This window comes from Orbicella faveolata, unplaced genomic scaffold, assembly GCF_042242905.1.
Source record: "Orbicella faveolata isolate gen_17 unplaced genomic scaffold, um_ofav_v1 contig_1, whole genome shotgun sequence".
In the NCBI taxonomy this organism is placed as follows: Eukaryota; Metazoa; Cnidaria; class Anthozoa; order Scleractinia; family Merulinidae; genus Orbicella; species Orbicella faveolata.
The window spans coordinates 34,227,512-34,349,407 of record NW_028301536.1 but is presented as its reverse complement, the minus strand read 5'-3'; the positions used below and the strand labels follow the sequence as shown (position 1 = coordinate 34,349,407).

At 39.0% G+C, this 121,896-nt stretch overlaps 9 protein-coding genes and 3 pseudogenes across 15 annotated transcripts in view; 1 reads left to right on the top strand and 11 right to left on the bottom strand.

Moving 5' to 3' along the window:
* Positions 1-333: 333 nt before the first annotated feature.
* On the bottom strand, positions 334-6,427 carry LOC110052507 (uncharacterized). Of its 2 annotated transcripts, none has more exons than XM_089273763.1 (7): positions 6,327-6,427; positions 4,982-5,262; positions 3,780-4,032; positions 3,082-3,370; positions 1,957-2,069; positions 1,679-1,862; positions 334-1,149 (listed from the first exon to the last, which is right to left on the bottom strand). In XM_089273763.1, the coding sequence occupies exons 2-7, from the start codon at positions 5,260-5,262 to the stop codon at positions 1,100-1,102; spliced, it is 1,170 nt and encodes a 389-aa protein (XP_089129889.1). In that variant the 5' UTR covers positions 6,327-6,427; the 3' UTR covers positions 334-1,099. The 2 variants fall into 2 exon arrangements, with proteins under 2 accessions (XP_089129889.1, XP_089129893.1); XM_089273767.1 differs by having other exon boundaries at positions 3,780-4,036; positions 4,986-5,262.
* Positions 6,428-7,626: 1,199 nt separating this feature from the next.
* Positions 7,627-12,647, bottom strand: LOC110046982 (uncharacterized; annotated as a pseudogene). The gene is made up of 7 exons (XR_016202065.1): positions 12,572-12,647; positions 11,823-12,103; positions 11,306-11,555; positions 10,050-10,356; positions 9,488-9,597; positions 8,972-9,154; positions 7,627-8,511 (listed from the first exon to the last, which is right to left on the bottom strand). The product of XR_016202065.1 is annotated as an uncharacterized LOC110046982 (transcript).
* Positions 12,648-26,070: 13,423 nt separating this feature from the next.
* Positions 26,071-27,645, top strand: LOC149118846 (uncharacterized). Its single transcript, XM_089282766.1, has one exon. The coding sequence runs from the start codon at positions 26,077-26,079 to the stop codon at positions 27,241-27,243; it is 1,167 nt and encodes a 388-aa protein (XP_089138892.1). The 5' UTR covers positions 26,071-26,076; the 3' UTR covers positions 27,244-27,645.
* A 3,210-nt stretch (positions 27,646-30,855) lies between these two features.
* Positions 30,856-38,155, bottom strand: LOC149118845 (uncharacterized). Of its 2 annotated transcripts, none has more exons than XM_089273706.1 (7): positions 37,912-38,155; positions 35,953-36,233; positions 34,712-34,964; positions 34,089-34,407; positions 33,399-33,511; positions 32,407-32,448; positions 30,856-31,505 (listed from the first exon to the last, which is right to left on the bottom strand). In XM_089273706.1, exons 2-7 carry the CDS (start codon positions 36,231-36,233, stop codon positions 31,428-31,430), a joined length of 1,086 nt encoding a protein of 361 aa, XP_089129832.1. In that variant the 5' UTR covers positions 37,912-38,155; the 3' UTR covers positions 30,856-31,427. The 2 variants fall into 2 exon arrangements, with proteins under 2 accessions (XP_089129832.1, XP_089129830.1); XM_089273704.1 differs by having other exon boundaries at positions 32,407-32,590; positions 37,912-38,148.
* Positions 38,156-39,171: 1,016 nt separating this feature from the next.
* On the bottom strand, positions 39,172-47,280 carry LOC149118844 (uncharacterized). 4 transcript variants are annotated; one of them, XM_089273686.1, is made up of 9 exons: positions 47,134-47,271; positions 45,822-46,063; positions 44,505-44,757; positions 44,024-44,267; positions 42,756-42,868; positions 42,028-42,211; positions 40,365-40,477; positions 39,943-40,126; positions 39,172-39,501 (listed from the first exon to the last, which is right to left on the bottom strand). In XM_089273686.1, exons 1-9 carry the CDS (start codon positions 47,137-47,139, stop codon positions 39,452-39,454), a joined length of 1,389 nt encoding a protein of 462 aa, XP_089129812.1. In that variant the 5' UTR covers positions 47,140-47,271; the 3' UTR covers positions 39,172-39,451. The 4 variants fall into 4 exon arrangements, with proteins under 4 accessions (XP_089129812.1, XP_089129822.1, XP_089129817.1 ...); XM_089273696.1 differs by having other exon boundaries at positions 44,505-44,541; XM_089273691.1 differs by having other exon boundaries at positions 47,042-47,144.
* Positions 47,281-52,711: 5,431 nt separating this feature from the next.
* Positions 52,712-58,812, bottom strand: LOC110047062 (uncharacterized). Its single transcript, XM_089273683.1, has 6 exons — positions 58,714-58,812; positions 57,372-57,652; positions 56,167-56,419; positions 55,465-55,753; positions 53,991-54,400; positions 52,712-53,479 (listed from the first exon to the last, which is right to left on the bottom strand). Exons 2-5 carry the CDS (start codon positions 57,650-57,652, stop codon positions 54,264-54,266), a joined length of 960 nt encoding a protein of 319 aa, XP_089129809.1. The 5' UTR covers positions 58,714-58,812; the 3' UTR covers positions 52,712-53,479; positions 53,991-54,263.
* A 1,193-nt stretch (positions 58,813-60,005) lies between these two features.
* LOC149118843 (uncharacterized) lies at positions 60,006-65,326 on the bottom strand. The gene is made up of 8 exons (XM_089273677.1): positions 65,231-65,326; positions 65,047-65,127; positions 64,303-64,583; positions 63,786-64,035; positions 62,537-62,840; positions 61,962-62,071; positions 61,449-61,632; positions 60,006-60,891 (listed from the first exon to the last, which is right to left on the bottom strand). The coding sequence occupies exons 3-8, from the start codon at positions 64,581-64,583 to the stop codon at positions 60,830-60,832; spliced, it is 1,191 nt and encodes a 396-aa protein (XP_089129803.1). The 5' UTR covers positions 65,047-65,127; positions 65,231-65,326; the 3' UTR covers positions 60,006-60,829.
* A 5,479-nt stretch (positions 65,327-70,805) lies between these two features.
* LOC110047063 (uncharacterized) lies at positions 70,806-74,578 on the bottom strand. Its single transcript, XM_089291974.1, has 7 exons — positions 74,289-74,578; positions 73,771-74,020; positions 73,427-73,472; positions 72,515-72,874; positions 71,939-72,048; positions 71,418-71,601; positions 70,806-70,867 (listed from the first exon to the last, which is right to left on the bottom strand). Exons 1-7 carry the CDS (start codon positions 74,567-74,569, stop codon positions 70,806-70,808), a joined length of 1,293 nt encoding a protein of 430 aa, XP_089148100.1. The 5' UTR covers positions 74,570-74,578.
* Positions 74,579-80,879: 6,301 nt separating this feature from the next.
* On the bottom strand, positions 80,880-105,858 carry LOC110046981 (MYCBP-associated protein-like). The gene is made up of 26 exons (XM_089273658.1): positions 105,648-105,858; positions 103,402-103,574; positions 102,917-103,023; positions 101,934-101,992; positions 101,449-101,555; positions 100,978-101,004; positions 100,278-100,358; positions 99,646-99,721; positions 95,777-95,849; positions 94,786-94,832; positions 93,665-93,728; positions 93,087-93,169; positions 92,574-92,698; positions 91,837-91,961; positions 90,880-91,102; positions 90,538-90,751; positions 89,423-89,586; positions 88,629-88,661; positions 87,973-88,071; positions 87,305-87,426; positions 86,813-86,925; positions 84,941-85,038; positions 82,500-82,554; positions 81,915-81,979; positions 81,446-81,532; positions 80,880-81,057 (listed from the first exon to the last, which is right to left on the bottom strand). The coding sequence occupies exons 1-26, from the start codon at positions 105,700-105,702 to the stop codon at positions 80,971-80,973; spliced, it is 2,562 nt and encodes an 853-aa protein (XP_089129784.1). The 5' UTR covers positions 105,703-105,858; the 3' UTR covers positions 80,880-80,970.
* Positions 105,859-108,401: 2,543 nt separating this feature from the next.
* Positions 108,402-110,146, bottom strand: LOC149118842 (uncharacterized; annotated as a pseudogene).
* A 602-nt stretch (positions 110,147-110,748) lies between these two features.
* On the bottom strand, positions 110,749-112,095 carry LOC149118841 (uncharacterized; annotated as a pseudogene).
* A 2,074-nt stretch (positions 112,096-114,169) lies between these two features.
* LOC110047032 (SMAD family member 4-like) overlaps positions 114,170-121,896 on the bottom strand; it is a 19,797-nt gene continuing 12,070 nt past the window's right edge. Inside the window, exons 3-8 of the mRNA XM_089273665.1 lie at positions 120,197-120,274; positions 119,580-119,675; positions 119,088-119,159; positions 118,634-118,690; positions 117,384-117,578; positions 114,170-116,666 (exon numbers count right to left, since the gene is read on the bottom strand). Coding sequence (XP_089129791.1) covers positions 116,179-116,666; positions 117,384-117,578; positions 118,634-118,690; positions 119,088-119,159; positions 119,580-119,675; positions 120,197-120,274 — 986 coding nt within the window. The 3' untranslated portion in view covers positions 114,170-116,178. The remainder of the gene's footprint in view (positions 116,667-117,383; positions 117,579-118,633; positions 118,691-119,087; positions 119,160-119,579; positions 119,676-120,196; positions 120,275-121,896) is intronic.

The window sequence follows — 121,896 nt, the reverse complement described above, 5'->3', positions numbered from 1 at the left end:
TATCGGTTTAAAATTCAAATTTTGCTATTGACAAACATTTTTCCAGAACTGCTTAGCCCCATTAGATCTTGACAAGAATTTTATTTCTTTCTTTCTTTACCCTCAACATTCTTGCCTTCAACATTTTTTCCCCTAGCATTGAGCTTCAGAATGGCCGTAGAGCGGTTGGCCTCTTCCAGACGTTCAGTTGGTTGGGGCGCAGCGCGAAAATCAGCGCGCGAAAAAAAAAGGCTTTTTTCATTTTTTCGCGCGCTGTTTTCCGCGCTGCGCCCCAACTAACTGAACGCCTGGAAGAGGCTATAGAGCGGTCGACACGTCGTTCATTTTTATCTGTTATCTTTTTTTTTTTTTTTTTTACCGTGAAACGGTTTCAAAATACGCATTTTAATCACAACTTTCAAATTATTTATCATTCGACCGAGATTTCTCTAGTCTTAAACATACAATTGGGGCAGCGATCTTATTTTAAAAAAGTACAATCAGTGACAATAAATAAATAAGTAAAATGATAACTTTATTTAACTGCTAGTGCACATTTACTACTTCACAACTTTTTTTGGAAACTTTAAGGAGCTATAATAGTTTCTGCAACAAAATTCTCGATCGTGATTGGTTCTCCCCGCGCTTATTTGTCACGCAATCGGCATGCGATCATGTGGGTGTCCAATTAAAGGTATCCAATTTGAACTTTTTGTCATTGGATATGTTTAATTGGATACCCACGTGATTCGCTCGTCAATAGACATTTGTAATTCCAAAATTTCTTATAGATACGATTAATTAGTAACTGGACCTCGTGTCCTACAATTCAGGGAGTAATCGTGCTCGTAATTTCAAATCGTCCGATTTTGAAATTACTCGTGCGATTACTCTCTGAATTGTACTCTACTCGGTCCAATTGCTATTACTAATTGCTGCTTGATATATTGACGCATGTGAAATTATTCCTACCGCCCTGATACTGTAATGAAAACTTTGACGACAATTAAAATAATTCATTGAGCGACCAAAAAGAAAAGGAGGAGGGAACATTAATTAAGAAAACTTTATACTTCAAAGATGACATTTTGAATTGGCTATGTCTGTAACCAACGTGTTTTCACTTCTCCAAAGTCGTCTCTAGTTCCTTCCATTGTTCATCTGGTAACTCTGTTGGGACAAATTCAAAAAAAATTACTCTTAAACAGTGCCAAGTCAAAATCTGGCTTTGAAGCCTAGTGATCTTTAGCATGCTACCCTTCCATTCTGTCCCAGCTTAAAAACCCCGGAAAGGAACACAAAGGATGAACGCATGAACTCATGAACTCATGAACCTGTCATGAGGCAATCATGAATGAGGAGGGGAGGGACAGAGGGAACCACTACACATGATGGTCGAATAATATTAGTACTAAAGACCCATGAAACTTCCCCTTTTAAACAGCACCTCCCCCTCCCCCTCCCCCTCCCCCTCCCCCTCCCCCTCCCCCTCCCCCTCCCCCTCCCCACCGCCGTGTCATTGGAGCAAGGAAGGACTTATCTTCACTCTGGATTCAATGAATGAAACTCTTCACTGGCTCAACAGAGGAAGCGTCAAATTAATACTAATGTAGTTTATCGGAGTTTCATGGCGACATCAAACCTAAAAAGAAACATATAGGGTGAATAAGAATAGGCTAGATAGAGTTCAAGTTCATACCACTTAGCACTTTAAAGACAATTCCATATCCATGAATGTCTTCCTTTGTGAATGATGACATATCAAGCTTGGGAGAATTCTTGGAGAAAGGAATGGCGATGCTTTTTAGAAACTTGCAGTCTTCTGCAGTCAATAGCTCATCAAGAAACAGCTCCTTTTGGTCTGTGGTCAATACCCGTTCAAACTGTTGAAACATGTGTGGCTTGATGAATGATTTTAAAATTTGCATTACAAAACAAGCATTCCACAATTTTTTAAGATCTTCCAGCTTCACTTACCCATTGTAGATACTTGTTCACTCGCGCTTTACGTCGTTCTAAAGTCCTTTCCGCAAGCAGCACCTCTTTCTTAATGATGTCCAGTTTAACAATATCTTCGGCTGTCAAAGAATCTAGTCAACAAGATAATAACACTTAGACCACTAACAGTGCCTAGATGTCTTCATTAAAAGCACTGAACATTTGGAAGAGAGGAAACTTATGTCCAGGACTGAACGCAAGTATTGTTTAATTAGTACCTCGCATTTGGAAGGTTTATTTGACATTTTCATATTACTTCATATTTGACAAAACTGTGTGTGTTTTGGTGACTTTTTATCATTGAGGACACTTTGTGATGCCTATCATAAGGAATTTGAATCTCATTAGCGTTCAGTCCTGGACTGGACATATCTGGGAGAGGATGAAGAATGAGGAAGATAATCCCCCCTATGGGCCCCATTCCCAAGGCAATCCGCCTCGAGTTATTTTCACTCGTGGCACCCTTTTCTTTCACGAAAAATGTTATCAACTGCGATGTGTAAATGTTTTTGTGGAGGAAGAAAATACCGGTAAGACGCTCGGGTTGTCCACGTGGGTAATTGTTTTTTTTACAGGATTGACTATTTCTAGACCATCCTGGAATTTCTTAACTTGGATGGGATCTAATTACCCTTCATGCTCTCTTCCCGTTAGCAACGAGTTCGACAAAGAAACGCGAGAGAAAGAACAAAGAAATGAGACTTACAACCTAACAACATTGTTATACAAAATTATATCTAGTTGTTTTTGGTGGTATCATGTTCGAGTTCAGCAACGTAAGAAGCCACTAAGAAGGTTATGAATCCTGGTTGTGACGAGTTTCAGCCGACTGCGTTTTGTTCACGTTTTATATGTAAAGAGCAAGCCCTTAGATAAAAAACAAACTGATTGTCTCACAGCAGCAGCGACGCTCTGGCTTAGCCTATACGTCCGAACATATCCTCAAAAACTTGACTTTGAGGTTTAGGAAAATTGCTCTATAAATGATCCTTGATTTCATATCGTTTTAAAATAAAAGGAACACGAAAGAGCTGTACATCCTCAGAAGAAGACATAGCTCTTTCAACCACGTTTCTATGGCAATTATACATCTGTTACTCTGACCTGACAAATCGCCATCTTCATCCGTATATATCTCTACTGGCAGTGAGTCGCCATTCTCAGCATCTTGCATTTTGGTTGCGTGGTCCAACTCCGCTGTAACAGTCTTACCCACGTACTCTCCTTTGCGGATTTCCAGTCGATTGACTTCTTTATTGTAGCCAACGCGGCAGCACTTGAAGAGAAATGGCGCCCGTACAGTTCTTGATGCCACTTCTGGGGGAATGTACGTCCCCTTGAAATGCGCTTTCAGATGTGGCATAAGAATTTGGACAAACGGCGGCATCTCCACCTAAAATGCAAGCGAGTGAAAAGGGCTTGTGACATTGATGATCACATTTTTGCGGGCCCACATGGGTATCGAAATATATCGGTCATGGCAGGGCTACCGCCAAGCAAAAGTGGATGTTGGGTTAGAAAGTCAATCCCCCATAAAGGCACTGTTCACTATGCAGTCTCCTGCGGATAATGCGTTGCGATGCTTCCTGGAAGATGCAAATACGGCCAAAGAGCATTCAAAGATATTATTTGGACAAAAACTCGGATTCAGTTGGCAAATCACACTCTAATTTCTAAAATGACGAGGCGAACACAATTGAAAGAAGGTATGAGATCTTATATTAGAAACAAGTGGAGCAAAATTTGCTGTCGGCTACAATATTACACTTCGTCACACAATATATGTTATACAAAATTGATACCTGACGCATTCTTTTCCCTATGAGTACAAATTTGTCGCTGTAAATCACAGATGTTGCAAGAAGTAGCTCTTGATCTTCAAAATCCTTCATTTTGTTGGCATCCAGGTCAGCATTAGCCAGTACAGCACGGAGATCTGGGTCTGAAATGTAGTTCTGACTTAAATTGCCAAGCTGCAGGACTCCCTGCTCATCATTTGATTTGAACGTTCCCTCGGTCACATGTCCTCCTATCTCTACGCGGAGCTCATGAGAACTGGGTTTAAGAAAAACAAGAGCTGGGCGTTGGTTGATAAATTACGTAATAAATCAAACACAAAAGACTGTGTTTGACTGCATTTCCAAACACCGAGAAGAGAGCTGAAAATATGATGCGCAAGCATTTTTGACGAACTTGCAAGATGTTTGGAAATGTAGTCGAACATTTTCTTGAGTGTTTGATGAGTTCTCAATCGAAACTAAAACTAAACTAGGAGAAAACGGACAAATAAAATCGTAAACTCTATGTTAATTAAGATCAGAAATGCAAACACCATCACGGTCTTAACTTCCTTTGTTTAACAACAATGAATTATTAATGAGTTTGAGAAGTTCTGTAAACAACCCTTCTACTTCCTCAGCTACAGGATGCAATCTTTACATTCCAGTTAGCTCCATTTCGAAGTCACCCTCCATAATATGTAGTTGTGGTGTGTTTGGAGCATTTTTTTAGCAGTTAAAGCAGGGAAATTATGTCTCGACGCAGTTGGCAAGGCCGTTATTTTGTTATTTTTACCCGTAAATTATTATGCAGCACGTACGGAGAAAAATACTACGAGAAGGACAGAATGGAAATCGGGAAATTTCTAAAATATTGAGCGCAGATTGAAAGTCGCTCTCGTTGAGTGAATGTAGTCTCTCTGTAAAGTTATTTTTTCAACTATGGCATATTACACTAAAATAGCTAGAGCTTACTCCAGTTTAAATAGCTAATTATGTACATGTGATACACATGTATTTTCCTTTACTTTTCTCGCTGACGTTGAGATAAAAGACAAACATTTTTTATTGCTCAAATAGTAGTGTCGTAAGCCCAGAACCAGTCCTCCAAGGGATGTATAACTTTGATTCGGATAAGTAATGAAACGTGGATCTTGTTTAACGGCTTACACAAGATTTGCCCAAGAAGATGGTTATGATTTCAAAATTACAAGCTTAATACATACCTAGAGCCCATGCCAACTTTTTGTGTCTTTAAGAACTCTTCTTTTGTGATTTTAGATTTAACAGATTCAAGAAATGCTTCCTGCGTGCCGCTGTCTACGTATCTCTCAAGTCCTGCAAGAATTACCATTTCCAACTTTGCAAAAGGACGCTTCCATATCGACCGACGTTGTTTGACTACCAGTGCCAAAGGCTTGACATTCTCTGTTTCGCCGTGGAGGACTGGTAAGTATTTGTCGCTAAAATTCTCTTGGGCAAACCTTCGAAGTGAGTCTGCAATCATCTGAAACCAAAACGGAGATAAAATCTTGAATCGAAATTCTCTATTTACAAGTGTTTTTTAACAACCGTCGAATAGAGCAAAGCCACCCCATCAAGTGAGAGTTACATTTGTGTAAATCAGTTCCTTTATAGAATATATAGCTTTGGAAGTAAAAACCAAAATACAAAAGTATTCTGCCTAGCTTGTGACAGAGACTTCGGAGTGTCTTCTTTGCTATACTTCTTAAAGCTACATACAACTGTTTGCCAATGAAATGAATATACCACAAAAGCGCAGTCCCCCTTCAAATTCGAAACAAACATTAATACTGAATGAAATGATGAGTTCGTGGATATTGAAGGCGGGAAAAGCTAACACAGATTAAGACGAAACCCCATAGGAAATCAAGCAATTTCAGTTTTTTGTGGAGAAAAACCTTGTACCAGAATAATTGTGAGTATAGTACTGTCCTTTTTGAATTTTCTAAAAGCTAAATAAAGATAAAAATAGTTCCCTGAAATGACACCAAAAACAATTACCCATGGTAACTCGAGAAACTAAATTTCAAAGTTTAGAGAATTGCGCAAACAGGTACAATTTCATCATCAGCTTCATTTCACCAGTATTTTCAATTGTTTCACATAAACTTCAAAATTTGTTTTCGACATTTGGTGTTGTTAGAAATGATTTCTTTTGAGAAGATATTTAAAACAGTCGCTTTTCGCAAAGAAGTTTGCAACACGATATAAATAATCTTGGTGCAAAGTGTCCCGAGTGACTTCTTATTCGAACTTCTGGTGGATCACCTTCTGAATTTACAAAATCCAGCATTTCACGGAACGAGTGGTGTATCGAGATTAGGATTAATTTAGTTGAGCACTGAGCCTAGTTATTGTCAAAATTTGGCAGATATTCATAGACAAGATAAGTAACCCTCACAAAACATTTTTCTCTACATCTAGATGACAAATGAACATTGATAATTCTCTTCGATTTAAAAAAGGCTGCCAACTTTCAAACCTTGGCTGGCGAACTAGTGGATCATGTATCGGAACGAAAAAAGCTAGGTAGTTTGGAAAACATACCGTAAACTCGAGGCTAGATAGCTTCTTTGGTTAATTCTCTTGACCAACTGAATATAAACTACCATAAATTTACTCGCAATAGAAGCTGACTGAAAACTGAAAAACATGAAAACTGAAATCGTGCTGACGGCCATAGATATCAACGAAAAAGAGATATGACATCTTCCGGTATATCATTCCAATAAAAGAACTACTAGTTCAAACTAAAATAGAATTCTTAACTATTATACAAAAAGACACAAAACTGAGAGCATTCAAAGAACGAAAGTCTGGTGAAGTAATAAACAATTTTCTTCATCTCTGGGTTTTGACAAAAATAGAATGTTTTCTTTGGAAAAGTGTTATATGTAATTCTAGCTTACAATCTTTCGGTTTCGTGAAATTTAAATAGATTTATCTAGTTTGTCAAGGGATTCTGGAAGACGTTAATTTTAAAACGATGCTCAGAAATCTTTTCATCTTTGTCGGTTTTGTAGCAAAAGTTCCACTCTTACTTTTGACTCAAACCTTTTGGACTTCCCTTCGATGAAAGCCATCTAGTTATACCAGCTACGATTTTCCGCTGCCAACATAGCCCTTGTGCACGGTCCCCGTTTCAAATAAAAAGAGATGATTTTTTTCTTTTCGTTCTTTGACCTCGCACGGGAGAAGGGAAAATAGTTTTAACGATTGATTTGATTGATTTTGATTTATAAACCTTCGTTCTTACGACGGCCCAGTCAGATCTGGGAATACTATCTCTGGCTGCGATTGTTTAATGACTTTGTTCACATTCCAGTTTAGCAGTACGAACAATACCACCATAACGATGCTGGAGTGGATATTTTTACATCGTTTCATCGATATAGAAAACGCTTTTGACCACGTGTTTTGGTTTTGACAGAAACTGAAACACAGGAAGGAGTGCTCGTAATAATTGTGACGGAGAATCACTAATCGCTCTCTCCCATGACGTGAATATTTATTTCGCTATGTTGTGGGATCTGACATTCAAATTAAACTCCACCTTATTCAAGAAAAACGGTTACCGTTAACTTTTTGAGTTGTGTAGTTTTAACTAAGTTAATACTTGGCTTCTTATTGTGAATCAAGTGAGGGGAAAGCTACAGTGATAGATTGATTAGTTTTTTAGAAGTACCTCTTACAGAAATGAAGTGAAAACAAAACTTTTCTAAAATTCCTCATTTCTCTCTAAAATATCCCAAGCTAATCCACCATAAATCTTGGAGTCAACCCAATCTAGTCGTTAATTTAGAGTGCTGATGCGACAGCGAGGTCACCATAAATAAGACAGAGAATTAATTAATAAACAAAGTTTATTTCCATTATGGTACAATGTTTACTTTAACACTGTTGCTATAAGATATCTGTATGATAATAACAAAAAAGGTAATTCAAAAAGTTTATATTTGCAAGTATCCTTTAGGTTTAAATGTCTTCTACGTCTCCCACCGATACTTTTTAAAGGTCACTAGTTGTTTAGGAGTTAGGCGGTAACTGGGTATATGGATATAGGTATATAGGTGACAAACATACGCTTTTCAAACTCATTAAGAACCACTGCTTGTAGATATGGTGAATCCGGCGAAAGAACCGAAAATTCCAATTTTCTTTTATTTCGTCAAAAAGAACATATTGGCGGATTATTTTTGCTCAGTTGTCTAAAACTGACACAATTTTTTGCAATGCGCTTCATAGTTTTTCTTTTAGCGGGTTTAATTTTCACGGGCCATTCCTTCTTTCTCTACTACTGCGCTGTTAAAACGCTCAATGTTGCATTAAATTCTCCTCCCTTCTTGGTTGATCGATAAGTTTTTTTTCGAACTTTTCCTAGATTTCACAAAATTGAAACGTTAATACATGTTTTTTAAAATAATTCTCCAAAAAGGTCTTTTTGACGAAATAGTGGAGAATTCGAATTTTCAGCCCTGTCGCCGGATTCTCCATATTTACAGCCAGTGGCTTTTAATATTTCATCAATTTTAAATATTTACCATGACGATATTTTAAATAACTGATCTAAAATTAAATTTAGTTTGCCAAAACAATACTCTAAGAGAAATAGCTAGGTAAGGTCATCATAACTCCAAGAGGGAACTCGTAAAACCACGTCCACGGGGCCATCATTCAGGGCATGCGCAATCCATAGTCCTCTCCAGTTCAATCCACTTTTCGTCAGACAAAGCTGTTGAGTAAAAAAATTTGCAACCATGAATATCTGGGAGATTCCTCTTTCCTTTAATTCTAAAAGAAACAAAACACATAGTTATAGCTTCGTTTTCCTTTAATCTCCACGAGGCGTGCGACTAGGGCTTGCACTGACATTATTTTGTGATTTTTGTCAGTCGTATAAACAGGTTCGAGTCCGTTCCAATTTAGAGGGTAGAAGAGAAGGTAGTTAGGGACGATATACGTGAGAGTCAAGCGTCTTTAGCTACCCGAAAACACAAAACAATGATTCAGTTAAGGATCGACTAAAAAAAGTACAGTGGTATCACGATTTTGGAAGCTCGAAGGGAAGCGGAAGTTGCTTTAAAAAAATTGGGTAGATCGACAAATCAGGGGCAAAATTACAGTGTTCGACAAAGTCGAGGGAAACGACAGTGTAGATGCATTAGTTTAATAAATGAATCTTGTATTCTTACTATCAAGTGCATTGAACACGATTCCATAACTCTGAACGTCTTCCTTTGAGAGAGAAGTCAGATCCAACATGGTGGAATCCTCGGCGCAAGGAAGGTAGACTTGTCTTAAAAAATCACAATCTTCTTTTATTAACGGTTCGTCAAGCGCAACTTGTGTTGGTCTGTGCTTAGTGAGCGTTCAAACTGTTGAAAAGAGTTATCTGTATAAGCAGTGAGGGATTGCTAGTTGAATAACAAGATAGTTATTTGAAACCATAAAAATTCGGTCAACAGACTGAAGCTTTCTTATCATACTCAAGCTGAGTCTAGGAAGATAACTCAACATCTCTTTTTGGAATTTTCTCTTTCAGCTAAACTTAGAGTTTGAAGCCTCAGCAAGGTTTCTCTGGAACTTCCTCAACAATATGAAGAGCAAGCAACAAGACTTAGGGAATGGCTTGTTTGCCCGCAAAAGGAATTGTACAGATAGACAGAACAAACCAAAAGCTTCTAAAGCTTACTTGCTTTTTCACTCACCCAGTGTAGATACTTGCTGATTCGAGCTTTGCGTTGTGCCCTGTCCATTCCAGGTAGCAGTAGTTCTTTCTCTATAGCTCGCAGTTTTATCACATCTTCCACCGCATACTCTGATTATAGAGATAAGGAAATACTACCTTGGCTGGAAACATTATGAAGAAAACTCTGACACAAATACTCTTAGATTGACTGTTATCAGTCAGCATGTGGTAGTCATTGTTTTGCTACTGAGTAACATCATTAAATGGCAGCTTGATGTAATTCATGTCATTTTGTTTCTGTTGTAAGCTGTGTATTGACTGGAGAAATAATTAAATCAATTCAACTGCCAAATGCTTCAAACAGGGAATTTATAAGTCAAGGCATTGTTTAGTGATGCACTGCACGCTTCTTCTCTTAAAACTAGAAGAAGGCATTTACAGGAAACAAATAAAAGGCATATTAATTTTGAAAATGGCGTTTCTTCTCTGGTAGTGCTAAATTTAATGACTAAATGATGATGACTGGCAGATGACGCGTAATTGAAGTCAAGTCCGTTTAATTATACATATGCTAATCTCACCTTGGGAATCAATCTCGTCCAAATTGGAGTTAACAATGATGTCATAATACTCGCCACCTTCCACTTTGGGTGTGGATTCTGAGTTTCGACTACTGTGATACACAGTTTTACCGATATATTCTCCTTTGGGAATCTCCAGTCGATTGTTTTTTTTGTTGTAGTCAACACGGCACCATTTGAAGAGCAGTGGTCCTTTAATATTCCTCGCCGCCACCCCTGGGGGAGTTTGTGTCGTCTTAAAACCTGTGCTCCCGTACACAATGCTGGCAGACCACGGCAAAGGCCCTACGATTGCCTTACCTTCCCGCTGCAAATCAAGTGGACAATATGCTGAGGTTAGGGAACGACCATCATTTATCGATAGTGATAGACACCGTAGTATTCAGCAGGTTCCCCACCTCTTAATTCAGTGGTGAAAGCTTTTAATGATGGACCCTTCCCCAATCCTTGACGCAAACACATATGTCAATGTTGATATACAGACATTATGCCTCTTTTAGACTCTCCTAACAGTTACAAGTGCTCACGAACGATTCAGCTTCTCCAGAAGGCAGCGTTGAAAGACAAATATACTTGTTATAGCTCTTAACTCAAATACGTTTTTCAATTAGAGGAGAACGTGCCATCAGTCAAAACACACTGACTCCCTATGGAAACAACAACTTTAATCTTCGACTCGGTCGCACGTGATCAGGTTGAGCACCTTGAAACCGCGGTAAATTTGTGTGCCAGTGTGCGGCAGGCGAATAATTTTTTTCACAGTTTTGAGTTGGGAGGTATAACAATACACTTACTGACTGGCCCTGCGGGAAACAGTGAGGTTTGTTTCCCCTCGACCATCAATGTTCCTGAGGTGGAAATTGACGGCCTCGACTCTGCCTTGGGGCTGAGTCATTTTATAAAGGTATATAACTTGAAGTTTCATTGAAGTCTTGCTTATTTGACAGTAAACAAACGGTCTAAGAAAAGACAGAAAAAAACAACTTGCTGCTAATATGAAGTGGGAAACGAAAGGTCCTTAGTCCAGAGGACCATACCCAAAAACCCTTCGAAATATGACCCTTTTGCATTATGGGGCTTAAAGTTTTGAAATTTAGATCTTAAACATTTCAAGTCAGTGCCTTTAAGTACATTATACTCGACTATTGACCTTGTTAGATAGTCCCAAATTAAGAAAAGAAGACAGAACATCCATATCTTTGTCAAAAAAAGTGATCAATAATCAGTCTCATTCTATGCCTTTGTAGAGTAAATACCTCTTGTTTTCTCCCTCCCGTCAGCTCAAACTTTTCGCTGTAAATCATAGATGTAATGAGTAGGAAATGATCTTTATCATAAGGCTCCATTTTCTTGACATCCAGGGCTGTGTTAGCTAACAATCCGCGCATATCTGGATCTGTTATGTATTTCTGGCTTAATTTGCCGAGCCCAAGGTCACCCAGGTCTTCATACAGCTTGACTGTTACTTCCATTGCTCCCGAGATATCTACACCAAACTGGTGAGAACTAGGTTTAAGAAAACAAGACTTGGGCTTAATCTGATAGATCACTATGCAACGATATACCTAAGCTTCCCTAAGTTCCCCTAGAAACCTGCCATCTTTTCTGACGTCTATTTTTACTTTAATTGCTCGTTAGTTAACAGTTACCGTGGTAGTAGCGCATATTTCTCTGCAGTGCATCAATGCATCAAAAAGTGCAAGGATACTTAAGAGCAGCCCTGAAGAGTTCAAAGATGATTCATAAAATTTAAGTTATATCTTAGATTCATACCTTTTTCCAAGGGAAAGTTTCGGTTCCATGACCAGCCCTTCTTCAGTAATCATTTTATTGAGCGGCTTACAAAATTTTTCCTCTCCTTCGCCCTCCACGTATTTCTCTAACCCCTCAAGGATTATCAATTCATTTTTGCCAAAAGGTCGCTTAAACATGGATCGGTGCCGTTTGACAATAAGTCCTAAAGGTCTTATTCTCTTAGTTTCACCATGGAGGCATGCGCAATATTTTTGGCTAAAATTCTCTTCTGCAAACGTTAGAAGTGACTTTTCGAGCATCTGAAGAAGAAACAGGGAAAACAGAGATATTAAAAATTAATTCAATATAAACTCGCTTTATCTTAACAAAAGCAGAAATAATTATCGAACAACTACAGCCAGTTGATCCCATTTAGGCTGAAAAACAGCGCTATTTAAAATAACAACTGAGATCTGCGATCTGATGGGCCGTAACGATATCTGAGAAATTGCTAACCTTTAACTGAGATTTCAGCACACCCACTGAGACGCTCTGAATATGTATATTTCTGTACATTAGTATTTTTGCCGCCTCCAGTTTAATTTGTCGGCTCTAGTATAATTAATGCTGCAATTTTACGCTGTGGAAACTATTTTTGGGTAGCTCTTAGCTATCTCTGAATTGCTTGTTTAATGGTTCCCTGTCTTAAAAATAACTAACCTAGCTAGCAAATCAGCAAAGTAAAATAAGAGAATAGCAAAAAAAGCCATGTAGCTAGGTAATCATACCGTAAAATCGACGAGCAACTGAGCTGTATGCAATCCATCAAATGAGAAAACTGTGATCACACTGAGTGTCCGATGTACTTCCTAAGAGACAACACGAAGAATCGTTATTTGAGTCAAACCTCAGTGCCAGAGGAATTGAATGGAATCTTCATTTATCGAAACAAGAAAATTCGACATTACTAACCGACGCAACAAAAATCTGTCCAGCTTAAGGAACACCGATTTGTAGACGAATAAATGCAAACAGTTGATCTTGCATCGAAACTAAAATGCTTTCATAAACTGTTTTAGCCAAACGAGGCACATGAGTGATTACGTCACGTGACGTCTTTCATTTTCTTGCAATACATTGAGTCATGAAGACTAATTACCATGTGGGAGGACTCAGATCAGCGGTTTTTGCGATTACTACATGCAATCGACAAGTAAAACAACATGCAGGCCGGATGTAAGACATGGTAATCAGATTCAATCTATTACAATTACATCTTGCCATAGTGTGGCTGATTGCTCCATTAATGGATCAGTAAAAACTACACTCGGTGCATATCCCTTGAGTTTTGCTTCTGAACGCAAGAGATGTTGTAAATAAATTGCACCGGGATTCTTCATGCGATGTTTGTATGTGTAATTTTGTGGATTGTTCAAACTCGTCCCCCAGAATCCTCTCTCTCCTACTCTGAAGATGGAGATGTGGCCTGATGATGTTTTTGCTGGCTAGAATTTTCACAGGGAAATTGGCTGCGAAGTAGAAGATTTTTTTTTATTATTATTTATTTATTTATTTGCAATAACACAAGGGAAACCAATGCTTACTTACAACACTAACTCTATTTACATTATATTGCTGTAATTATTTACACTATTTAAATTACAATAACTAAACGACTTACATTACTAACAAATACAGTTACACGACTTACACAATTAAGAAATACAGTGACGACAGGGGGCAAAGAAGAAAAAAAAAAACTGAGAAGAAAAATAGCTAGTTATCATTACAGGTTGAGGTTGTAGTACAGAAACATAAAAAAACAGACCAAAGGCATGTGGTACATTAAAAGTAAAATGAGTTATGCATCTGATAGGAGATTAGAAATAGATTAATGGGTAGGAGATAGATAACCCTACAGAAAATATAATCTAAAATATTAATTAAATCCTCATATATCCTGTAAGAGGTTTCCATTTCTTCGTGTCTCCACTTTTGTTTCTATCTCATATTGTAATTTTAGTGTGCATATGAAAAGCGTAAGATTTGGATGATCATTTCTTGTTTTAGCGAGCCATATGTGATATCGTGCTAAGAGAAAGCAGTAATTTATAAGAAGCGCAAATTGAGAGATATCTGTCCTCAGACCCAAAGCAGTAATATTTGTCAAAGCATAATCTCTAGGAAGTAAATTTAAGTTTTTCAGCCATTCAGTAAGTTTATTCCAAAAGTGAGATGTTTGGCGGCATGACCAAAAAAGATGAATTATTGACTCAGAGGAGGTGTGACAAAAACTGCACTTTTCATCGCCCTGTAGACCTATTCTAAATAAAAAGTTATTGGTTGGTACATGTCTATGTAAGAATTACATAGAAGTAGAAGATGATTCATTTCTGCTTTTCTGCTACTCTCTAGTTATGTCAAAGATCAGTCTAGCGAAAAAAAAAAAACTTACAGAGCTTATATGAGGCAGACGTTTATGTTGTTTTACCAGGAGGCTCCTGGTTTTACACGATACAGAGTGGGATGCTTCAGTTGTTTCCCCTTAGACGTAATTAAAAAGTGAGCTTGATTTGGAGTTAAATTATTAAATTCAACCTCCTTTGTAGCTCGTACTGTTGCAAAGTGCAAGATATGCGGTGCAACGAGCTTCAGTATTTTTTAGGGGTTCCACCAGGAACATTTTTGAAACCATATCATTCCCTAGCAGCTACTGAATGCTTGATTTTAGTATTATTTATCAATAATAATCTTACAAAACATATTCTTCATCATCTACGGGTATATTACGAACTCACAATGCGACCAGCTTCCAGATGGTTTGATAGCTCAGTTGTTAAAGCACTGCACCAGTATCGCAGAGGTTATGGGTTCGAATCCCGTTCAGGTCAGGAATTTTTTTTTTCAGGCTTTAATTTCACAAGCGCTTAAGTTGTGTGCATAACTGCGATGATCAATCATGTCTTCATATGTTTCTCCACAGTTCAAATATATGATCTTTCATATATTATTTGTATTCTTTACAAAACATATTAACCGTTATTTTTTCTCATAGGGGACACGACTGCTAATGATTCGTTATTCACTTACGAAGAAGGCGAAGATCACTCGTCTTATTTTGATGTTGGATATGTGCCCATGTTCTTGGATCGAGATAACTTGGTGTTTGATAACGTAACCCTGGGCGAGCTGGCTCGGGACGTGTGTGGCGAAAACAAGCAATGCCTGTTTGATGTCCATACCACTGGAAAGGTCAGCATTGGAGTGGCTTCTAAGCAGGCCGTGGAATCTCTCATTGCCGTTGTTAATGAAACACAGACTCCGGGTGAGTAGGCGGAGGAGGCTGCGAGCCTCTTCATGATATATTAAGCTTAAAAACACTTGAGAAGGTCTACGCAGGGGCATTCATTTATTGTCAATGATTGTCTTTAGTTTTGAAGCCGCTTCATGCTACAGAAACTGGAGATAGGCGTCTACAGTAATCTTAATGAGGGGCACATTGGGGAGTTATGATCACGGCAATACCGCAAAAAAAAAAAAAGAAAAAAAATCGGCAAATACCGTCATATCGCAAAAAGAAAAAAAAATCGCTAAATACCGCAAAACTTTAATACCTAGTCGAAACTCGATGTCACATTGCACCCACTACCTTACGAAAGTTTTATAGGAAAGCAAATAAGAAAGCAAATGAAAAGGGAACATTAACAGTTAATATCAATGAACGTTAAGTCAGGTAATTTTCGATTTGCACAAAATAAGCAAAATAAGCAACATCCATAGACGTGTTAGCTAATAATATTATTAATAAAAAATAACTTTTGACACAAGGAACTGCAATTTTCGGTTACCGTGAGAACAAAGTTTCATTGGCGATGTCTAGTCGGAATCTGGAAAAGACTCGGAAATCGTTGGAGGACCTGGAGGATAATTTTCAATACCATCCAAAAAGCTAAACAACCGCATCCCGTTGTTTCGGAGCATACCGCAACACCGCATTTCGAGATTAAAATTACCGAAATACCGCAAGAAAAATTGTCCAAAACCGCAATACTACAACCACCAACCCCCAATGTCCCCCCCCCCTTTGATTCACCTATTTCAACTCATAGTTGATAATTCGCCAATTGTTTCACTAGCCAGTCGACTTGCAAAACAGTTTCTTTGAAAGAAAAGCTTTTAAGCGTGTTTCTTTGAAAATCAAATTCTTGTAGGCTGTGTACCAATTAAAAATAAACTTCAGAATGGCTCAATGCAGAGAAACGATTCTGAAGATGGAGGAATGCTGTACAAATTCCACTGTGATGAAGGGTTCCTTCGCAATGGCTCTACCGGCATTCATTGTTACCAAGGACGGTGGAATGGTTCTAAACCAAGTTGTGAGCCAGATGGTTAGTATTTTCTCCCGAATATATTGATAAGTAGTAAGTCAATTTTTTCAAACTCGCTTTGGGAGCAAGTTTACCTTTACTAGCAGTAAAACTTTGTTGATCCAGGGTCATCCACAAAAGTAACCTTTAGTAACGTTTATCGACATTTATCAGCTCATAGTTGATAATTCGTCAAGTCAGTGTCTCCCTTGTCCGCAAACGCGGCAGTAGTTTATTTAAAAACTACATTTATGGGTTATCGACCAAGCTTGTTCGGTCAAGATGGCTGGATATTGGCCAAGTTCTTTTTTTGCGAGTTAATGGACCTCGACTCCGTCTCGGTCCATAAACTCGTAATAAAAAGAACGAGGCCAATATCCAGCCATCTTGACCGAACAAACTTGGTCAATAAAGGATTTATTATATGGTTTTCGGGGAAATTTTGCTTGCGGGACACGGCGGGTAGTCCCGAGCGGGCAAGATAGCTTCATCTTGTCCGCCAATCACAGCGCAAGATTTGATTCATCTTGCCCGCTCACGGAGCTGGCCATATAATAAACATACTTTATTGAACCTGCTCAACGATAGAGGCTTTTCAGGAACAATCATTTAACAATATGACATCAGCACCACTTCCAAAGAACTTAAAGTGTTCGCGTACAAATCAAATTCTTGCAGGCTGTATACCGATTGAGAATACCCTGCAGAATGGCTCAATGCAGAGAAACGATTCTGAAGATGGAGGAATGCTCTACAAATTCCAGTGTAATAAAGGGTTCCGTCTCAATGGCTCTGCTGTCATTCAATGTCACGAAGGACACTGGAATGGCTCTAAACCAAGCTGTGAGCGAAAAGGTGAGTATTTATCTCCTGAATATAGTGGTGTGGAACGTAGTTTTCAAATTTTATTAATCTCGCTGAGTCGCTGTGGAAGTTACTTTACCATATTTGATAATTCACCAAGTGTTTCCCTTGTCCACAAACGCAGCAAAACAGTTTATTGTATTGTCGTGAAATGTAATAATGTCGTGAATTGTAATAGCTGTCGTGAATTGTAATTACACTTGTCGTGTTTTGTAATACCTGTCGTGAAATGTAATAACAAGTGTCGTGAATTGTAATAACGCATCTGTCGTAAATTGTAATAACATGCTGTCGTGAAGTGTAATAATCCGAGCTGTCGTAAATTGTAACAACACCCTGTCGTATTTTGTAATAGGTCGTGAACCTGAGAACGAGCATTTTTTCAAAAAGCGTGTTTAGTCTTTTCAACAAATAACGGTTAAAATTGATGACGGTGGTGATGGTGATGATGACAGTGAGGATGAGGATGATGATGATGATGATGGTTTTATGTGAATTGCAATGCTGCTTATCGATACTGTTATGCATTCAATAAAGAAATGTAAACTGCGATTGGGAAATAGCCTTATGTCACCAGCAAGTTTAAAGAAAATACTTGGCTCACGCAGATTAGTTACTCTGAAGATGATCAATCGGTCGAAAACGTGTGGCAATAATTTTTAACAGCTTTCGGCCTAGTACAGTTTTTTTCATTTGATATTTTGACGGTGAAATGTCAGCTGAATATTATATATTCATGGTTGGGAGGTAAAAAGAAAAACGGGAGTGTTGCACAGCAATTTACTTTTATTCAAAGCATAAATGCTATCTCTTACATACCATTAATTTTATGATAACAGGTGATGGGAACACGTAACGATTATAGCACTTAGCACTCAAGACAAACAAGAATACATCGCAATTACAATTTTAGTCCAGTTTAAGCAAATGTTTTAAAGTTCTATCTCGCCAAATAAACCCAATGCTATTACACTATTGATGTTTTAACAAAAACTATGATTTTAAAAATCGAACTTGTGCGTCAACTCAAGAATGTTCAGTGTTCTACAAAAGACATCCAGGCTCTGACCACTACAACCTTAGGAATTCATCGATATTTTTTGATGACATTAGTAATTTTACTGTAATGACCTCATTAAACTGTCCTTTTAACCGCAAATAAACCGTTTTCTTTTCCGTTAGACACGTTCCTGACAGCGTCAGTGCTGCAAACGGTCGGTCATCGGACATTGGCTGACTAAAAATAGCTAGTGTCCGACGAAATCTTAACTATGCCAATATTTTTTTTTAGCGTAAATTTTTTTGCGAAGATGTCCATTACAAGGCCATTTCAATATTATGAATTTTGAATATAGAAAATGACAATGAAATGAAATCCTTCTACTTCACAGGTTATTACAAAAGACGACAGAGTGTTGTTACAATTTACGACAGCTCGGATTATTACATTTTACGACAGCATGTTATTACAATTTACGACGAGTATGTTATTACAATTCACGACACTTGTTATTACATTTCACGACAGGTATTACAATACATGACAAGTGTAATTACAATTTACGACAGGTATTACAATTCACGACATTATTACATTTCATGACAGTACCCTCCCCAATAGGGGCGTTCAGGAACACTAATTTAACAACTTGACATGAGCAGCACTTCCAAAGAAACATTCAAACTGTGCTGAGCAAATCAAATTCTTGCAGGCTGTGTACCGATTGAGAACACACTGCAGAATGGTTCAATGCAAAGAAACTATTTCGAAGATGGAGGAATGGGCTACGAATTCCACTGTGATATTAATTTATCAAAGTATAAATAATGAAAAGAGCTAAACATTCTTGTCAGCCATCTTACCATATTCTTGTGCAAATCAAATTCTGGCAGGTTGTTTGCCAATTGAAAGCACACTGCAGAATGGCTCAATGCAAAGACACTATTCTGAAGATGGAGCAATCGTCTACAAATTCCAATGTAATAAAGGGTTCCGTCTCAACGGGCCTGCTATCATTCAGTGTCAGTGCTCAAAACCAAGCTATGAGCCAAAGGTTAGTGTTGTCTCCCACGTATAATGTTGGGCAGTTGGTCAGATATTTTTCAATCTCGCGTGATTCATGGTTAATAATTCTCCAAGCTGAGTGTCTTACCTACCCACAGACGTAGAAAAACAGTTGCTCTAAAAACTAATAATTGGCATGAGCAATGTACTACGAAAGGAACACCTCTGATGTTCTTGCAGGCTGTATACCTATTGGGAATATTCTTCAGAATGGCTCAATACAGAGAAACGATTTTGAAGATGGGGGAATGGTTTACCAATTCCACTGTGATGAAGGGTTCCATGTCAACGGTCCTGCTGCCATTCATTGTTACAAAGGACAGTGGAATGGTTCTAAACCAAGCTGTGAGCCAATTAAAGGTGAGCGTTATGCCCCAAGTATACTAGCAAGCTTAACAGTAGACGACAACAACAACAACAACACCCACAACACCAACTCGGAAAAGTTATTTTCGAATACGTCTGACTCTGAGTTATGCCCTCCATTAATGAACAACATTCTCAAATCCGTAACAATCTGTAACAAGAACCAAACTCAGTGTGCCTACTGCGAATTGCAGGCAACCGTGTGGAGGTTTAAGTTATTTGGGCAGGCTCTTATTAACTAGAGCTAGTGCCACTTCTGTCCCACTCTAATCACCTTCGTACGTGGCGGCGGGCACATTTAATTTAGATGAAATGTGCATGTGAAATAGTCTGAAATACTTTACTTTCCTTAGCTTTAATTTGAATTTAATTTTCTGTAACAGTGTAACATATCCTTGTCGTTTAAAATCGTTTAGCAAAATCGTTTTCAAGATTTTTGGAAATAAATATGATCACGTACTATACTAGCCCGTCAAGGTAATGGGTGGTAGACGTGGTGGCATTCGCTATCCGCGATCGCTAGCAGTCGTTAGCACTTTTGAAGCCCTGGATTATCTAAAATAATCCCTACTTTAATTGGGGATTGATTTCTTTCATAAATGCGTAAGGAATTGTATGCGTCTCAGATACTCACTTCGAATCTAGTCATAATCAAGTAGCAAATTGCTTGGGCCCCATTTCTACGGTCTCGAGTACCCAAGACAACACTCTCTTTCAACACGAGGAGTTTAGATGTTATTCCTGTTGGTCGCAACTGCAGTTTTCGAAAAACTGATTAGCAACTTCCTCATTTCTCTCGGCCAAGCTTAACATTTGCCACAACTTCTTTCCATACGTTATATCTCATGGACAATTGTAATCCTAGCATGCGGTCTGGAAGGCACGGTTAAGCCTAGTTGTCATATGCCGCTGACATACCTGGGCACGGCCTGGGACACCGTTACGGCATATGTGAACATTTATCATTGATTCATAATTTGTCCCAAGCATTGACCGCCGGAACTCGGCTCAACTTCGCAGGCAAACGGGCGGTTGTCGGCGATTGTCGGCGATGAAAATATTTTATGTAAACATCATCTGCGGACGCAACTCCAGGAAGACGATTCGATCCATTTGTACAGGTGGAATGGTTGAAAATTGCACCAATTCGATTTGCATTTTGCACCAATTACAGTAGGTCGGCGATCCATGGCAGATGCGCCGGGGACCCACTGGAACAGATCGCGAACGTTGTCAGTTGGAACCGACGACTTCATCGCGGGTAGGTCGGCGGGATATGAGAACCAAGCTTTATGAAAGGGAGAGGACCTTCTTAAATTGGTTTCATGGACGTCAAATACTTGTTAAAAACAAATTACCTCATTCACATTTAGAATCTACTAATCTCAGTACTAAGCCAGAAAACCAACATTTGTTTGATCTGACTTCAATATCTTGCTGCTGTAGTGAAAGAAGAGTGTGATGATAGTTCAGGTACCGCAATCTCTAGTCTCCATACGAGCCATGCGCCTCATCCTTCGGCACTAATATCTCCAGTTTCTATTTAGCACGAAGCAACTAATTATAGAAGAGAATTAATACTCCTCCTTGGACGGGATGCTAGTTCATCGCAGGGTTACCCCCAGCATTAATTTTTCTGGTACCAGTTTATACACCAGCGGGGTAGAGAGGGGCACTGTACGAGTCAATTGTCTTGCCTACGAACACAACACAATTGCAGTGTCCCCGGAAAGGAGACGGGCTAAGGGCCCGTTTCTCGAAAGCCCCGGAAACTTTTCGGGCCTGTAAAGCCATTCTTAGTTCATCTGTATCTACAAACAGAGAGGTGTATACGCCTGAAACTTCTTGTTTGAAGGGAACCTCTGTTCCTGTTAAGAATATGTGAATAAAACAGCGCTGTAATCGTGAGGTTGGAGATTTTACTATGGCTTTCCGGGGTGCGAAATCTTTTCGGGACCTTCGAGAAACAGGCCCCAGGACCGTTCGATCTGGAGTCGGGCGACCTAATCATTTGGCCACCGAACCTCTCACTGCATATCTTAGCACGGTAAAAACTGCCGACCGGAGTTAAAATCATCATCACAATATCTAACTAAGCTGTTTCTTCATTTACAGGTATTCTATCCAATAACACACGTGTACCATGGTATATTTTCGCTGCTGTTTCAGCTGCAGCCATGTTCGCAGTCGTCGCAGCAATCGCTCTGCTCATCTGTTTTCTTCAAGGCCGACGTAAAGATCGTCAACAGAGTCATAAAGAACAGGCCGCTTCACAAGCCGGAGAGGAGACTAAACAAGACTTGGTCTTCCTTGCTTCATTTACCAACCCGGCGTACACATTATCAACAAGTGATCTTAGATCAGAAGGTTTACGTCACGAGATCTGGCCAATCGAAGAAATGCAATCAGGAGAATAGTCATGGATTCAAAGTTAACCGATTTATTAGTGGTTGTCGGAAAAAAGTGCATTTAAAATAATACACAGATCTACAACTTAGTTATTTTGTTATCTGGGATGTCTTAAACTTACAGAAAAAACTATGTTACACGGTTCTTATTTTCTGTATTTCAGGTAACATTAATTAGTTGTTCTGATAATTCTAATACTGGATTACTCATTCAGTCACTTCAACAATTACAGCACGTGTCCACCCCCCCCCCCCCCCCCCCACCCCTTCCTGGACCTCACTTTCGGCAGCTATATTAGTATAGTACTAATCAACCATTTTTTTGTGGGGAAGAAACCAGAACGAAAGGTTTATGATTTTTAACAATTCGTTTTAGCTTATCAAGCGTTTAATCAAATCATTTCATCAAACGTTTTATGATATTCGCATTTACCCACATTTTAAAAAACTAGCAGCATTTTTCAGCTTAAACGTAGCTTTGAATTCAAGTTGTTTTTCAAGGTGCTATTGTTGACTCATTACCAGCCGCTGTTCGGGAAAGGAGCCCGCGCAGCGGAAATCGAGCCTATTGTTGACTGCACGATAGAACTATGAATACATTGAGGGTTTTTTGACATATAGTTTCAGTAGCAAAAGCTTAGGTAGTTTTAAAGTCGCTGAGGGTGAGATCTTGCACAATAAACTGACCTCTAACAGTTGACTGTTAAGGTATTCCAATTCGTATTTTTCTCGATACTTTAAGTTGAGTAGTGTCATTGAGAAGGTATTTTTTTTTCCTCAGCCCGTTTGTTATGATTGCAGTTTTGATCAACAGACGGCTTAATTAAACGTAACCACTTGTCTAGTATTACACAACCTTGGAGACCACTGCTCTGATCTGTTCTTGACGGGACTAGCTATGCCTTGATGCGAGACTGACCGTTGGCATTGCACGAATTTTCTCTCCCCAAGTCCACTTTGATACAATAACACCTCAGTAGTCCTTTAATATTGGCTCACAGATAAATTCAACCAGAAGAACATTTCTGAAGCATGCACCCAGAGCATGTCCGCGTGTATTTCCTTGTAAATGACCCGTGTTGTTTTGTAACCTGATAAAATTCACTTTCCAGGTAAGTCTTACTTAATTCAGTCTCGTGATCTTCAGAGTAGGCCTTCAACTTACTCTAAGTTTCATTAGCAAGCAAGCATGAGCGCTGCAGGTACAACAATTGCAGTAATATGAGACAGTGCATAAACCCCGAAAAAGTGACCAGATGATTTGGATTTAAACACTTGAATTGTTGGTTTTGCGTTGTACATGTGCTTGAATCGTTGTGAATGCTCAGGTTTTTGCCATATTTCTTGGGCTTCCATTATGCTTCCTTAGCTGATGAAAACCGCTATTTAATCTCTTTCTTTTGTTAATATTTATTATATTTTTTTCTTTCACTAAAATATTGAGAGTGGATGCCCCGTGATATGGTATGGGACGTTAAACAATACCCATGCCAAATAAACAAAGTTATAAACCGATAGCCTCCACATCAACCGAAGGGACCTTTGCATCAAACATACATATAAACAATTTTAAAGAAAGTACTTAAAATTCTGAGGAACAGGTTCAGACCTGAGGAACATAAAACTTATTATGACCGAGTGCTATAAGACCACGAAAAAAGAATGCAAATTCAAGGAATTGTTTGTCTCAATGGGTGGAACGATATTTTGTGTTAATAGACGACTGATATATTGACTTAAGAAAAAACTAAATTCTGAATAAAGAATTTATTTCATTTGAAGGTAACGCGTGTTAACGTCAAATGACACAAAAAAAATGGTTCACCTTTTTTGGCTTTGGGTTTTTTTTTTTTTTTTTCTTTTAGAGAAAATCTTAGCCAAAATCTTTATGAGATCTTTCCAACTCTTTTAATTGTTACAGGAAATAAGTGAATATAAGACCATTACCGCAGAGTTCCATGTTGACTACTTCACGTGCTTTCAGCTCGATCAAAAAACTCAATCATTATCCCTGAAATAGTTGATTGTTCAGGTTTCACTCTTTTCACTAAATACGATGATCATGAACAGTACTATATTAACTCCAGGGTCCTCCAGCCGGCAAAGTTTGTTCAGAACAAAAGTCGCAAAACAGTTGTATCTACCTAGATTGGCTGAGCCATGCATCTTTGACCAATACAGTCAGTATCTCGTCTACAAGATGTCAATACTTTGTTTTTACTATTAGTGCAACGTGATTCAAGTTGCTCGGAATTATTTCAATATACCCTCGCTTGCACATGGCAATGTCAGCCGGAATCAAAATCGTAATCCATTTCACATGTACTATATTGACATCAAAACGGCTGGCCCTGTGTCAATAAGAAAGACTAAAAATCCGATGGAACGGCTTATAAAAGAAGTTTTAAAAAGTCGCAGAATGATCAGTTCCATAATCAATTTTCATCCTGGATCGAAAGACAAGAGAATGCAACGCGATAAAATAACGCCTTCGGATAAAACACGCTTTAAATAAATATTGAGAATATTGCACTTATACTTTTATCCAAGGAGATATCTGTTTCTTTTTTTCTTTTTTTTTGCGGCCTTGTAATTGGACAGGCAAAAGTGACGATTATTAATTTAAACTAAACAAAGTGTGCTCAACATAGAATTAGTCTTGAAACAAAACATCAGCTAGGTGCGAATCTGATCTTCTTGCCCTGATTTTCCGCTAATTAATAATTTTCGTGACAAGCTGAACTTTTTTCAAGTATTCAGACTGACTGTCGTTGAGTTTAATATAAAGTACTTCATGTTTTATGAGGGCGCGATCTAGAAACTCCATATCCCACTCCAAGGAACGGCCAATGGGGGTCGTAAAAGCTCATATAAGAGTTCGAGGTTGAACATAGAGGAATTATAAAACTTTCTGCCCGAGGAAAGTCAACTGAAGTTTTCGCATTTCTCAGTTACTGCTACATAGTTCTCTACCTTGCTACTTTTTACCTACGTAGTGCTAACACATCCGTGGCTGTAAAAACAACTGTTAAAAAAGGTAGTGAAGCAAGCAGCGTAAAATAAGGTACTTCTATTTTTCAATTGTGCTTTCAAATGCTCAGTTTGCTAGACAAAACAAAATATTTAAATGTTGGGCTTTCGTCCGAGAAGTTGTTTTGGAAAACCAATTATTTGCCTAGTCCACCGGCTATTGATAAAAAAAAGTCATTAGGCCAGGTATAATCATCTTTGATTACTTCATATACCTATTGATATTCATCTGGCGAGAACAACTTATCCAATAATTTTCTCAGGACGGATGAAGAAACAAACCAAAAACTTAATATCAAATGACCTCATTGAATATAATCGCGATATCGATATACTTTTTTTTGATAAGACTGTTTCAATTTAAGCCTACGCGAGTATAACTACTAAGCCTCGGGATTTTGATTTTGCATTAGTATTTTTAATTTGTTGTTTTAAATTTAGGCAAGTCGCTAAAATACGTATTCTCGGGTCAGTCAACATTGCTATTATATATATAACACGTGTAGAGGTTACCAACTGATTTAGTGGGAGGAAGATTCATCTGAATGACAGCCGGTATGCCGGGCGTCCCGACCCTACTGTCGGTTACCACTCCCTCTTGTAATTTTGCAAATGTCTTTCGTGCGGGCTAGGCGCGTGAAAACTTAGGGCGCAAAATTTAAAATATAATAATTAACTAGGGAAAAGGGAAAAAACCACAAGATTTTTTCTGTTTTTATAAGAACAGTGAGAATTGAAAACTGTGACTTGTAAGGATGTAACAGAGTAGTGAGACTGGAGTATTCACGCTTGACGTCCGTTTCCCCTTCTACTGTCTTTTTTTTCCTAAATAGGTAATTGAATTGCTTTAAGAATTTGTATGGCTCATCATTAAAATATTTATCTTTTTATAGTATAAATGGTTAATATGGAGTTGCTATTTATACTATTTTAATTGATGAGAATATCCACTGCATAAGTAGTTAGTTGTAACCACCATTTCTCCTTAGGTAGCATTAGTAGCAGTTGAACGTGACTACCCTTTTATTTTAGTGAAAAAGTGCTAAAAAGGCCTCCTTTGAAGACAGACACGAAGAACTGGTCTTGCTATTTCATTTATAACGAATCTTTATCAATCAACCTTTCTTTTCGTTCCTCAATTTACATTTTGTATAAATTTTTATTTTAATTTAGATTTAAAATTGAGGTCAAGGATGAGTTGGAACACTCCCCGTAGGTTTTCTGCGATGCTCCTTGTTGTTGTTGTCTCGTGCAACTTCCAACCAACAGTTTCTTTACAGACGCAAAGGTGTGCTGGGCGTGGTTGTAAATTAACCTGCCCAAAGAGTCCTTTATATAATTCATGCAAGCAGATTTGTACCGGAGGAAACTGCAACCTGATATGTCATGCCGCCGAAAAGTGCCACTTCTCTTGCACAGGGGGAAGTTGCAAACCTATTCTGTGCGCCGCAAGGATGTGCGATTTGTCGTGCACTAGTGGAGGCTGGGAAATGGACGGCAAAGGAGAGCATTGCAAAGCCAGTTGTACTGGTGGTAGATGTATTCTTAAGTGCCCCGCAAACGCAAAGACACGCAACCTGAGATGCATCGTTGGACCGTGCAATACCGTTCGACCAACACCATCTACAGAAACTACAGCCCTCACTGTCTGGCCCACTTTACGACCTCGTTTTCACTCTCAGACATGCTATCCAGTTGCTGGTTGTACATGTCCAAGAAGCTCCAGCTACTATCGATGCAATCAGGTTTGCCTTAGTGGTAGATGTCCTTTAACCTGTCATGCATCTGGCATATGTGACATGAGTTGCACCGGAGGAAACTGCAAACCTATTATGTGTGACTCAACAACCTGCGATTTGTCCTGCACTGGTGGAGGCTGCGCGATATACTGCAGAGGAGAACTTTGTAAAGCCACTTGTACTGGTGGTAACTGTCCCGTGACTTGCCATTTGACCGATAGGTGTAAGATCATGTGCACCAGAGGGAATTGCAAGCCCATTCTGTGTACTGCGAAAACCTGTGATTTGTCGTGTACTGGTGGAGGGTGCGAGATGGACGGCAGAGGAGAACACTGTCAGTTCAGTTGTACGGGTGGAAGATGCACTCTGAAATGTTCCCCAAACGCGAAAACCTGTGTTCTAAGATGCACAGGTGGGCCCTGCAAAACTATCAAACCAACAATCAAACCAACAACACTTACAATTCAGCCCACCCTACCGCCTGGTCCGCACATTCAAAGATGTATGCAGGGCGGCTGCAAATTAACTTGTCCAAGAAGCTCCAACTACAATCAGTGCGAACAGATTTGCACCGGTGGTAGTTGCCCCTTCACTGCCATTCGTCTGACAGATGTGATATGACATGTACTGGAGGAAGCTGCAAGCCCATTCTGTGTACCGCGAAAATATGCAATTTGTCGTGCTCTGGTGAAAGGTGCGAAATGGACTGCAAAGGAGAGCACTGTAAAGCAAGTTGTAGGGGTGGAAGATGCATTTCAAAGTGTCCCTCAAACTCGAAAACCTGCAACTTGAGATGCACAGTTGGACCGTGCAAAACTATCAGACCACCCAGCACTGCACTTACCACAGTACCACCAACAAATCCTCAGCCAACTACTCCGCGTAATCCATCCAATCCCTTTCAGAAGTGTGTTAGACCACAAGGTGGTTGCAGGCTCACATGTCCGAGACGTCCCAATTACACTTCCTGTGTGCAGAACTGCAATAAAGGTAAAGGAGGCTTCTTTTTAAAATAATTTTTCATCATTTCAGCTTTTACTTTCAAATGTTTCTGGGAAAAGGGGAACTTTTATTTAAAGATACTTGTCACACGTTTTTCGGTACCTTGCATAGTACGTTATAGTACAAGGTAAAAGGAAAATAAAAGTCCTTCGTGCTTTTAAACGAAGAATACGATGGCAGAAACATTGTTACACTTAATCGGTTTAAGGGCAGAAAGTACACCAGGTCTTGTTAAATGATTTTTTAAATCGTGCAAAAGTAAAAACAAAAACTCGCGTTCAGGAGTCAGGTGAAGAAATCATTTTACCGATCAAAGAAAGCTTGCACCTATCTTTTGAAACATCCACTATTCTTTATTGTCTTATTCATGTCTTTGATTTTCCATCACGGTGTTCAGAAGAGATGATCTAGGGAACCAGGATCGTCGGTACAAGACCTGGAAAGGTTGTCATGTTTTCAAAGACCTTATCTGCTGGCCGACGGCATTCCAACTCCTACTTAGCTCAAATCCTCGCCTTGACGTCCAGAAATGGACTCGCTCTATCCGCAAGCAACAAGTGAATGTGTCGACGGCCCCTTTAATGATACGAAAGTTTGTCGAGACGGGATAGCGAATGTGAATGTACACGAGTTGAAGCGTACGTAGACATACATCAGTTCTTGAATGTCAGTCATCCGTCTACATGAAAAAGTTACGTTTGTACCTTTAAATCTTATGACAACCTGACTTTCAATACTTTAACTTTCAAGGAAAATGTTAGTTAAGATGTTATGCAGAGGAAAAGTGCACGATGACTTGTATTCGAGGGAACTGCAAGCTTGTGATCTGCACTGCAAAATCGTGCCTACTGCATGTCTTGTCAAGGAGGGAACTGTGCCATGAACTGCTGGGGAACCTTCTGCAGGACCTCCTGTTCGAAGGGTGGCTGTTCCTGAGTTGGTCCCCTAGTGCCAAAACCTGTGAACTGAGGGGCACTTATTGCAGGCCGCGGTGTGCAAGAAAAAGATGTAGAAGTACCAGAAGTCGCGGATAGCGAGGGAGCTCTCTGAAGTATCTGCCATCTGACTGCTTATTTGAAAACCTTTTTTGTATTAAAATATTTTTCTACCATAACCACAAAATAGTTTTTAAATTGGAGTAATTACAAATAAAAACCTTTTGAAACCAGCACTTAGTAGTGAATACCCATTTGTACCGAGCAACTTTTTCATTCCGTAAAAGAATGTCAGTTTAAAAAAAAATAGGAAATGTGTTTCGTTTAGACTCATAGTGAGGCAAAATACCGTAACTTGTCTACTGTCCCCCTAATCAAAGTAGCTAATCATGTTAACTTTTCTCTGACTTACTGCCAGGTTGGCAATCTTGGTAGACCTCAATTAACCGACAGCTTTTAAATTAAAAAAAAACATATATATAAATAAATGCTTGATCGGATGCATATGACTGAATGAAGCTTTTCGACTTCAAATTGAAAAGGTAAAAGGTAGAAGACATCTTTAGGCACTAAAAACTACCAGCAAGAAGCAGGCGAGGATTAAAAGGCGGTGGATTGGGTGCTTGTCACTTCTCTATAGAACTGTCTAGAAAAAGGACAGGACAGGACGAGACAAGAAGGAACAGATGTATTCATATTAGCGCCTTTGTTTCTAGTCAAAACAGTGATAAACCATGAACGTGTAACGAGAACTCCTAGATGCAGGAAAGGATTCTTTCGAGTAGATTTAATTCAGCCATTCGAGATCGCAATGGTTTGCATTTAGCAATATAGAGAAGAATAACTAATTCAAAGTCTTCAACATACATGAAAGTAGATAAATTCGGAATAAATTCCATTAACAACGTTTCTGAAAAACCATTATTCAATTTGCAAAACTATTGCAAGTTCTCGTTAAATCTAATCGCCAGGTATTTGAAGTTCGCACTACTTGCAAAAAGTTCTCGTACAGTGTTTTTTCTTTCACCATGACTGATTCCGGCGCCACGAACTCCTGCATTTCTCTGTCAAAGTATTTGGAATAAATTTAAAAACTATTTAATAATAATAATAATAATAATAATAATAGTAATAATAATAATAACAATAATAATAATGATGATGATGATAATTTATTTTAAAAAATGAGACAAAATTTACAAGTTCATCACTGGTATAAAAATTAAAAGTTCTTAATCAAAGTATTGAAGTACTATTTAAAATAACTACAAAAGATTGGCATACGCCTGTCGAAAAAGATACGTTTTCGATTGTTTTTTAAAACAATCTTAAGTCTCACATAATAGTATATCCTTTGGAAAAGAGTTCCAAAGAGATGGCGTGGATACCGAAAACGTACGAACGTGAATTATAATCTGGTATTTCCAATTTCGTATCGGTTGAGGATCTTTCACTGATAGGCCTTTTCCCTTCCTTTCTTAAAACATTTATAGCGCTAAAAGTTTTGATCGCTTTTTCTGTGCATTTTTCTGTAGGGAGCTGATTCGTTGCTTCTATTCTTTTACCCGCTATTGGTTTGCCCACGCCATCTCATGATTCTCCTGAAAATAAGTAACTTGATCACAAGAGTACAATTACTTTTCCTCGGGCTCTTTAACTTACGTTTTCCATAGTAATATCAGTCATAAAAGCGGAAGGCCGCTCATATTTCTGTGTGTTTATCGACGCAATAAACCCACTTGGGATGTTGGGAGAACACGAGAAAAGTTTGTAATTAAATCACTCGCCTAGCGGCTCGTAAATTGCAAGCTTTTCTCACGTTCTCACAGTTTTCTCACGTTCTCTCAACATCCCCTCGTGGCTTATTTCGCCGATCTGAGTCTATAGATATGTATAGCGGTATATTGCTTGACTAATCTTGAATGTAAGTGAATTTACGTTTCTCATATCTTTATGATTGGTTAGGCAGGTGGGATGCTAAAGTGGCTGCCTGTTTGGCTCACTGGATGGCCTTGCTTGCTTGGTTGATCGATGGGTGGACCGATTCAGTGATGGATTTATTGTTCGATTATATTGATCAAGCAAGCACGAAAAATAGGAAAAACAGTAGTGGGAGAGTATTAGAGTTTGAGGTATTGTGAGGTTGCATATTTTTATGGGCTTCTCGTTCACCTAAATTGTAACAAACATTCAATGCATTAGTTGCATAACTCGACCTTACCTATAAACATGTCCACTAACAAATACCACAAAAAAAAACAACAACAACAACAAAAAAACCAATATAGTTCCAGACTTGGTAAAAGATTTGTTTTATTTCACTTTCATAACATACGTTCTTTACAATTACATTAATTATTTGGAAACAAAGTGAACTAACGCCTTGAGAAAAACAAAGTATACTGTAACAAGTTGAAATCTAACAAATTAAATTAGTACAGTTATAGTTGAACCTGGTTGACAATATCTGTGTCATTAGCATGCGCATGCACATAGTTTGTAATGAATCGAAACAAAAATCAGTTCTAAATATTGAACGGTCATACTACTATTACCTCTGACAAGGAATTTGAGCCCGATGTACTGAATACTTTTGTACGTCGTGTTTTTTTGTTTTTTTGTTTTTTTTGTATGAACTCATTGGCGCTTTTGCCACCCAAAAAATTTTGCAATTCTTGAAAGACAATTTTGAATGTTACACCCAAAGAGCTAGAAATTTCATCAGGTACTAAGTTTCAGTGGCTCGTTAACCATTTGTAGTCAATTCATATCTAACATGGCTCCTTCTGTACGCAAAACCGTATGCTAATGAGCTGAATTGAAAACAATGCAGACAGTAAGGAGATGAATACGAGATAGGCTTAGTTCTTAACCAAGCCTTTCCTTAGTGTTCAGGGTCAGCAGCAAAAGGCATCTCCAATTCTCTCCACTGTTCATCAGATAAATCTGTTGGATACAGTTAACAAATACAAGAACTCTGTAAAAGAATTCACAGTAACCCGGCAGCAGTTATTTGGCAGTCCGTAAACAAACAATAGAGCAAAGAACCTTTAGTAGGACGTAGTGCTAAAGGATAGTTAATAAAGATGGTGAATTTTAAGCTCGGTAATGAAATATGACGGTGAATTAATCAACATGACACGCTCGGGTCATGTTGATTAATTCCCCTTCACATTTCATTACCGAGCTTAAAATTCACCATCTTTATTAACTTATCACTGCTCACGATGACTTCGATAGCGTTGATCCTAGCAGTATGCAGGACACCTGTCATATATGAACTCAGTTTAATGACCTTGCTCTCCATGAGTTCTCGTGGCCCAGTGGGTGGGGCGCCCGCCCGGTGTTCGGGAGGTCATGGGTTTGATTCCTGTCGGGGACTCAGAATTTTTCTTTGTCCCACGCTCGTGTCATGTTGATTAATTCACCTTAACACATATTGCTAAAGTTTTTCAGTACATAACATTTCATATGATTCCAGCAAAAGAAAATAATGTGATTATCATATTCTTTTGAATACGGTTATGAAACATTTGCAGAAAGGTCAATCTTTGTTATGGTTGCAACAATTCATAACACTGATATCCCAAGAGTTCGAGATTACTAAAAACCATTTTATAAACGTATGGAAATGGACGGTGCTCTGCCCCGTTGGGAACCACCGTAAATGGAAAAGCAGTTTGTATATAAGTTATTATTTTTAGAAGAAACGGATACAATCCAATGATAATTTACTCATTTTATTACAAGCATAGTTAATAATTGCAGTGAATCCCTGTAGGATCATGAAGGAGGGAAATAATGTTCGGAGTTACGAAGCGAAACTATGTTGTATATATGTTCTTACCATCCAGCACTTTGAAGGCAATGGCAAAATCCTGAATTTCTGCTGTTGAGAGAGATGTCAGATCCAGCACGTTTGAATCCAATTCGCAAGGAAGGTAGACACTTATCAGGAAAGCACAGTCTTCAAATGTCATCGTTTTGTCAAGCGTCAACTTTTTTTCGTCAGTCATCAATGCTTTTTCAAACTATACAAAAAACAGTCGATGTTTAACTGATCGTCTTCACAGAAAGGAATGATCTCTGAATACTTTTATAATTATCGATTTCTAAGAAACAATTGCTGTGAGAGCCAAAACGAAAAGTTGTTGATCAAGCACATTTGACAGATAAACATGTGGGTTCGTTTTGTCAGTGAGAATCAGATTATGCATTATAACACTGTGTCCAGATCGATTGACAAACAGAGCGACTGACCGACCAAAATAAATCCTTTAGTTATCTTGTCTGTGTATAGCACAAAGCTAGGCAAGTGTGGAAGAGCAATTAAACATTAGAAACAAATACAGTTCAACCCCTATTAAACGGCCACCCTCGGGGAAATGAATAGCGGCCGCCGGGTTGGCCGTTTAATAGAGATAAAAACAATAGAAAAGCCCTCATCGGGGCTTTGATTACTGGCCGCCTAATAGGGGTGGCCATTTAATAGGTGGCCGCTTGATAGGGATTCTACTGTAATTTACATTAAACAAAACTTAGTTCAAAACCCAACTGGAGCTGGAGGAAGCAGACCATTTGACTATTTACAGGTAGGAGTTGAACTCGTGTCTACCGCGACTCTCAGATTTTTCAGGTCTAGCGCCCAAACAGGCTCGGCAACGCGGCGACCGACAACCAGACAGACAGATAAACATAGACAGAGGGAGCTGACTGCTAAAACTGGCCACCATTCAGGGCACTGACAGGAAAGGGAGCTGATTAGTTGCATGAAAGGCTTTAAATTTGCTTCTTTTTCAGTTTCTTGGTTTTTGAATTCAACTAATTTGATTCACTTACCCAGTGCAGGTACTTGCTGACGCGGGCTTTACGCCGTGCTGTAGTCTTCTCAGGTAACAGCACCACTCTAGTTATATTGTCCAGTATGTCTATATCTTTGGCTGTGAAATAGTCTGGTTGATAAAAGAATATAAAATTCACAGTACCTTATCCTCGGACGGACAGTGATTGCCACCCCTCCCCTCCCCAGAGGATTTTCAGAATTCTGAAAAGAGGATTTCGTCTATAATGCAGGAACGTTCAGCAGCTGTTTATTTATCCCTTGGCAAGATTTTGAATTTTGTTGACTGTCCTTCCACGTCACTTGACATTGGAATGGCAACCAAAATTTGGCATACACCTCAGGCCAAGTTTCGGCCTTTTTGACAGAATTGCTCGTTTCTTCCGTTTAATTTCTTGCAGAATTAGCGCCTTTTTACATTGTTATTGTTTCTGGTTAATTTCCCATCAATTCACGTTAATTTTTCTAACTTTCTGAGAAGACTGTGAAATCCAAGAAAACTAATATAATGACCTCATGACCATTGAAACATAGACCATCTTGTACAGCGGACCAAGGACAATCTTATGAACGTAAAACAATGTAGATAAGTCCAAATGGAACTTAAACATCTTCTCCCTTGCACCATTGGAAGAGAACATTTCTGTAAATATATTAGTATTCTATGATTACATGTCTGTTAAATTTACCTTGTAAATCTGTCTGGTCTGTAGTTTCTAGCAGAATGTCGTCATACTCAGGATCTTCCTCACTGCATGTGGCATCCAAGTCCCTGCGCTGAGTTACAACTTTCCCGACATACTGTCCTTTGCTGATTTCCAGTCGATTAGTTTCTGTATTGTAATCAACGCGGCAGCACTTGAAGAGGAAGGGTGCTTGTGAGTTCCTCGCCGCCGCATCTGGAGGAAAATAGGTATCCGTAGCATGTATCCTCAGAGCTGAGTTCCTGTTTACGTTGAGGAACTGCAGTGACGGCGGAAGATTTCTCACTTCGGCTGCCATTTCTCTCTGTAAATCAAATAAATGACAAGTCTTTTCTACAAAAATTATCCAATTTCTCTCCCACTTAAAACTGCGCGATTTAAAGTAAGACTATTTTGAATGTATATTTACTGTTAATTACAACGTCAAACTAGACTCAAAAGAAAAAATACCGATGAGGTAACAGTCAGGCATATTTTGATAAAGGCTTATTGAAATCAGGTCCTGTACGTTTTATAATGACTTCCCGTTTTAATTTTTTTTTTATTTTTAATTTGTAATGACGTTAGCAAATATTCCTTTTTTTATAAAGATAAAATTCGGTTTTTACCTGATGCATTCTTTCCCCTTTCAGTTCAAATTTTTCGCTGTAAATAACAGACGTTATGAGGAGCAATTTATCACATTCTGCAAAAGACTTCATTTTGTTGGCATCCAGCTCTGCATTTGCCAGTATCCCACGTAGATCTGGATCGTCAATGTATTTTTGGCTCAATTTTCCGAGTGTTAGGACGCCTTGGTTGTCACATAACTTAATAGTTCCTCCTGCAAATCCTGCGACATCCACGTCAAACTCATCGTTCCTGGGTTTCAGAAAAAAAAACGAATGGGTAATTGAGCTATAATGCTGCAATTTTATGACCATCTCCCTCGAATCCCTCATCCTTTGCGAGATTTTAAGAATGTTTTAACTATAAACCCGAGGCTGAGATTTTTAAAAGAATACAATTCTGTATGTTAAAAATTTACAAATACAATGCAATTATGTGCTTTTAACTAAAGCGAATAAAATTCTTCCTTTCCGGCTCTAAACGGCAAAACTAGCCAAAAGAAAAAAACAGAAGAAACAAAACAAACAAACAAACAAACAAACAAAACAGCACTAGCCGTATGTTCGATGTTAGTAACATTTTTGCAAGAAGTTATGAGCGTGATGTTAGGTTTAATGCCTGCAAGCTGGCTCCAAAATTACTTAAACACCATCCATACCCTAAACGCACTCGAAAACAGATATGTCATACGCTATAATATAAGAATATTCACAAGAATACTTTCAGCCTAAAATCGGCAGAAAAATAAGAATATTCAGCCTCTGCCGGAAAAACAATATTCTTATAAGAAAAAAAAAAAAAAAAAAAAGAATGTGAGGGGGTTGAGATATACCCCTCCATTTTTCGTCCCCCTTTAAATGTATTAATTGCCAGGTTATATTTTAGACAGCTTTTAATTATTGTAACATGTTACATGATATCTCTCAAGGGAACTCCCAGGGAAAAGAATTTCTTAGACCGGATTACTTATCGTATTCTACATTGCCACCACGCACAAGATTTGCAAGTCTCCTTTCTCCATACCTCCATACCTGTCATCTTTTATTTACGTGCTTACTTAAGTGGCTTCAGTTTTATTGTGTTTGGCTTTAAGGAAAGATCTGGTCTGGATTTTTTGTACACAATTTGCAACGTTCATTAAATCATTAATCCGTCCAATGAGGACAGAAAATACCATTTTGCAAGTTGTTACTCGGCTATTGCGATAGCTTATTTTGATTAAGAGTGTTCCTAATGGTACCTGGCACCCATGTCAATCTTCTGTTTCATTGACAGCTCTTCATCTCTTATATTTGATGTGATGGATTCACAAACTGTCTCCTGTACAGCATCCTCGACATATCTCTCGAATCCTGCGAGGATTACAATTTCCGATTTTGCAAAAGGTCTTTTCCATAGTGGCCTATACTGCCTGACCACCAGTGCCAAGGGTTGTATTTTATCAGTTTCGCCGTGGAGGACTGGGAAATATTTATGACTAAAATTCTCTTGGGCAAACTTTCGAATCGCGTCTTCAATCATCTGAAAACAAAAGCAAATCGAAAAATAGTGTTGAATATCCCATTCGCCAAAGATCATGTAAACATAAACAAAATGTCATGCTGTCCTTTGATCCACTGTTGACAGAGTTAGCGATGAAACTCTTTTTTATGTATTTCGTAACAAAGTTCTGGAGATTTTTTGGTGCACTAGGCCTTCCCAGCATGAGATCAATAAAATGAAGCCGAATTATATCGCTTCTAAAATCATCATCTTGGGAGAATGCATAACCTTGCTCTTACTAACAGCAGAAGTGAAATGAAATCTTCCCCTTCCAATATTTCTAACTTTACTCTAGGAAGGTTTGTACAGTTTCATAGACTTGATGAATGCCACTCTTTTCTATTTCGTAAATAGGCATGGTGTTCGCAGATCTAATATACAACTTATTTGTTTCGATCAGATGCGATGTTTTAACCAGCGTGATGCTTGTGGGGAACTCTAATGAAATAGGAACTTGTCTTTCCCATTTAACGGTTGATCATTGTATTTAATTTAGCACACGATGAACAGATTTACAGAAAATTTCTCATTAGCAACAGCATGCTCCGGTAAACACACACAGGTAATGCACTCGTAGAAAGCAAAAATGTTCATCACCGTGAGTCTGGTCACATCACGGTATGTGTGACAAGTGAAAGGCGGATGTGACAGGCAGCTCTTCTTACTTTATTTTTTCATATCAATCACAACACCAAAGGGCCTATCTGAAAAGATTACTTATTGCGTGGGGGTCCCAGTGGCATGTTAAAACAAGTAAGTCCAGTTCAATATTTGTAGTGTTGTCGTCCTCCACAAGGCTTCCAATCCCCGCTTAAATTAAAAGATGGATGGAAAACTAGAGGGTTTCAATTCCAAGTACGACGGAAAATTTTCGAAGGTTTTGTTATAGTTTGCCAGGGTATATACTTTTTCCCGACAAACCACGCTGCGTTTAGTTCAGAATTTTCCAACGTATGGTGACTTGTGTATTAGTAACGAACTAGTTGAATACCGGAAATAGGCCGAACAAATTGCTAAGAATATATCACATCACACCACAGAACGGAATTTGACTCAAATATTTTATTACCGAAGCCCTAAAATTCCTTCGACATTTCAAAATGAAAAATAATTAATATTTAAAAAAAGTAAAACGCCGTGAATAGAATATGCCAAAAATGCGCGTTCAGTTTTGAGGATTTACAAAGATGTTATTTAGGTCGGCGTTTTGGTTTATGTGAAGGAACGTTTCTTTTTTCCTTCAAAAAATTACTAAATTGTATACTACATTGAAAATGATCGGGGTTTTCTTGCACACGAAGGTTAAATCTCCATCTTATGAGCACCATCAGAGGAAGACAAATCTTAAAGGAGCTCAGTGTCACGGTTTTGCGCTTCTCAAAAAGTTTAGCTGAAATTTTTTAAGTTGCGTTTGGTTGTTTTAACTTCGTATGAATCGTATTCATCCTCGTGTTCTTTTATGGTTTATTTTTATCTCTTTAGGTCTTTTTCTATCTTTATAGAAACTACTGTTTTCAGGTTGAAATAACTGTACGTAAAACTACTGTGATTGAGCTCTAAGCTCTCTGCACTGACAACTCAATAAAAAGCCTGCTACATTATAATTAAATACATGTATAACAGGAAGATAGCTAGGAAAACCATGGAATTGTCATACCGTAAAATCGGGCACGACGTGTTGCTTGGGTTGACCTTGCTTTAACCAATTAACTCAAGATAAGTTCAGTCAGCTAAAGGCACTTCTTACTTAGCGAGGAAACGAAGCGAGTCGTCGTGTCTTCTCCAAGAATATTCTTGGTACATCCGCTATCGTTGCTTCTTTCGGTTTCTTGAAATGACGTTTGCTAGATAAGGACGTCATCATTAAAATCCAGTTCGTTGGGACTAGACTGTAATAGGCGTTCGCCGCCGTATTTAAATAGAAGTCCCTAGCAATCGAAAACTACCACGAATGCTTGTGTCAATCCGTCAAGGTTTGATAGTTAAGGGAAAAAGTAGTGTTGTCTTTTTCCGCTGCCGTGACATGTGTCCTTTACGAAACCAAAAGTATAAATACTTGGTATGCATTTTGGCTTGTTGTTATTATTAATTTTTTCAGTATTTCTTAAACCAAGAGAAGATAATAGCGGAGGGTCGTCGAATTAATACAGTCGACCAGGGCAAGGCTGAAGGTAACGTCCAGTTCGCGCAGCTTCGGGTATTTTTTTCAAATATGTACATAATTTTAGCAAGGTCACGACAACGCACCAGGAGAAATTGTATCATCACTTCTTGCGCCTGCGATGAAGACTAGAATACGTGCAATTGCTATTTCTGAACTCTCCAAGAGTTACGAATCACATGCTTGTATCTCCGTCAGCTATTTTGGTTTCGGAAGAAAGCGAAATAAAGAGAAAGAATTACGTGCCGAAAAAAAAGCATTAACAGCAGAAATTAAAACTAGATAATAATTCAAACTGCAATTGTAGAATATGTAACGCGTGTCCGTAGCGCATAACGCGAGCGTGACTGCTTCAGTATCGTGAAGATCGAGACCGTGTGCTCTGGGAGGTAATGTAATTACACAATAGGACGCTATGTACACAAAGTAAACGTTGTTTTCCTCCTGTACACTTGGAGATTCCACACAATCAGCTGTGAAAGGGCAGGGGAGAGTGTGGGTCCCAGTCCCTCTTCATTTTCGTTGGAGTATCCAGCCCCCTCCCCACGGGGGCCCTCCCATATGCAAAAGTCACCCTTCGTTTATCAGGGCATTGTAACTCGATTAAAAAGCTATTAAAAATGTCATTGAGCTGTTTTGCACTAGGGGTCGGCTCGATATAAGAGCATAAATATGTATCATAACTCTTGATTCTAATCGACCGGATTTCTCTGGTCCGCTTAATAAAGTATGTTTAAATCAATAACAATATATAAATCAGTAAGAGAATACCTTTATTTAATTGCGAATGCACCCCTTCTTTACAACTTTTTCGGAGTTTTACAGACCTATAATTGCAGCTTGATATATATTGCTGCTTGTGAAATTATTCCTAATACCTTGATAATCTAACGACATTTTTAACGACCCATGGGTCACAATTAATGCAATCGAATTTCATTAAGTAACAAAGAAGTAAGGAAGGCATTAATTAAGAAAACGTTATCCTTCAAACACCACATTTGGAATGGTTCTGTCTGTAGCCAGCTTGTTCAGTTTACTCATCCAAAGTCGTCTCCAGTTCACTCCATTGCTCATCTGGTAACTCTGTTGGGACAAAACAGTGATCTGCAAGTCATTTTCTCCTAACAATGCCACGGCCAAATCTAGTTTTGAAGCCACCACTAGTGGTTTGAACAAGCCAACCTTTCATTTTCTCCTTGAGAACCCCTGGATGGCAATAAAGGAATAAGTGTGGAGAAACTGTAACATGTCGTAAGCCAGTTGCGAATGGGACAGCGCGGCACAAATGTCAATTTTTGCCGAAAAACGTTGGTACTAAAGGCCCAAAATTTCCCCACGCCCCGCTCCGTTGTTGAAACAAGAAAGGGCTTATCTTCACAATGGGCTGGATGCATAGAACTCTTAACTGATTATCGCTTGTTTACTGAGGTAAATAACCCTTTTAAATGCATGGGGGCATCGAACCAAAAAAACAGAAACATATGTGGTGGATAAGACTAGGCTAGACAGAGATCAAGTTCATACCACTTAGCACTTTAAAGACAATTCCATATCCCTGAATGTCTTCCTTCGTGAAAGATGACAGATCAAGCTTGGTAGAATTCTTGGAGAAAGGAAGGGCGATGCTTTTTAGAAACTTGCAGTCTTCTGAAGTCAATGGCTCATCAAGCAACAGCTCCTTTTGGTCTGTGGTCAATACCCGTTCAAACTGTTGAAAAAGATGTCTTCTTTTTAGCATATAAAGGCTTGAAGAATAATTTGCTTGCCTTACAACACAGAAAAATAACCAAATGCCTCCTAATGTAGTTCTGGAAAACTATTCATAAGAAAATAATCTAGTGTTGGGCCGTTTAATTGGTGAACAATTACTTTGTAGAATGTAGTTAGCGATGTGTTTTCTTTGTTATAATGCATGAAACCTTCTAACATCTTCCAACTTCACTTACCCATTGTAGATATTTCTTAACTCGCGCTTTACGTCGTTCTAAAGTCCTTTCCGCAAGCAGCACTTCTTTTTTGATAATGTGCACTTTAACAATATCTTCGGCTGTCAAAGAATCTAGTCAATAAGGTAAAAAACACTTGTGAAAAACAACATTAAACATAAATCACTGTAAACAGTCCCTACTTTTTTTTTCCTAAAAAGCAATGAACATTTGGAAGAGAGGATGAACGATAAGAGAAATAATCCTCCATATAGGTCCTAGCCTCAATAAAAATCCCAAGGCAATCTGTTTCAAGTTATTTCTACACACGGCACCCTTTCCTCACACGAAAATGTTACCAGTTGCGACGTGTAAATATTTTTGTGGAGGATGAAAATACCAGTAAAGATGCTCGGGTTGTCCACGCGGGCAATTGCTTTTTACAGGATTGACTATTTCTAGACCATCCTGGAGTTTCTTATCTAAGATGTGATCTGATTATTCTTCATGCTCTCTTCCCATTAGCAACGAGTTCGGCAAAGTAAGGCGAGAGCAAGAACAGAGGTAATGTGTAGCTATTTTTGAGGAGGATGAAAATACCTGTAAAGCCTACAAAGCAGTTGCCTTCGCTCTTAGCTTACTCTATCAAAACTTTCAAAAAGGAATTACCCTCAGAAGTTTACTGAGCCCATTTATTGAGAAAATGAGAAAAAACTGTCATTAAAGTCAGAAGGCAGCTTTTTAATCTAAGTTTCTATGGCAATTATACATATGTTACTATGACCTGACAAATCGCCATCTTCATCCGTTTAATTAAAGTGAAACCATCTTTATTTCTTTACATCTACATGATCGGCACTTTCAGGATTCTTTTAACAATCAGCAATTTTGTCCTTACACTGTACTTTTGAAATATCATTACATTTCGGAAATTCAAGTTCAGATATGCATGCTTATATTGAAAATCAGTCTAGTCTTCCTCCTTGTTACTTTAAGGGTATCAACAACGACAATACAATTGTACGTCGTTCATTGACAAAGAATCTAAAAGAAAAAAAAACTGAATTAGTTCTACGAGTTAGGCCACATTTCCTTTAATCGGGGAAGGCTGCCAAAGTCTCCATTTCGCTCCACTGTTAATCAGGTAACTCTGTTGGATACACTTGAAAAACATGAGTAACTCTTTAGAGTTCCCTGGAACCGGGACAGGAGCTAATTTTTTCCTAAAATATCACAAGCTAGTCTGACGATGAAGAAGTAGAAACAGGGAGTTCAATTAAGCAACCGTGAGGACGACGCCGATGATCAAGCTATTGGAAAATGAATTTATATTTAAACTACGAATCTCGTGAGAACTTAGAGTTATCCAATTTGTCTGTTACTATCGGATCTCAAAACTGCATGTACTAGACAGCGTTAAACTGGAAAAATAAACTGTTTGAAAAGTTAGCAGTCTTAACTCAAGTTCTCCAGGCTCACACAGCCAGTCTACTGCTCAGTAAACCCTTTGTATAAATAATTAGTGAATTTTCCGTTGTCGTGGCGAGTCGAGATAGTTTGTTAATGTTATGACAAGCATATACCCAATATAGTGAATATAGTGGATGCGCGCATGGTCACAAGGGAGGCATAGAATGTAAGGAATTGCGTAACAGCGGAAGAGATATTATATATTTGTTCTTACCATCAAGCACTTCAAAGACAATTGCAAAATCCTGAATTTCTGCTGTTGAGAGAGATGTCAGATCCACCTCAGTTGAACCCTCTTCGCAAGGAAGGTAGACACTTTCCAGGAAAGCACAATCTTTCAATGTCATTGGCTCGTCAAGGGCCAAGAATTTATCGTCAGTCATCAGTGCTTCTTCAAACTGTGGAAAAAAAATTAGTCGTCTATAAATCTTTATGGAAAGAAATTGAGTGCCATTATAATTGACGAGTATTGAGAAACAATTCCTATGAAAGTCAGATCGATAAGCACATTAGAGATAGCCAAGTGAGCTCGTTTTGTTAGGGAGAATCATTACGTTACGGCCATGCATGAAAATAAAGGGTGATTGTGATTGCACTGTGTCGAGCACAGATCAGAAGATAGACGAAAGACGGACAAACAAACACATGGCGGATCGACAGTTAGACAGACAGATCAAAATACCGATTGACAAACAGACCGATTGACCCACTGAAGGACCGAACTGGAGTCTAACGCAATCTCCGCATTTCAGGGACAACACCCTAACTAGACTAACTACTCGTCCACGCAGCGACTGACAACCAGACACACAAACAAACATGCAGTCAGAAAAATAAAGACACACCAACCAAAAGACAGAACGAACTATTCTAGAAAACCCAAATTGACTGCTGTTCGGGCCACTAACAGGAGAAGGCGCTGATTAGTTGCATGAAACTTACCCAATGTAGATACTTGCTGACGCGAGCTTTACGCTGTGCTGTGGTCTTCTCCATTAACAGCACTACTTTAGTTATATTGTTCAGTTTCTCTATATCTTTGGCTGTGAGACAGTCTGGTTGATTAAAGAATAGAAAACTTACAGTATCTCGACCCTCGTACGAGCAATGGGACAGCCCCCTCCCTCCTAGAGGTTATGTTTTTCTGAACCCTGAAAAGAAGATTTACCCTGTCATGCTGAGACTTTCAGTAGCTGTTCGTTCAATGTTTGACAAGTTTTAGGCGTGTCAACTATTGTTCTGGGTCAATTGGCATTGCCATAGCAACCGAGTTTTGAAATGCACATCAAGCCAAATCTCGTCATTTTTGATAGAAGTCTTCGTTTTTTGTGTTGTTCTTTTTTTGTTTCTTTGTTTGCTTGTTTATTTCGCTTGCTTAAGTTGCGTTGCCATAAAAATGAAATAAATTGCATAATATAAATTCTTCATTAAATTTTCTGACGTTCTGAGAACACAGTGAAATACAATAATGAGGATTCAAGATAGCTTAATGACGTCATGTGTATACCAACAAAACTATATTATACTCACGCGAATGCAAAACAATTTAGATATGTCTTGTTTCAACGAAAATTAGGGGAGGGGTTCTATCGACAGCCTTCCCTTTTACCACTGCGGGGCTGTGAGTTTACGCATGCTTCAGTAACCACATTAAACTTTGAGGCCAAATGCAAAGCGCAAGGAAAGTATCATTAATATCCTTGTCAAGCATCAGCGAAAGCATCCACAAAGAAAAATGCAAAACGAAGTTTGGAAGACCATTTCTTTTATCACGTTATTCATTTGTCCACGATTCAATAGGAAAACCATTTGCTGCAAAAAGGCTCGTTTTCGAGCTGATGGACGAGATATAAGATCTATAAAATTAACTGATAACTGAAAAATTTGCTGAGATTTGAACTGGTACCCGAGATATTGCCGAAAACTTATAAGTAATAACTGCGACTGATCCGTCACAGCCATCCAGATGGATAAAAGAACTAGTGGGGTTTTTTCTGTTGTTGTTGTTGTTTTTTTTGTTTTTTTGTTTTTCATAGAAACGACATTGATAATTAGAGATTATGACTTAAAGAAGTTTTTTTGTGTGTGTGTGTGTGTGCTACGCAATATTAACGATAGAGCCAACCTTTCTATAAACATATCTTGATTGGAGGAGGACGTTTCAGTAAATATCACTATAATGTTTTTACGTACGTATCTGTTACATTTACCTGGTAAATCTGTCTGATCTGTAGTTTCTACCAGAGTGTCGTCACACTCGGCGTCCTCCTCACTGAATGGAGCATCCACTGCTCTGTGATGAGTTACAACTTTCCCGACATATTCTCCTTTGAAGATTTCCAGTCGATTAGTTTCTTTATTGTAATCAACACGGCAGCACTTGAAGAGAAAGGGCGCTTCTGTGTTCCTTGCCGCTGCATCTGGACGAATGTGCGTGTCCATGGCTCCCTCAGTCTGTAAATAAAATAAATGAAAACACCTTTTCTTTTAAAATCTCTACCGTTTTTGGATGGACGGAAGTCTTTTTTCCTTGGAATTTGGAAATAAAGTTGGCTTTGATGGGACGACATTGTTTAACGGCATCAACTTCAGATGATCGGATTGAAATTTCTCAAGAGAAAATAATTCCATCATATCCTTTTCCCAGTCGAGATAGTACCTGATAAACCAGAGATAAAATTGGGTGTTTACCTGATGCATTCTTTTCCCTTTCAGTTCAAACTTTTCGCTGTAAATAATAGAAGTAATGAGAAGCAATATATCACTTTCTGCAAAAGACTTCATTTTGCTGGCATCCAGCTCTGCATTTGCAAGTATCCCACGAAGATCCGGATCGTCGATATATTTATAGCTCAAGTTTCCGAGTGCCAGGACTCCCTTCTCATCATCCAACTGGATATTTCCTCCTACATATTTGGCCAATGCAATGCCAAACTCGTCGCCCCTGGGCTCGAAAAAACGAGAATGTGCACTTGAGCTTTAATGATACGATTCGAATCTCGCATTCCTTTCTTTTTTCCGAGAGAAAGGAGAAGGGGGGTTAAAATGTACCACTCCAGTTCTCCTCAGCTCTACGATTCGCCTGGTGCGCTGCACCGGTATCGCAGAGGTCATGGGTTCGAATCCCGTTCAGGATTGACGATATCACTAATGTCCAGTGAGGACAGAAATTACCATTTTTGATTATATAAACACCAGTGAAATACCAGGATTTTTCCTTTTACTAAAAAATCATATCTTCATCGCGCGCAGTGAAGATACTATTTTTATCCTTCACACTGTGAAGATATCATTCCTTTTTGATAACATTTTTCTTTTGTCCCTTTAACTACACTTAAATTTGTTGATGTATGATCGAAACATCTTTGGATATTCTTCGGTCGTCTTCGACAATCTTCGGGAAATGTTCGCAAATGTTCGGAACATGTTCGCAAGTGTACGTCTGGCCTTCGGAACAATTTTGGAAAATCTCCGGAAATCTTCGAAAAGTGGTCAGAAATCTTCGGAAAATCGTCAAAAACGTTGTCATTAGTATGTTTATATAATAAACAGAATATTACATGCCCGCTTGTGGATACGAATTTTATCTTCTCGTGTTCAACTTAATATCTCACTCGTGAGATATCGAGTTGAGCACTCGAAGATAAAATTCGTATCCACAAGCGGGCATGTAATATCATCTATGTAAATTGTTAATACCCCCCTATATATGTGGGAGGAGCGGTGGCCTCATGGTTGGTGAGCTCGACTTCAGATCGAGTGGTCTTTGCCGGGAACATTGTGTTGTGTTCTTGGGCAAGACGCTTTACTCACAGTGCCTCTCTCCACCCAGGTGTATATATGCGTACCACCGTCGAACTTAATGCTGGGGGTAACCCTGCGATGGACTAGCATGCCATCCAGGGGGGAGTAGAAATTACTCCTAGTCGTTTCATGTTACAAAAACCGGAATGAGCTCCTGCCTGGTGGGCCACTTGGCTCGCATGCAGACTTTACCTACCTACCTACCTATTCTTCATCTTCGATGATATGGATTCACAAACTGCCTTCTGTGCACCGTTCTCGACATATCTGTCGAATCCGTCAAGGATTACAATTTCTGATTTTGCAAAGGGTCTTTTGAATATTGAACGGTGTTTCTTGACCACCAGTGCCAAGGGTTGTATTTTATCACTCTCGCCTAGGAGGACTGGAAAGTATTTATGACTGAAATTCTCCCGGGCAAACTTTCTAATCGCCTCTTCAATCATCTGAAACGAAATGCAAATCGCTAAATAATCTTGAAACTAACATTCACCGCAGACCATTTTAACTGAAAAAGACTGTGTTATTTAATTTATTGCTTGCAAAGTTGGTTATATTAAAGTCATTAATATTTATTTCAATTCGTAACAAAGTTGTGGTGATTTTTTTTTTGTACTGAGACCCTAGGATTTAATGACTGCCTCCACGTCCCGCTCATAGAAACGGCGAAAACAATGGTAATTAAATGGGTAATGCTATAAAAACGCTCGCTTGTGTTCCCACGGCGATTCTCGTTCTCCCAAACTTCTGCTCGTGTTTGGATAAAACCAAGGAAATCTTTTCTGCTTTGTGAATGTTTCTCGATGTTTGTAGATCTCATACACATCTTGTTCATTTGTTTCAAAAAGATGTAATGTTATACCCCAGCAGTACAGAGTACAAAATACAGTGGAGAACAGAGATGTTTTTGAAAATTTAGTCATACTCCGCCAGTTTATGCTCTTTTCCCGACCAACTACGCAGCATGCGTTGCAGTATATGGTTCCTTGTACATTCGTATCGCTATAGTTGAGCTAATTGCTAAAATACTTCTAAAATACTTCTAAAATAAGTCACATCACGCCAGAACAACAAACTACATTTGGCATTTTATGACGGAAGCCTTAAAATTCCTTTGTCCATCCAAAATGCAAAAAAAATATAACGTTTCAATAGTGGCAAAAAGCCTACAAGCGAATTCCAAAGTTCCGGCGCATGTTTGGTTTTGAGAATTAGATGAAATATAATGAAATATTTAGCCCTATATTGCACTGGAAATTGAAATAAAAAACATCTTTCGGGGCTTTCTTGGTTATCAAGTCGAGATCGCCCCTCGATGGCAGCTCTAGGTGTATTGTCAAAAAAACCCGCTTTCATAACATTATCTACATGTCTGATGCAGTAGGATGGTTAAGAACACCAAGAGATTGTGTAAGAAATCATACCGTGAAATTGGGGCAAAGAACTGCTTGAGTTGAACTTCTTTTGACCGGTTTACTCAAGATAAGGTTAGACAACTAATTTACTCCTTGCTTACCAACATAATGAAGCGAACCGTTTTCTAGCTCTAGAAATATATTCCTGTTCCCACATCCAGTATACCAGATCTTTCATTTTTGAAATGACGCATGCTAGTGTAAGGAAGGAAAGGAAAAACCAGCTCGCTTGGACGAGACTGAAATAGACTTCGGCCACGACATTTAAATACAAAGCCTTAGAAATCAGCTTTTGTCAGCAAAATCAACCATGACATCATTCAAGAGAAAAGGGAGTTTCGTTTTTCGCGGTCTGACATAGTGCCCTTTACGAAACCAAAAATACACATTCTTGGACCGTGAGTAAATTAAAACAATCGGAGTTAATGCTCAACTTGCAAACTTTAACTTGCGCAGCTATTATCTATTTTTTGAGACTATGGTTGCTATTTTAGTAATGTTACGATCGCTGATCAAAAAATTATATTACTATGTGACCATCTGCTCCTGAAATGAAAAATAGAATATGTACAATTGTCATTTTTGGATTTGCAGCAAAATACAAGAACGTCACACGTCAAAGATATGCAAATCTTAACGAATTACATGATATTTTTTAAAAGACGTTTAAAAAAAAAGAATAACGTGCCAGAAAATATCAGAATTTTAACATCGACATAACGTAAAGTACTATTCTTGGGGGAAGGGTAGGGAAGGGGAATTGTGAAGTGAAGTGAAGTGAAGTGAAAGACTTTATTTAATGAGGGTGACCCGTGACAGTAACTTAAGTTACTGATAAACTTGGGGCCCTCAGCTTAAAATAATTAGAATGCTAAAAATATATTATTTACAATAAAATGCTAACATACGATATTATTTACAATAAAATACTTAATTAAGTTACTATTAAAAATGGTTACAAATAATAAACTGGACTTACAATTTCAAACATACTACGAATAATAAGAGTTAAAAAATTCCATTAGTTTTCTGAGAGTTAAGAATAGTATTACATAATTTAGCCTTAAACGATTTAACGGACTTCTCTGTTTTTAAAGACCGGGGTAAACTGTTCCAATCTTTAATAGTTCTGACGGCGAAAGTGCGTCCTCCCTCAGAGGCGTTTCTGTGAGAGGGGCATAATAAATTTAAATTACAATTTCCAGTACTTCTCGAATGGACGTCAGAGTTTTTCCTTAAAGATGTGTTCATGCATTCAGGTAAAGTTCTGTTTATCCTTTTGTAGGCCAGTGCACATCGATTTATATAAGCTTCTTTGTAAAAGGGGATCCAGTTTAGCTTATTAAATAAAGTGACAGTTCGACTAGTACGTTGTGCTGCAAGAATAATACGCGCAGCCCGTTTTTGCATACGGAGAACTCTCTCGAGTACCTCTTTGTTACACGATGTCCATACTGTGCTTGCATACATGAAGAGTGGTTTGATTACTGCGTTATAGTAGATCAATTTTTGATTCTTTTTCAAGTAGCAGCTTATATGGCGTAGAAGACCAATTCGTTTTGAAAGTTTGTTACATAGTTCGTCAACATGTGCTTCGTAAGTTAGGTTCTCGTCGATTATCACTCCAAGAAGTTTATGGCTACCAACTTGTTCAATTTCTACATTTTGCATCCTAGCTTCAAATTTTCCTGCGTCATGGGTTACACGTCTGCGCAGACGCTTTCCCGGAGCCAACAACGCTTTGGTTTTCTTGGTATTTATAAACATTTTGTTTTCACTAGCCCATTTCTCAACTTCTGTCAAGTCCTTTGTTAATGATTTGTTTAGTGCAGGAATAGCTTTCCAGTCTGAGCTTAAAGACAAGGTGGTATCGTCTGCATAGATATCCATAGTTGACTTGTGAACGTTTAGAGGCATGTCATTGACAAACAGGAGGAAGAGCACCGGTCCCAATATTGATCCTTGGGGAACGCCCTGTCTGATAGTCAGCTGTTCAGATGTGGTTTTCCCTAATGTAATAAATTGCTTTCTCTGAGACAGGTACGATTGAAACCAGGCAACAGACGGAAGGCTTGCACCGTAAATAGACAGCTTTTTTAGAAGAAGTTCGTGATTTATAACATCAAAAGCTTTACGAAAATCTTTAAATACCAGACCGGTCACTTCGTCATTGTCCATGTTTTTCAGGATGTGATCCGTAAGTCTGATTAGAGCTGTTTCTGTATAGTGACCTGACCTGAAGGCTGATTGATACTCATATAACATGTTGTTGTCATGTAAAAACTTAAGAAGACAGCTGGCTACGTGTTTTTCGATAATCTTCGAAAAGACAGGTAAAACTGATATCGGGCGGTAATTGTTGATATCGTTTCGTGCGCCACCCTTGTGCAATGGTGTAACTTTTGCTACTTTCCAACGGTCTGGAAAACTGTTTGTCGATATCGAAAGGTTCAGCAATTTGCATAATGGACTTGCAAACGCTGGTGCAATAATTTTGAGTACACGAATACTTATGCCATCGTGCCCAGAGGCCTTGTTACAAGCGATTTTCCCTATGGTGTCAATGATCTGCTTAGGCGTTATTGGAGGGATGTTGAAAGCCACATTATCATTCAATCGCGAAGAGACAAAATTTTTCAGCTTGGTGTCATCAAACTCTACGCCAGCGTCGTTTTCCTTGCCAATTTGATCTAGGATGTTTACGAAGTACTGATTAAGCTCATTTGCAATGGAAGCTTCGTCACTAATGATGTTGTTTCCTGTGTTTAATTCATCGATGCGAACTCGAGGTTTACTAGTCCCACTTAATGTTTTGAGTGCTTGCCAAACTCCTTTTGGATTTCCTTTGTTTTCGTCGATTTTCTTGCGGAAGAAACTTCTCTTTGTTTTTTTGATGAGACTTGTAGTTTTACCCTTTGCATGCGTATAGCGTTCCCAGTCTGCAGGCAGATTTGAAATTCGCGCCGTTTTCAACAGCTTGTCTCTTGTTTTCATAGACGACAAGATCTCTTTAGTCATCCAAGCAGGCTGGCTCGGTTTCTTGACGCGTTTAGATTTTAGTGGAATGTGCCTGTCCAAAACGTCATTTAGCATTGTTTCCATTGTAATCAAAACATCGTGTAAATCATCAAAAACAAAGGCAATGTCCCATGGGGCACATTGTAGATCATGTAATAGTTCATTTGTATTCAGATTTTTGAAGTCACGATATTCTATGGTACTGTGGGTTTGATCTCTTTGCTTTTTGGAGTATTTACGTCTAATAAAAACTGGCAAGTGGTCTGAAAGACCAATATCTGGTACAGAGATTTCAGTAACAAAACCAGGATGCGTTGTGTAGACATGGTCGAGACAAGTTGAGCTCACGGGACGTGTAACTTTGTGCACGAGTTGGCTTAAATTTAGGCTTTTTAATGCCTTCGCTAATCGATGATGTTTGTAGACATATGTATCCAAGAAGTTTATATTAAAGTCTCCAAACACATACATTTCTTGGTTTCTTAAATAAGCTGTTTCAATGTTAAGCTCCAGTTTGGCATCCGTGTCCGCCGTTGAAGAAGGCGGGCGATAAACAGCTCCTGTGAGTATCGGGCGATTTGATTTATAGGGATAGACTTGTAACCAGACGGTTTCTAGATCCATTTCTTCCAGGCTTGTAATTCTTTCGACTTTTAGATTGTCAGCAACGTAGGCGAGAATTCCGCCGCCCTTCTTGGCTCCTTGCCGGTCTTTCCTGAAGAGCGTGTAGCCAGGTATTTCTAGAACGCAGTCAGGTTTGTTTGGTTTAAGAAATGTTTCGAGGAGAAAAAGCACATCGATTTCTTGACGTCTAGTGGTTAGTAATAACCTTATCTGCTCAAACTTAGTGTCCGTTAGATTGTTTACGTTCCACTGTCCTAGTCTGAGACCTTTTCCTGGTAAACATACCTTGGACAAATTGACTGTCTTGTCATTCTGGTTATCACTTGGAGTATTCGGACCAGGATTCGGGTTTACATCACAGGCCTTAAAAATTTCGAGCTCCAAAATACGAGGATTGAAAGTTGAAACACCATTTGTAGTATATTTCATCACAGAGTGAAAGAATTTTCGCTTGAAGTTCTTCGGTTGGAATGCTGAAACTGCCTTTAGTCCCAAAATGGCCGCGCTCGTCGGGCCTTGCTTTGTTGCCGTAACACATTGCTGCTGATATCTACCCAAATTTCCGATATAATCGCTATCAGAGAAGTTATGATCGTAATAACTTGCTGAGAGAAGCACAAGTACTTCGAAAACCAACTGTAGTACTCGAAAATTTAGCCTTTTCACCGAGTAAGACGCCATGGCACTCACGCACGCATTTTCTGTGATCAGTACTTCAATAGGCTCTTTGCCTATCTTTGCCTCTGTGCGGAGCAGCCCATCTTTAAGCATGTCTTAGATCAAGATTTGCGACGTTCCGTGTTCTATATACCTGCGCGCCTCCCGCCACCTTTAAACCAAGTCTCGCGATGATCGAACTCAAAGGTAAGGCTATCTTAAAGATAACGCTACCGAAAAGAGTTTCCAAAATGTTTTTGAGAACTTGTCAATGTTTGGGTGCGTTCTTGCGGAAAATTTTTAAAGCAAAATAAACTCGTTTATTCTTGATAGAAATGAAGATGTATTTACACTTCTGACACTCAGCAACCACATGCTTATGTATATCCTCGTTCACTATCGTCATGAATGAAATCAACAGTTCCCTCAAATAAAAACATCTCAGTGCCTGGGATTTTGACCGCGGTTAAACCTTCTCGCTCAATTGCCACGCTTTCGATCGCCAACTGCAAGGTAAAAGGAAAAGTTAAGTCTGCATACGAGCCAAGTGGCTCATCAGGCCGGCGCTTATCTCCGGTTTCTGTAGCATGAAGCGACTAGGAGTATTTCTACTCCGCCTTATACGGGATGCTAGTCCATTGCAGGGTTACCCTCAGCATTAAGTTCGCCGGTACCCATTTATATACCTGGGTGGAGAGAGGCACTGTGAGAGTCAAGTGTCTTGCCCGAGAAAACAATACAATATCCCCAGGGCTCGAACCGGGACCGCTCGATCCGGAGACGAGCGAACTAACCAGGACGCCACCACGCCTCCAGATAGACAACTACACAGGATTGTCTATTTTGCTGGGAAGTCATGTGATGAAGTTGGACGATCTTAATTGTTCTGAAAAAAAGAATTTGTTTCGCACCGTCACTGGGTAAGAGTATGCGTCGATCCGAGTCAGGGAAATGTTGCGACACGGTAATCGAGGTATTCAAAATGTCACTGAGCTGTTTTGCACTATCGGTTTAAAATTCAAATTTTGCTATTGACAAACATTTCTCGAGAAGAACTGCTTAGCCCCAAAAGATCTTGACAGGAATTTTACTTCTTTATTTCTTTACCTTCAACATTCTTGCCTTCAACATTTTTGCCCCTAGCATTGAGCTTCAGAATGGCCGTAGAGCGGTTGGCCTCTTCCAGACGTTCAGTTGGTTGGGGCGCAGCGCGAAAATCAGCGCGCGAAAAAAAAAAGCGCTTTTTTCATTTTTTCGCGCGCTGTTTTCCGCGCTGCGCTCCAACTAACTGAACGCCTGGAAGAGGCTATAGAGCGGTCGACACGTCGTTCATTTTTATCCGTTATTTTTTTTTACCGTGAAACGGTTTCAAAATACGCATTTTAATCACAACTTTCATATTATTTATCAATCGACCGAGATTTCTCTAGTCTTAAACATACAATTGGGGCAGCGATCTTATTTTAAAAAAGTACAATCAGTGACAATAAATAAATAAGTAAAATGATAACTTTATTTAACTGCTAAAGGACATTTACTACTTCAAACCTTTTTTGTGGAAACTTTAAAGAGCTATAATAGTTTCTGTAACAAAATTCTCGATCGTGATTTGTTCTCCCCGCGCTTATTTGTCACACCATCGGCGTGCGATTATGTGGGTGTCCAATTACAGGTATCCAATTTGAACTTTTTGTCATTGGATATGTTTAATTGGATACCCACGTGATTCGCTCGTCAATAGACATTTGTAATTCCAAAATTTCTTATAGATACGATTAATTAGTAACTGGACCTCGCGTCCTACAATTCAGGGAGTAATCGTGCTCGTAATTTCAAATCGTCCGATTTTGAAATAACTCGCGCGATTACTCTCTGAATTGTACTCTACTCGGTCCAATTGCTATTACTAATTGCTGCTTGATATATTGACGCATGTGAAATTATTCCTACCGCCCTGATACTGTAACGAAAACTTTGACGACGATTAAAATAATTCATTAAGCGACCAAAAAGAAAAGGAGGAGGGAACATTAATTAAGAAAACTTTATCCTTCAAATATGACATTTTGAATTGGCTATGTCCGTAACCAACGTATTTTCACTTCTCCAAAGTCGTCTCTAGTTCCTTCCATTGTTCATCTGGTAACTCTGCTGGGACAAATTCACAAAAAATGACTCTTAAACAGCTAGTGTCAAGTCAAAATCTGGCTTTGAAGCCTAGTGATCTTTAGCATGCTACCCTTCCATTCTCTCCCGGCTTAAAAACCCCGGAAAGGAACAAAAAGGATGAACTCATGAACTCATGAACTCATGAACTCATGAACCTGTCATGAGGCAATCACGAATGAGGAGGGGAGGGACAGAGGGAACCAGTACACATGATGGTCGAATAATATTAGTACTAAAGACCCATGAAACTTCCCCTTTTAAACAGCACCTCCCCCTCCCCCTCCCCCTCCCCCTCCCCACCGCCGTGTCATTGGAGCAAGGAAGGACTTATCTTCACTCTGGATTCAATAAATGAAACTCTTCACTGACTCAACAGAGGAAGCGTCAAATTAATACTAATGTAGTTTATCGGAGTTTCATGGCGACATCAATCCTAAAAAGAAACATATAGGGTGAATAAGACTAGGGTAGATAGAGTTCAAGTTCATACCACCTAGCACTTTAAAGACAATTCCATATCCATGAATGTCTTCCTTTGTGAAAGATGACATATCAAGCTTGGGAGAATTCTTGGAGAAAGGAAGGGCGATGCTTTTTAGAAACTTGCAGTCTTCAGCAGTCAATAACTCATCAAGAAACAGCTCCTTTTGGTCTGTGGTCAATACCCGTTCAAACTGTTGAAAGAGATGACTTTGCTTTAAACATGTGTGGCTTGATGAATGATTTTAAAATTTGCATTACAAAACAAGCATTCCACAATCTTTTAAGATCTTCTAACTTCACTTTCCCATTGTAGATACTTGTTCACTCGCGCTTTACGTCGTTCTAAAGTCCTTTCCGCAAGCAGCACCTCTTTCTTAATGATGTCCAGTTTAACAATATCTTCGGCTGTCAAAGAATCTAGTCAACAAGATAGTAACACTTAGACCACTAACAGTGCCTAGATGTCTTCATTAAAAGCACTGAACATTTGCAAGAGAGGACACTTGTGTCCAGGACTGAACGCAAGCATTGCTTAATTAGTACCTCGCATGCATTTGGCAGGTTTATTTGACATTTTCATATTACTTCATATTTGACAAAACTGTGTGTGTTTTGGTGACTTTTTATCATTGAGGACACTTTGTGATGCCTATCATAAGGAATTTGAATCTCATTAGCGTTCAGTAATGGACTGGACATATCTGGGAGAGGATGAAGAATTAGGAAGATAATCCCCCATATGGACCCCATTCCCAAGGCAATCCGCCTCGAGTTATTTTCACTCATGGCACCCTTTTCTTTCACGAAAAATGTTATCAACTACGATGTCCCCAATTAGCTTCTGTAAGCTAAATACCTACCCTGACACTTAAATAAAGTTATTATTATTATTATTATAGTGTAAATGTTTTTGTGGAGGATGAAAATACCGGTAAGACGCTCGGGTTGTCCACGTGGGTAGTTGTTTTTTACAGGATTGCCTATTTCTAGACCATCCTGGAATTTCTTAACTTGGATGGGATCTAATTACCCTTCACGCTCTCTTCCCATTAGCAACGAGTTCGACAAAGAAACGTGAGAGAAAGAACAAAGAAATAGGACTTACAACCTAACAACATTGTTATATAAAATTATATCTAGTTGTTTTTGGTGGTATCATGTTCGAGTTCAGCAACGTAAGAAGCCACTAAGAAGGTTATGAATCCTGGTTGTGACGAGTTTCAGCCGACTGCGTCTTGTTCAGGTTTTATATGTAAAAAGCAAACCCTTAGATGAAAAACAAACTGATTGTCTCACAGCAGCAGGGACGCTCTGGCTTAGCCTACGTCCGAACATATCCACAAAAACTTGACCTGATGAAATGATCCTCGATTTCATATCGTTTTAAATAGAAAGAAACACGAAAGAGCTGTACATCCTCAGAAGAAGACATAGCTCTTTCAACCACGTTTCTATGGCAATTATACATCTGTTACTCTGACCTGACAAATCGCCATCTTCATCCGTAGATATCTCTACTGGTAGTGAGTCGCCATACTCAGCATCTTGCATTTTGGTTGCGTGGTCCAACTCCGCTGTAACAGTCTTACCCACGTACTCTCTTTTGCAGATTTTCAGTCGATTGACTTCTTTATTGTAGCCAACGCGGCAGCACTTGAAGAGAAATGGCGCCCGTACAGTTCTTGATGCCACTTCTGGGGGAATGTACGTCCCCTTGAAATGCGCTTTCAGATGTGGTATAAGAATTTGGACAAACGGCGACATCTCCACCTAAAATGCAAGCGAGTGAAAAGGGCTTGTGACATTGATGATCACATTTTTGCGGGGCCACATGGTATCGAAATATATCGGTCATGGCAAGGCTACCGGCAAGCAAAAGTGGATGTTGGGTTAGAAAGTCAATCCCCCATAAAGGCCCCGTTCACCGTGTAGTCTCCTGCGGATAATGCGTTGCGATAATGCTTCGTGGAAGATGCAAATACGGCCAAAGAGCATTCAAAGATATTATTTGGACAAAAACTCGAATTCAGTTGGCAAATCACACTCTCATTTCTAAAATGAAGAGGCAAACACAATTTAAAGAAGGTATGAGATCTTATATTCGAAACAAGTGGAGCAAAATTTGCTGTCGGCTGCAATATTACACTTCGTCACACAATATATATGTTATACAAAATTGATACCTGACGCATTTTTTTCCCTATGAGTACAAATTTGTCGCTGTAAATCACAGATGTTGCAAGAAGTAGCTTTTGATCTTCAAAATCCTTCATTTTGTTGGCATCCAGGTCAGCATTAGCCAGTACAGCGCGGAGATCTGGGTCTGAAATGTAGTTCTGACTTAAATTGCCAAGCTGCAGGACTCCCTGCTCATCACTTGATTTGAACGTTCCCTCGGTCACATGTCCTCCTATCTCTACTCGGAGCTCATGAGAACTGGGTTTAAGAAAAACAAGAACTGGGCGTTAGCTGACAAATTACGTAATATATCAAACACGAAAGACTGTGTTTTACTGCATTTCCAAACACCGAGAAGAGGGCTGAAAATATGATGCGCAAGCGTTTTTGACGAACTTGCAACGTGTTTGGAAATGTAGTCGAACATTTTCTTGAGTGTTCGATGAGTTCTCAAGCGAAACTAAAACTAAGGAGGAAACGGAGAAATAAAATCGTAAAAATCTATGCTAATTAAGATCAGAAATGCAAACACCATCACGGTCTTGATTTCCTTTGTTTAAACACAAGGAACTATTGATGAGTTTGAGAAGTTCTGTAAACAACCCTTCTACTTCCTCAGCTACAGGATGCAATCTTTACATTCCAGTTAGTTCTATTTGGAAGTCACCCCCCATAATATGTAGTTGTGGTCTGTTTGGAGCATTTTTTTAGCACTTAAAGCAGGGAAATTATGTCTCGACGCAGTTGGCAAGGCCATTATTTTGTTAGTTTTACCCGTAAATTATTATGCAGCACGTACGGAGAAAAATACTACCAGAAGGACGCAATGGAAATCGGCAAATTTCTAAAATATTGAGCGCAGATTGAAAGTCGCTCTCGTTGAGTGAATGCAGTCTCTCTGTAAAGTTATTTTTTCAACTATGGCATATTACACTAAAATAGCTAGAGCTTACTCCAGTTCAAATGGCTAATTATGTACATGTGATACACATGTATTTTCCTTTACTTTTCTCACTGACGTTGAGATAAAAGACAAACATTTTTTATTGCTCAAATAGTAGCGTCGAAAGCTCAGAACCAGTCCTCCAAGGGATGTATAACTTTGATTCGGATAAGTAATGAAACATGGATCTTGTTTAACGGCTTACACAAGATTTGCCCAAGAAGATGGTTCTAATTTCAAAATTACAAGGCTTAGCTTAATACATACCTGGAGCCCATGCCAACTTTTTGTGTCTTTAAGAACTCTTCTTTTGTGATTTTAGATTTAACAGATTCAAGGAATGCTTCCTGCGCTCCGCTCTCTACGTATCTCTCAAGTCCTGCAAGAATTACCATTTCCAACTTTGCAAAAGGACGCTTCCATATCGACCGACGTTGTTTGACTACCAGTGCCAAAGGCTTGACATTCTCTGTTTCGCCGTGGAGGACTGGTAAGTACTTGTCGCTAAAATTCTCTTGGGCAAACCTTCGAAGTGAGTCTGCAATCATCTGAAACCAAAATGGGGAGAAAATCTTGAATCGAAATTCTCTATTTACAAGCGTCTTTTTACAACCGTCGAATAGTGCAAAGCCACCCCATCAAGTGAGAGTTACATTTGTGTAAATCAGTTCCTTTATAGAATATAGAGCTTTGGAAGTAAAACCAAAATACAAAAGTATTCTGCCTAGCTTGTGACAGAGACTTCGGAGTGCCTTCTTCGCTGTTTCTTAAAGCTACATACAGCTGTTTGCCAATGAAATGAATATACCACAAAAGCGCAGTCCCCCTTCAAATTCGAAACAAACATTAATACTGAATGAAATGATGAATTCGTGGATATTGAAGGCGGGAAAAGCTAACACAGATTAAGACGAAACCCCAAAGGAAATCAAGCAATTTCAGTTTTTTGTGGAGAAAAACCTTGTACCAGAATAATTGTTAGTATAGTTCTGTCCTTTTTGAATTTTCTAAAAGCTAAATAAAGATAAAAATAGTTGCCTGAAATGACACCAAAAACAATTACCCATGGTAACTCGAGAAACTAAATTTCAAAGTTTAGAGAAATTTTGCAAGCAGGTACAATTTCATCATCAGCTTCATTTCACCAGTATTTTCAATTGTTTCACATAAACTTCAAAATTTGTTTTCGACATTTGGTGTTGTTAGAAATGATTTCTTTTGAGAAGATATTTAAAACAGTCGCTTTTCGCAAGGAAGTTTGCAACACGATTTAAATAATCTTGGTGCAAAGTGTCCCGAGTGACTTCTTATTCGATCTTTTGGTGGATTCCTTCTGAATTTACAAAATCCAGTATTTCACAGAAGGAGTGGTGTGTCGAGATTAAGATTAATCTAGTCGAGCACTGAGCCTAGTTATTGTCAAAATTTGGCAGATATTCATAGACAAGATAAGTAACCCTCACAAAACATTTTTCTCTACATCTAGATGACAAATGAACATTGATAATTTTCTTCGATTTAAAAAAGGCTGCCAACTTTCAAACCTTGGCTGGCGAACTAGTGGATCATATATCGAAACGAAAAAAGCTAGGTAGTTTGGAAAACTTACCGTAAACTCGAGGTCAGTTAGCTTCTTTGGTTAATTCTCGTGACCAAACGAATATAAAGTGCCATAAGCTTACTCGCAATAGAAGCTGACTGAAAACGGAAAAACATGAAAACTGAAATCGTGCTGACGCCCATAGATATCAACGAAAAAGAGATATGACGTCTTCCGGTATATCATTCCAATACCAGAACTACTAGTTCAAACTAAAATAGAATTCTTAACTATTATACAAAAAGACACAAAACTGAGAGCATTCAAAGAACGAAAGTCTGGTGAAGTAATAAACAATTTTCTTCATCTTTAGGTTTTGACAAAAATAGAATGTTTTCTTTGGAAAAGTGTTATATGTAATTCTAGCTTACGATCTTTCGGTTTAAATAGATTTATTTAGTTTGTCAAGGGATTCTGGAAGACGTTAATTTTAAAACGATGCTCAGAAATCTTTTCATCTTTGTCAGTTTTGTAGCAAAAATTCCACTCTTACTTTTGACTCAAACCTTTTGGACTTTCCTTCAATGAAAGCCATCTAGTTATACCAGCTTCGATTTTCCGCCGCCAACATAGCCCTCGTGCACGGTCCCCGTTTCAAATAAAAAAAGATGATTTTTTTCTATTTGTTCTTTGACCTCGCACGGGAGAAGGGAAAATAGTTTTAACGATTGATTTGATTGATTTTGATTTATAAACCTTTGTTCTTACGACGGCCCAGTCAGATCTGGGAATACTATCTCTGGCTGCGATTGTTTAATGACTTTGTTCACATTCCAGTTTAGCAGTACGAACAATACCACCATAACGATGCTGGAGTGGATATTTTTACATCGTTTCATCGATATAGAAAACGCTTTTGATCAGGTGTTTTGGTTTTGACAGAAACTGAAATACAGGAAGGAGTGCTCGTAATAATTGTGACGGAGAATCACAAATCGCTCTCTCTCATGACGTGAATATTTATTTCGCGATGTTGTGGGATCTGACATTCAAATTAAACTCCACCTTATTCAAGAAAATCGGTTACCGTTAACTTTTTAAGTTGTGTAGTTTTAACTAAGTTAATACTTGGCTTCTTATTGTGAATCAAGTGAGGGGAAAGGTGCAGTGATAGATTGCTTAGTGTTTTAGAAGTACCTCTTACAGAAATGAAGTGAAAACAAAACTTTTCTAAAATTCTTCATTTCTCTATAAAATATCCCAAGCTAATCCACCATAAATCTTGGAGTCAACCCCATCTAGTCGTTAATTTAGAGTGCATGCTGATGGGACAGCGAGGTCACCATAAATAAGACAGAGAATCAATTAATAAACAAAGTTTATTTCCATTATGGTACAGTGTTTATTTTAACACTGTTGCTAATATATCTGTATGATACCAACAAAAAAGGTAATTCAAAAATTCTATATTTGCGAGTATCCTTTAGGTTTAAATGTCTTCTACGTCTCCCACTGATACTTTTTAAAGGTCAATAGTTGTTTAAGAGTTAGGCGGTAACTGGGTATATGGATATAGGTATATAGGTGACAAACACGCTTTTCAAACTCATTAAGAACCACTACCTGTAGATATGGTGAATCCGACGAAAAAACCGAAAATTCCAATTTTCTTTTATTTCCTCAAGAACAACATATTAGTGGATTATTTTTGCTCGGTCGTGTAAAAATGGCACAATTTTTTGCAATGCGCTTCATAGTTTTTCTTTTAGCGGGTTTAATTTTCACGGGCCATTCCTTCTTTCTCTACTACTGCCCTGTTAAAATGCTCGATGTTGCATTAAATCCCCCTCCCTTCTTGGTCGATCGATAGGCGTTTTTTTTCGAACTTTTCCGAGATTTCACAAAATTGAAACGTTAAAACATGTTTCTTAAAATAATTCTCCAAAAAGGTCTTTTTCGACGAAATAGTGGAGAATTCGAATTTTCAGCCCTGTCGCCGGATTCTCCATATTTACAGCCAGTGGCTTTTAATATTTCATCAATTTTAAATATTTACCATGACGATATTTTAGATAACTGATCTAAAATTATGTTTAGTTTGCCAAAAAAATACTCTAAGAGAAATAGCTAGGTAAGGTCATCATAATTCCAAGAGGAAACTCATAAAACCACGTCCACAGGGCCATCATTCAGGGCATGCGCAATCCATAGTCCTCTCCAGTTCAATCCACTTTTCGTCAGACAAAGCTGTTGAGTAAAAAAATTTGCAACCATGAATATATGGGAGATTCCTCTTTTCTTTAATTCTAAAAGAAACAAAACACATAGTTATAGCTTCGTTTTCCTTTAATCTCCACGAGGCGTGCGATTAGGGCTTGCACTGACATTATTTTGTGATTTTTGTCAGTGGTATAAAAAGGTTCGAGTCCGTTCCAATTTAGAGGGTAGAAGAGAAGTCAGATGAATCATCAGTGCTTGAAGTATCGATACTCCCTAACGATTAGGAGCTAATCCATCGTAGATACATTTGCCAGTACCCATTTATGTTCCTAGGTAGTTAGGGGCGATGTACGTGAGAGTCAAGCGTCTTTAGCTACCCGAAAACACAAAACAATGATTCAGTTAAGGATCGACTAAAAAAAGTACAGTGGTATCACGATGTTTGGGAGCTCGAAGGGAAGCGGAAGTTGCTTTAAAAAAATTGGGTAGATCGACAAATCAGGACCAAATTACAGTGTTCGACAAAGTGGAGGGAAACGACACTGTATATGTATTCGTTTAATAACTGAATCTTGTATTCTTACTATCAAGTGCATTGAACACGATTCCATAACTCTGAACGTCTTCCTTTGAGAGAGAAGTCAGATCCAACATGGTGGAATCCTGGGCGCAAGGAAGGTAGACTTGTCTTAGAAAATCACAATCTTCTTCTATTAACGGTTCGTCAAGCGTCAACTTGTGTTGGTCTGTGCTCAGTGACCGTTCAAACTGTTGAAAAGAGTTATCTGTATAAGCAGTGAGGAATTACTAGTTCAATAAGAAGATAGTTATTTGAAACCATAAAAATTCGGTCAACAGAAGCTTTCTTATCATACTCAAGCTGAGTCTAGGAAGATAACTCAACATCTCTTTTTGGAATTATCTCTTTCAGCTAAACTTAGAGTTTGAAGCCTCAGCAAGCTTTCTCTAGAACGTCCTCAACAATATGAAGAGCAAGCAACAAGACATAGGGAATGGCTTGTTTGCCCGCAGAAGGAAATAGACAGACAGACAGAACAAATCAAAAGCTTCTAAAGCTTACTTGCTTTTTTACTCACCCAATGTAGATACTTGCTGATTCGAGCTTTGCGTTGTGCCCTGTCCGTTCCAGGTAGCAGTAGTTCTTTCTCTATAGCTCGCAGTTTTATCACATCTTCCACTGCATACTCTGATTATAGAGAAAAGGAAAAACTACCTTGGCTGGAAACATTATGTACAAAACTCTGACACAAATGCTCTTAGATTGACTGTTATCAGTCAGCATGTGGTAGTCATTGTTTTGGTACTGAGTAACATCATTAAATGCCAGCTTGATGTAATTCACATCAATTTGTTGCTGTTGTACTAAAACATTGAAGCTGTGTATTGACTGGAAAAATAATGAAATCAATTCAACTGCCAAATGCTTCAAACAGGGAATTCATAAGTCAAGGCATTGTTTAATGATGCACTGCACGCTTCTTCTCTTAAAACTAGAAGAAGGCATTTACAGGAAACAAATAAAAAGGCATATTAATTTTGGAAATGGCATTTCTTCTCTGGTAGCGCTAAATTTAATGACTAAATGATGATGACTGGCAGATGACGCGTCATTGAAGTCAAGTCCGTTTAATTATACATATGCTAATCTCACCTTGGGAATCAATCTCGTCCAAATTGCAGTTTACAATGGTGTCATAATACTCGCCACCTTCCACGTTGGGTGTGGATTCTGCGTTTCTACTGTGATACACAGTTTTACCGATATATTCTCCTTTGGGAATCTCCAGTCGATTGGTTTTTTTGTTGTAGTCAACACGGCACCATTTGAAGAGCAGTGGTCCTTTAATATTCCTCGCCGCCACCCCTGGGGGAGTTTGTGTCGTCTTAAAACCTGCGCTCCCGTACACAATGTTGGCAGACCACGGCAAAGGCCCTACGATTGCCTTACCTTCCCGCTGCAAATCAAGTGGACAATATGCTGAGGTTAGGGAACGATCATCATTCATCGATAGTGATAGACACCGTAGTATTCAGCAGGTTCCCCACCTCTTAATTCAGTGGTGAAAGCTTTTAATGATGGACCCTTCCCCAATCCATGACGCAAACACATATGCCAGTGTTGATATACAGACATTATGCCTCTTTTAGACTCTCCTAGCAGTCACAAGTGCTCACGAACGATTCAGCTTCTGCAGAAGGCAGCGTTGAAAGACAAATATACTTCTTATAGCTCTTAACTCAAATACGTTTTTCAATTAGAGGAGAACGTGCCATGACTCAAAACACACTGACTCCCTAGGGAAACAACAACTTTAATCTTCGACTCGATCGCACGTGATCAGGTTGAGCACCTTGAAACCGCGGTAAATTTCTGTGCCAGTGTGCGAATAATTTTTTTCACAGTTTTGAGTTGGGAGGTATAACAATACACTTATTGACTGGCCCTGCGGGAAACAGTGAGTTTTGTTTCCCCTCGACCTTCAATGTTCCCTGAGGTGGACATTGACGGCCTCGACTCAGCCTTGGGGCTGAGTCATTTTATAAAGGTATATAACTTGAAGTTTCATTGAAGTCTTGCTTATTTGGCAGTAACCAAACGGTCTAAGAAAAGACAGAAAAAAAACAACCTGCTGCTAATATGAAGTGGGAAACGAAAGGTCCTTAGTCCAGAGGACCATACCCAAAAAACCCTACGAAATATGACCCTTTTGCATTATGGGGCTTAAAGTTTTGAAATGTAGATCTTAAACATTTCAAGTCAGTGCCTTTAAGTACATTATACTCGACTATTGACCTTGTTAGATAATCCCAAATTAAGAAACGAAGACAGAACATCCATATCTTTGTCAAAAAAAGTGATCAATAATCAGTCTCATTCTATGCCTTTGTAGAGTAAATACCTCTTGTTTTCTCCCTCCTGTCAACTCAAACTTTTCGCTGTAAATCACAGATGTAATGAGTAGCAGTTGATCTTCATTATAAGGCTCCATTTTCTTGACATCCAGGGCTGTGTTAGCTAACAATCCGCGGATATCTGGATCTGTTATGTATTTCTGGATTAATTTGCCGAGCCCAAGGTCACCCAGGTCTTCATGCAGCTTGAGGGTTACTTCCATTGCTCCCGAGATATCTACACCAAACTGGTGAGAACTAGGTTTAAGAAAACAAGACTTGGGCTTAATCTGATAGATCACTATTCAACGATATACCTAAGCTTCCCTAAGTTCCCCTAGAAACCTGCCATCTTTTCCGACGTCTATTTTTACTTTTATTGCTCGTTAGTTAACAGTTACCGTGGTAGTAGCGCATATTTCTTTGCAGTGCATCAATGCATCAAAAAGTGCAAGGATGCTTAAGAGCAGCCCTGAAGAGTTCAAAGATGATTCATAAAATTTAAGTTATAACTTAGATGCATACCTTTCTCCAAGGGAAAGTTTCGGTTCCATGGTCAGCCCTTCTTCAGCAATCATTTTATTGAGCGCCTTACAAAATTTTTCCTCTCCTTCGCCCTCCACGTATTTCTCTAACCCCTCAAGGATTATCAATTCATTTTTGCCAAAAGGTCGCTTAAACATGGATCGGTGCCGTTTGACAATAAGTGCTAAAGGTCTTATTCTCTTAGTTTCACCATGGAGGCATGCGCAATATTTTTGGCTAAAATTCTCTTCTGCAAACTTTAGAAGTGACTTTTCGAGCATCTGAAGAAGAAACAGGGAAAACATAGAAATTAAAAATTAATTCAATATAAACTCTCTTTATCTTAACAAAAGCAGAAATAATTATCGAACAACTACCGCCAGTTGATCCCATTTAGGCTGAAAAACAGCGCTATTTAAAATAACAACTGAGATCTGACATCCGATGGGCCGTAACGATATCTGAGAAATTGCTAACTGTTAACTGAGATTTCAGCACACCCACTTGAGACGCTTTGAATATGTACATTTCTGTACATTAGTATTTTTGCCGCCTCCATTTTGTCGGCTCTAGTATAATTAATGCTGCAATTTTACGCTGTGGAAACTATTTTTGGGTAGCTCTTAGCTATCTCTGAATTGCTTGTTTAATGGTTCCCTGTCATAAAAATAACTAACCTAGCTAGCAAATCAGAAAGTAAAATAAGAGAATAGCGAAGAAAGCCATGTAGCTAGGTAATCATACCGTAAAATCGACGAGCAACTGAGCTGTATGCAATCCAGCAAATGAAAAAACTGTGATCACACTGAGTGTCCGATGTACTTCCTACGAGACAACACGAAGAATCGTTATTTGAGTCAAACCTCAGTGCCAGAGGAATTGAATGGAATCTTCATTTATCGAAACAAGAAAATTCGACGGTACTAACCGACGCAGCAAAAAATCTGTCCAGCTTAAGGAACTCCGATCTGTAGACGAATAAATGCAAACAGTTGATCTTGCATCGAAACTAAAATGCTTTCATAAACTGCCTTAGCCAAACGAGGCACATGAGTGATTACGTCACGTGACGTCTTTCATTTTCTTTGCAATACATTGAGTCATGAAGACTAATTACCATGTGGGACGACTCAGATCAGCGGTTTTTGCTATTACTACATGCAATCGACAAGTAAAACAACATGCAGGGATGTAAGACATGGTAATCAGATTCAATCTATTGCAAATACATCTTGCCCTAGTGTGGCTGATTGCTCCATTAATGGATCAGTAAAAACTACACTCGGTGCATATACCTTGAGTTTTGCTTCTGAACGCAAGAGATGTTGTAAATAAATTGCACCGTGATTCTTCATGCGATGTTTGTATGTATAATTTCGTCAGTGGAGTGAATTTTGGCTGGAATTTTTTTGCAGGATTTTATTGTTGCGGATAGCGAAACAAACGTAAAAATCCCAAAATGCGGAACCCGCAAAAAATTTCTTGTCACGTGATATCAGCACCAGAACATTTGCCAGCCGACAGAAATAATTTTAGCGACAATTTTGTGGCTAAAAAATAAGCTATCTCAATTTTTTTACAAAACTAACGAAACGAAACTAATCGAATTTTTGAAACCAAAAGATAGATATTTTTCCTTTGTCATATTCTATCTTAGGCTACAAAATCAGAAATGAAAACAGTGCGGATGAAAGTTTGCAAAGTTGACTCAGTTCTATCGTCTTTATTTTTGTAAAGAAATATCAGAAAAGACAAGTCGAGTAACGAAAGGACATCGTTATCTCCCCCTGCATTTCCTTGGAAAATCGCTGCTGTATTGCAAAGAATTATCTATAAAGAGTCTATATTATAATTAGTGATATTGAAATATATGTGAATGACATATGATATAAACATTGCAGTGTAAGTGAATATTTGACTATGGTTTCTTGGGTAAACAATGCTTTGCTTTGATTTATGCCATGTCCATTTATCGTTTTTAAACATTTTTATGAAAGTATGGGTGTCACCAACCGAACGATCAGTCAGAATTCAGTCAACTGCTGGTTTTCACTGCAGAGTACAAGTATTGCAGCTTTGTAATTTCTGATAAGTATGTCGAGTAGAAAGTGTCGCGCTGGCAAAATACAGATCACGTAATTTGAAATTAAGAAATTGAGAGACATATTTTTTGACAGAACTGATCGATAAAGGAATTGTCCCTTGGCTTTTCTTTTCTCGCCACAAAATCGAAAATTAGAAAAACAATCCAAAACACAAAGGGCTTAGACACTCATAATGTACCTTTATTTACTACGCATTGTTTTGTGATAATATTGGCCTCGACTTCAACTTTGGGACACCGATTAGGGTACATCGCCTGAGAGCTCTCCTTTGTTATAGCATATCGTCAAGGGCGCAATTTACCCTCCCCTCTCTCTTAACACCGTTTACCTACACAATTTCACACAAGAGTGAATATACGGTAACTGTATTTTGATCATACATTGAATTAAGGCCCAGTTCCGGTTCCTAGCAGCTCAGGGGGTTTTTTTTGCAGAAAATGTTCAAGTATAAATGATGAACCAAAAATTATTCTCCCTATTAGGCCCTTTGCAGCTAGGCCACCACGTAACCTACTTTTCATAGCTGAGCTCCGGCGGTGCGAAGGGCCTCCAAGTGAGCTTTAGACTTTAGAAAGAGAACCAAATGCATGCATAGAGACCCATGCGACTCATTTTCTATGGTCAATATGGCTAGCGGTATGGATCGCGGGCGCGTGCGCCCAACGACGTCTAAAATGACGTCGCGCAACATGGCGGCCTTACTCCAGCTAATACCAAGTCTTGGTTTACAGCGTACATCTTTGATATTGGACATCCATGTTATGGTCAATTGAATTGACACCTGTCGAAACAAGGTCTCCGCTGACCAGTATCACGTTACCATATCGTGGGTTTAGGTTTAGAGCTCATCGAGGTTACGTGCTTTTTTGAAGGTGATCCGTGACCAAGTTCTGGGTTTCGATTGGATTGCTCAATCGAGGTTAACTTGTTGTAATTAGGACCAGGCTGTTCTGAAGCCAGTTAACGCTAACCCAGGATTAAAAGTTAACTGAAGAATAAATTATCCCTGTGTAAAAATATTTTTCACTGCTTCTGTTTTGCGCAGTTTGAGGTTATTCAAACTCAAAAGAGAGGGGCAAACAATATAAACAGAAAACCTTACCGCAAAGTAACACAACTCAAATCAAACTTCTCGCTTATCCTGGTTTAGCTTAATCGGGTTTTGAACAGGAGCTCCGCTTTTACGCTTGGCTAAGTCTACATAATAAAATTACGGGCTATAACATAAAAAAAACCAGAAATGAAAAAAAGCATGTCGAAAATATCAAAATGGCCAAGTTTGAAGCCCCCTGCTTTAAAGAATGAGATTTTACGTATTTTTTTTTTATAAAATTAAGAAGATTTGTACAGAAAAAGTTGTTGGAGGCCAAGACGTTGCTCTCCAGCGACATTTTCGAATTCCATAGATATATATCTTCTAAATTTTCCGAAAATTCCAACTGTCGTATAAACTTACTCTTTAATGCCAGGGGCCTCAAACTTGCCCATTTTACTATTTTCGATATGCTTTTTCCACTTCTGGCATTTTTAATGTTCTAGCCCATAATATAACAAAGTTTTAGATGCGAAGAGCTTATTCGACTTTCTGTGGCTTAAAACTTCCAAACGTTTGATACCAGAAAGGTAAAGGTTTATGAAACCTTAGAGGAATAAGACTTCATGAGCTCACGTGATCAAGATGGATGTTAGCGGATGTTTTCTCCTGAGGAGTGAAAGAATTTGGCTGCGAGATTGCATCATCAGCCATTATAAAATGGCTCGCTCAATATCTGTCAAAGAGTTTCCATTTTCATCCTCATTAGAAACTGAAGATCAGTTTATCCTTTAAGCCAGAGGAAAGTTGATCATACCTAAATCTCAACCAGTTCGACGTTTTATTTAACTTTCAATGCTGGTTCACAAACAGAAGCATTGAAAAAGACTGCCCAGAAGAGGAATTGCGGCTAGCTATGTATCTAACGGTTTTCATGGTTATACTCGAGAGATTATGTTCCTCTTGTTACACTACATTACTATTCTATTAATCATTAATTTCGTCCAAATTTTCTTCAGCTCACACGAGCGTCCAAACAGTTTTGCCGATGTACTGGCTTTTGGGGATTTCCAGTCGATTAGTTTCTTTATTGAAATCAACACGGCAGCACCTGAAGAGAATTGGTGCGGGTACGCTCCTCGAGTTCAGAGGAATAAGCGTTTCTTTTCCGGTCGCTAAGTCAAGAAAATATAAATATTACACAACGGCACGACTTGAAGTAATTAGTTTCTTCCATGTCATACCCTCTTTCTGACTGTGTTATACCAGGTTTCCTTGCGACGAACTTTCGCATTTGGCAGCAGAAGTCTTAAAATAAAAATGCTCTTTTTTACTTAGATTTCACGATATAAAACTCAAATAGAGGTTAATTTTTTTTATGCATTTGTCCTCTTGATGTTAAACTTGCTATGGATCCAGTTCTACCACAAAAGCAAAACTTTTAATATCATACTTCACAAAACCATAATGAAAAAAATAACGTTCACCTACTTAAAATCAAACAAACAGTGGCAGAAAGAAAAGAATAGAATATGACAACATCATGCCTTTATAAAGTAAATACCTCTTGCTTTCTCCCTACTGTCAGCTCAAACTTTTCGCTGTAAATGACGGGCGTAATGAGTAGCAGTTTGTCTAAATCATATTGCTCCATTTTCTTGACATCCAGGACCGTGTCAGCTAGCAATATCTGTTATGTATTTGTGGCTTGATTTGCCGAGCTGAAGGTCTCCCAAGTCCTCATGCAGCTTGACTGTTACTTCCATTACTTCTGAGATATCAAAACCAAACTGGCAAGAACTAAGTTTAGGAAAACAAGAGTAGGGCATGATCTCAGGCATCACAATTTATTGATCTCCCCTCTCTCTCCAAGCTAACCTTGTTGTCAGTTTTCTTTTCATAGTTGTTTTTCGCTACTTAGGTAACATGTGGTAGTAGCGAATTTCTCTTCTGTGGACAGAGGCTTATCCACGGTTTCGAAAAGGCAAGTTGGCCCGGCACGAGATGCTAGATCATCCGAAGTTCCCCCTTCCCCTCCACTCACCGGTCCGCCTCCCCCCCCCCCCCCCTCCCCCATTAACCACTGTGACCGTCATATCTCTCTTTCCCTCTATTTCTCTCTTCTGAGCATTTTCGTAAGGTCGTCCTTACAATCTCACCGCTAGTCATTTAGAAATCTTGAGTGTGAAAAGGCACTGTTTAATATTGAGTCCATACCTTGCTACTTGGGAAAATTTTTTGGTTTTGGTTCCATGACCAGCCCTTCTTCAGTAATCTTTTTGTTGAGCGCCTTACAAAATTCTTCCTCTCCTTCGCCCTCCACGTATTTCTCTAACCCCTCAAGGATTATCAGATCGCTTTTGCCAAAAGGTCGCTTCCATATCGGTCGAACAACGTGTAGCAAGACAGATGGCAGAAATGAAATTAAGAAATTGAGAGGCACAGTTTTTTAAAATAACTGATCAATAGAGGAGTGGGTTGTCTTAGTTCCTTGGGTTTTCCCATCTAGTCGTTAATTTAGAGTGCTGATGGGACAGCGAGGTCACCATAAATAAGACAGAGAATTAATTAATAAACAAAGTTTACTTCCATTATGGTACAATGTTTACTTTAACACTGTTTCTAAGATATCTGTATGATAATAACAAAAAAGGTAATTCAAAAATTTTATATTGGCGAGTATCCTTTAGGTTTAAATGTCTTCTACGTCTCCCACTGATACTTTTTAAAGGTCACTAGTTGTTTAGGAGTTAGGCGGTAACTGGGTATATGAATATAGGTATATAGGTGACAAACATACGCTTTTCAAACTCATTAAGAACCACTGCCTGTAGATATGGTGAATCCGGCGAAAGAACCAAAAATTCCAATTTTCATTTATTTCGTCAAAAAGAACATTTTGGTGGATTATTTTTGCTCAGTCGTCTAAAAATGACATAATTTTTCATAATGCCCATCATAGTTTTTCTTCTAGTGGGTTTAATTTTCACCGGCCGCTCCTTCTTTCTCTACTACTGTCCTGTTAAAATGCTCAATGTTGCATTAATTCCACCTCCCTTCTTGGTTGATTGACAGGCTTTTTTTCCGAACTTTCCGAGATTTCACAAAATTGAAACATTAAGCCATATTTCTCCAGAAAGAACAAAAACATAATTCTCCAAAAAGGTCTTTTTGACGAAATAAAGGAGAATTCGAATTTTCAGTCCTGTCGCCGGATTCCAGTTTTAAATATTTACCATGACGATGTTTTAGATAACTGATCTAAAATTATATTAAGTTTGCCACAACAATGCTTTAAGAGCAATAGCTAGGTAAGGTCATTATAACTCCAGGAGCAAACTCATAAAACCACGTCCACAGGGCCATCATTCAGGGCATGCGCAATCCATAGTCCTCTCCAGTTCAGTCCACTTCTCGTCAGACAAAGCTGTTGAGTAACAAAATTTGCAACCATGAATATCTTGGAGATTCCTCTTTCCTCTTATTCAAAAAGAAACGAAACACATAGTTTTCACATAGTTAATCTCCACGAGGCGTACGACTAGGGCTTGCAATGACATTGCTTTGTGATGTTTGTCCGTCGTATAAAAAGGTTCGAGTCCGTTCCAATTTAGGGGGTAGGAGAGAAGTCAGATGAATCATCAGTGCTTGAAGTATCGATACTCTCCAAAGATTAAGAGCTAATCCATCGTAGCACATTTAACAGTACCCATTTATGTTCCTAGGGGGTTAAGGGCGCTGTATGTGAGAGTCAAGCGTCTTTAGCTACCCGAAAACACAAAACAATGATTCAGTTAAGGATCGACTAAAAAAAGTACAGTGGTATCACGATTTTTGGAAGCTCGAAGTGAAGCGGAAGTTGCTTTAAAAAAATTGGGTAGATCGACAAATCAGGAGCAAAATTACAGAGTTCGACAAAGTGGAGGGAAACGACACTGTAGACGGATTAGTTTAATAAATGAATCTTGTATTCTTACTATCAAGTGCATTGAACACGATTCCATAACTCTGAACGTCTTCCTTTGAGAGAGAAGTCAGATCCAACATGGTGGAATCCTCGGCGCAAGGAAGGTAGACTTGTCTTAGAAAATCACAATCTTCTTCTATTAACGGTTCGTCAAGCGTCAACTTGTGTTGGTCTGTGCTCAGTGACCGTTCAAACTGTTGAAAAGAGTTATCTGTATAAGCAGTGAGGGATTACTAGTTGAATAACAAGATAGTTATTTGAAACCATAAAAATTCGGTCAACAGAAGCTTTCTTATCATACTCAAGCTGAGTCTAGGAAGATAACTCAACATCTCTTTTTGGAACTTTCTCTTTCAGCTAAACATAGAGTTTGAAGCTTCAGCAAGGTTTCTCTGGAACTTCTTCAACAATATGAAGAGCAAGCAACAAGACTTAGGGAATGGCTTGTTTGCCAGCAGAAGAAAATAAACAGATAGACAGAAATTAACCAACCAAAGCTTTTAAAGTTAATTACTTGTTTTTTTCACTCACCCAGTGTAGATACTTGCTGATTCGAGCTTTGCGTTGTGCCCTGTCCGTTCCAGGTAGCAGTAGTTCTTTCTCTATAGCTCGCAGTTTTATCGCATCTTCCACTGCATACTCTAATTATAGAGATAAAGAAAAACTACCTTGGCTGGAAACATTATGTACAAACTCTTACATAAAAACTCTTAGATTGACCATTATCAGCGTCAGCATGTGTTAGTTATTGTTTTGTTACTGAGTAACATCATTAAATGCCTGCTCGATATAATTCACGTCAATTTTTTGCTGTTGTACTAAAACATTGAAGCTGTGTATTGACTGGAGAAATAATGAAATCGATTCAATTGCCAAATGCTTGAAACAGGGAATGCATAAGTCAAGGCATTGTTTAGTGATGCACTGCACGCGACTTTTTCTTAAAACTAGAAGAAGGCATTTGCAGGAGACAAATAAAAGGCACATTAATTTTGGAAATGGTGTTTCTTCTCTGGTAGCGCTAAATTTAATGACTAAATAATGATGACTGGCAGATGACACGTCATTGAAGTCAAGTCCGTTTAATTATACATATGCTAATCTCACCTTGGGAATCAATCTCGTCCAAATTGCAGTGTACAATGACGTCATAATACTCGCCACCTTCCACGTTGGGTGTGGATTCTGCGTTTCTACGGTGACACACAGTTTTACCGATATATTCTCCTTTGGGAATCTCCAGTCGATTGGTTTTTTTGTTGTAGTCAACACGGCACCATTTGAAGAGCAGTGGTCCTTTAATATTCCTCTCCGCCCCCTCTGGGGGAGTTTTTGTCGTCTTAAAACCTGCGCTCCCATACACAATGCTGGCGGACCACGGCAAAGGCCCTACGACTGCGTTACCTTCCCGCTGCAAATCAAGTGGACAATATGCTGAGGTTAGGGAACGATCATCATTTATCGATACTGATAGACATCGTAGTATTCAGCAGGTTTCCCATCTCTTAATTCAGTGGTGAAAGCTTTTAATGATGGACCCTTCCCCAATCCTTGACGCAAACACATATGTCAGTGTTGATATACAATACATTATGCCTCTTTTAGACTCTCCTAGCAGTCACAAGTGCTCACGAACGATTCAGCTTTTCCAGAAGGTAGCGTTGAAAGACAAATATACTTGTTATACTTCTTAACTCAAATACGTTTTTCATTTGGAGAAGAACGTTTCATGAGTCAAAACACACTGACTCCCTAGGGAAACAACAACTTTAATCTTCGACTCGATCGCACGAGATCAGGTTGAACACCTTGAAACCGCGGTAAATTTCTGTGCCAGTGTGGGACAGGCGAATAATTTTCTTCACAATTTTGAGTTGGGAGGTATAACAATACACTTATTGACTGGCCCTGCGGGAAACAGTGAGTTTTGTTTCCCCTCGACCTTCAATGTTCCCTGAGGTGGACATTGACGGCCTCGACTCAGCCTTGGGGCTGAGTCATTTTATAAAGGTATATAACTTGAAGTTTCATTGAAGTCTTGCTTATTTGGCAGTAAACAAACGGTCTAGGAAAAGACAGAAAAAAACAACCTGCTGCTAATATGAAGTGGGAAACGAAAGGTCCTTAGTCCAGAGGACCATACCCAAAAAACCCTACGAAATATGACCCTTTTGCATTATGGGGCTTAAAGTTTTGAAATGTAGATCTTAAACATTTCAAGTCAGTGCCTTTAAGTACATTATACTCGACTATTGACCTTGTTAGATAGTCCCAAATTAAGAAAAGAAGACAGAACATCCAGATCTTTGTCAAAAAAAGTGATCAATAATCAGTCTCATTCTATGCCTTTGTAGAGTAAATACCTCTCGTTTTCTCCCTCCTGTCAGCTCAAAATTTTCGCTGTAAATCACAGATGTAATGAGTAGCAGTTGATCTTCATCATAAGGCTCCATTTTCTTGACATCCAGGGCTGTGTTAGCTAACAATACGCGGATATCTGGATCTGTTATATATTTCTGGCTTAATTTGCCGAGCCCAAGGTCACCCAGGTCTTCATGCAACTTGACTGTTACTTCCATTACTCCCGAGATATCTACACCAAACTGGTGAGAACTCGGTTTAAGAAAACAAGACTTGGGCTTAATCTGATAGATCACTATTCAACGATATACCTAAGCTTCCCTAAGTTCCCCTAGAAACCTGCCATCTTTTTCTGACGTCTAGTTTTACTTTTATTGCTCGTTAGTTAACAGTTACCGTGGTAGTAGCGCATATTTCTCTGCACTGCATCAATGCATCAAAAAGTGCAAGGATCCTTAAGGGCAGCCCTGAAGAGTTCAAAGATGATTCATAAAATTTAAGTTATATCTTAGATGCATACCTTTTTCCAAGGGAAAGTTTCGGTTCCATGACCTGCCCTTCTTCAGTAATCATTTTATTGAGCGCCTTACAAAATTTTTCCTCTCCTTCGCCCTCCACGTATTTCTCTAACCCCTCAAGGATTATCAATTCATTTTTGCCAAAAGGTCGCTTAAACATGGATCGGTGCCGTTTGACAATAAGTGCTAAAGATCTTATTCTCTTAGTTTCACCATGGAGGCATGCGCAATATTTTTGGCTAAAATTCTCTTCTGCAAACTTTAGAAGTGACTTTTCGAGCATCTGAAGAAGAAACAGGGAAAACATAGAAATTAAAAATTAATTCAATATAAACTCGGCTATCTTTAAACTGGGGAACGGGAATGGGGAACGGGAATGGGGAACGGGGAACGGGGAACGGGGAATCTTTAAAAGCGGGAATCTTTAAACGGGGAATCTTTAAAAGCGGGAATCTTTAAAATGGGGAATCTTTAAAAGCGGGAATCTTTAAAACGGGGAATCTTTAAAAGCGGGAATCTTTAAAACGGGGAATCTTTAAAAGCGGGAATCTTTAAAATGGGGAGTCTTTAAAAGCGGGAATCTTTAAAATGGGGAATCTTTAAAAGCAGGAATCTTGAAAACGGGGACTCTTTAAAAGCGGGAATCTTTAAAACGGGGAATCTTTAAAAGCGGGAATCTTCAAAACGGAGAATCTTTAAAAGCGGGAATCTTTAAAACGGGGAATCTTTAAAAGCGGGAATCTTTAAAATGGGGAATCTTTAAAAGTGGGAATCTTTAAAATGGGGAATCTTTAAAAGCGGGAATCTTTAAAAGCGGGAATCTTTAAAAGCGGGAATCTTTAAAAGCGGGAATCTTTAAAACGGGGAATCTTTAAAAGCGGGAATCTTCAAAACGGAGAATCTTTAAAAGCGGGAATCTTTAAAATGGGGAATCTTTAAAAGTGGGAATCTTTAAAATGGGGAATCTTTAAAAGCGGGAATCTTTAAAAGCGGGAATCTTTAAAAGCGGGAATCTTTAAAACGGGGAATCTTTAAAAGCGGGAATCTTTAAAACGGGGAATCTTTAAAAGCGGGAATCTTTAAAATGGGGAATCTTTAAAAGCGGGAATCTTTAAAATGAGGAATCTTTAAAAGCGGGAATCTTGAAAACGGGGAATCTTTAAAAGCAGGAATCTTTAAAACGGGGAATCTTTAAAAGCGGGAATCTTCAAAACGGAGAATCTTTAAAAGCGGGAATCTTTAAAAGCGGGAGTCTTTAAAATGGGGAATCTTTAAAATGGAGAATCTTTAAAATGGAGAATCTTTAAAAGCGGGAATCTTTAAAACGGGGAATCTTTAAAAGCGGGAATCTTTAAAATGGGGAGTCTTTAAAAGCGGGAATCTTTAAAACAGGGAATCTTTAAAAGCGGGAATCTTTAAAACGGGGAATCTTTAAAAGCGGGAATCTTTAAAATGGGGAATCTCTAAAAGCGGGAATCTTTAAAATGGGGAATCTTTAAAAGCAGGAATCTTGAAAACGGGGAATCTTTAAAAGCGGGAATCTTTAAAACGGGGAATCTTTAAAAGCGGGAATCTTTAAAACGGGGAATCTTTAAAAGCGGGAATCTTTAAAATGAGGAATCTTTAAAAGCGGGAATCTTTAAAAGCGGGAGTCTTTAAAATGGGGAATCTTTAAAAGCGGGAATCTTTAAAATGGGGAATCTTTAAAAGCAGGAATCTTGAAAACGGGGACTCTTTAAAAGCGGGAATCTTTAAAACGGGGAATCTTTAAAAGCGGGAATCTTTAAAACGGGGAATCTTTAAAAGCGGGAATCTTTAAAACGGGGAATCTTTAAAAGCGGGAATCTTTAAAATGAGGAATCTTTAAAAGCGGGAATCTTTAAAACGGGGAATCTTTAAAAGCGGGAATCTTTAAAACGGGGAATCTTTAAAAGCGGGAATCTTTAAAAGCGGGAATCTTTAAAAGCGGGAATCTTTAAAAGCGGGAATCTTTAAAATGGGGAGTCTTTAAAAGCGGGAATCTTTAAAACAGGGAATCTTTAAAAGCGGGAATCTTTAAAACGGGGAATCTTTAAAAACGGGAATCTTTAAAATGGGGAATCTTTAAAAGCGGGAATCTTTAAAACGGGGAATCTTTAAAAGCAGGAATCTTTAAAACGGGGAATCTTTAAAAGCGGGAATCTTCAAAACGGAGAATCTTTAAAAGCGGGAATCTTTAAAAGCGGGAGTCTTTAAAATGGGGAATCTTTAAAAGTGGGAATCTTTAAAATGGAGAATCTTTAAAAGCGGGAATCTTTAAAACGGGGAATCTTTAAAAGCGGGAATCTTTAAAATGGGGAGTCTTTAAAAGCGGGAATCTTTAAAACAGGGAATCTTTAAAAGCGGGAATCTTTAAAACGGGGAATCTTTAAAAGCGGGAATCTTTAAAATGGGGAATCTTTAAAAGCGGGAATCTTTAAAATGGGGAATCTTTAAAAGCAGGAATCTTGAAAACGGGGAATCTTTAAAAGCGGGAATCTTTAAAACAGGGAATCTTTAAAAGCGGGAATCTTTAAAATGAGGAATCTTTAAAAGCGGGAATCTTGAAAACGGGGAATCTTTAAAAGCGGGAATCTTTAAAATGGGGAATCTTTAAAAGCAGGAATCTTGAAAACGGGGAATTTTTGAAAGCGGGAATCTTTAAAATGGGGAATCTTTAAAAGCGGGAATCTTCAAAACGGAGAATCTTTAAAAGCGGGAATCTTTAAAAGCGCGAATCTTTAAAATGGGGAATCTTTAAAAGTGGGAATCTTTAAAATGGAGAATCTTTAAAAGCGGGAATCTTTAAAATGGGGAGTCTTTAAAAGCGGGAATCTTTAAAACGGGGAATCTTTAAAAGCGGGAATCTTTAAAACGGGGAATCTTTAAAAGCGGGAATTACTACATGCAATCGACAAGTAAAACAACATGCAGGGATGTAAGACATGGTAATCAGATTCAATCTATTACAATTACATCTTGCCATAGTGTGGCTGATTGCTCCATTAATGGATCAGTAAAAACTACACTCGGTGCATATACCTTGAGTTTTGCTTTCTGAACGCAAGAGATGTTGTAAATAAATTGCACCGTGATTCTTCATGCGATGTTTGTATGTATAATTTCGCCAGTGGAGTAAATTTTGGCTGGAATTTTTTTGCAGGATTCTATTTTTGCGGAGAGCGAAACAAACGCAAAAATCCCAAAATGCGGAACCCGCAAAAAAAATTCTTGTCACGTGGTATCAGCACCAGAACATTTGCCAGCCGACAGAAATAATTTTAGCGACAATTTTGTGGCTAAAAATAAGATATCTCAATTGTTTTTATAAAACTAACGAAACGAAACTAAACGAACTTTTGAAACCAAAAAATAGATATTTTTCCTTTGTCGTATTTTATCTTAGGCTAAAAAATCAGAAATGAAAACAGTGCGGATGATGTCCTGGCGCTTATTTCAAATTTAGGAGAAGACCGGGGCGCTTATTCAGGGGGGACGCTTAATCGAGGGCGGGGGGCAGGGGGGTGCGCTTATTCAATTTTTCCCAAATCGTAGCCTGACATGATCATTTTTTGAATACACCATCTGCGCGTAAACAACACCATAAGCTGTTTATCGACATAAAAAGCTAATCCTAAAGTTTAAATCGCGGCACCGTAAGTACTTAACGTGTTCAACGTGCTCACTAAAGGTGTTCACAAACTGAAACAATGTACAAATCTAACACTACATGACGAAAACTATACATCCTTTAAAAATACTGTAGTTGTAGTCAGGCATAGTAATAAAATCTTAAAAGTTGTTGTCACTGACTTAAAAATCTTAGATCATGGTGTCTTTTGATGTTGTATCGCTTTTCACATCTATCCCCACGGCATTGGCACTCGAGGTGACTAAGACCAGACTTGAGTCCGACTCGACCATACCCGAAAGAACCAATATGTCCGTGGACAACATCATGAAGTTGCTTGAGTTCGTACTTGACAACAACTACTTTGTCTTTGGTGGCGTTTTCTACAAACAAATATTCGGCTGTCCCATGGGTTCACCTGTAAGCGCCATCTTGGCAAATTTGGTGATGGAACACGTCGAAGAGAGAGCGTTAAGTACTGCACCACACCCCCCTAAGTGGTGGCACAGATATGTCGACGATAGCCATGTTTGCCTCGCCCGTGAGCATCTCACTGAATTTCACTCCCATCTTAACTCGATCAACCAGCACATCAAATTCACAGTCGAAGAAGAGAGTGATAGATCCATCGCATTCCTCGACACGAAGACAACTAGAAATACTGATGGATCAATTAAAACCAGTGTTTACAGAAAAGCAACCCATACCGACAAGTATCTCCATTTCAACTCTCACCACCCTTTGCAACACAAACGCTCAGTGGCCAGAACCCTTCTTGACAGAGCAAAGAATATTCCGTCGACTGACGAAGACAGAAAAACCGAAGTACAACACGTGGTGGACGCACTCAAAACCAATGGTTACACGGACCAATTCTTAAAAAGCTGCCAAAGAACCAAACCACCTAAAGCATTAAATCAGCCCCAAAATAATCAGCTTCAAAGCCACAAAGGCTTTGTTACTTTGCCATATTTTCAAGGAATCTCTGAAAAAATTGCAAGAACTTTAGGACAATTCGACGTAAATGTTGCTCATAAACCCGTCAAGACGGTTGGTTCGATCCTGAAGAAACCGAAGGATAAATTCGATCAAGACCTGTCAACTGGTGTCGTGTATAAAATCAATTGTAAAAACTGTGAAAAACTTTACATCGGTCTAACAACCAGAGCACTGAGATCCAGAACAAAAGAACATAAAAGAGCCGTCCTCACATGCGACAAGAACTCTCTTTTGGCGCAACACTGTATGAAAAACAACCACGAATTTGATTTTAATAATGTCAAGGTCATAGACCGCTGTCCCTTGTGGTCGCGTAGATTGTTCTTGGAAGTGTGGCATTCCATTCGCGAACCGAACTCAATTAATGACCACGCGCATATTCCAGACATTTACAAAATGCTAAATTAATCCCTAGCGAGTTCCTCACATTCTTATAAACATCTCATTTACATTTAGACGCCATTAGCATTCATTTCATCACTGAAGAAGGTTACAGTATTTTTGCCGAAACGTCTATTTTAAGATTTTTAAGTCAGTGACAACAACTTTTAAGATTCTATACATCCTTTGTTGTCTCATTACTCGTCCACAAAATGGGGGGAGGGGAGGAGGCGCTTTTTTGGCCGATAGGAGGGGCGCTTATTCGAAGGGGGCGCTCATTCGAGGATTGGTACGGTAAGTGTAAAATAAAGTTTGTAAATCGCCATGAACTTAGGATATGTGCGCTATATAAATACGATTATTATTATCATTAATTTGTTTACGCACGAAACATAGGAGAGCTCTGAGTAACCCGTTATAAAGTGTTCGAACAAGTATATAAATATCGGGTATGGGTTTTGTAGAGGAAGGAAAACCGGAGAATCCGAGCAAAAACCCTGCGTGCAAGGACGAGAACCAAAAATAAATTCAACCCCCTAATAACAGATGGGGCCCGTTTCTAGAAGGTCCTGAAAAGTTTTCAGGAGTTCGCATTCGGGAAGCCAGACCAAAGTCCTAAACCTTATGATTACAGCGCTGTTTTATTCACGTATCCTTAAGATTAACAGGGTTCCCTTCATACAAGAAGTTTAAGGCGTATTCAGCTCTCTGTTTGTAGTAACAGATTAACTAAAAATAGCTTTTCGGACCCGAAAAGTTTCCGGGGCTTTCGAGAAACGGGCCATGATCCGGGATTCGAACCTTACGCTACATTAGTGGGTCCTGGGAGGCAAGCACTCTCACCACTGTGTCATCTCTGTTCCCCCGAACCCCTCTCTATTGCTGGTTATCAGTGTCACGCAATTCAAAAAAGATAAAAAAAAGACTCTCACCAAAATTCTGGCCACAGCAATTTTTCTTACGCGAGATATGCGGAGAAATTTTTTACCCAAATTTATAGAGATTTGTATGGAGACGCCATGCTGGTGCCCATCCGTATGGGCACCAACATGGCGGCCGGAAACCAACAGAAATATCTGTCACTGAGTTTTGCTACAAACGCGTGAATTTATCCCTCGAAGAACTCTAAAACATTAAAATAATACTTTTTCTAAGACATGAACTGTTCAGATAGCCAAGTTCCCCGAAATAAGTCACCTTTTTAACCATCATGACAGCTCTCTGGGCCATCATGTAAATGCCACGTCAGGCAAAAGCTTAGAAATTCAAGCGTAGTGTATCAAAAAACCAAGAACCCATTCGGAGCGAAAATTTGTATGAATGCTAGTTTTCAGCTGCTCTTATACATCATTTAAGTAAAATCCCAGGAGGATCAATAGTTTTGTAGTTCGAATTTTAGTGACGTCATGTGAAAACCAGCTTTTCTATTTGGTCTAGTTGCTCAGCGTGGAGTAGCTTCTTTGCTTCAAGTGGTTTCATTTCGGGCGTTAGGGGTAGCTGCCAGAGACTAACCAAGAAGGAATCTGAGCATGACAAGCTCATTTGTAACACATAAAAGAAGACATTTCAATGAGTAAACAACACCATATTTAATTTTGCTGTAACAAGACTTGATATAAATACAGTTGGTTCTAAGTAATTGGGCAGCAAACGCTCTACTCTGCTAACTTCAACTCCGCAGTTTTAATGTCATGAAAAACAATGTCCATTCTGTCAAATGTATCCACTACAAGGGCATAAGCCTAAACAAACAACAAATAGAAATATTTTAATGCACATTTCTAACAACATTTTTTAAACTGACCCTGTCATAAATCAAATCAAACTTTTCAGCATAAGTATACGGTCGCTTTTGAAGACATGATTGATCATCCTAGTCACACGGTCCATTTTACTACTGCTTAAGTATTTGGACTGTCATGCACAAACTCTGTTCGTTCTTCCAACCAGGTTTCGTAATGTCGAATACGCATTAACACGCATGATAATTAGGGGGTTTTCAAAATCTAGTTGGAGGTGGATCGTCAGAGTCAAATTTAAACGTAAAATGTCAGGAAAATGTCGAGGAAAACCAAGGAACTGCTGACACTTTTCATTCACTCATTTGTCCATATCAAGAAAGCTTCATACCTGCGTAAAGAGCTTGTCTCTGTATTTTGTTTCTAAAACAGGGTCAGCAGCATTATCCACTGCTAAACCATCTACACTAACCGGAGTCTGAAAAAGATTACAGAAGAAAACAAAAATTATTTTAAGGAAACAAGGACGCTTTTGTACCTACCGAAACGCAAACAAGATTCCAGATACGACATGGTAAGGGAATAACGCCAAATGATTATGGGAAGTAAACTTCATAAATCTCAGAATTAGTCGCTTTAAGAAGGTTTTGCCGTGCTCTCTACCTTGGCTTGCATTTGATGTGACAAACTATTTACAGATATTAAGTGCTAGCAAATAGGTTGAGAACGTGCATGTTTCTAAGCTCACCACATCGTCACTTGCAGAACTAAGGTGGTGCGATCGCAAGATATTGTAAAAATAATACGTTCTAGCATTCTGCAACTTTCAGTATATTTGGTAAAAATGAACATGATCTTACCCCAGTCCTCTCTGCTGCAGTTTCACTGAGGGCTGATTTAGACTGAGAGGAAGGTGTACTGGTACCTAGAAAGAGGAGTGGCCGTGAGTAGCGTGCGGAAATTGCATCGACCCACACTAGCGAGAATGAGAGGGAAAGGCACATCAAAAGCAAAGAAAACTCAAGCTTCACTGGTTGAACTCGGTTTGTCTTGAAGGCTGTTATATTCTTTTGTCATCTGGCATGACGGAGTTTGTAAAATATGAGCAGCTCATGCAAAAGGCCCATTGACTTCTCAAGACATCTTTCATTTTCGTTTTGTTTTGGTTTTGTTGTTGTCAAATGCTTATATTTCATTTTGATACACTTCTATTAAAACTGACGCTTTTTCTGATCGGGAGACTTCAAGAAAAGTTTAATGCTATGTCGGTGGCCATTAAAATTCTTCCTCTTGAAGTAGAATAGGAAAATTAATCCTTAACTAAGAGTAAGACTGACTTTTGCTCTACCTTACTGGAAACGGCGTTTTTCTGCCGGAACTGATTACCTCTGAACTAAGTCATACTAAGTAGACAATACATTTTTCCAATGAACATTATTACAGACCTCTTCCAGACTTTTTTGCTGATAACTTCGACCGTTGAGTGGAATTTGGACGATCCTAACAAAGAAACAACAAATGAGATACGTAACCAATACGTGCGTTTGAGATAATCGCTTCTTAAGGTCATTCCTCACATTTGCATTGCGCATCCTTACTGCGCATAATTTATGGCGTCATTAGCGCGCGTTCGTGCACGCGCACATTGAAAACATGACGGATTTCCCATTATATTGAGCTCTGTCAGTTGAAAAATGGCTCTTGCTCACCAATGAGTACGGGCACCCCAATTTTTTTTCCAGTCATAGTAATCAACTAATCATAAGCTTTGCGTGAGAAAAGACTGATCTAATTTCTATTGCTGAAAATTGAATAAATAAGAAAAATAGCAGATACACTGTGGTCTTTTCTATTTTGAAGTCGGTAACCACGTCAAGAAATTTGGTTCAAATTTTTAATCAAGGAGTTAGCTTTCTGTCTGAATCATACTTAAAATGTTTATTTGTGTCCGACACAATGTATTGACTGTAGTTTAATGCGTGTTCTTATGAGTCTGGGCTCACAAAGATTTTACAATTACTGGGAATGCGTTTTTATAATAAGCATTAAATAATGCCAAAATGGGGCATTTTCAATGCCTCACTGCTCCTTAATCAGCATGGGCACCCCCCTTTTTTATTTCAAAATTGAAGTTATCATATGACAAATATTCAGTGGACAAAGTTTGAACAAAAATCTATTGTCACTTTTATTTCAGAGGAACTACCTTAAAGAGCTATATCACGAACAAACTTAAGGACACTGGGAGCCGGCAGGAAGAACAAGTGCAAAAAAGGCGAGGGTTTTGCTGTGAAAAGGGCGTTTTTCCCGATGTCCCCTCATTCTTGCTCTCGCTTCGTTCGCTTTTCACTACCCCCCCCCCCCCCCCCCCCCCGCCACCCCCTCTCTTGACCACAATCCGAGAACCTGGACCGGCTGAGGACAACTTAACATAACAGCATGTAGATGTAAAAAGAACGTAGAAAAGCACGCAAGAAGATCAGCCAAACCTCTCTATACAGACACCTCTATATTACGGACAATTCATCTGGTGCAAGTGTAACTAGTGTATTCCTATAGTCTCTACCTCTACAAGATAGTTACCTTCATCATACAGACATAAGACAGACACCTTTATTATACAGACACACAACTAAGAGATTTTGGTGTCCGTATTAAAGAGGTACGTGTACGACTGAAATAGTTAACCGAAAAAAACACAAAGATGATTACGACTAAGAAAGATCAAGACGGATTACAAACGGCATAAACTAGAGAGAAGCGGATGTGCTATGAAGCATGCTACCCACTTCAAGAGTAAATAAATTTGCGTGTTCTAAAATATATCTACCAGGGAGTGTTAACTCAACCTTGCAGAAACATTTTTGGAAAATCGAACACGCCACGACCTCATCTTAAAAATTCGATGTGCAATATCTTTGTTTTGTCTCCCTGCTCAGCTGGGTCTTGTGACTCTAGCTTCGCTCGCATTGCTCGATTCAATGCTTGAAGTCCTGTTTGTGTACTGTTAGCCGTTTGGATAGGAAAGTACGTAAGTTTGGATAGGGTAGTACGTAAGTTTGGATAGGGTAATACGTAAGTTTGGATAGGGTAATACGTAAGTTTGGATAGGGCAACACGTAAGTTTGGATAGGGTAATACGATTACGTTAGGTGTTACTAACAGACAGGTCATAATCTGGTACGTAATAACGATCTTCAAGAGGTTCTGGACTCTGAAAGTCACAATTGTCTTGGTTAAAATGAAAATACCAACAGAACTTACACCTTCCATGAAATTTGTTTCATTTTTGAAAATCGTAACTTTAGTCCAGCTTATACATCTGGCCAAGGTGGATAACATTATCCACTGGATAAATCACTATCCAGCGGATAGCGTGGTTTGTTTTGTCAACACTTATCCACTGGATAGCGATTTATCCGGTGGATAGCGTTATCCCTCTTTCGAACAACTGGGGCCTGGTCTCATCAAATAGATGAAAATAAAACGATTATCGAAGATAGAACTTTCCCGGTAACAGAAAGCAACTAGAGGTATTAGTTCTCTCACTGGAAGGGATGCTATCCATCCGCAGATTACTCCCTAGCAATTTTCTGAGGTCCTGACATCTGGGTGGAGAGAGGTACTTTGAAAGTAAAGTGTCTTCCCTAAGACCACTACAACACAAGTCGCCTGACCAGGCCTCAAACGTGAGCTCAAACTCCTAGTCCAACGCCAAGCCTGATGCATGGCAATGAACAACCAGAACAAAGAAAGCAAGCGTTATTTCTTTAGCGTATAGTAAAAGCCGTTATGTCTGCCACCCCTTGCTGCACATATATAAAACGTAAAATGAAATGTTATAAGAGAGGCTCTACAATGATCCCACATGCTGACACGAACTTACAGATTCAGGAATCTTGCCTCCTTTCTTATCTTTCTTGTCTCCTTTTCTGCTGTCCGCTTTCGTTTCAGAAGTAGTTCCTTTACGTAGCCGTTTTCCTACTGATTTGTTTTAAAACATTTTTAAAAAGCAAAGAGAACAATAAAATATAAGAACAAAGTAGTACAAAGTAGTTACCAGGTCTTACATCTAGCGGAAGAACCTACTAAGGCTTTTAAACAAGAAGTAGCATTCGCTCGGATTAATAGGAAATAAATCAGCGACGGTCCTTGATATTGAGTTACAGTGAAACCTGTATTAAGCGGACCCCATATTAAGCAGACCCGCTCTATTAAGTGGACACCAGCTTGAGTCCCTAAATTTTCTTCCCACATTTATTGTAAAATAAACCTGCATTCAGCGGACACCTCTGTTAAGTGAACGTGGACACCAATATTAAGGTGATTCCTCACATTTGCATTGCGCATCCCTACTGTGCATAATTTATGGCGTCATTAGCACGCGTTCGTGCACGCGCACATTGAAAACATGGCGGATTTGCCTTGATATTGAGTTCTGTCAGTTGAAAAATTGGCTATAGCTCACTAACGAGCTCGGACACCCAAAATTTTTTTCCAGTCATTTTAATCAACTAATCATTAGCTTTGCGTGAGAAAAGATTGATCTGATTTCTATTGTTGAAAATTGAATAAATAAGGAAAATAGCAGCTGCACTGTAGTCTTTTCTATTTTGCAGTTTGATAGCCGTGGCAAGCAATTTGGTTCCAATATCTTAACAAGGATTCAGCTGTCTGTCAAAATAAAACTTAAAAAGTTTATTTGTGTCCGACACGAGTATTGACTGTAGTTTGAGGCGTGTTTTCATGAGTCTGGGCTCACAAAGAGTTTACAATAACTTGGAATGCGTTCTTACAATAGGCATTAAATAATGTTAAAATGGGACATTTTTAATGCCTCACCGCTCCTTAACGAGTATGGGCACCCCCCTTTTTTATTTTATAATTGAAGTTCTCATATGATAAATATTCAGTGGACAAAGTTTGAACAAAAATCTATTGGCAGTTTTATTTCAGGGGAATTACCTTAAACCATTTTGTTGCAAAGCCTGCAATAAGCGGACTTTTTACTTCTCAAAGTTCAGCTCAGATTCCTTTAACATTGTTCAGCGATGTCGTTTTAAAGCTAAGTAGATTATCCCAGATTGATAAAATGACTGACCGGACATTGTGCTATGAACAGTCTTTGATGTTACACTGTGTTACAAAAGGGTTAATAACTATCATTGCACAGTTGAGGTAACAGAAGCCTGCTAGGCAAACAAATATTTCAGCAAAACATTTATCCATACAGTTACAGTGCACCTTACCGTTGCTACCTAGATACGTTTTGATTACTTTTTGACAACGTTTTGACAACTTCTGATGGCTTCCGATTCAAATGGCCAATCAAACTACGACAACTTGTCGACAGTATCAAACGTTCACAGGTTTTTGAGAGTTTTAAAATTCCCGTATGTGTGAATGATGAATTTGATCATCTTCACCCTCGATAGTTTCCATGTTTTGATTGGCTGGTTCAGATATAGGCCAACAATCAAAAAGTTAGTCACGTGGCAACGGTACGGGGCGTAGGGTGCGTAGCACTATCAATTCAAATTTTATGTCAACCTTTACAGGCAAGATAAATAAAAACAGTTGAAATACTACGAGTGACATCAACATGTACGGCGTCTGAAAATGTATTTGCTAGATTGAAAAGAAGCATCTCCAACTGAATAACAGGTAGGTAGTATTAGGAAGTAGACCCCAAGCTTCTGGGCCAAGCGTCACAGGACCACCAATTGTCGCATACAGTACAGTCACACCAGGGACATACCTTCTTCTTGTGATGTGTCCTCGACGAGCTCTCTCTCAGGAAGACCAAGTATAGATCTTATCATGTTGGCCTGACCCACAATACTGTCCACCATTTCACAGAGCAGTTGATACCTAACAGTCAATAAGTCATCAAAACTTAGGCTACAAGGATATTAACCACGTTGGGGAAGTTAATAAGTGTGATATTTATGGTGTTAGCGAAAAATGAAAACTTTCCTTTCGGTTAGGCTGTTCCGGTATCTCCGATTATAGAAAACGAGCAAATTAAACGTGCAAACAAAGAGTTAAAATACGAGGGGGCTGTTTGCTGTGAACTAATTTGATCTAGCGATTCCTGAATTAAACTTTGTCGAAAGCTAGTTTCTTGTGAGTACCGTGTTATTTCGAATGTTTGCCACGATCTAAGAAACAAATACTGCGCACCTAATGGGCAAGAGATCAATATTATAGCAGTAAACAGCTCTGGCGCAGAATTGAACAGAGGACTCACCCTGCAGTATACATGGCGTGTTTTACAGGTGTCATTGGCGGAAATGACAGTGTTGATATAGAGCTGTTCAGCGTCTGGAGCAAGCTGTCACGCTGATCTGCATCTTCAACTGACATGATTTTCTACAAGAATCAATAACTAACGATAAAAAACACTTTGAAAAACGAGCTACAGCAGCCTTGAGCGTCAAAGGTATAATTTAGAGCACATTGCACAGGGATTTTGAGCCATGCAAGTAAATGGCAAGCTCATCAAAATGCTAAAAGAAGACGTGCAAGTTTTGTTTCACTACTGACACAAAAGGCGTGTTCCTCGCGTATTATAAAAGTGCTAAATATTACAAAATATAGTAAATGTACATTTTTCGCAAGTTTGTAAGCAGCTGTTCAGAACCATTCCCAAATACGCGGAAAAATGCAATTATCTACACTCAGAAAATGATTTACCATTAGTGCTGGTGGGACCGTGAATTTAAACATGACTAGAAAAATTGAAAGTAAGGTTCAAAATACCAAGGATTGAGGATAAGGTTTTTGTACTTTAATAGAGCAAAATAAATTTTTTTTTCTACTACTGATGTAATAGAAACGAGGGAAACGAGTTTAATCAGGATAACCGTGGGTTACCCTGTGGAGTGGATTCCATTCTCGTACAATAACCTGGGTTACCTGTTGAAGGGACTGTAGCGACAAGTCCCAATCCTCGTCCTCTTCGAGCTGTGCGTAAATCTGCTTTAGTTCTTGAACCACCTCATCCTGGAAATACATCTGAAAAGATGGACCACCATGAGATCAAAATGGGTTATTTGGCGGGTCATAGTCTCTGTATTCCAGAATAGCTGCCCATCCGCCCGGCAGTAATCTCGGTCTCTGTGGCAGGAAGCGAGTTATGCACAAGGAATATGGAATGCTAGTCCACTGCAGTATCACCCATAGTAAAAACAGGCTGCTGTCACTTTTACACCTCAGGTGGAGAGAGACTCTATGAGAGTAAAGTGTCTTGCCCAAGAACATAACAAAATGACCTCAGGCAGGGAACCCATGTGGACACAGAAACTCGCATAAGAATGCGATTCACAATCATATGTACAGAATTTAGTTGTACCACGTCTGAAAGAGTCTGGAACCCTTTGGTCATTTGGTCTACACTTGATAAGGTAAGCTAAGATGTGAACAGCTATGTATGTAGTTTTTCGTCTCAGCCCTGCAGCTGACAGTTTTGAATGGATTTTCCAAACGCATTATGTCCAAATTAGTTTGACTTAAAACATCGACACTGTGTCTTATGACATGTACAACTATCTGTTGCAACAAAAAGTTCTTACCCCTTGGTTTGCTCTTCCAAATATCTCCTCTTCCTAAAGCATTAATAAACAAGTTCGTGATTATTTTGCCGTTACTGTTAAACTTTTTTTTTTAAATAATACATGTATGAAAGTCACGTTTACTAAGATTTATAACATGGCATAGAAAATAGAGCCAATCAGAACACAGGAAAGCCGCTTTTACCAGACGGTATTACACCTTCCATCGTGTGCTGCGGGTAAGTCGCATTGACTGTGACGGCCAATGTATCGTTTATGGCATGGTACTGTAGTTTCATGTATGCAACGCTTTTGAAAGGCTCGTGTCAACACCGAGAAAATACAAGTGGGATATTCCACCACTCCAAAGCGTTGGATAACTAGTGGAAATCTCAAGCCCTATTCGCTAGCCACAAACACCCACATTTCCAAACAGTCATCTCTGAACAACCTGTATTGGATCCTAATTTAAGGATGTAGTGGCACACCAATTTTAAAGACAAAATGATGGAATCTTGAAAAGTAAAAATTGACGGAGAAAAATAATGAAAGAACTGCAGTACAGAGAGGGTAGAAAGAGAGGAAAGAATGATCAGTGGGATGAACAGCTATCGAATCTCAGTCGCAAACGCACGAGAAAAAAAAAAGTTTGCTCAAAAACGCCTTTTGTAACATGTGGTAAGCGTGTTAAAACACGCTCGTGTTTCTCTAAGTCAATAAAATGACACGGTTCACTTTACTTCTACGGTATAAAAGTACAACAAGCGAGTCTTAACTCCACCGCTATCCCCAGTCTCCTGAATGACACCACTCACCGTGATATAAGCATCCACAGGGGATCTGGGCCTTTCGGGAGTTCGAACACCTTCAAGGATCTCATCCAAAAGTCTAGCGGCAGTTTCCACGGCCTCTCTGTGAGCTAGCTCCTGTTCGATCTGCTGTCTGGCCTCTTTGTAGATGTCATCCTCCACTGCTACGCCTAAACGAACATGTTAATAAATACAGCTGAACACTGCCATTTCGAACTCTCAGGGGAAACAAAAAACAGCTCGAAATAGCGGGAGTTCCAAATAAGCGATAGTAAGTGACAACAGCAGCAATTCTTCATTTAAATACGATTTGGTTTAAAGAAATAGGTTGCTTGTGGGGTCGCGTACCTAGCCAAACGTTTAAGAAAAACAGACATACGTACAGCAAAACATAATAATTCTACAATTCCAAAAATTCTACAACTCTATGACTGAAGGGTTAATCCAAGGGAAATGGTTCTGAGTGCGAAATAACGGGAATTCGAAATAACCGAGTTCGAATTAGTGGGGTCCAAAAGTGTAATTTGAGCCTGAGAAATTGTTGAAAAATTATTCAGGGTAGATGTAATAGATTTCACGCAGGAACTCAATCAGGAGAAGTAGGTTTTTTTTTTTGTCTTTCAGGGCTAAGGAAACTTAAGGCATCGGAACTATCTGTAGCATCATAAAGGGCGTATCATCAAGTCAAGATGTTGCAAAAAATTCTTAAAGTTCAGTCTTCTAGAACGGTGATGAAGCCAGGAGACTTAATCACCGAAACGTTCAAAATTTAACCGCTCAATAATCGCCAATGTCTTTTGTACGCTCAAAATTAGGTTAAATGGCGATACCCATGCAAACGAAAAACAAGAAATTTGGTGACATCGCAGTTCTCACTAATATCTGGTCTCTTAAAAGCACAAACAGAAAATCGACATAGAAGAGCTCGCAGAATTCTCTTTTTACTCCTGTTTACCACTTGTTTGGCGCGTCACCCTTTCGCCATTACTCGCTACCCACAACGTTTGAAACTCCTTGACGCTTTTTCAGTTATTTATAGTTATAGTTATTTTTATTTTTATTTTCGCGCTAAAACTTCAAAAGAAATGACCCGCAAACTTACTCAAGACAAAGCTCATTACCTCTCAGAGTGATTCTTATAGGGGCGCCACCACACAATGTAGGCCTGGTCATAAACTCCCACGTCTCTGTGAAGATCCCCGCATTGGGGGATTTAAATACGAATGGGAACTTCAAAGTATCCCCTGGCAGAATCACCCCGCTCTTAAAGTCAAAGTAAAACCTTTGAGTCTGGCCTGCGAGCTTTGTACCCAGCACGTTGAGACGAGGTATTTTCTGTTGGGTAAAGAATAGAGTTAGTTATTCGAGATAGCACTTCATCACATTTCAAACGCCTCGAATATACGTTCAAATCAACAACGGCACTTTCAACACCGAAAAAAAAAACTAAAGTCATAAAATACCTTCCAAGAAAAGTATATAGCCGTTGTTCCATCGTTGCATATATCCAAATGGGAGGTGACCCTATCTCCCACATTGGCGTCAAATATCACGCGGCAAGCCACGCCCACTTGTCCACTGACCGCAGTCCTCTGTCCGTTCCACTGAGCCGTTTGACCACCAATGGATAACGACGGTCCAAATATGGGCTGAGGAACAACATCAGCAATGTTTGCTAGAGGATCCCTAGGAATGAACAGACCAAACAAACAGTGGCAATGTTTAAGGGAACCGGTCAAAACGTCCCATAGACAGAACGCCCTGGACAAGGCAGCGAAGACGCTCTCTCAAGAATATGAAAAAACACTGGTTGTACAACGTATCTTCAAAGAAGGTTTATTCCATATAAATATCCCAGGGAAGTTTTGTCTTATGGGTGGTTTGACTTCACTTATAGGTAATATACACTGTACACTGTATGCACGAGCAAAGTCACTAAAAATCACGCAAAAAATTCATGAGTTTTGTGGCGGTAAATGAAAGAGTGAAATCTGTATTGCGTACAGAAATAAAATACTCTATGAAAGCGATTCAAAAGCGTTCTCTGATTTAAGGTTAAAATTTCTACCTAGCAGTCTTTTTATACGTTAGAAAACACGAGAGTTTCTGATTTTCCAACTTCTGTCTCCAATATCTCGATACCTAGGTGCATTTTCAGCCTCTTTTGATTCCCAGTCATAATGACTCGTTAATTTTGCTTACAATCACCTCGGTGATGTCTTAACAAGAGAAGAATCCAAGCAAACACCAGGATGGATTTACCCAGCCGCTGTTTCGGGAAATGAGTCCACGCTCACCTACAAATTTGAGAGGAAAACGACCGGACCCGAGAGAGCGGCGGAAATCAAGTCTAAATAAACAATGCCAAGTAAAGTAACAGAAAACGAATGAAACAGAGTGAGGAGATTTTGGATGCTGACCTTTCACTGGTGGTTTCTTCTAACATTTCACTCTCCTCCTCCTCTTCTTGTACGACCGACATCATATCAAACTTGGATGAATGTTGAGGCTGGTTTGTTCCTATCACCTCGAGCTCATCAATGTACTGATCAAGAGAAAACAAGACTTTACTATGCGCCTGCACGCAATCTTTCCTCCTCCACATGGGAGAGGAACGCGTGACGAGCACAAAAAGCACCTCAGCAGTGTCACAACACAGTTTGGAACACTGAAGAGTTCGGCCACAGTTTCTAAAGTTCGTTGTTCGCAGTCTTAATTCTTCCCAAATCTTAGCCATCGTTAATAATTTTTGTTACGCGTTATTTCTGCCTTTAGTTAATTAAACTTCCTATTTTGATGTTTTCTTCGATGTCAAGAAAAATTTAAACATTGAGAAGATATAGCATAAGTTAGATTGACTAAACTTATGTCCTTGGTTTACAGCTTGGAACTGGTTAACGTGTCTGGTTAGTGTTAGCAAGTCTAGGTATCTATAATCAAATCTCCATTGTTCCATGAAACTACAGAACATTTCAAGCAGAGGATTTTTCAAGTTTGCAAACCTTCGGCATCAAAATTTGCAGGAAAAATTTGTTTACCTGTAGCCTTAATGAAAACGCGTACATGTAACTCAGTTTTCAGATAAACGACTTGATTGAAAAACCACAATATTTTGCAGCAAAGAGAACGCTCTTGTAACGATCAGTTTTCTTCTTACCGGCTCATGAGGATCCAACTCATGTAGAATAGTTTGGAGCTGCTTCGTTCTCTCCTGAAGATAAGTTGACTTTTGCCATGGATAGTGCACTGAAGCAGACCTGTGGGTTTTGGACCACTCTATGCCTGCACAACAAAATATGTTCCGTTTAAGGTCTTCCTCACCGGATGGGGGAAAGGAAGGGTCCCATATGAAAATGATGGCGATTCGAGTCAGAAATTTGAAAAAAAAAAAAAAAAAAGACACCTAAAGACATCAGAAACCATATTTTTAAGGGTGGGGAAGGGGAAGGGGGAAACCAGTACAGAATGTATTACCAATGGAATTAACAAGTACATGTAGATTATGAGCTCAAGATTTCTACCACGCGATAGTTGACGAAAGCGCAGCCTAATCAGTCATTCTGTTCACCTAAATTATTAGCCTGCGATTGTTGAAATACACGTGGTCCAGTAAGAAAGCAAAAACGTAACTTTATTTGCCAAACCATGAAACTCTCCCTTAAAAATTTACCCATTTCATTCTTGATATAGATGGCTTTTCCAATGTGTTCAATTGCTGGTGGATAACCACGCTCCGTCTGTGTTAAAGTCATACTACAAGAAAACAAAACGTGATAAACCATCAATTACTAACTAAAATAAAACTCTGCATTGATGAAGTTAACTTAACCAGAGAACAGCAAAAATACCTGGGATAATGTTATGTACAAAACAGGCCCTTCCATTTTAAAATAATTTGCAAAATGATAATTGCAGCTAAGAGGCAGCCAAGAAAAATCTGGACAGGCTTTTAATGATATTATTAATAGTAATTTTAATGGTATTATTAAGAGTATTATTAATAGTAACATTGGGATAATGAACCTTTGACAATTTTAGTATCATACAGTATGTAGCAAATTGCTATTCAGCTCTCATACTTCAGTCCATGAAATAAAAAAAAACGTAAAAATATAAATTTTAATTTGACCGCTATACTAGACACTTTATATTATGGATGAGTTCTACCTGTTTTTGCAACAAGATGGCTGCAATGTGAAAAGGGAGATCTAAAATATTCTAGTATCAGTTTAATCAAAATATTCTTACTTAATCCCTGTTTCATCATCTCCTATTTGTTCCACTTGTTTCCAGAACTCACTGCCAACACGATCTACAAACATCATTAGCAGATAAAATTTTCATATGAGCATCAAAAAAAATATGTATTTAAGGATGGTGCCTACTAAATAAAAAGGTTTTTGCGCCAGGTTAGGACCACGCGAGAAATGTAGATCTTTGCAAGGGCTATTGGAATCCACAAAGAAAAAAGGGGGTAGCCACGCATTTTTCCGAGATAATCAGCCTTGAATCTCAACAAAAATGCTGACATCAGCATTTTCTGAAAAAAAAAACATGGAAAGGATATTTCTTCACAGATTTCCTTCGAATTCGCCTTTACAAACAGAAAAGCAAACACATTTATCAAGATCTTAAAACTGCATGGTAGATAGTAACATAAAAACCATTCTTGGTATGTTTCTAATAACAAAATCGTTGCAACAGCGCTTTTAGCGTCTTTGACAGCCTTCCTCTGGTTCAGCCAAAATTCAGTCTAAATACCTTTTGCTCACAACCAGAAACTAATCACGTGTTGAATAGGCTTGCCACTTCCATTTCATAACATAAAATGTGGGGGTAACCACGCGTTTTTTAAAGTCATTGATCTTTTTTGAAAACTTTTACGGTGCCCGCTACATTTTTTCTTGTCACCTCCCCTGTAAGTGAAACATTTGCGTATTTCGCACTTGTTTTGCGCGCGCACTACGCCATCTGCAGGTACATGTTTACAGTTGGATTTCAGTGTAATTTTCGACAGATAACAGATAGGTTTTCAGCTGGAAGACGTTAACATTTAGTGGTTAGCGATATGCTGCTATTTTGGTGTTCATGGTTTAAGTACGGGTTCATTAAACTTGATTTGGTCACAGTAGGAAAATGTTGCTTTCTTTTAGTCGTGTACTTGATAGCGTAGTTGATTGCGTCAATGTCAACCCTAAAACACGCGTGGCGCTTAAACCATGCCTTGCGTGATGCGCAGAAAGTATGCGCACTAACAAATGTAGGCACCGTCATTAACTGTATGGCCAGTTTTACACAACATAGTGTGACTGAAACCATTACTGAAGTCACAAATCAGGACTAAAGCAGTACTGTAAAACTATACTTACATCCTTTGCCATAGTCCATTGATGGGATAGACCTGTCAATGGCATACCTGTAATTCCAGGAAATCAAATTATTTCCTTTTGTTTTGAATGACATCAAAGAAAACAGCTTGATTACTGGTTATCATAATTATTGATTGATTGATGCCGTAAGTGATATTGTGTATTGTTATTAGTGTAAGTAAGTGGTATTGTACGTAATGCATTTTATTGTACTGTTGAAAAAAATAAAACGTCAATTAAAAAAAATTTAAAAAATTGATTGATTGATTGATTGATTGATTGATCAATCGATGGAGTGATTGATTGATTGATTGATTGATTGATTTATCAATTGATTGATGGATTGATGGATCAATGGATCGATTGACTGATTGATGGATTAAATGATGGATTGAATGATCGATCAACTCAGATTGAGAGATATACACATTTATAACATAACTAAAGCAAAGCGCGCGCTCTGATTGTTTAATTTAGCGTCTATTATTTGCCCATGGGTGTACGCTGCTGACATGTGTGGTCATGTTTACAAAGCAAATCTTTTGACAGACATTGTTTCCAAAGTAATGGCCGACGTTCTTCTGCCAGAAATGCGAAACTGTCTTCACAGTTGTCTGAAGATGAAACTTTATCGAGTTACTGGTGTGCAGTCGGTTGTCATGAATGAACTTTCGCGCGCTTGTTTTCTCTTGTCATGTAAGACTACACGAACATTTTTTTGTGATGTAGCTCAATAAAAGGACTTCTGTTTTTCCAGTGTCTCAATGTTATGTTATAAAACAAATGGTAAACGCCATAGCGTGCACTATTGAATTATGGATGCACTTGGGAGGTTTGCTAAGCACTCAAGAAGCTAGAGTCGCACTCGGCTATAGCCTCCTGCGACTCTTACGCTTCTTTCGTGCTTAGCAAACTCCCGCGTGCATCCATAACTCAATAGTGCACGCTATAGCGTTTACCATTTGTTAAGTATAAACTGTTTTTCCTGTACCTGTCTTCTTGCGTTTCCCTGTAGTCTTCACTTTGGTTCATTACCAACATGTCTGTTGAGGTGTTCAAAATGTCTGCAAAATACATTTTACAACAAGTTTAAAAATTTGGTCTGTTAACTGAAATATGTAGTTGAAAATTAAATTATGTATTTTACAGTCTGCTGTATCAACCTGACTTTAATTCACATAAAAACAAAGGAGAGAAACTTCATTGTTTTTGCCTGGCAGCATCAGCTAATAAAGCTGCTGTAAGAGTATATTGCTACTCCCCACTCCTCAACAGTCTGTCAGCAGGTACAGCCTACAATTTATACAAATACTGCAAAATCCTAGGTTAAAACCCTGGTCTTATATAACTTCATAAGGGGTTTTGGGTGGGCTTATATATAAAAAAAAAATGTTTTGGAATGACAAGATAAAACGTATCTGAGAATGAATTAAAGTTAACATACCATTTCATTTAGAGCTATAACCCTATTATTACTCTATCACCCTACTGACCCTATTATTATCCTATTTCACTATTTAGCTTTAAATATTTGATGCTTGTAAAGAAACGCAAAAGGAACGCACTTATACATTAGATGGGCGTATATCTGAAGGGGGCGGGGGGCATATCCGGAATAATATCTTTGTTAGCACATAGAAAGGCTTATATCCAGGGGGGCTAATAACGGGGGGGGGGGGGGGGGCTTTAACATGGGATTTTATGGTATACCAAGGTGGAGAGAGGCACTGTGAGAGTAGTCAAGTATATGTATCCTCCCCAGAAACACAATGCAATGACCCTGGCCATGCCAGGGCTTGAACCCTGACTGTTCAATCCACAGTCAAGCAAGCTAACCATCACCAAGGCCACCACACCACCCAACACTGAACTTTACTCCGACTTAGACTAGAATACCAGTACGTGCAGGTACAGTCATAATGACATTATATAATTCTGGATCTGAACTCAATAGTGGTCTTTAATCATCTGGGCTCAATATATTTATACTCTCAAACTCTTCTGGTATTTATATTGATACAAACGTGCACATGCTTATGTCGTATAGTGTGATCCTCCTGGTGAGGGTAGTTCTGAAAAGAACTGTTGTTGGTGACTGACGTTTCGACAACCTGAACGGAAGTCATCTTCAGAGTCAAGTGAATAGTTTTTGTCAGTCAATGATGTTATAAGTCTGGTCTGTTGAGCATGATTGGTCAGTTTAGCCATGTTGGTATTGGTTGAAAGACTCGTGTAAAGTTTGTCATCAGTCATTGCTGGGTTACATACATACATTTACATACATACATTTTATTTTTGTTTTCAAATTAAAATTACAATTATAACATGCCCGCAGATGGTTGAGCTAGTCTAGGCGGGTCATGTTTACACGAATTATTAATATACAACTAGGTACAACTAAATATAACTAAAGGCAACAAGAGAACTAAAGAAACTAAAATTGACAACAATGACTAAAGACAACTAATAAACTAACGGTATTACAAATAATAATTAACGACAGTTACGACGAGAGACTACAGATACACTAAAAGAAATTATTGAATATTAATGAATACAAACTAAGAGGAAAATAAATTCAGCTTTACTTTTTGAATGATTTCTGAAAGATCAATATAACAGTCTTCTGGAGCTACAATTTCAAAAAGTATTTGTTTTATTTTCCTCTTAATGACATTTTTTGGAAGCTTTCTTCGGTGGGTTTTGATCCGTCTATTGTTAGTCAAATTGGTTGGTTTTTGGTCCGTCTATTGTTAGTCAAATTAAGTCGGTCTGTTGAAAGTCCGTTTGTCGGTTTCGTTTCCGTCATGGATAAGTCATTTGCAAAGTGCCGGTAGTTGTTGACATCTGTTAAGTGGCATTTGTTCTAGGTTAGTGTACCAGCTTTCCAGAGTCAGTCGTTGAAAATAGTTTGTACTGTAGGTTAAGCACTGAGCAGAGTCCCAGTCAATGTTGTGGTTTGTCAGTTGATGATGTACAGTAATGTGATTGTTGACATCACCATTTCTCGTGGCTCGTTTGTGTTCAGTCGGTCTCGTGTTAAGGTTTCTGCCAGTCTCACCAATGTAGGAAGCCTCGCAGTCGGAGAATTTGATCTTGTAAACTGCTCCCTGTCTGTTGTTAGGTTCGTCCCTGTCTTTCACGTTGGTCAGCAAGTGTTGTAACGTAGTTGTAGGTTTGTGGGCTACACGGATGTTGTAGGGCTGTAGGATCCGTGAGATGGTCTCAGAAGTACCCTTAATGTAAGGTATAATCACTGTAGTAACAGGCGTCGGGTTCCTGTTCGTTGCGTCAGCTTCAGTAGGTCGGTAAATGTTTCGTCTAATAAAGTCAGCGTTGTAGTTGTTTTTGTGAAAAACACTTTCAAGGTATCCGTTTTCGTCAAGTAAGCTGTACGGTGTGTCACAAACTAGTTGCCCTCGTCTCGTCAGTCCTTATAGTCGTGGCTTTGTGTGAAGTCGGGTTGTAGGATTATTCGTCAAGTTCTCTGTCGGTATGCGTCGGTTTTCTGTACACTGTCGTTCGCAGTTCGTTGTTGTCGCGGTTTACCAAACAGTCTAGAAATGGAAGTTTTCCATTTTCTTTGATCTCTTTAGTAAACTGGATGTCGGCGTTCTGTTTGTTTAGGTGGTCATGAAAATCGCCAGTTTCGTCTTTGTGAGCGGCGATAAAGGTGTCGTCAACGTAGCGTAACCAAAGCGGTATCAAAACCGACGCATACCGACAGACTACTTGACGAATAATCCTACAATCCGACTTCACACAAAGCCACGACTATAAAGACTTTGACGAGACGAGCGCAACTAGTTTGTGACACACCGGGCAGCTTACTTGACGAAAACAGATACCTTGAACGTGTTTTTCACAAAAACAACTACAATGCTGACTTTATTACACGAAACATTTACCGACCTACTGAAGCTGACGCAACAAACACAACGCCTGTTACTACAGTGACTATACCTTGCATTAAGGGTACTTCTGAGACCATCTTATGGATAACAGCCCTATAACATCCATGTAGCCCACAAACCTACAACTACGTTACAACACTTACTGACCAACATGAAAGACAGGGACGAACCTAACAACAGACAGGGAGCACTTTACAAGATCAAATTCTCCGACTGCGAGGCTTCCTACATTGGTGAGACTGGCAGAAACCTTAACACGAGACCGACTGAACACAAACGAGCCACGAGAAATGGTGATGCCAACAATCACATTGCTGTACATCATCAACTGACAAACCACAACATTGACTGGGACTCTGCTCAGTGCTTAACCTACAGTACAAACTATTTTCAACGACTGACTCTGGAAAGCTGGTACACTAACCTAGAACAAACGCCACTTAACAGATGTCAACAACTACCGGCACCTTACAAATGACTTATCCATGACGGAAACGAAACCGACAAACGGACTTCCAACAGACCGACTTAATTTGACTAACAATAGACGGACCAAAAACCAATCAATTTGACCAACAATAGACGGATCGAAACCCACCAGTGACTGATGACAAACTTTACACGAGTCTTTCAGCCAATACCAACATGGCTAAACTGACCAATCATGTTCAACGGACCAAACTTATAACATCATGGACTGACAAAAACTATTCACTTGACTCTGAAGATGACTTCCGCTCAGGTTGTCGAAACGTCAGTCACCAACCACAGTTCTTTTCAGAAATACCCTCATCCGGACGATCACACTATATGAACTACCGATGCTCCTGGGTTCAAACCATTTACTATGTGCACATACTTATTGTCAAATTTATCAGTAAATTAAATTAGCTGTAAGGAAGAGTTTCTGTTGTGCTGGTATGTCACTAATTTGTCAATAACTTACTAGAGAGGTGTTGCTGCTGCTTCTTTCTTTGCAACATCTGTCTTTGCCAGTTGGTCAGTGCATTATTTTCATTTATCTTCAAAGAGCAAAGAGAAAGTACAATTTTTTTATGAAGACAGGGAAAAGGATAATTTTTTTTCATCCATCTATTATTAATACACAACATTGTAAACGGTAAGCAATAAATTATGCATTTTTTAATTTAGTGAACAATACAACAAATTAAACATTTGCAATAATTATATAATACAATTAGTGAACAATAAAAGAAAAGCCAAGTGCATGCATTTTTAGTACACAAAGGAAGAACCAATAGCTGGAGAAACAAAAGACAGAGAGATCAGCTGATCTGAGAGCTTAACATCTGCCTGCTAGTAGTCCTATATGTGTACAAAGTTCAAGAAATTAATTATGCATCAGACTTTCTTGAATTAAGATTGCGCATGAGTTACAACTTTATAATGCATTCACACAGTATAGTTTGCAATACATTTAATTAATGACCTAAACTAAGAATAAAACTGGAACTGACTAATATTTAAATTTACATGTGTTAGAAGCAATGTCGTGTCCATCTTAATATCTTTTATTGATAATTTTAATTTGAATAACTCAATGGCATTTGCACTTACCCTTGTTTGCCAAACATGGCTGGAAAACTTCTTTTCCTTTTTCGTGCCTTTTGTTGTTGGCCTTACTTTGCCAGCACCAAACTATCAACAGAATCATAGTAAACTTTTCAAACTCTTCTTTACATACTCACAGCATACACATGTACACACACATGTATAGTACTATGTAGTAAGGAAAAACAATTATAGACTGCTAAAGGGTTGCTGAAGAACTAAGGATTGCTCAAGGTCAAAGCTTTGGTATATTTTTCTATTCTTTTCTTAATATATTTCTGTTTTCTTCAAGCCTTTGGTTTCAGGACTGGGCTCAGAGTAATAATAACCTAATAATTAATCACGTCCTCAACACAGGTGGTCAAGCATCAGAAATTAAAGCATGCACTGTACGCAGGAAAGCAACTCTTTGTCAACTCAATTTTTGTCACGACCCTTTCAATTTGTATTATGACATGGACAAATCAATCATTTTTTCTAGATTAATTTTCCTTTCTGGAAGTGACTTTCTTTGAATTTAGTTTTAAATTTGATCCATGTTTACTATATGAATTTGAATAATTTAAAAGTATGACTGTGTTTTTTCTCATTATAACCTACTGCACATAACATACAAAACTCTATAAATTGCAAAAATACTTTCTTTTTACAGATAAATACATGTAACAGAATGAGATGTTTTACAACAACCAGTCACAATTCCTACCTTGTAAGCAGAGAATGGAGGTAGATTCTGAAATTAAACAACGAAGTGAAAAGTATGCAATGTCAGTACGGAACTTGTTTAAATACTTGCAACAGCTTTTATTAAATTGCTATGGATTGTACTGGTCATCATTAATATATGATCTTTACCTAGAACTAACAACAATAAAACAATGTTTATCAACAACTTATCAAATAATGTAATTTCAAGGACAGTGTACCCAGGCAGCATAATGAACAAAATATTTCAATTTCATTTATGCTGACTGTTTGAATATGAATGATATTTTGAAACTTATAAATCAATATTTTCAACACAAATATTAGTGATTTAAGACATACATGACATTTCAACATCATCGGATGTCATTGTCAAGTAATTGTGTAGCTTACTTTTTGCATAAAAACATTTATAAAACAGCACACTTAATGGAACTGATTAAATGATCATTGAGTAGACAATTGCACGTACCTCGATGTCTCCCCTTGTTATAGCTTCTTGCTGAAAGTCCTCCCATGAACCCAGGATTGTATGAGTCAACACTTGTCCATCTTCATCAAACAGTGGACCAGTTGAACCTACAGTTCAAAAAATTCAAAGTCTGAATACACATAATTTGGACCTACATGGTGAAATTACCTCAGATCAAAGGATAGATCTTCAGGAATCTTGCCAAGATCTCAGCAAGCTAAAGATCTTAGTTTACATCATGTCAAAAAGATAGTTACATGTACATGTACAGTGTGTGTATGCATATACCTTATCTAATTAGTAAGGATCTTTCAATATTTTTATTGTAGGTCTTTGAAGAAATCTCAATTTTCACCCACGTTCCAAGTGACCAGGACTTGAAGATCTAATGCTTGTGCCCAACAGAACTGGTACAGTGTACTAGTCTGTATTTTGTCAAAGTTTAGTACGTCACATAAGAATCAATTTTGAAAATGCTGACTCACTGACAAGTGGAGTAGACACTACAGGAACATCAGGAGGAGCAGGTCGAGCAACCGTCACACTGTTGAAAGAAATAAAATGGTTAATTGGCAACCACTGAGAAATGTCACACTGTACGTATACATATACCGCCATTACTGATTACTGGTAAACACTATTTTGTCACCCTTACAATAATTTAAAATTAAAATCTTACATCATCAAAAACACAACTGAGGCACCAATAACAAGAAACGGCTGTGAAAGTACACACGTACTGACTGGCAAAAGTCGGTCCAATATTTCAAAGTCTCTCAAAGGATCACAACCTTGTTGTAGTTTTGGGGGGGGGGGGGGGGGGAAGGGTTCTCATAGACCCTCAGAACCGTGCAGGTGGGAGAGTAGTCTCCTAGTCATGCCACCCAAACCAGAGAGGTTAAAGAGTAGAGGCCAAAGGAAGAGTGATCCACTGGTCCTCCAGACTGGGGGTTGGGCACAGGGCCAACAACCCAGTGCCATAAAAAGGTCCTTGTTATGGAAATAGTGCTATCCTGCATCCCAGCAGGCATAAGGGCAGTGCGTAAGTGGACATGTTTACAAGTAAATGTTAAATACGTATTTGTTGCAAGTGGACTATGCGACAATTAAAGTGACTTAATTAAAACATAGCCAGAGCAGCCATAGGGTAAATTCCACTAGATTTTTTGCCACTGAAAATGATCCTGGCCCTGAGAAGACCCAACCTTTGCTTCCCTCTTCAGGTGGAAAACCACCCTGTTCAGAAAAGCTTGCCGTAATCATTAGAAACATCAAGTTAATAGACAGCATTACAGTGAGTTCAAAGGAAACTTTATTGCCACCTTTAATTTGCTAGGGTTGAAATCATTCCTTGTCACTATTAAGTAATAAAAATAATGACACTGACATAGTGAGCGTGGGTGGCCTGTGATTTTAATTCTCTTATAACAATTAACCACATGTACAGTACATGTCTGAATTTTAGTACCTCTTTCCCAGTGGCTGGCTCTGTTCCGCAGATTTTTTAAGCCGCGTCTTGCGCACCATAACAGTTGTTGATGGTTTAGGGACAGGTGGTCTCTTGGGAGGATGTACCTAGTTATAAAAAAAATAACTTTTGTAACAAACAAGTAACACAATTGACATTTTGAGCTTCTAATTAATTAAAGAAATATTTTCATACTGTCTAGAAACATACAATGTATTAGCCTGCAAATTCGGATGGATTTCCAGCTTTTGTTTTGGTGGGTGTGTTTCAACTAGGCTAGAAATACAATATATATAATTTGTATTTAAAATAAATGTTTAAATAATGTAAAGTACATGTACATGTAACATGTAATAAAAGATATAATTCATAAATTATTTTGAGGTTTTCTACTTACGGTGTACAAGTAAATACAATGTCATTTTAAAATCTTGTACACATGTTACATGTATGTTACAAATAGCCTTCACAGCATGTACACTCACCTTTTTGAGTTCATCCACATTGATTGCAAGAGAATCAATATCATCACCAGTGATAACTTTCCCAACTGACGGTCCTGTACACAATTCATCTGGGATGTGCACAGCAGAACCAACTGGCGAGCTCATCTTATCAGGGGTACCACCATCCCTCTTTTTAGATTTTGCACTCTTATCTAGAACATACAGTGTACAGGTGCACACAGACACATTAAAACACAAAACAACTGGCAAGGAAAAGCTACAAAAATTGCCAATGTGTATAGTAATGACACGTATGTTCAAAGTTTTGTAGCAGGTGTAAAATGCAGACTGCAGACTGTAGACTTTTTATCCGAATTGTGTTACCATTTCCATCATTGAGAGCTAACCGTAAACAGGCTAACTGTAGCATTAACTCAGGCTAACCTGAGTGATATCCAGGCTAACCAAAGTGCAAAGGTTCCCTACAATTAGCCTGAATAGCCCTGTTTATGGTTAGCACTCAATAACGCAAATAACACAATATACACAAACATGGAGTTGTACATGTATATCTGTAGTCTGCAATCTGCATTTTACAACCAGTCTACACATTTTAGCACCAGTCTGCAGTCCACAGTCCACATTTTATACTGACCAATTTAGAGAGGCATTTTGTCTTGTTATTGAAATATGCAGTAGATGTCGTTTCACAGGAATTTAGGTATTGACAGACAGAGGTAAATTCTTAACCAATAAATGCACATGTTTCTTAGTCTGAGAGAAAAGGTAGGGGCCAAACTGATAGTTAATTTAGTAAGGACAAGACCTGCTACCTTACATTATACTTCAATTGCTTCTGTAGCAAGGAAAAAGCTAGCTAGGAATAATGCTACTCCCCCTGGATGGGATATTGAGCCTCACAGGTTACTTGCCAGCATTCCTCAAAAAAATTCAAGCACATAGGTACATGTACCCTGATTCCTGTGAATTCCTGGGTAGAAAGAAGCACTTTGCCTTATCTAAGATTTACACAGCACAGCGACCTTGACTGATCAGGAGTCCAACACCAAACTTCACTCAAACATGTCTTGAAAAGCACGTGACTGGAAAACGTTTTGCTCTCCACTGACGCAGGTATCACTTTTTTTGTTGTTGTTGTTTGTTTGCTTTTTTTTTATTTTTTGTTTAATTGGGGGCTAACTGAAAACAATCCTGGCAAGCGTTAAATACCCGGCGTGCCCAATCGATGAAAACCAATAATCAATATAATTGATATCAATAAATACATTCGATATTAATTAATCGATTAATATCGGAAATCGATGAAAATCCATTATCAAGAAAATTGTGAGTATCGATTTCCATCAATTTCCATTGGTTTTCATTGATTGTCATCGATTTTATCGATTTTCATTGATATTATCGATTTTTCTTGTTTCGTTTTAATTTCAGCGAAAAACATAATGGACAAGAGATTAGCTTTGTTCTCCAAGAAAAATGTTTCAGCTGCTGTTACAGTAAACCCACACTCATGGTACCCTTTCACAACACCCTCTATCAATATCACATCCAAACTCGACCGGACACGCACACTGCATATGCAGCAAGTCCTGGGAACAAGTCTGAAAATTGAATGTATCCTCTTTCAAGAGTTATGATTAAGATCGTTGACAACCGATGACAATCGATATAATCCATGGCAATTACGAGGACTGGGATTGTGAGCATTGATTTTCATCAATTAATTGAGGCAATTGATAATAATCGATTAATTATTATCGATTATATTGATTATATCGATTGCCTTCCGATGATCGATTTTCATCGATTGGGCACGCCGGGTTAAATATCACTACATGCAAAAACATGTCAATGTCAGCTGTTTTCTCATGTAAAACTGATCGTTGAGCGCCGATGGTTGTTCACATCAACACGTCTGATAGCAGAGCTTACGTCTTACTCGAAATAAAGGATTGTTACTGAACATGAAGCGTTGGGTAAAACAAAATTACTTCCAAAAAGGACCGAATCTTAAGCTTACGGAGCCACTACTCATTATGTAATGCAGGACCATTATTGAATTGATCGAAGTAAACTAAACTAATTTGGTTCGTTTCGAGCCTCGCAGCCGGTTAGTCTGGTAGATATGTCTAAACGTGACCCTAATTTTTGTAGTTTAGTCAAAATTCTATCATAGAGAAAAACAGAGATAGTATTTTTCAAGCTATAAGTTATCTGGATAATCGACCTTCCCGCGCCAACAATAAAAATTATTTGAAATTTACCTGTGGACCTTGGGCGATCCTTCTTGGATGGCTTGCTGGAAAGCTTGTTGCTCATGCTTTATGTTGCACCGGTAGAGCTACTTTCAAAGAAGAGACAGGAAAAGTGGACAAAAACAGACAAACTACGATGCTAAATTTTCGTAGCAACAGCCGCCATGTTGACAACAAATCGTGACTAAGTTGCCTAAGTGGGAGGAGTAAGGTGAAATTTTGTCAACTTGGAACCGAGTCGAATTCCCGGGCTCCATATATGTCACGCAACGGAATGCGTGACGAACCATTTTTCAATCATTATTCCATCTTAGGGAAAATCCCAGGATATTGAAGACAGTGATTTCAAACCCAGTAGGATATGATTTTAAGAAAATAATTCAGCAGCACAGCGAGTTCTGCATCATATGCCCCTATGACTTGTTTGAACGCAAACCCAATGGCGGAGAGTCAATCAAATAATAATTAATCAATCAGTCTATCTACTTACAGTGGAGCCTCTATTCAGGAGACACCCTCAACTTCGTCCCCAGCGTCTTCTCCAATTTTTTTTTTTTTTTAAACATCGCCGAAGAAAGGCCCAACCTCGTTTCCAGGCTCTCTCTCCTCTGCCTCCCTTACTATAGGGAACGAGGTTGAGGAGGGTCCTGGGAACGCCCAAGGTTGGGGACACCCTCAGGACCAGTAGCAGTGTCCCCGAATAGTGAGGTCGGGTCGGGGGTGTGAATAATTAACCAACTAAAAAAAAAGTACCACTTCTATTTTGATTTGGAATTTACTGTAGTCATTATGGGAATCAGATAATATACGTGAATTTACACATGGTGCAATTCATTAACAGAGCGGAGGACAGCCACCATTACCATAAAATATGTTTATATACAGGCAGAAGAGGTAGTTAAGAGTGGAAATTCAATGTGAATATGTTTTCAATGGTGACAGAAATACTTTAGTAAAATCATTCACCAGGTTATATCGTTAACTGATGAACAGTAGAAAAGAACATGCTTTGAAAGCTGTCATCACGTGTGATTAGCTCACTAATCTTATTCACCCTCTTTGGTGGTTAATCAGGTTAACTTGATTATTTCAGCTGAAATTCGGTTGTTAAAGTTGTTACAGATTCCCAGATAGCTAAGGCGATCAGAAGGCACATAAATACACTGGTAATGCATGAGATTTTCTCCTAGTTCAACATATGGAAACGAGGTTGCGTTATACCATCGGCCACGTACCGTTCAAGATTTTTTAACGGAAGGTGGCTAACCTTTCTCCAGGGCATATACCTCCGTGCCACTATTTGACATGATAATGAAACTGACAGTTACTCAATGTTTATACAGCCTCAAAAAGCCAGAAATAGTAAAAATCTAAGGCAGCTCTCTGAGAATCCTCGTTTTAGCACACGTCTAAATAGTTATTTACCCCGCGTCTACAAAGATCCCTAAATAGTTTTTACCAGCCGACAGCCGACAGCCGACAGCCTAGCAACGCTCTGCAGGCTCATTCGAACCCTTCCTTCGCGAATTAGCTTGTGAACGTCGCTTGTTTCGAAACTTCAATCACCAGCTGCAGAGTTACGAGAACAAACCTGTCCACACTTGTGACTGAAGTTCCAAATGATGCCATAACCTCACCCAAGAAAGAAACGAAAAGCAATCCAATGTATCGTATTTTCATGTTTTGGTTCGTGGAGAGGAGTCTCATGCTCTAAGAAAAACGTAACTCGCACGTGGAAACACCCATGTGCAGTTTGCTCCAAACCAATTCGTGCGAACTAGAGAGGAATGATGATAGCACACGTCTAAAATGACATCAAATGACATCACACCAAGTGCATTGGCAAGGCCAACAGTATCTATACGGTAGCCTGTGAACAAGCTCTCTAGTCGAGGATGGGGCGAAGAGATCTGGAGAGCGGAAGCCGGAAAGAGGAGAGAAGAGAGATAGTCCATGGGCCAAGACCCCCAAAAGTGGTTTTTTTGTACCATGTGGAGGGACCAGTGCTATCACGTATTTTCTCAATCTGCAATAACTGAAGTCTATTTTAAGGTATGATAGCACGCTTCTATCAGTAGCTTTCTTGCTCTAAACATGTGATAAAATGACGTCATCCAAACTGCCTAATGACCACGGATCCGGTCAACAGCTTCAGATTCTGAGCGATGTCCATCGTACAATTCTCTTCAAACAACATTTTATACATTTTAGGCCTAGCAGAATATGACATTGATTCAATTGCAAAAGAAGGAAATTTTTTTAAGGTTGTCTCGTTGCCATGGAGACGGAAATGGTCAATGAACCCACAACTGAAATAAAAGTCACTGAAAATAAGGCTTTTCACCTTCTAATTTTAAAAAATAACAACTGCAATATACGTTGTCAAAAAGTTCAATCATTTGTAGATCACTCTAGCACTGGCTTGGATTAACTATTCAGCTAATGAGTTTTAAAGAGCTCCCTTAACGAGTCCTCTTTGTCCTGATATCATCCATTCTGAAGCCATACCAGTACCAAACACATTGGAGACTTGTCCTTTTCGCGTCAGTCAAGCATCATTTTCACTTAAATGTAAACAGACTCATGTTTATTGTCAGCAACAATAACAGCTAAGTTATTTTAAAGCATTTAGCGGTTGCCATGACAACCACAAACAGTTACTCGATACATTAAAAAGAGTACATCGTTCGAAACTAAACCTTACGAATGTAAGAGTATGTATAAGGAAAGTTATTTCATATTTTTCCTATGGTTATGAGATTCTTACCTTTCGCTTTCTTCATCGTCGTTGTCGTCAACGGATAATACATCGTCGTCATCATCTGGCCTGTTTGTGCAATCTTGAAGCCGGCACATATCAGTACATTTCAGCCCATTGACAATGCGGGAGCACGATGGAAGTTTGCAGGACCTACTGCACTGACAATTCTAGAACAGCTTGCGGAGCTGGCTGACCACCCATCCAGTCTACGACCAGCTTGTCGTCTTCACTACACCAGCCAAATCCCACTGGTGATGGGATGGCTGGGCATCTTTGTAAACTTCGTCTCCAGACAGCAGCCTGGTAGTTTGCTCGTAGCGAGTGTTTGTGCAGCGTATCATTGCAGGGTGGCAGCTGGTTGGAATCAACGTCTCCTCTCTTCAAACAGAACAGTCGATATCGCAGCTCATTGATGTCGCTTGTCCCAGGGTTGCTGCAGTACATGGCACACGTAAATTTCTGAAGACTATGGTACAGGTGATCAGACATATTCCAGAACATACCCAAATGCTGGAACATCTCTTGAAATTCAGCATTTTGCTTTACAATTCGATAACCTGCAACCTTTCCCCGTCCGGCAAAAGCACTAACAGTGTCGCACCCTGTGAATGCATGAAAGCCCGGTAGTGATCTGCATACACTTGCTCCAACCCTCTCAACTACTCTTGAGATATCGATGTACTTGACTTTGGTCTGTGAACCACTTTTAATGAATACTGAAGAAGGAATAAAGCTCTTGAAGGCCAAAAGAAGTACCAACACATCAGTGTCTTCTGATACTATGACGACCGAAGCAAACCTCGATTTAGCTGCATGGGCTGCATGTAAGAGGATTCGGGTGTCAGCCTCCTCTTGGGTTGATTCGAGCTCACTGATAGGTTGCATTATTCTAGACGATAATTGGTAAAATGTTTCGCCACATGTGACAACCAGAGTCTTTCCAGATATAGCTTCTCTGTGTACTTTTCTTTCTTCCACTCGCTGGTTACAAACACTATGAAAGCTTGTTTGTTCTTTGAGCTACACAGGAATCTTCTCCACTGTTTAACCTTGTGTTCGGCTTGAATATTGCGGTATTCGCTTCCTAAACCGTCACCCCTGTTCTCTCTTTCGGCGTTCTTTATGGATTCCTCTCTGTAATCATCGAAGACGACATCAATCCTGTTACTTGTTCCACCTTCGTTTAGAACTCTGCAAAGAAGAGTTTCAGCAACTGCCGCAAATGTCTTCTTATCACCTTTCAAACACTGGACAAGAGCCATCCCATCTATTACACATGCTGAGGGTTGGGGAATGGCATCTGCTGCTTCGAAATTTTTATGCAATTCTTTAGCCAAGGACGCTTTGTTCGTCTTACGCATCAAGCCATCCGCGGTAGCTAATGACCAAGGGAGTGGTCCGAGAGGATGGGATAACACTTCTCTCATCTGTAAGTCTCTGCTCTCTGCGATGACAATCATTTGAGCAAACAGTCTTCTGTCGGCCTTGATGATCACTTCTTGGTTCTTACCAGCTTTAACTGATACCTCCTGGTTCAAGTGAGCAAAAGTCTTCAGCTTAGCTCTCGTGATTGAAAGCCGAGAGCAACGACCTCAGTCTAATCCACCCAAAGTCAAGTTCCATGATTCAATCAACAACAACAACAACAACAACAGTTTATTTCTACTACTGTAAACAACTAAAAGAATTTACAAGACTGTAATTGTAAATTCTTTTAGTTGTTTACAGTAGTAGAAATAAACTGTTGTTGTTGTTGTTGTTGATTGAATCATGGAACTTGACTTTGGGTGGATTAGACTGAAGTCGTTACTCTCGGAATGCTCTGTAGGCTTCCTCTCCTTTATCTTTAGCTTGTAGCAAGTCGTGCTCTACATCAGGAGTGGCAACTTTTCCTGTGGAAAGAGAGACGAGGTCTTGAAGGTCAGGGCTGAATGGGTTGAGCCAAGTGTTTTGAAGAATTGACACTATGGATTGAACATCAGCTTCATCTCTTTGTATTCTTGTTGTTTGTAGATCTTTGTGTTGGGAACAAGAACTACTGATGTGCAATATATCTTTGAGTTGCCTCAGGAAGGTGCTCCGGTATTCAGCGACCAGGTAGAATTTGTAGGATTTCACGTGCGAATTTTTAGTTTTGCTTGCCATTTATGTATGCAAATTACTACTATTTAAACGCTACTGTTTCCTAGCGCGCCAATCTTTTCAACGTTTTCTCTAGCTTCAAGTTAATATCGTTGCGGAATCTATTCTACCTAGCTTCACCGTCTTCGCTATACAGTCAGGAAACATTTGTAAGTCTTTATATTCTGTCCTGTATTTCTCATATCGCTCGGCTCTTCTTCACATGTATTTTTATTTATTTTTCTAGTCGAACCTCGCTCGTTCTATCTTTCAATTCTCAACGGGCTCCTCGAGTCTCTTCAACAGAGCGTGAGTTCGAAATCTCTAGACGTAGCGTCAACAAGGACTGTAAGCTACAGAATTTGCTTACTGCATTAAGCCTTAGACTGAAACCTTTAGTTCCTCCTGACGTTTGAGTGTCTTTGTTGACAGTCTCCTCGCACGTCTGATCAACAGGTATTCTCCCAGAGGGTTGTCTTCGCCAATCTGAACAGAAAATCCTCCGGATCGCAAGTATTCCAGGGTGTCCGGATGCTCTGCTGGTAGATGTGACATTTCATGCAGATATGCTGAAAGGTACCTGGCGTAGTTAAGGTTATCATATGCGAAACACCACGGGACAATTTCACTGATATATGAAAGGTGAAGATCCCAGTCTCCCTCCCGAGATCCTCTTAACAGACCAAGTAATATTTCCACCATGTCAACATAAGACATCCAGAACTTCGATAGCTTCCCATTATCATGTCGGAGATAGCTCGTATACAAGCAGAACAGTTGCGATACTTCTTCAAATGAGGGACTCTCCACTGTGTCTTTGAATTCTTGTTCACATGTGTTATCACAGAGCGCTTTCATGCAGTCCTTTTAAAAACGCATTAACAGTAGGCTTCTTCTCTTTATGATGTTCCTCAATCCAAGAGTTAAATCCCATCCATGCTAGCCTGTTAAGAGCTTCATACATGAGCTTGTGAAATCGTACGGCGCGATTATATGTACGGCCTTCTAGAACACCAGCCACAGATCCTTCAGCAATTAATCCAGACTCGACTATTACGTCTCGTAAACCAGCATCTTGGAAACGCTTTCCGATCACTGAATAGAAAGTGCAAATGGTATGGAGCACACCCATTCTCAACACAAGGTCATTAAACTGTGCCCTGTGTTTCCACTTTATCTCAGTAGCTTTAGCATACAGTGCCTGATCAAACACAACAACTATGCTTTGGAGGTTTAAAGTTTCCTTAATCTGTAGGGAATTGATGAGGACTTGGTACACAGCTGACATGTTCGCCGCTGGGACATTGATTGTTGGAAGATAGCCCACGTTATCCTTGGCAACTTCTTGGTTATTACGCACCAAAATATTGAAACCAGTCCAACCAGGAACAGATTGCTTCTGACTTGCATGAATGCGTACTAAAACCCATAGCAAGTTCTTTCTCCATGTACATTCCATGATTTGATTTAACTTGACCTCCACATATCCTCTAGTATGGGGCCCACAGCGTTCGCCGGCATTATAGATAGGTACAGTTTCATCATCCACAGACTCGATACTTCTCCTCTTCGATTTCACAATTTCACAATTTCACAAGACAACCATCAAAATGCTGATTGTTTAATTATGTAGCTACTTGTTATAGCTTTTATTGAGTTTTAAACACATACCGGCTTACAAACGATGAGAATTAATGATTAAGGCAACACAGTGCTGGGCTGTCGAGTCCATGTAGATCTCGAAGGACTGTAAGTTTTTATATAATTTGAGGTTCAAAATATCACTATATCGTCATAAAAATGCTTATTGTTTAGTTATACAGCTAATATTTTGTATATATTGTTGATTTCTAATCAGATCTCTACTTAAAGATTATCGAAATCAGTGAATAAGTCAAACGTACTTACCTGCCGTGAAAGTCGCCATCTTGAATTTCCCCATAATGCATTGCAACATTTGAAGTAATCCATAACTTACTATATCATCGCTTTTAAAGAGGTAAATTGAAATTTGGTTCTTAAAAAATGATTTGTGTTCTTTCTTGTTGTATTTATATGTGTGAAGACTATTTTTGATCCAGCTTAATATTTTTAATATGACTTTTGAAAACAAGCCTCGTTTTCATGCAAAAGCGAATTTTGGTGATATTTCAGCCAATAAAATATACAAGAAAGCTACTCTTTAGGGGTTGCTATCATAACATCTTGTAATCACCCCCAACTTAGCTTCAAATTTGTCACACTCTCAGCTGGTCCCTCTGAGTGGTACATCTGAGAGGGTCTGGCCCATGGACTAAGTGTTCGCAAAGCGAGTGCCTTGGGACGGCAGCATAAAACCTTCGTCCACAGGCTCCTCCGCCCCAACCCCCCTTGGCTACTTCACTCTGAGCCAGTTCCAGCCGCGGACAGACCCTTCCAGCCGGAGCCTGTACATATTCACTGCCTAAATCTAGAGGGAAGTTCCTCTGATAATGATTGATACTGTTCACAGTTTCGTTCTTCAACGAACCCATGAAAGCCCTCACTTACCTGATCTATCTGGTAGATGCGAAAGATTTTTCCAGTAGTTTTAGCTGTAATTTGAATGCCAGAGGCTTACAGGCGCTCCTGCTTATGGACTCATTTGATATTAATGCTGTAATTTTAGATCTGTATTAGCTCGACGCTAGTTAATGTATATTATTAAAATCTAGCTATCTAGGGCCTAAACTGTGGGCAAAGCTGAGTTAAGATCGACCTTACAAAGTCAGAAAACCTTAACAAATTTAAGTCGGCTAACAACAATGAACCTGACGAAATTAATTAACCAAAATTGTAGAAATTGTCTTTTATAATTGCAATTTTAATCTATTTTTTTTTATTCGCTTCGTCTTTTTTTTATGCTGTAATTAACCATGTCCCGTATGTTTTTAATGATTGGTATTATTTTATAATTACTATTAGTAGATATAGGTTTCCACAATTAGCTTACCGTAAACAGCAAGCTACAATTTTTTTGACACGATGTTATTTAGTTTATACCACACAAGTGAATAGTGCTTTTCGCGCGCTCTGATTGGTTAACTCGGAGGTGATTAGCAAGTACTATTCACCTCCGAGCAGCCGGCGCGAGAGATTTTAAAATTTCCGACCGCTTGTCACGCATAAAATAACGTTTTGGTCCACTAATTATTCAGCTTGTGTGGTATATACTAAAACAATTATTCATATCAGTGTCGGTGGAAGTGATGGATATTTACCTCCACTTCGGTGAATAATTGTTAATCATTCTTTCATTCATCGTTGGAGAATGCAATTCAAGATTTTCACTGGCTTACACATCATGGTATATGAGCCATTATGCCATGCTCTACGAATAAGATAAGCGTACGCGTATGTAAATTTTTTTGGCGTTTTTATTTGTTTAGTTTATTTATTTATTTGTGGAGTTTGCTATACTTTGATGTTTTTTTAATAAAACAATTATTCCACTCGCGCTTGTTGGATACGAGATAATTATACCAACTCGGCGCTACGCGCTTCGTTGGCTATCAATCATCTCATATGCAGCTCGCGCTTGTGGAATAATTGTTAAATATGTCTTTTTTATAGTATTTATTAAATTACTTTACATCTTACACCAAGTTTTAAAGGTACCACTCCCACGTGCTTCAAGAGGTATACAAGATTTACCAGTTTATTTCAAATCAAAGAGATTAAGAACCCAAGTCCGTGACTCATTTCCAGGCAACACATAGGCAACGTCTTCGACACGGGAACAACCCTTGTTACAAGGAAGACTAAAATCTATTCTAAGTTAACAAACGTCTTCCTTCACTAACTCAATTACACATTAACAACACACTACGATATCAACGTCATCATTAACCCGTATAACTTGTTTATACCCATATAGTCTCAAATAAATCATAAAATACATTTTATATATACCTTAACAAGAAGACATTTTAGTGGAAAATCGCTACATAACTTTATGTAAATTTACAATTGTGAGTTAAAGCAAGTCTAAAAAGCTTATTTACGAAAATACAACTCTATTATATATCTACAAAGCAACGTCATCTAATTATAGATGAAATCCGAAGCTAAAAAGTTAAAAAGTTAAAAAGTTAAAAAGAAGACTCCACATAAACTACGAACAGCCCGTGTTGTCTGAGCAAGCGTGACGCCAAAATAAAAATAAAAAAATTCGGGAGAGGAGAGGGGGGGGGGGGGGGGGGGGAATGGCCGCCTATGTTAAGCCACGTTTATTCTCGGCTTTCATTTGCGTGATGCTTAACGTACTAGGAAAGTAAAGAGGGTTGTTCGCAGTCTGCATCAACCGTACTATTGGTTCAAATTGACTTACTAAAACAAAGCTGTCATATTAACAATCCGCATTCGCATTTATCTTAATATTGGGCAACTGAAACGGGTGGGGAATTAAAATCTGCTAACCACTAAAACGTCAAATAAGCTCTCTATTTCTGCGTGACACGCTTATTTCCCTGATTTATACCGATACAAATACATTCATACATTGTTACGTACCTGCCTTGTATTAGTTTGCAAATTATTCTACCTGTTAAAGGAAAAAAACAACGATGAACCATCCCTTATCTGTTGGGATAATCCACCTTCGTGTTCCACTAAAGCAACCCGAGCTTTCATCAAGCCAGTTACGGCTTACACAGTTCAAAAGATCCTCGAACTGCAATTTAAATAAAAAATCAATCGATAAAAAACAATATTTTGCTCTCAGATACAACGAAGATTTTCTAGAAGATGCGCTTTTAAACTTCGCTGAGAAGACTTCTGAAAATGTATTAGTTTGATTAGGCAGGTCCACTGAAATACATACACTGTTTACATACTACTCCTACTGATTTTATATGGCGATCGCCTTAAGGACACTCTTTGCCTCGATAAAGAGCGGTTGAAATATGTCAACTTTTGGTACTTCGACATGTCCCTGTATGCTGGCTTTCAATTACCTGGTCACGTGATAGCGAGGAAGAGAAAAATGGCGATAAATCAAGCACTCACATGCAGTTGTTCGCCATCTGATTGGCTGTCAAGGTTAGAAAACCAACCGACTGAGACGTCGAAAAGTTGCACTCGAAGATAGGCCAGTTTGATTCATTAAAATTCTAACACGGTGCCATGGTTTCCGGGATTAAAACAAAAGAAATAACATTGAGAAGAATGTTTCATTGTTTTATTCCCCTAATCATCGGTGCCATATTAGAATTTCAATATGTATCAATTTTGGCCAATTGACCAAAACCTGAAGAAGCTTTAGCGCAGTAAAGCTTTTTTATATATATTCTTTGGAAAATATATAGCCGATGAACCAACAACCGACCACGAGTAACTCGATGCCACTAGCCAGCAGTTATCAAACGAGCTTTCGATTGTCTTTCGAGCAAATGAGCAACTTTTCTGGCACAAAAAGTGCTTTTCGGCAAACAGCGAGCATTCGTTAGCGCTTGACGGCAACGGTGATAACATCCATGTACTTCTCTTCTGCGCGAGAAACAATAAAAAAAAAAAAAACGCTTAGCAAAGGCCTGCTCAACCCGAAAAAAAGATAATTAAATAATTTGTAAAAAATACCACTATAAAAGCACCCGTTTTGATTTCTTTCAGCGAAGCCAACAATGTGCATTTATTTGTCCATCATGTGTCGTGTGGTCGTGGCTCGTTGATTGGCATAGTGATTAGGATCTCATCCAACAGCTGCAAAGCGCGATGGAGATGAATTTCAATCCAGCACGGCGTCTCCTTGATACTTTTTCGAGGGTAGTCTGGACCCCAACCTTTGACGAAGCTCAGCCGAAGAATACAGAGCCTACGAAGGTCATCAACGCCCACGCTCATACCGATCTGCGGTAGTAAGGCGCCAGGACCCACTCCGGTGGAAATGGCCGCGGCTTGAGCTGCAGCGGCGGCCTGAGCAGCATGAGCTTGTTGTTTGATCTGTCGATAGCACTGGCGCAAATCAAACACTTTGATGTACGCAGAAGGGTAGATTTTGTGGACAGCATCACCGGGGCAACGTCCAGCCTCTCTATCTAAGTAATAGCTTTGCACAAAGACGCTGTGCTCGCTGAGACATCGCACCCATACATCTCCTTCCCCTCTTAAATCTAACTGAACTCCTTTCCCTAAAAAAAGATACGAAAATCCATAAACTCTTAAGTCTGATTATTTATGACATTATTATTTAACAATTAGACCCGTAGCCCTTGCGGGCTACGGGTCAATAACCCATGAGGCGAAGCCGAATGGGCTATAGACCCGTGGCCCTTGAGGGCGAAGGGTCTAATTGTTTTAGTATCACCCAACTAGTCGGACAGAAAAGGCAACAATAATGTTAGCAAATGCAAGTTGAAGAAATATTTATTTGGGAATAAAACGAAAGAAAGCGTCAAGCTCGATCGCGCCAATTTCGCTTCTCGAGGACTATTACTAATAGTCCTCTAGTAGCGTAGCCAATTAAAATGCAGGATTTGCATTAGTCCGCTAGTTGGGTGATACTAATATCATTTAGTTCAAGAGAACAAAGAATTTCTTTTGAACAAATTTGAGGGAACAAGGAACGTCTCTAAAATCAACAGAAACTCTGGCCAAAAAGTTTAGGGAACAATGGAATTTATCAAAGGGGAACAAGGGAGAAAATGCTCAGCTTTTGCTGGTGGGATTAAATGAACATGTATCCCTTAAAAAGCCGTAATTTGGGAGCGTTTGTTTCCCCCAAAAGGACCGTGTGAAGACAGTTTCCAAGCAGAGGCATATCACGTAGTCTAGGTGATATGCTTCTGTTCCAAGTTATTCCAACTGCTAAAGACGAATAGTGTCGCAGGGTAGGTTGAAACGCTTACCTATGTGCAATCTGGCTTTCTCGCTAGCCTCAGTTCTGTGGACGTTCGACAGTTGCCCAAGACAAAATCTACTGCCTCCTGACGGGTCAACATACCCATCCACTGTAACCGACGGACAAGAGGACATGACCTTGAAAATCTCGCCAACTTGCTGGTCCAATTCGAAGTAGGATATGGAACACCAATTCTCGGGAGCTGTACCGAGAGAAGATGGAAAGTAAATCTCACAATAACGCTGCATGTTGCATGAGAAACGAAATCTCCTAAATCTCCCTTTCCAGTTGTGGTGCGTTCGTTTCCCGCGTCGTTTCCCGCCAAAAAATTGCGCACGAAAGTGAGGCGCTAGAGCCCTCCCTGAAGGTTGGGTTATGAAAGCAAAATCAGGGCAGGATATCGAACACCAATTCTCGGGAAATGTACCGAGAGAGGACGTAAAAACAATCTCAAATTAAAGCTTAAGACAAAGCATAATGAGAAACGAAATTTCCTGAATCTCCTTTCGTCCCTTTTCCAGAGTGCGTTTGTTACCCGAGCCGTTTCCCGCCAAAAAATTGCGCACGAAAACGAGGAGGTAAGGCCGTCCCTGAAGGTCGGGTTCTGGAGCCAAGTTACAAAATAAACAACGTCTACTTTTTTACTGGAGCACTAGGTAAGACTTGAGATAAATTTAGCATAAGAAGTTGTCCTTGGGTGAGTCACAAAAAAGGTAACAAATGCTCTTTTCCTTAAGTTAAGCTCTTTTCTCTCCGAAAGATAAGAACTTTTCTACAGAGGATAAACTTCCAGAACAAACAGAGTAGACAAGAAAACAATCAGGCTGTGACTTAGCAAAGGTAAGCTCATTGGGTTTTCAAGAATAAAGCAGAACATTAAAAGCCACCCAGTTGATTTGCACAGTTGTTCCACTTTGCACAACAAATTTTGAAATTTACTGCTTGTTATTGGTTTATTGCATCAACCCAAAAATACTTAATAATAACCATAAACGTTATCCTCAACAGCATGGAATGACCTTTTGTACTTAAGCTTATTTCCACCACAGCAACTCACAAACAGAACCAATCACACCTTACTGAGGAACTAATTTAACAAAAATAATGGAATCCTGATACAAGTACTTCAACCACAGGAATCAATTAAAGCAGTAGTTTAGTTTGAAATAGCAGGTTGAAATAACATAACCTACAAAGATATGCTAACTTCAAGGACAACTTCATTGTTAAGTACAGCATTATGAATTTCCTACTTACGAGGGTGTTTGGAAATAGGAGCACCATCTTGGACTTCTGATGTTTGATCTTGACTCCCTAGACAAAGCAAAACAAGATACAATGTAAAATTAATATTGCACCATCTCCCAAAATTATCCCTGGTTTCCTTAGCATGAAGCGACTAGGAGTATTTCTACTCCTTCCTAGATGGGATGCTAGTTCATAGCACGGTTACCCCAAGTATTAAATTTGCCGGCACCCATTTATACACCTGGGTGGAGAGAGGCAGTGTGAGAGTAAAGTGTTCTTGCCCAAGAATACAACACAGTGTCATTAGCCAGGGCTCGAATCCGGACCGCTTGATCTGGATACCAGTGCACTAACCATGAGACCACTGCAATGTTAGCAATAAATCCAATAGAGCATGTGTAAAGCTCAATAAAAAAAATAATTGTTATTTTTTGTCTTTGTTTTTAAATTAAAACAAACTTACAGTAGCCAGTCCCTGGGTGGGGTCCAGGTGTGTATGTGGCTGATCCTGGTGGAACCCAGCCAGGTGGTCCAGCTGCATGAAGAGGCAAAAACAAATTGCAGAGTAGGAACTTGTTGGTAAGGGCACAAGTCAAAGAAATGTGTAACAGTGACAAGATCTTTCATTTGAAAATGAACCAAATATAACATATATAGCCACAGAACACAATAAAAGTAATACAGGGGTATCATTAAAATTTTCAGCAAAAGGGCAACTGGTTTTCACAGACGGGCAAAACTATTTGATCTAAACTTCTTTATGAGAAAAAAACTTTCTGCAAGATGGTTAAACCCAACAAACCAGGGGGTAGAATCTTCCTCACAGCCAGTGAATTTACCTGGTGCCCAGGCCACAATGAGACCCCTAGTAATAATTTTTTATCTGTGATACAAAAAGTTAGAATCACTTTTAATCATAACCCTCACATTCAATCTGTTTTCTCATGTACCATACCTGAAGAGACATGCCCCATGGTGTGATCAGCAGCGGCATGCATACCAGAATACATATCATGAGGGGGGCCAACAACTGAAGGAATCGTCTGGCTACCTGGTGAGTGAAAGTTCAAACAAACTTAATTCCCTGCTTTAAAAGAAACATGTTCCCTTTCTGTTGCCTAGTTTAAAATGGTACAATTCATAAACCAACAAAATGAATTTTACAAGTTAGGTGTAAAGCTGCTGGCTAAAGTTACTTCTGTCAATCAGTCTTTAAATTACTTTCAACAGTCATGTATGCAGTGAATAATTTCCTTTATTCCTAGTCAATAGTTATTATTGACTAGAGATAAATTGCAAAAAAAATGTAACTAGCTAAAAGAAAATGAACCACATATAGTTGAAACCAAAAATTAACAAAAACATAGACACAAATTTTGTAGTTATCTTTATAGTTATCTAAGGTGTTGTAAAAAAGGGATTCTACAAGGTGCAATTCATCTTTCACAGTTGCCACAGTTTTTCACAGTTGTCATACTTCAAAGACTCTCAAGACTTGTAAGAACAAACATTTTGAGAGAATTTTGTAGTAAATGCATCCTTCTCAGCTGCAAACAGTAAAACATTACAAACCAGGATAGTGATGAGCAGTGGGGCCAACAGCTTGACGGAAATCTGGATCTGGCTGTGAATTACCAGCATAAGCTCCATCTAAAGAAAAAAAAATACAAATTTAATCTGCTCACTGCTTTCTTGATGTGTTTGTTAAGGTTGTCAATTAAACCTCGTGCATTGGGTAATGTGGTCATACTGTACCTCACAATTCTGGTTTTAAGCCCTGGGTTATACAACCTCATAAAGACTTATGGGAGGGTTTAAACAGAAGGACATACAGGTGTATAGGGGTTAAAAACTGTCTAAAATGAGGCGATAAAAAATAACTTATCAACACTTGCACTTAACCACTCACTTGTATCAAAAGATGTTTTCCATTGACTGATTTTAAAGTTTGCAAGCTCTTAAACCCACAAGGAAACAAATACACAAAGTACAGAGGTCATTCTATGGAGCCCTTTATCATTGGGTTAAGTTGACGCCTGTCTCAAGTTCAAACGATGCTCTACATGTCAGCATTTGATTACTGTTGTACATGTATACTTAAAGGATGATTGCATTAACAGACCAAAACTAGAGGAGGGGTCATAACAAGGTGGCCTATAACTGTAACATTCATTTTGTTCACATACAGATGAGCAAACAAGTACATGTAGAAGAGGGCTTATAAGTGGTGAGGGGGAGGGGGTTTGTACAGTGCAAAACCAGGAAGTTACAGTACCTAACAATAAAACATGACTGTTAAAGTAGTGATAATTAGGTTGCAAACAGTAACAATTTGTAGTCTTATAGCGGAGCTCCGGCAGCCCAAAGGGCCACCAAGCGGAGCCCCATACCCATATAGGGAAGAAAAGGAAACCCATGAATTGATTTTCTCATGGTTGTCATGGCTAGCGGTATTGCTCGTGGGCGTATACGCACGACGGCGACAGCGACAGCGACAGCGACAGCGACAGCGACAGCGACAGCGACAGCGACAGCGACAGCGACGACGACGACGACAACGACGACGACGACGACAACGACGACGACGATGGAGTCGCGCAAGATGGCGGCCATACCCCAGCTAATAGGTTGACAGAGACATGCACCCTCGGTTTGTAGCGGGAGAATGCCATTTTTCTTGGTGGGATTTTTAAAGAAAAGCGATAGCGGAGGTTGATCTAATATTTTTAAGACAGGGTTCCACGGAAGCAATAAACAGAAAGCAAGAATTAACAGGCAAAGAAGTAGCGAAGAAGATCGCGAAAAAGACTGAGCAGGCCAGCGCTGGGGAAGGAGGTGAAACAGTACTGAACAATGCCGTGAATTATAGCTAGTCAAGGGCTAGAGAAAGGCAGTGAAATAATACTGAACAATGCTGTGAACCAAAGCTAACGAGGGCTATAGAAAGGAGACGAAAGTACCCGACAAACTGATTCAGAAGACTGCCGAACTCCCCATGGCCAAGTTCAAAATTCGCGCGAACGTGATGCTGTGCAGCCATGCAAGAAAATTCAATAGTCACCTGATTTGGTCAGGTGATGAACAAGAGAAATCAAACGTACCCGAGTGTTTTAGAGAAATTACAAAACAGTAAACGTAGCAGAAAGAAGTGGTTGATTCGTTGGTCTATCGAAAATATAACTTCAGTTCAGTCTTCACAACTTTTGGTGCAAGTTTCTGCCTGGAAGATTTACACTGGCTGAACTGAATTGCCAACTTGCGGTAAGTGACTT

Coding starts and splice junctions, on each gene's coding strand:
- LOC110047063 (XM_089291974.1), bottom strand. CDS start 74,569: ATGCTCGAAAAGTCACTTCTAAAGTTTGCAGAAGAGAATTTTAGCCAA. Junction 73,473..73,770: donor CAGGAGGGAGAAAACGAGAG/GTATTTACTCTA, acceptor GTCTTTTCCTAG/ACCGTTTGTTTACTGCCAAA. Junction 72,875..73,426: donor AGACTTCAATGAAACTTCAA/GTTATATACCTT, acceptor GATGTCTATCAG/TATCGATAAATGATGATCGT.
- LOC149118845 (XM_089273704.1), bottom strand. CDS start 36,233: ATGATTGAAGACGCGATTCGAAAGTTTGCCCAAGAGAATTTTAGTCAT. Junction 33,512..34,088: donor AGACCAGACAGATTTACAAG/GTAAATTTAACA, acceptor TTTATCAACCAG/ACTATTTCACAGCCAAAGAT. Junction 32,591..33,398: donor TCAGCAAGTACCTGCACTGG/GTAAGTGAATCA, acceptor TTTTTTGTATAG/TTTGAAAAAGCATTGATGAC.
- LOC149118846 (XM_089282766.1), top strand. CDS start 26,077: ATGAGTTGGAACACTCCCCGTAGGTTTTCTGCGATGCTCCTTGTTGTT.
- LOC149118844 (XM_089273686.1), bottom strand. Junction 44,758..45,821: donor TCATCGAAGATGAAGAATAG/GTAGGTAGGTAG, acceptor TTTCGAGCCCAG/GGGCGACGAGTTTGGCATTG. Junction 44,268..44,504: donor AAGGGAAAAGAATGCATCAG/GTAAACACCCAA, acceptor TTTTATTTACAG/ACTGAGGGAGCCATGGACAC.
- LOC110047062 (XM_089273683.1), bottom strand. CDS start 57,652: ATGATTGCAGACTCACTTCGAAGGTTTGCCCAAGAGAATTTTAGCGAC. Junction 56,420..57,371: donor AAAGTTGGCATGGGCTCCAG/GTATGTATTAAG, acceptor TCTTAAACCCAG/TTCTCATGAGCTCCGAGTAG. Junction 54,401..55,464: donor TGAAGATGGCGATTTGTCAG/GTCAGAGTAACA, acceptor CTTGTTGACTAG/ATTCTTTGACAGCCGAAGAT.
- LOC110052507 (XM_089273763.1), bottom strand. CDS start 5,262: ATGATTGCAGACTCACTTCGAAGGTTTGCCCAAGAGAATTTTAGCGAC. Junction 4,033..4,981: donor AAAGTTGGCATGGGCTCTAG/GTATGTATTAAG, acceptor TCTTAAACCCAG/TTCTCATGAGCTCCGCGTAG. Junction 3,371..3,779: donor TAGGGAAAAGAATGCGTCAG/GTATCAATTTTG, acceptor CTTGCATTTTAG/GTGGAGATGCCGCCGTTTGT.
- LOC110046981 (XM_089273658.1), bottom strand. CDS start 105,702: ATGAGCAACAAGCTTTCCAGCAAGCCATCCAAGAAGGATCGCCCAAGG. Junction 85,039..86,812: donor GGACACATCACAAGAAGAAG/GTATGTCCCTGG, acceptor AAAACAAATCAG/TAGGAAAACGGCTACGTAAA. Junction 82,555..84,940: donor GAGGCAAGATTCCTGAATCT/GTAAGTTCGTGT, acceptor TTTCTTTGTTAG/GATCGTCCAAATTCCACTCA.
- LOC149118843 (XM_089273677.1), bottom strand. CDS start 64,583: ATGCTCGAAAAGTCACTTCTAAAGTTTGCAGAAGAGAATTTTAGCCAA. Junction 62,841..63,785: donor CAGGAGGGAGAAAACAAGAG/GTATTTACTCTA, acceptor CTTGATTTGCAG/CGGGAAGGTAAGGCAATCGT. Junction 62,072..62,536: donor GGACGAGATTGATTCCCAAG/GTGAGATTAGCA, acceptor CTCTATAATCAG/AGTATGCAGTGGAAGATGTG.